We start from the raw sequence: 144,179 nt of genomic DNA on the forward strand, positions 1-144,179 counted from the left end.
GCCTGCTCAGATCACTTTGGCAATTAGGAGCACATTAAACACCACACGCATTATCCAGCAGTATATGCAGCACCAGAACCTGGCAAAGCGAAACTGGGCAAGTAGGTGACGTCAGCATGGTCATGAGAGTGATGAGGACATGGACACAGACTTCTCTCAAAGCACGGGCCCTGGCAATGTGGGCATCATGGTGCTAATGGGTCAGGTTCATGTGGTGGAACGCCGATTCTGGGCTCGGGAAACAAGTACAGACTGATGGGACCGCATAGTGTTGCGGGTCTGGGACGATTCCCAGTGGCTCTGAAATTTTTGCATGCATAAGGGCACTTTCATGGAACTTTGTGACTTGCTTTCCCCCACCCTGAGGTGCAAGAATACCAAGATGAGAGCAGCCCACACAGTTCACAAGCGAGTGGCAATAGCCCTGTGGAAGCTTGCAACGCCAGTCAGCTACCGGTCAGTCGGGAATCAATTTGGAGTGGGAAAATCTACTGTGGGGGCTGCTGTGATGCAAGTAGCCAATGCAATCAAAGATCTGCTGATATCAAGGGTAGTGACCCTGGGAAATGTGCAGGTCATAGTGGATGGCTTTGCTGCAATGGGATTCCCTAACTGTGGTGGGGCCATAGACGGAACCCATATCCCTATCTTGGGACCCGAGCACCAAGCCGGCGAGTAAATAAACCACAATGGGTACTTTTCAATAGTGCTGCAAGCACTGGTGGATCAAAAAGGACGTTTCACCAACATCAACATGGGATGGCCAGGAAAGGTACATGACGCACGCATCTTCAGGAACTCTGGTCTGTTTCAAAAGCTGCGGGAAGGGACTTTATTCCCAGACCAGAAAATAACCATTGGGGATATTGAAATGTCTATAGTTATCCTTGGGAACCCAGCCTACCCCTTAATGCTATGGCTCATAAATCCATACACAGGCAGCCTGGACAGTAGTCAGGAGCTGTTCAACTACAGGCTGAGCAAGTGCAGAATGGTGGTAGAATGTGCATTTGGATGTTTAAAAGCACGCTGGTGCAGTTTACTGACTCAGTTAGACCTCAGCGAAACCAATATTCCCACTGTTATTGCTGCTTGCTGTGCACTCCACAATATCTGTGAGAGTAAGGGGGAGACATTTATGGCAGGGTGGGAGGTTGAGGCAAATTGCCTGGCTGCTGGTTATGCACAGCCAGACACCAGGGTGGTTAGAAGAGCGTGGTGCACATCAGAGAAGCTTTCAAAACCAGTTTCATGACTGGCCAGGCTACGGTGTGAAAGTTCTGTTTGTTTCTCCTTGATGAAACACCCGCCCCTTGGTTCACTCTACTTCCCTGTAAGCTAACCACCCTCCCCTCCTCCCTTCGATCACCGCTTGCAGAGGCAATAAAGTCATTGTTGCTTCACATTCATGCATTCTTTATTAATTCATCACACAAATAGAGGGATAACTACCAAGGTAGCCCAGGAGGGTTGGTGGAGGAGAGAAGCACTAGGAGGGGTGATGGAGGAGGGAAGGATAAGACCACACAGCACTTTAAAAGTTTAAAACTTTAAAACTTATTGAATGCCACCCTTCTGTTGTTCGGGCAATCCTCTGGGGTGGAGTGGCTGGGTGGCCAGAGGCCCCCCCACCGCGTTCTTGGGTGTCTGGGTGAGGAGGCTATGGAACTTGGGGAGGACTGTTGTTGGTTACACAGGGGCTGTAGCGGCGGTCTGTGCTCCTGCTGCCTTTCCTGCAGCTCAACCATATGCTGGAGCATATTAGTTTGATCCTCCAGCAGCTTCAGCATTGAGTCCTGCCTCCTCTCATCACACTGCCGCCACCTTTCAGCTTCAGCCCTCTCTTCAGCCCAACACTTACTCTCTTCAGCCCGCCACCTCTCCTCCCGGTCATTTTGTGCTTTCCTGCACTTTGACATTGTCTGCCTCCACGCATTCGTCTGTGCTCTGTCAGTGTGGGAGGACAGCATGAGCTCAGAGAACATTTCATCGCGAGTGCGGTTTTTTTGCCTTCTGATCTTCACTAGCCTCTGGAAAGGAGAAGATCCTGTGATCCTTGAAACACATCCAGCTGGTGAAGAAAAAAAAAGGGACAGTGGTATTTAAAAAGACACTTTTTATAGAACAATGGGTACACTTTTTCACAGTAAACCTTGCTGTTAACATTACATACATAGCACATGTGCTTTCGTTCCAAGGTCGCATTTTGCCTCCCCCCCCCAGCACATGGCTAGTCCCTCCACCCTGCACCCTCCCTGTGGCTAACAGCGGGGAACATTTCTGTTCAGCCACAGGCAAACAGCCCAGCAGGAACGGGCACCTCTGAATGTCACCTTAAGAAAAGCACCCTATTTCAACCAGGTGACCATGAATGATATCACTCTCCTGAGGATAACAGAGAGAGATAAAGAACGGATGTTGTTTGAATGCCAGCAAACATACACTGCATTGCTTTGTTCTACAATGATTCCCGAGTACGTCCTACTAGCCTGGAGTGGTAAAGTGTGCTACCATGGTGGATGGAATAAGGTTGCCCTCCCCAGAAACCTTTTGCAAAGGCTTTGGAGTACATCCAACATCCAGGAGAGCCGCGAATGCCAGGGCAAATTAATCATTAAACATGCTTGTTTTTAAACCATGTATAGTAATTTAAAAGGTACACTCACCAGAGGTCCCTACTCTGCCTGGTGGGTCCAGGAGACAGCCTTGGGTGGGTTCGGGGGGTACTAGCTCTAGATCCAGGGTGAGAAACAGTTCCTGGCTGTTAGGAAAACTGGTTTCTCCACTTGCTTGCTGTGAGCTATCTTCCTCGTCCACAAAACCTGCTTCCGTGTTGCCTCCATCTCCATTGAAGGAGTCAAACAATATGGCTGGGGTAGTGGTGGCTGAACCCCCTAAAATGGCATTCCGCTCAGCGTAGAAGTGGCATGTTTTGGGCTCTGACTCAGAGCGGCCGTTCGCCTCTCTGGTAGGCTTGCCTCAGCTCCTTAAGTTTCACACGGCACTGCTTCGGGTCCCTGTTATGACCTCTGTCCTTCATGCCGTGGGAGATTTTGACAAATGTTTTGGCATTTTGAAAACTGAAATGTAGTTCTGATAGCATGGATTCCTCTCCCCATACAGTGATCAGATCCCATACCTCCCGTTCAGTCCATGCTGGAGCTCTTTTTCAATTCTGGGACTCCATCATGGTCACCTCTGTTGATGAGCTCTGCATGGTCACCTGCAGCTTGCCACGCTGGCCAAACAGGAAATTGAAATTCAAAAGTTCACAGGCCTTTTCCTGTCTACCTGGCCAGTGCATCTGAGTTGAGAGTGCTGTCCATAGCGGTCACAATGGAGCACTCTGGGATAGTTCATGGAGGCCAATACCGTCTAATTGTGTCCATCGAACCCCAAATTCGACCCAGCAAGCCTGATTTCAGCGCTAATCCCCTTGTTGGGGGTGGAGTAAGGAAATCAATTTTAAGAGGCCTTTAAGTAAAAAAAAAGGGCTTCATCGTGTGGACGGGTGCAGGGTTAAATCCATTTAACACTGCTAAATTCGACCTCAACTCCTAGTGTAGACCAAGGCTAAAACTATTCCTACACTACACCATTTATGATATTGGCACTTGCAAATGAGAATGAGTTTATTAATGTTTAATTGTTTTTAAAACAAAAGGATCCCTTTAATGCTTCCAGGAAGACACTGTCTCTTCTCTTTGCTGAATATCACTAATTACTTCACAGACAAAAATATTTCCTCATTGTAATTCTGAATCAGCGTAAAAATCTTCAGTGGGGGAATCTCCATATAGTCAGTCTCTCTCTTATCTCTTTCATGTACTGCTTTAAATTTTTATTCCAAAACCCAGATGTGCCTTGGTAAAAAAAATGCCCATTTAAACAGGGACTGTTAGCAATTAAACCAAAAACCAGAAGATACAAGCTTATGATTTGTGGAATTCATATGGAGGACGTTATTTTCACGAATTCATGAAAGCCCAGTACCAGTGTCATTTAACATTATAATCCTACTGTACCAGGACAGCAACTGGATCACACAGATCTCCTGTCACATGAGATTGTATGCCATATGTCTCACACATTAATTCTTTTACCCAGGATGAATGGGAAATCAACATTTTGATTCCACTGCTAGATATTCGGCTGCACCAATAATGACGACATCAAGCAACATTAAGAGCTAAAGGAAACTCCAGTGTGACAGTGGATTGAGTTAAAAAAGAGTCAGTTTAGCCCCACAGCTCTCACCTTTAGAATCCAGAGCACACCTTCTCCATGTGCTGACTGCAGCTTCCCTCACTCTGATGTGATGAATACAAATCAATTGCATGGCCACAAGAGTGTATTTCCCTGAAAGACACACACAGCTGCTTGATGTACCCATGGACATGTGGTTTCAATAAATGTAACGTATGACACATATGGCAGATATATATCTCCAACTGCCTGTGTCTGACTTTTTGCTTTTGGATTATCTTATCCATATAGGTAACAGGTAAGAAGATTCATTTGCTAATGATGAGGTTTATATTCCTGTGAACAACAATTCTTGTACTCCTAATGTGGATGGTTTGTTGTTTTTGTTTGTTTGATTTAAGAGGAAGATAAACTTATTTCTTACAGATCACAACATTATTTCTTTTATACTACTCCATCAAATGTCCCCCCGTCTCCCCCAGCTTGTATTGCTCTGTACACTCAAGTTAAGGTCATAGCTCTAATTCACTGAGAGCTAAACTGTGGTTTTAACTCATTGCCCCGGTGCAGGTGAAAAGTGCTGGTGGTAGCCCTGGCATGTATTGTGCTTCTCAAGGGCCACTGTGGGCCCACATTACAATAACATCAGTTTTATTCTTCAAGAAAGTGTGATGCGCCACATTGCACCAGCATTCAACAGCTAGCGCAAAATGGCTACAGGGGCTGTGTCCCTGCCCTCTATGGGCTTTCTGGTACCAGCATCTGTACTGAAGTCCCTAGTCCATACGTGCCAGAAGCATAAGTATGGAATTCATGCCCCCTCTCTAGTCCTTGTAAAACAATAGCACTACATCCTCCCACCCTTATGCCCTCCACACCACAGTGTCCCTCTTGCAACCACAGAGGGACACAATCCAGCACTAAGTAGGCAAATACTACAGTGAAGGTCTCTGAACACCTCCATACATTGAGCTTGATTAGTACAGTGTCTTTCATTATTGCTTGTCTCAATACATAGTACATTTTACAAGCTTCCCTGAGGCTGTTTTGACAGGAGAAACTATCAGTGATTACGGGATTACATCCGTCTGACCCTAGGACACTTATCGTCCCATGGGCAGCTGGGGGTTATACTCCACTGAGGCTGAAGATGTTCTGGGTCAGTATTTCAGGCACAGCCCTTCCTTGCCAAATTTGGTGAGTCCCATTTTGTAACCACTGCTAAAGAAAGCGTTGGGGGAGATTATGTAAACATCCTGCTCTTACTTTATTAAAAGTTCCTGATCTTGGCCATTAGGAGTCTCTCACCAAAAGATGGTAGCCATAGAAATTAAAAGAGACTGAACTGAATCTTTTCCACAAGTTAGAAATGCCAGATCAATACACACACACCCTATGTAATCTATACATGGCATATTCAAGCAAGCAGCTTATCAATTTTTCCAGCAAAAACAGGGCTGCCAGGAGCAGGAAGCATTTTATTATCGCCACTTTTATAAAGCTCTACAACATTTTATATCCCTAAATTGCCAGTTAACTGCCAGCTATAGAACAGGCTATTCTTTCTTTTTGCATATTATTAGACAATGTTTACTGGGAGCAGAAGCCTCAGGTAATCCACACTTACAGGTGTTCCTCTCTCTTTTCAATTCCTTCTTCCACATGAGCTGAGAGATATGAGCACCTGAAGAAACTAAGGGCCTGGCTTTCAAAAAGGTCAAGTGACCAGGCATGCATGTAAAAATACATGCATCTAATTTGCACATGTAATTACAGCAACCACATGCAATCAGGTATTTACAGGCACAACCAGTTGTGCCACTAAATTAATTGGCTGCACAAAAAATCCATTTGTGTGCAATCATAGTGATCGCTTGTATGAATTAGACACAAATACACATGTATTTTAAGAAAAAATAATTATAGTTTTCACACATTTTTGGTATCTAAACTTTTGAAAATGAGGCTGAGTGGATGCGTGAGAGGGAGGGAAGAACTGACTTTCAAAATTTCCTGAGACCAAATAGACTTTTTTCCTGTGTTATGGGAGATTTTACTGTCTTGAAAAACAATTATGAATTTAAAGCAATCTTGATCCTGACAAACAGGTGGGCTAGAGGAGCCTCTGGAGAGAAACAAAATGGTCTCATCCGATGTTGCAATTTAGCCACCCCCTTTAGGTATCTACAGTCATTGTGTGAACTTCATTAACAGTAACAATAGTAATTCTTAGCTTATATATATACAGCTCTTATTATTAAACCATAGGGTTGAACTCTTATAGGGTATTCCACAGGGCTAGAGCAGACAGATATTTCAAATTAATCAATGCTATGGCTTTGTTACTATGATTAATGGCATTTGTATACTGCTGAAGGATCCAATTCAACCCCAACAATGTCATTTTTACGTTCCTATGATAACCACACCTTAAGCCAAATCCTGCTGTTCTTACTCAGATCTTATTCAGGCAAAATTCCAGTTAATTTCAATGGAATTTTTGCCTGACTAAGGATCCCAGTATCTGGCCCTTTAAATTTATGTAAAAACAGGATGAGTAATGCAACCTGTCACTTAACAGATATCATGTAATGTTGTGCTGTATGCTTTAATATGGAATCAGCTGGAACTGGCATGGCCCAGTGGCCTGAACATATGATAGGGAGCTAGGAACTCCTAAATTCAAATCCCAGCTGTGAGAGCAGCCTCTTTTCTGGCCTTGGGTGAGTCACTTAAAAAAAAGCCGTCTTTTTTTCAGTTCAGTAAAATGGAGGTGATAATACTAGGCTATGAGAATTACTGTTTGTAAAGCAGTTTGCAAAAAGTTTTTAAAAATATACTATTTAGATCCATGTATTATAATAACTAAAAATGCATTAAGCATTTCAGGCATAGCTGTAGCGGTGTAGTGTAGACATTTCCTACATCAATAGAAGAGGTTTTTCCATGTAGATAATCCATCTCTCCAAGAAGCAGTAGCTAGTTTGAGGGAAGAATTCTAGCTGCATCTACTGCAGGGGTTAGCTCAACCTAACTACAGCACTCAGGGTGTGAAATTTTTCACAGCCTCAAGATCTAATTTTTAAGTGAAGACTGCCTTCTCCTTTGATGTTGCAAGTGCCAAGAATGGAGTTAGATTTACTTGGTCCTTGTGCGGTGAGGGCATAAAGACATGATTGTAGCTGGCTCCTATGGACAGGAACCCTCTTCCCGCATCACACTACACACCAGTACAGAACCTCTATGTATTTGTATTAAAATGCTCTGCTGAAGAGCCAGGAAGTTGTGTAAAAAGATTTCAGAGAGATTCCACAGGACAATTACTTAAGAGCTGGAGTTACACATTGCTGTGCAGCAATGTCCATATTTATTCTGATTATTCCTTCACATCAGTCACACATGCTACTTATGCAGATGTTAACAGAATCTATCTTAGTCATGCCGGGGCTTGAACCAGTGACTTTTACAGCTAAACGAATATCTCAGTAGCTTGGAGCTGTAACATACTCAAACCTGCTGAATCAGGTTGAGACAGAGGACATGAAACACACTGACCAGCAGGTTACACAGACACTGTGTTGAACCAGGACACGCACTAATCAGAAGGAGCTCCAGTACCATCCTGGAAATCATGAAGAAAAAGAGAAACAAATAGGGGAAACAGGATACCCTTCAAGAGAATTAGTGAGAGGCTCTTTAAATGGAATAAATGCATGAAAGCTTTCCAAAGCTATAAAAAAAAAATCTGCTTTTTAGCTGCTTTATGAGTTCTCAAAATGATAGCCCTTAAAAGCATTTCTGGGGGTTGAGTGAAATTCTAATTAGACCTCTCTCTCTCTCATTGATATACATTATTTTCTTCAAAGCGAATGAAGGAAGAAAATAATGTATATCAATGAGAGAGAGACAGGTCTAATTAGAATTTCACTCAACCCCCAGAAATGTCCCAGATACGTATTTTGTTTTTGTTTGTTTGTTTTAAAGGAAGAGGAAATGTAGGTGAGAAATCAACTCCTAAAATGATAGGCACCTCACCAGTATATTAATAGAAATATCACATGGGAAAGTGATAACTGGAGTACAGAAGCATCTCCTTTTAGAAAATTTAGTCCACACAATTCTTCTCACCTCAGCGACACTCTCTCTTACCATAACACAACCAGCCCTGAAATCAAGATGTTTCAGTGGAAGAACTATTTAAAATACAGACTAAAATACAAAATATTTTCCATCGCCTAAGGTGCCAAAGAATTAACTTGTTTTATCTAAAGCACCAGGTGTCAGTGCTTTGTATGCACTTAACGCTGATTACTGCTGCTGTCTGACCCCACTGCATACTTTTCCACTGCATGCATCCAATGAAGTGAGCTGTAGCTCACGAAAGCTTATGCTCAAATAAATTTGTTAGTCTCTAAGGTGCCACAAGTAATCCTTTTCTTTTTGTGAATACAGACTAACACAGCTGTTATTCTGAAACCTGTCAATAGACAAATGTAATCACCAGCGAAGGATTCAATGCAGGCTTGTTTTTTTAGAGGAGAAGGTAGATAATAAGGGGGCTGTGGGAGAAGTGAAGGGGTGCCTGTCTAATAATACCTGTATTGCAGCAGCATAGCAAAGCTTTCAGTACACACACACACACACACGCACACAGTTACTTTTATTTTTGCTGCAAACAGTTTCATGATTGATAGGAAACAACATATAAGGATGCATCCAATGAAGTGAGCTGTAGCTCTCAAAAGCTTATGCTCTAATAAATTTGTCAGTCTCTAAGGTGCCACAAGTCCTCCTTTACTTTTTACGGATACAGGCGAACACAGCTGCTACTCTGAAACATATAGGGTTGTTTGGGAAAATGGTGCTATTTACATTAGATAGAATACAAGCAAAAGCCTTCAGAAAGAGCCACGCTTCACAAAGGTCCATTTCTCTGGAGTGGACTGACCCCGAATTCTACACCCCAACAGCCTCATGCACTTGGAAAAGTTTAATTGTACTGCTCCCAGACATCTAGAGGTCCACCATGCAAATGTTATGGCTTGAACCCCAATACAACATCCCATCAGAAGGCAAAAGTTAATTATTTATTAAATCATCTTGTTAAAACCTCAGGAAGCTCATAACTGCCTAAACTTGAGAAGTCAAGGCTGTTGTAAAGCACGTGCACTATGGCAGGCAGAGCACAATAAAAGAGCATGGTCTTGTGGCCAGAAATAGGGGCCGAAAGTAGAGACACTTAGTGGCCCTGTTGACTGACTGACCCCCTGGCGATCTTAGATAAGTCACTTTACCTTAGTTTCTCCCTCTGTAAAATAGGGTTAATGCTTCACTGACTCATAGGGATAGTCTGAGGCTTAATTAATATTTTAAAAGCACATTGTAATCCCAGCATGATGCCTGTTCTTGACAGCCTGGTAAAAGCATATTCGATACCAAAGATACGCATTGCAAAATCCAAGTGTTCTCGAGAATAAAACAATGTGCTTTTAAAATATGGGACACTTTTGTCCCATAGCAGATTTGGGGGAAGTAAGAGATGAGTTAATAGAACCTAAAAAGTTGAAGATCTGGGGGGGGGGGAAAAATCACAACCCACAATGTGTCCTCATTTCTCCTAAGTTCAGAAAGAATCTGGTTTCCACAAACACATAATTGTTGGCCTTTCAAAAGCAAATATCACTGAAGCCTGATTGCATGGAATGGATACTGTATGATAGGAAGTGAGATCCACTGCTTACCTTATCATTCATCCCTGCCAACTCATTGGTACAGAAAGCCATCGCCCTCTGGAGGTAAAAGAGCTCAGCCCACCAATCCACAGTGACATTCACTCCCCAATTATACATTGTTTAATTAAAAACTAGAGGGCTGATCTTACAGCATCGTTATATATGGAGCACATTTGTAAGATTCCTAACCTTTATTGAAACAAAGATGGGAAGACAGCTCGAATAATTACAGGAATAGACTAGCCACATTGATGGATAATTTGTAATGGCTTTTACTGGAGACTAGCTACTGTCACAATTGTATCTTTGGGCCTTTTGATGTTTCCTGTTGAACAAGTATTTAAAATGCTGTATAGTAGCGGCACAGCCCCTTCCCCTGTACATGAAAGCTGGCAATTATGCAGCTGCAGGCAACATAAAAGGCCTTTTAAAAAATTGCACATATGCTTTAATAACACCTCTGCCTTCTGACTGCTTTATGCACCATGTGTTATTTTAAGGGTTCTGTTCCTGCAGGGCCATATCTCAGTAATGGTGAGGGGTTGGTGACTGCTGTGGGAAGGGATGGCTCACTCTGCATAGTGATTACACTCAGGGTATTACAAAGTGAGACAAGCGTGTCAGGGCTGTTCCCTGTCCAAAGCAATTGCTGCCTCCTGAAATTCCTTCTCCTCTCTAAGAAATCTAATTATCAAAAGACAAAGCTGCAGGGGATCTATGAATTTTGTACATGTTCTTGCAGTACATAATAACTGCTGTGCAGTTCCTGTTAATTAATGCTGATGATTTGCATTTACATTGGACCTAACTTGATGACACACTTTGTTCATCAGAGGCGGAGGGGGGGGGGATTTATAATTCGTCGGCTCAGATTGTAGAGATGGATGCATTAGCCTCCATTGATCACAGTGATATAATGATATAATTCAGGCACAGTACAGCACTTTATATCAGGCCAATGATAAGTTACTTTGGTAATCCTGTGCCATGCTTCTGTCTCTCAGTACGTTATCTACTTAAGGCCTTAAGATTTCAGTTTGATTTTGCTCCCCTCCCCCCACTGCTTTCTCTCTCCCTCTCTCTTTTGGTGGTGGTTGCTGAGCAAAATATTAATGTGAAATATGAATGAAAGTCAGTGAGAGCACTAATACAAGGATCTTTACATTTGCAGAAAATACAGTTCCAAGACTATTTTTCATAACAATATCAATAATTAGCAGTTCAGCGGTACATCTCAAAGAGTTTACAGAAGTGGTAGGTGTGATTATGCCCATTTTGCACCCGGAGAAACTAAGGCACAGAAAGCTATGGGAGTCTGACCCTGCACCCATTGAAGTCGATATGGTCACTGCCTTCAATGGGTGCAGAATCAAGCTATAAATGACTTGCCAAAGTAAGTCAGTGGCAGGGCTGAACACAGAAGCCAGTTCTCCTGATTCCCACTCTCATCATAACCTATTTTAAGGACCATGCTGCCTGTAAGTTATTACAGTAAGTGGCTCTTTAGCATATAATATTGGACATAGAGGGAAGTGCTATATATTTTAATACAATTCTTCTACAATGTTCTCGTCTCATTTTCTTCTGTTACCTTTTCATTACGTTACACATACTGTTCATCTTACAGGACAGAAATATAGCTTACATTCAAATTCTATTTCCATTTAATATTGTGTTAAATTTTGATTTCCAAATTCCCTAGAGAAAACAGTATCACCTAACTTTTCTTCACATGATATTTGAATACTCTCCAAGCAGAAGTTCAGATTGCAGTAGAGATGCCCCTAAACCAAACTCCCAGGACTTTAGTCATGAGTCACATTTCGAGAGAGCTGCACCTTTGACCCCTCTCGGGCCTCTCAGCAGGTACCACTTCATGTAATAGGGCCTGTGCCATCATCTCTCTCTGGGTGAAATCCTGCAATTCTCCCACTCTTAGACCAGGTCCCCAGGCTACAGCCCTCTGTGTGTCATCCATGATTTCTCAACAGGGCCAACTAGGGTCATCACCTGCAAATCCTCCCTTTGGGACTGTGACCAGTGAAGAATAGAGGGAGCACAAAGCAGCCTTCTTAAAACAAAGCATTGTTTAATCCTAACAGTACCATAACCTAAGAAGAGAAAAGGATTTTAAAACCACAGGCTATATGCTTGTCTATCATATCTAAAGGCTTATCTTACCCTCCTGACCTCAGGGTATGAATATCAAACTGCTCCCCAATAATCTCTCCCATAACTGTCTGGCCTCTGTGTCTTTAAAAAAATCTCCCACACCCTAACTGCTGAAGTTCAGACATTCCTGGAGAAACCTGTTTAGCAAACCCAGTAGGAGGAGGTTGTTGTATTAGATGGAATATATGGGCCCAAAGAGTCAAAGATGTTAACTTAACCCTATCAGGCGCCAATATTAAATGGTGTTAAAGTTCAGGGTTTGATATACAGAGATCTCAGCCTGCTTAGTACCAAGGTAAATACCTCATTAAAAATCCTTTTGTGAAAAAACAAAACCTTTGATTAAACATAGAGAGAGAAAAAAGAAAAAAAGTTAAAGCATTTGCTCTCATTTTAACAACATCCCGTGTTCCTTTTCCCTTTAACTGCAGAGAGTTTTGAGAAGAAAAAATCCCTTTATTTGACAGTCTCAAATGGTAATAACTCATTTTTGGGGAAAAGAGAAGATGTTAGTTGAGGTAGACTGGAGCTGTTAAAGTTCAATCCCATTTTCTAGAAGACAAAACAAGACAAACACACAAAAGTGGAAAGAAAAGAACAGCAAAGAGAAAATGCAGCTTCTGTCTCTGGGTTGACTCTCACTTGCAGCCTAGCTGGTGGAAAAACACAGAAACAGCACATGGCCTTATCAACCACTCTGAAACCTGGCAAACCCGTATCAGCGTCAAGGTGTTTAGGACGTCGTTTTTGGCTGTCTCTCCGGTCACATATTTAAAACGTTTCAAAATATGCAGAAAGGGGGAAAAAGGAAAGGGATAAGGAAAGAAGAGAAGGGTGTGGAAGGACAAGGAAGAGGGGCAGTGTAACCAAGTCTCACATCCCAGGTGGAAATTGGGATTAGCTAGAGCATTGGAGGTGGTGATGTCATCTCTCTGGCCCAGTCTAGTCAGGACTTCTCTCAGGATTAGGAAGAAGGCAGCACAATGTTGTCACACTGGATCCCAGGAGATGGTGGGGCTGGCAGCCATAATGATGGAGCTCGTTCCATCCCTTTCTTTCCGTCTGTTATCCTTCATGGCAACCAGTTTTCACCACAAAAATCTCTTTTTGAGAATCCCAAAAGGGAGTCATGGAAAGAACAGCCTGTCCTCTCGTTATTTTGTCCACCAATTAGGCCTAATTTCTGACATGCCAGTTTTGGTCCCTTAATTTCCAGTCCCACAATTCTCTTGCTTGCCAGGCATGATCTGAACACAGTCCTTGATTTATATCAGTAGATCTTTTTGCTTGTTTCTCCATCTCTCATTTGCATCTTTCCCCATTAACATTTATAGTTATAGGTTATTGTGGCACGTTATAAACTTGCTCACAATTAAGGACCTTGTAGGCCCAGTTATTAAAACAGGATCTAGCCAGAGCATCGCATCAAATTACTCCAGCACTGCCCAGATGTTGTAGGAGATGTTACCAGGTCATCGTCTCCCTTTGTCTACCTGCTGTCAGCTCCTGATTGAATTAACCCTTTATACTAATAGAGTAAACACCACAACAGACAAACTGATGGAGCATATAATATTCATAAAAATATTACCAGCAGCTCAAATGTCCTTCATAACTTGGATCTGGGCCCAAAGTTTGCAGCTCAGACCCATCTCTAGTAGGGCTTGTTGTAAGTTTTCTGTCAAAACAAGTTGACAGAAAATTAGGTTTTCAGCTATGTTTGTGAAAAGGGTCTGCTTTCCACAAAATAATGCAGTTTTTGTTGAGAAATTAAACCTTTGAAAATTGAATTTAGTTTCACAATAGCTGCCATGGTGCCTTATGGGAGTTGTAGGTATGGGTGCCTCATGCTCTCATTCTCCTCTGTGGGATGAGCTTGATGGCTGGCCTAGATCTCCCATGCTGCTTCATGGTGGCTTTGCAAGAGGGGAGAACAGAGGGCATCATGGAAAATGTAATATACCCAGAGGAGAACGGGGGCACAAGGCACCCAAACTGTAATTCCCATGAGGCACCATGGCAGCATTGCCAAATTAACATTTTCTGAATTACAACCAACATTTTTTTTTTTGTGTTCAATTTTTTCAATGAAAATTTTGTTTTCCATGGGGGGGGGACGGGACTTAAAGAGGTTTTATCTCTAATATCTAGACTTCTAATTTCAAACTTCAAAAGTCATAAGCATGGCAAGTTATTGAGTCAGTTGTTAGACTACAGCCTTTGGGCCATGGATTGTCTTCTTATCCTAAGGGTTTGTCTACAGTGCCCCACAGTTCCAACTTCAGGCAGTGCAAATAGCAGTGTATACCAGAGTGCATACAGTCATACAGAAAACACTTCAATAATCAGTCTAACATATGGTTTTCATAAGTTATTAGAGACAGCCCCATATCTGTCACAAGGTCTATACAACCAAACCCTCAAACAACCACCATTTCTGGTGACATATTGTTCTGTACAATTTCCCCCTGTGATGTTGACAGATCAGAGCCCTCGGGCAATTCACTGGTGTGTGAAACTACAAAGGAGTGTTAAAAGGTACTGTTGTGCATCTAGACAATTCACTTGTTAAAACAGATGTTAATTGTATTTGTCTTCATCTACCTATATCCTGTTTGATGTATACTAGTGTAACTAAATTAACCTGTTGTTGCTATATCCTTTTTCATGTCCTGTAATTCTGTGATTACCTGTACATTAAGTATGCAACTCTACTTAGTTAACATTAGGTCAAAAGGCCTGTATTTAGTGTTTATATGTGAACATACTTAATATGTAAATGATATGAAAGCCAATGAAGAATTGTTTCCGGCTATCCTATTATGTACTCTCTGGTAATTAAATAACCTTAATTTACAGTGTGTTCGTTTTAAGATAAGAATGTATTTGATGTGAAAGCTTCATGAAAACTGCCTTAGAACTGTAACTGAGGAAGCATCCTGTCTTCAAAGCAAGATTCCTTAGTTTAACGATGGAGATTCACAAACTACATTGTCTACATTGCCTATTCTTCGTCAGTGGAAAATGCATGCTGTGATAAAAACACCTGCCAGATTGCTTTCCAAAGAAAATGGCTATAAGAAGAAAATCCTTGGGAATGATCCTTCATCTCTGATCTATGTGGATGCTGTCAGGGAGTGTTCCAGATACAAGACAGAGATCCCCAAACCAAAATCATTTTTGGGCAGCCCTGAGAGACTTATGGAGAAGTAAACAGATACACCATTTCTGCTATCAGATTGGACTTACAAACTTTGATTCATCTGCAATGTATTTTACCTGCTTTAACCTCTCAACAACTCTTTTTTCTTTTCATAGCTAATAAATCTTTAATTTACTTTAGTACAGAAATTGGCTCCAGTGTTGTCTTTGGTGAGATCTGACAGGTACCTTGACCTAGGGTAAGTGACTGGCCCTTTGGGGCTGGAAGAACCTAATGTGCAGTGATTTGGGTTTTAATAACCTTTCATCATAAAGTCCAGTCTGTCTAGGTGGTAAAGTGCAGGCTGTGGAGTCTAAGGCAGATTGTCACTCTATGGTAAAACTAATGTAGTGATCCAGGAGCGCACATTTGTTTCTAGTTTAGTAAAATCTAATTATAGAATATACCACCAGCTTGGGTGTGTCTGCCCAGTTTTCTGACAGTCTGACCTGTGACCGGCACTCACAGCTGTGACCCACTCCAGGCACCACAATACCCCCCACTCCAATTACTTTACTTGGAACGTTCGAAGACACTTAGTTTTTCAGCACTGGACCCACCATTCTGAACAGTAATGTACTTTCCTTTGCTTAGCTCAAGAGAGTTGCTCTAGGTGATGAACTCAGGCTAGCCTCAGAAAGATGTTCTTAATTCAATTTTTAAGTAAAGGACATTGTGATTATATTGGGAGCAGAAAAGAAAGATTCATTTCCCAGTTATTAATTAAAACAATTGGAATTTCGATTAATGTACTTATGGCTATTTATTGTTAGTGTACAGGGGCCAAATGCTGCAATATTTACTCATGTGAGAGGCTCCGTTGAAACCAGTGGGACTATCCATAAGATTGCAAAAGATCCCTTACCAGGATACTAACTCATAACTCCTTATGCTTCAAATCAGCTCTGATTTCATGCAAGGTACACAGCCAAGTCAAGCAATACACTTCTGTCATGTAACTTAAAAATCAGTATTTATCAACAAGGTTACCGTAGGTTAATAGGTATAAAGAACCCATTACAAATATCTTGTTCTATATCCTTTTGACTTGCATTAAGGATTTGTGACTTCACTATCAGCTGAGCTCAATCATGATAAGTGGAATGAAAATTGTGCCAGCTAATCTTAAAATGGAACTTTCAGACAACAAAGTAAAAACTACATTTGCTTTGATCTTTGATGGGCTGAGAGATAGTGAGATTTCTTTGCTCTCAATACAGCTGTTGTTGTGGGAAAGCAAGGATGTGTGTGTCCAATGTGCCTATCTTCCAAAATAAAATATATAAATATTTCCCTTTCATCTGTCCCTCATGATAGGGTTATGCTATGGATGCCATAGAATCACTGAAGCAAGTTGTCAATGATGTTTGAAATGAAACACTCCTGCCCAGTGCACCGAGGGAATACAAACAGCAATCTGTCTAATCATGGCTGTTCAGTGATATTTGCTGTAATATTCTACCCAGACAACCAGAAAAGGCCAAACAAAAAGGCCTCCTTCAAAAGAAGAAAACTGAACACTGTGCCATTTTAGGAGCAGCTCCTATACAGATCATTATGAACCTGTCTCGCCTTTGTATTGTACCTTATGCTGTCACATACAGCCACCCACATCAGAAACAGCAGCATTTTACACCCAGCTTTGCACAATGCAAATGACTACACACAGGGCAAGGCAATGGAAAATCTCCCCTCATGTCCCAATTCCTGCACTCAGTGCAGAAATGAAGGTGGCAGGAGATGTGAGCCACTTTGGAACCACCATATTCTGGACCCCGCCAAGATCCTGCCTAGTTTAACTCCTAATCAAAGTCTCATAAGGAGCCAAGAGAAGGAGAATAGAAGAGGCAATTAATACCCAGATTGCAGCAGTGATCTGGCGATACCCTCTCTCCACCCCGTCCCACTTCTTTCCCTTCCCAACTTCACCCTAAGGAGGGATTGGGAGGAAGAGGACCGGTGGGTGGGGGGGTGTCATTTCTGCCCCCCTTTATGCCAACAGAGCACCATAAAGGAGCTGGAGGAGTGGAAAATGTCTTTTTTTGGAGGTTTCTCTCTTTATCTTCTTCTCCTCATTTCAGGTACTTCACCCACTGCTACCAGGTCACTAGCTCTTTGGAGGCAAGATCTTTCATTTCATCCACAGAAATTGCCAGATCAGAACTTAAAAGAAAAAAAGAAAAAAGGTCAGGTACCATGGACCCAATCCTGGGCCCTTTGCCTTCAATGGGAACAGGATTAGTTTCCATACGGTACAGCTGGCACAGCCCTATTCGCCTCACGGATGCTTTCCCCAAACAGACACCCTGGAACAGAAGGATCTGCTAAACTGAACTTTTAGTTACAAGCATGTCTGAGAGCACAGTTTGTAACTGCAGCCCACAGAGCTCCCACGCAAACCACCTATTTGTTCAGAGTTTAACTGATAAACAAACATCAAGTTTGTTTGTTTTTTTAATCATTTCTCTGCGCCAGCAATTGAAAAATCTTGGAACATAAGAGTTAGCAGCTATTGGGAAGGGAAAAGGGCAGCTTTGTATGCTTTAAATAGTTTTTCCATTGGCCTTTATGCAATAACATGCACATTAGAGATAAGTGATTCCTTATCCAAAGCATGAGGCTATCCCGAAAACACATTTTATTAACTATTATATTTCCATCAATCTGGGGAGAAGGGAAGTGTGAGGGGTGGGGAAATCAGCTCAAATAATTCCAGTACTGCATTGATTAATGGATCTAGATGTGGTTTTATTTTTCTTCCTGCCTTATGATATAATGATCAGTTTCATGTCAAGATGGAAGGTAACATGGGTCAAACCTTGAAGAACTGAAAGCATCAAATCTGTGTTAGACAGGGGAACGAGCTTTTCCTAAACTGTAATAAGAGGCCACAAAACGGAATGATGTAGTAACTGTCTTCTTTGCACTATGGTTACTTATGGCTAATCATGATTCTAATTATATATAGGGTCTTTCATTTAGAAGCATTCCAGAATGCCTTGCAAAAACTTTACCAAGATATTTGCAAGTAGTGTTAAGAATCACTAGTGAAGTGCAACTACCTCTACAGCAAACCAAAGCAGCTATTAACAGTGTCCAGCTGTTGTGTCTTTACTCTCCTCACAGCACTGATAATATTAGGAAACCACATGGGCACAGGTGGGTTCTAAATAACGAAGCTCACTGACTACATACAATCGTACAAGGTCCACATCTCTCTCTATATACACACACTGTCTATCTGTTAAGATCTGGTGATTTCTACAATAAAAGACTGGGAGGTCCACTAGAGGACTCCCAAACTATCTAAAGGGCTCCCAATTCCTATACAACAGCAAAACTATCAAAAACTTGAGAACAGGAGATATTGTCTATCTTATTCCTCATGAGACTACAAGGGGAATGTTAAGTAGGCAGGATAGATTTACCCACACTGGAATTTTATCAGGTTAACATTGAGGTTGTGAGACAACAGTGAGTGATTCCTTCCCCTCCTCCCCCTGTTTTTTAACCATTTCATTTTTAGCCAAATTTGGAGTTTCCTCACTTTGACAAAATGGTTATTTTACATTCACGTGACACATTCTTTCATTTCCAGTATGTTACTTTCACTCAAACTGGTCCACCAATTTTTTTAAAAGAAATTAACTATATTTAGATAATTTAGCAAGCAAAATAGGATCATTTTTAAATTCACGATGAAATACAAAAAAAAAACAAAAAACCCTTACTTCTTGAATGTTTGCCACTCGTTATAAACAGTCCCAAAAGTGACAGTGAGTTTTTTGCTTGTTTGATTTTTAAACAGCCACCAGTGTTCAACATTGCAATATTACATCTCATCCAATGGATGACACAGCCAGCCATGCAGTGTGCCATAATGCCACGCTGGGAGAATGATTCAGTACTGACTCAAAGAGAAAAATCATTGAACATATAAAAAGAATGCAGTTTTTCATAAGAAAAAAAAAGATGGTCTGAAAATAACAAGTAGGAAAAAGGTGTAAATATCAATGGACTCAGAAAGATCACATATAGCCAGTCAAATATTCTTTAACAGAATTTAAAACATCAATAAATTCAGTCCTGTCCCTCTCAAATGCCAGTAGAACATAAGCAGCTTGAGTAAAGATTCTGAACATTGTTTGTATCCTAACTTTGATTCATACACAGCTGATTGAAAATAATACTTGCTTTTGCGACTCTCAACATATGAATATATTTTAAGCTGAAATGCCTAGCTTTTTGTTTTTTTAATGTTTGAAAATTATTTTTTAAGTATCCAAGATAAACACACAAGTTTTCTCTACTTTCTGTCTATAAATTGCTTCTCTGGTGCTGGGACTCAGAAAATGACTGTAAACAGCCAGACAAATGAAGTCAGAAATCAACAATGCACAGAGAGGGATATATAAGAAAGCCATTACATGGCAGAAGGTAACAAGAGACCTCGGCATTTTTATCAAACAGAGTTTGACTAATGGAACTTTGAAATAGGGCAAAATAGGAGGGGAAGCAGGGGAAGGCTAACCACCAATGCAGATGATAAAAAGAACCTTCACTGAAGATGATTACACAGCAGTAGTTCAGACACCACTCTGAGCTCAGGGCCCCTGCAAAATGTCTAAATCAATGTACACTTTGTAATAGGTGATTTGGTGAAGCACAAGTGTAAAAACAAATTAAGAGAAACCATTGTATTGTCCTCTTAGTCACACAATGCAACCTGGTTTTAATCTCACCTCTAGGTACAGATAAGATTTACGAAAATCAAATGACGTGGTGTTTTTTATATTGTTGCTGGCAATCATGGAAGTAACAATATCCTAATATTTCAGAGTCTTCAGTATGCTGGGTCTCATTGGCAGAGATGATAGTGAAGCAGAAAGGAGTGATGCACAGAATGAATTTTTAACACGTGCAGGCAGTTTAAACTGATAAACACTTAGCTTACATAGGCCCAGATTGAGCAAGCACTTAAACTCAGTTAAGTGTTTTATTAAATTGGGACAGGGCCCAACTTCAATGGATACAGGGTACAAGTGGTTGTCATCTTTTACAGGGCCTAATCCTGAGAAGTTTTAAGCACCCAGGGACTAAAGTCTACTGAAACAATCTACTAAGCAGTTTTGTTCCTCTTCAAGACCCTGTCCCCGCATCCCCAATGTTGGCCTCTTTTCGGTGACAATTGTTGCCTGTAAAACACCTAGATTGCCTTTAGCTTTTTTCTTTTCTTCCTTCACATAGTCCTTCCTGCTTACTGGACCGGATGCATCAATGAGATAATGACAAGAATGTTCTTTGGTTTTAAAGCTGAATGAGTAAACAACATTCCTATTTATTATTTATCTGCTTTCAAATCCTCATAAATACCTCCAGTGATAATTTATTTCTAGGTAACCATCACGCACAAAATGGACTGTACATAATAGCACAATTCAATATTTATGAAGTGATACTTTTCTGTGAACATATAGAGACTCAGTAATTACAACTAGAGCTATGCTTTAAAATTCCATAGTGGAAACAAACTGAATAGAAATAATGTTGCTTTGTTAGAACTTAAAGTTATCCTGCCAGCTGAAAACACTGTAATTAAAATAAATGCATAAATAAACACAACAGATGTAGTTATCTTGTCACCTGCATGCTGCCAGCTGGGATTCATAAAGTCGCCTGGAATGAATTCTGCAGAGGAGGTCTTTCCACGAAGAAAGCTCTGACACTGCCTCTTTGCCATGTTCAGCTCTATGAACCAACAGCAACAGTGCCCCAAGTTGACTTGGGATGGGAAAGAGGCAGCTTCTCCAACAGCCAGGTCCCAAGCTACCAAAGGCTATAGAGATGGTCATCAACATCTTCAATTGCACTAAAAATTGAATAGACAGCCAAGGCAGAGCATGAAGCACTGGCGATTGATGCTCATATCGGCTCACCCCATTGTAGAGGTAGGCAATAGCATTCTTGATGAGGTTCAAAGGTCGCCCTACACAGAGTTCATTGCCATTACCCATGCGTGAGGTGACAAATGCAGGAACAACTGTCAGACCTTTCAGCTGATCAGACCCTGAAGACAACATTTCGAGTGTTTTGAGCTATTTGACTCCTCGTTTCACCTACTGCTTTAATAATACATCAATTAAGGGGTTAATGTTCACAGCAGTGTCTGGAAAAGGTTGGAGGATTCAGTATTCAACATTTAAGACCTCCTGACCCTTATGAAAAGGAGAATGATCTCCTATGCAAAATGGGGTACTTTAAAAAAAACATCCTACAAACTTCCATAGCAGACAGAATTCTATATTACATTCTTTAGGGTGGTTTAAACATTTGATAGAAAAGCTACCTCTTTACTCTAAAAACCTATAGAATTTAATAATTTCTATGGAATTATTGTTTTCATAACTCCAATTCATAGATAAGGCTAGAAGGAACCATTGTGATCTTGTCTGATCTGCATAACACAGGGCACAGGACCTCCCTGAGTTAATTCCTGTTTGAACTGCAGCCTATCTTTTAGAAAAACATCCAATTTTAATTTAAACATTTCCAGTGATGGAGAGTCTACCACAACCCTTGGTAGGGTGTTCCAATGGTCAATTAGCCTCATGGTTAAAAATGTTGTTTCTGAATTTTTCTAGCTTCAACTTTCAACCATTTTATCTTGTTAAATCTTTGTCTGCTAGGCTGAAAAGCCACCTACTGCATTATCAAACCTGTAGGCAGTTATGGGGTGATTTGATCATTGTCTATAACCTTCTCTCTATTAAGCTATGCACATTGATTGACTCAAGGAGCTCACTCTCTGAACTCTCTCCAATTTATCAACATCCTTCTTGAATTGTTGACACCAGCACTAGACACAGTATAACAGCAACGGTTGCACCAGTGCCAAATACAGAGGTAGAATAACCTCCCTATTTCTATTTGATATATCCTTGTTTACACATCCAAGGATCGTGTTAACCCTTTTGGCCACAGCATCTCACTGGGAGCTCATGTTCAGCTGACTATCCACCATGACCCCCAAGTCCTTTTCAGATTCACTACCCCCCAGGAAAAAGTATCCTGCCCTGTAAGTTCAATTCAGTTCTATGGGGCTTTTTCATAAGGGATCATTTAATAAGTTTAAAGTCATCTGTGACACCTGAGTAAAACGAGGGATGGTAGCCGAATCAACCTAATTTTGACTGCATTAGCTGATAAGGTCAGTGTAAGTTAGCAAAATAATGATAATTTGCAGATGAAAGGGGGAAAAAAACCAAAAACAACAGGAAAAGTTCAATGAATAATGGCACTGTATAACTGCAGTGATAAATAGCTAAGTGTTTTGAATAAAGACATCACCAAATTGCACGAATAAAATCTTTATATTTGAATATGATGCCAGTTCAGTTCTACCATGGTGTTTCTTGCTCCCATCACTCGCTGTCACACCAAATCAGGGTATCATCAAAATTATTTCAGACCAATCTTAAATCTTATGTAAAGCTTGGTGGTCTGACTGCATTTTATTAAAGTGTTGGATAAAAAAAGGCATAGGAAGAGGTTCAAGCTACTCTTCCAATTGACAAGTGATGTTAATCAGTGCTTAACATTTAAATGTGTTTTTTAAATAAACAGATGAGAGGAAGCTATCAAAAGTAAACATTAAGCTTGTGTGTGTGAAAACATGGCACGAGGAGAGAGGTGGACACTGAATGAGTTAGCAACTGCTTCATGTTGCATGAAGTTCAGATCATTTTGGAGTATGTCTAGTGTTGGGGAACAATTAAATACCCAGGCTCTAAACTGAATGAAGCACCTTAACATGCAACAGGAAAAATTACTGACCAGGGTTTTTAATGATTTACAAGCATAGTGCTAAACTTTGAGCAAAAAAGTCCTCTGGAAATCCATGTTTGGAAAAGATAAGAATATGCTGCTGACACTGGGGATATTGGGGCACATTGTTCACGTTGACATGACATGAAAATAGATATAGACAGCAAAAGTTATGTCAGTTGAAGCTTTCACATGTGTAATGTATGGGTTATGTAAGAGATCATCCTTAATGTTTATTGGAAGAAAGCAAATGAATACATAATGAAGAAAGATACAAAAAGCCCAAGTGAACAAGTACCCAAGTTGGAAATACCAGACCAAAGCCTGAGACAACAATCATGAAGTGGAGAGCTTCCCAATACCCCAGAACATAGTAACTTGGCCCCATGCCTGTTCTCTCTTATCTGTTCATTCATATATATAAAATCAGAAACTAAGTGACAACGATTGTCTGAAAATTTAATTGGGTGGACTCATGCCTCAGTTTCCCACTTTACACTACACTGCAATTGGAGGGCAGTTTTCCAGTTGCAGATGCTCTGCCTATAGCTCTTCTACTATTTCAGGCATTTGGAGCAGTTGTGTAAATTAAATGGAAATCTAAAAAAGTGTGTTCTCATTTCTGGAGAAAGGCCAAAACCAGAAACTTCAATCTGAAACCTTCTGAATGCCAGAGGAATTTCTATGCAAAACCTTGGTGCCAAACCACCCTGCTGATTTAGTTCCACAGTGGAGCCAAAAACACAAGAGACACTGGAAACCTCATTAAAACACTGGACCTCAAAGAGTTGGATTCCATTTAGGGCTGAACTTTTGTGGAAAAGGTTCATGAGATTTTGATGTAATTGAATCTGAACTCTGCTTCAGCCTCAAATCCCAAGCAAAGTTAGTGTGGATATGGGTCCAAACATCCCTTATTCTCAGAACATCATCTCATCATATACGCTCAATCACTCCATAACCCAACCTAATCGAGTAGCACGAGCTGTGGTCCTCTCACCTCTGCCTGTGCAGACCAGTAGCTTCAGAGGGGCCCTTTATGCTCTCACAACCTGGCAGTGATATTACTGCTGATAAGATACCAGCCTTAGTGCATAATTACACTGACATCTGTTTTTTTACCATGTATAGCTGTATCCTCCCACAGTTAATACCCCACACTGACTCTGAACAAGAAGGCTTCTATCAAAATTTGGTAAGACATCGAGATACCATGGTGAAGGTGACCCAAAACCCAGCAGCAAAAAAACTGATATAGAATAAAATAAAGATGACTTACAGGGTGGAATATATGCCCTTAGAAAGTGCACTAGAATCATACAGTAGACAAAAAGGGAATATTAGGAGACCATTACGTGACCCACTGCAGTCCTCTGAGGGATTGGCTCTCTTCCCTCTCCCTCCAAGCTCATTATTACAGCACTAAAACCATCCTCTCTCATAGTCATTTGTGCAAGAAAAATGGCAGTGCCCCACTCTGTAGTCACTCAGTGTTAAAACCTAGGACTTCTACAACTCTCTCTGACTGGATGTAATATGCCAGCTATTAGTAAGAGAAACGAATTGGGAAATAGCTATAATAAGCACATGACAAAAAATAAAATATAAAAAGGAGATTCCCTCCAAAAGGAAGGGCAACCATAGCACAGTATTTCTGTTCCTTAAAGCCTTCTGCAAAAAGCATAGTGTGAGCCGCTGCAATTCCTTTATGTGGTTTTCTTGCATGACAGGCAGTGGTAGAAAAAAAAACCTCCAAAAGTTCATAGTTTGGATCAATATACCCAAATCCAGTACTGCCATCCCTGACACCCAACTCCCACCCCCTATCTTCGGCCCTCACGGATGCCACTGAGATTCCTCCAAGCACTGGAACAGGAATTGCAATGCTCTTGCCCTAAACCAAGTGCCAAAGCTATTACCTCTCTCTGCCATCTGCCATGTTTGGGGCCCATTTCTGCTTGGATTTCCCTTGACTCCCATGGGGTTGTTGGAAGTATTGGTCTTTGTAACCCTCTAGTGGTTGGGCCACAGAGGATTTAGGTGTCTTCTAATGCCATCTTGCTAAGGGAGATGGTCCTTTGGCTTAGGCTTTGTGGGGAGTCATGTTTTAGGATCCAGAGCGCACAGGTTCAACCTCAAGCAGGGTTAATTACAGCTGCATTTTCAAGTAGTGACAGGGGTGGAGATGGGTGATGGAAGAAAAGTCCTGAGACTGGGATTAGCAAAAGGAGAGTGAAGATGTACGGAGTACAGAGTCAAAAAGGCCATTCCAGTTACAAGGGGGAGGCACACAAGCAGGTACAGCGCCAGGCTGAAGAAGCAAAGGGAAATTAATTGGAAGAGCAAAGGGGCCTGGAGAGAAGGAGGGAGCAATCACACAGCCCAGACATAAAAAGACAGAAAGGCTTCAGGAGTGCATGTGTCTAAAATTAACTTCACATTTCTCAAAGCTAACAATGAATGAATCCCGCTTCCATATAGTAAATGCCAAGTGTTCAGATGGAGCCTTACCCAAAGGTTCGATGCTGCATTGAACCACCATGTCCAAGTGTTTGGCTCTGCCATTCTCATGGATGTTTGAGCTCTTGAAGCTATCAGAGACACTAAGAGTCAGCAGGTGCAGCACTTAAACCCGCTGTTCATTACAGAGGCCCTTAAAAGCTTCCAGTAACTGGCATCTGGTTGCCATAACAACCATAAGAAAGGCCCATAAATAGAACATCTTCAACCAGCAGGAAATCATGTCAGCAGAGAAGGTTTAAGAACCAGCTTGTCTTAAGGTGCATGCTCCTTAAAAAAAGATATTCATATCCAGCCTAGCACAAGTGCAACATTGCCACAGCCATCTATGACTGTATTACTGTCATTACATTGCATATTATGGCTACTCTGAACTTTGTAGCAACAGTAGGGAGAGTATTCCTCCTTCCCCCAGACTACTGGGCCCTAATATTTCAACTAAAAGAAGAAACGGTCCTTAGTATAGAGCCTAATGAGCCATATAAGCCATTCTAACTCCATCCAATAGAGAGCAGGCATGGAAACACTTCTTATCCAAAAATGCATTTCCCCTTTGTTTCCTACTGCACAGGGGGATGTAGCAGGAGGAGAGTCCCATTTATTTGTAAACCAAACCAAAACACTCAGATTTTTTTTTTTTAAAAAAAAGGGCAATCACTCAGATGAGAAAGCAGCAAGAGATTCCCAAGAGTCAAAGCTTTCCTTATGGTACATCCAGCTTCCAGGTGGGAAGAACTGTTCTTTGTAAGAATGGAGTGAAAGGAAGGGGAGACCTCTCCCAGCTTCCCTTCAGGAGGTCTCAATGAAGATTAGGATGTTCAACTTGTTTTTTCTGACATCTCTGCTTTATAGCCAAAGAGAGGCTCTTATTTATGTGACTGCTTTTTTTATTATTAATTATCATTATTATTAATTTGGTTGTCACAGAAGCAAGACATCTTTACACAACACCTCTTATGGTAATCACAAGCATAACTGTTGCATCCAGCCATTAGCATGAGAATCCCCTGAAGGAGGCAAATACTGGATGTGAGGCAATTGCACTTTAAAATACTTACCAAATACAGACTCCAAGGAAAAACTGCTGAGCTTGAATTAATATGCAAACTAGATACCATTAACTTGGGTTTGAATAGAGACTGGGAGTGGCTGGGTCATTACACATATTGAATCTATTTCCCTATGGTAAGTATTCTCACGCCTTCTTGTCAACTGTCTAAATGAGCCATCTTGATTATCACTACAAACAGTTTTTTTTCCTCCTGCTGATAATAGCTCATCTTAATTAATTAGCCTCTAACAGTTTGTATGGCAACTTCCACCTTCTCTCTATGTATATTGTGACAAAGCTCTGTCCTTGCCTCCATGGGTCCTGCGTTTCCTGGCGTATTTCGCTAGCCTCAGAGGCTCACTGTGACCCTCCACGTAACCCTTCTTTCTCTAGAGAAAAGGGTCACAGTCTACTGAGCTATTTTCATCATAAGCCAGCAAGGGAGGTGAGGAGAAGTTATCCTTCCTTGCACAGTCTCTGTTGTCTCCCAGTCTCAGTGATTAAACAGGGGGCAAAGGTGGGAGGGGAAAGCCCGGGCCCACCCTCTACTCCGGGCTCCTGCCCAGGGACCCCAATAGTATCAGCTATGGTAGCTGACCTTTTAGAAACATGACATGTACAATTCCCTGGGCTACTTCCCCCCACAGCAGCCCTCACTTCCTCAAGCTCCACTTCACCCTTACTTCAGGGCTTCCTTCCTTGTGCCTGATATGGTGTGTACTACTCAGCCTCTCCAACAGCACAACTTCCTTCTACAGCTCCTGACATGCACCCCCACCTGACTGGGTGGGAGGCTTTTAACTAGTTTCAGCCAGCCCCTGATTGGCTTCAGGTGTCCCAATCAACCTAGCATTCTCCCTGCCTTCTGGAAAGTTCTTAATTGGCACCAGGTGTCTTAACTGACCTGTAGCAGCTTCCATTTCACTTAACCTGGTACCAGGGATTTGTTTAGCCTGGAGCTAATATATCTTATCTCCCACTACTTTTCTATAGCCATCTGGCCTTGCCCCATCACAATATATATATATCTTCTTACTATATGTTCCATTCTATGCATCCGATGAAGTGGGCTGTAGCCCACGAAAGCTTATGCTTTAATAAATTTATTAGTCTCTAAGGTGCCACAAGTACTCCTGTTCTTTTTACTAATGTAAAGGCTGGTCTGAGATCCTTGCAAACGCTACAGTGTACAGCCATAGATAACAGCACGCATGCTTACCATAATTTATACTGCTTCAGCTCGATTGTATTCCCTTAACTTGTATATCTGCCACCCTCCCTGCTACTGAAGGAAGAGGGCAGCAATTATTACTGAGCGTACAACTTTACAAAAATGGATGAAGTAGGCTTATGCGCAGAAAAGAGCTTTGGTATTTGGACCTGTCTGAGTTAGTAGTGAAAGAAAAAATAGCTTATTGACAGGCAGAGCAATTACATGGGCCATATTTACTGATATATTTGGATAAAGAATGCTCCGATTGCCCAGACTTCCATTCCACCTGACCTCTCTGCTTTTTCCCCTCCCTCTTCTTCCCCCCAATCCTTTCCTTCCCTTTATTGCCTATTTGTGTGTCTTTTTATTATTACTCTGAAACCTTTATTATTATTGTTACACCAACCAAACATATTAGGTCTGTGTAATATTGTCTAATTTTGTATTGCCTCTGCTTGCAGGTTGACAAAGGTGGGTAATGGCATAATTTTATTGGTTATCCTATGAAATGCATGGTATTTGGATAGATATACAAGCTGTGTATCATTTAACTTTTGTATTTTTACTGTCTGTTTCTTTGTGAAAATTAATTAAAAAAATTAATCACAAAAATATGTAATTAACTCAAAGGCACTTACCTGTGAACATAGCTCGGCTTATGGCCATTAACATCCTCCCCTTCCCAATTGCCTGTCACTCCTACTTGTTGCTGACTATAAGATCTTGATGGCAGTTTCTTTCTTTTATTAATGTATTTGTGCAGTGCCCAGCCCAATACAAATGCCCCCATCTTGCTCTCACACAGCGCTTTTCATCAGTAGCTCTAAAAGCACTTTATAGAGGAGGTCAGTATCATTATCCCCATGTTACAGGTGAGGAAATTGAAGCACAAAGAGAGGAAGTGGCTTGCACAAAGTCACCTGGCAGACCAGTGGCAGAGTTCGGAATAGAACCCAAGTCACCTGGGTCTCCATACTGTGCTCAATCCACTAAGCCAAAGACTGCCAATAAAGCCCTGATAATAACTGGGGCTTTGGGGCACTATCAGAATACAATAATTAGTAACAGTCATCTTCTCTGGACTCAGTGGAGATACACATTCACATCAAGATATTTAGAAAGTAAACTTCCCAAAAGTATAGACCTACTTTTTCTCAGGCTCTCACAGCTGTGTTTTGATCCTGCTGTACGTTGAGTAAACTTCAAGATGTACAACACGATGCATTCTCCACTGCCATTAACTGGATCCTCTAATTACATTTACTTAATTAAAGATAAAACCTCCCAGCAGAGGTTCTGTAACTAAATGAATTTTTCCTTTATCTTTCCAAGGTACTCTATTTACTTGGCACCTTTGATTATATTTTTCATTCTCCATAATCCTTTTAGCCTCTGAAATCTATAGTTATTCTTTTCAAACTGTGTTCTTGCTCTCGGTGTTAGTTATTTCTGCTTCCACTTGTTCGGAAATTTGACAACAGTAAGGTCTTTTTTTAATCACATTGATTTTAAATTTTGTCATCAGCACATACAGCCATAGATAGGAACTTGCTTCTGTGTTATAAATCCAAATAAGTGTATGTAACCAACATCCTATGACTGTTCAACAGCAGGAGTTCAACTACAATAAGCTGTTTACCAGACATTCTGGACCTGATTTCAGAGCCCATAAGGAATACAAGTGCATGAGCAAAACAGGCATATCATTACGTGCCTAATTTATGTGTGCCATTCCTGGGGGTATGTGCAAATGGCTAATTTCCATACACAGATACCTTATATGTGCATGTATTAATAGCCCTTGCCAAATAGACATGCAACTGAGCATACATTTTGTTTATATAATTGCATTCATAAGCCATTTAAAAATCAGACCCTCTATATCTGGTGAGCAAACACTAATATGTTCCTAGAAAATCTGAATCCAGACAACACACACCATTCTGGCTAGCTTAAGTCTCATTGAGGCTTATGGTGAAATTTCGCCCTCATTTACACCTGTACAAACCCAGGTGAAGTCTATGGGTTGAATAGCAGAATTTGTTTCTTACATACTCAAATGATCATCATGGTGATTTTCATCCCAAGAGATCCTGAAGTGCGTTTACAAACTAAAGCTTGGTCTAAACTAGAAAGTTTTGCCAGCATATAACTGTCAGTTAGGAGTGTGAAAAAAAAATCACACCCTTGACACAGTTATGCCAGCAAAAGCCCTTGGGAAGGTACAGTTTAACAGCAAAAAATTCCTTTTGCTCATGTAACTTACTCCCTTTGGGGAACTGGTTTAAGCTATACCAACAAAAGAACTCTTGCAAGTATAAATGTCATCTCCACTGGCGGGGGTTGGGTGGGGTGTGGTAATATCTATACTGTATAGCTATACCAGTATATCTATGTTGACAAACCCTTCAGAGTATGGACAAGGCCTCATACACAGCATGGGATCACTTAATCCAGATCTGAAATGAAGCCACCTCTGGGGTGAAACTTGGCAAATGCTTAACAGCACACAGCAACACTATGCCAGAGATTATAGAAGGGGGTCGGAAGAATATTTTATCCATTGAAATTGCCTGGGGTATTTGGTCAGGACGTCAGATTAATTCTATAGCTTTTATGAAGAGTACCACAAGACCTTTAATGTCCTGAAGCGATCAAGACCTCAGTTCTAAATCTCATCCAAGAGCATGCGGCACAGCCACACAAAGGGGTATTGGTTCTGTGTTGACTGAGAAGGCCTAGTGCCAATGACTTATTCAACAGCATCATCTGGGCTGTCTAGGCAGGTCTCCAACAACGGCACTGACCTGACCTGACTCTTCTTCGCTTCTAATTAATAGATCTCCAGTAGTCTCAGTTAACAAAATGAGAAAGGGGACAAAACTTAGCTTTGGTGAGAGACTGGGACTGAGGTATGCAGAAGCCTTGTTCAGGTTTACATTGTAGTCATTTTTATTTTTATGATTTATTTATATATTCCGGCAAATAGAGGTTTAAATATGAAGGCTAAAACAAAATTAAAGTTCACGCATGAGTAGATGAATGGCAGAATTAAAAGCTACTGTCTGACAACTATGTTAATTGAACCCACTAAAGGATCAACAAAACAATAAGCAGGTCAGGTAAGTGGCTTCCTCCAGATACAAAAGCACAAGCCTGCACCTTACAGCCATGGTCCTGAAACAAACTATTGCTTGTGCCTTCAATTCAGTTCAGTAGTATCTTTCCCCAGTTAGAAATGAATCCTCCCTACCACTACAGCAATGTTTACCAGAGATTTTGCCTTCAAATGCTTCCAGGCTCACTTGAAGAGTTTAGATCTCACTTCAGTTCACTAGATAAAGATGAAAGGCAAGGTTCAAAGTGGCTAATAAGGGAGCATATCTTATGATCGAATTGGGGTATGGACGAAATCAACATATTAAATAACTGTTACCTAAATCTTGGAGAATACTTGGGGGAGGATGGAGGGAGATGAAGAAAGGTTATTGTTAGGGGTTTTTCTCACAACTAGACAAACTCTCCTAGAAAGACAATGGATATGTGAACTGGGAAAGGTGACAGACAGCAACATTTGGGTAAATTCATGAGCAAAACAGATGGCAAAATACACACCACAGCTCAAAGAGAGCAAAACTTTCCACAGACCAATATGAGCAGTGAGAAAAAACAAAAGGAAGGATTTTGGTTTTGCAAACCCTAATCAATAGTCTACTGCATTTGCAAAACCATTGGTGGCTCAGATTAAGGGTCCCCTTTTTATCGAAACTTTGGGGCTTTGGATAATAGTTCCAGTTGTGACCCATCTCTAGCCACATCCCATTAGGAACAGTAGTATTGGTAGAAGAAAGCTGAGCAAACAGCGCAATAAAGCAGAAGAAACTCTTCAAAGACAAAATCTTAACACATACTGAAACTAAGGGAATATAAAAATGAGTCAGAAGAATGAAGCCACACAGCAACGATTCTCACACTTCAAGATCTAGCATATCACATCTAAAATTCAAGAGGTATTTTCCCCTTAAAGGAGTTCATTTTTGGTATAAATTCCCTCAACATCATTTTGCAGTTATGATGCCCTCCTGCAAGAACTGATGTGAAGCTGGGTTTGGAAGGACAGAGTACAATTAAACAGCAATATTTATTTCCTTACACCGGCAACAGTCAGCTGTCATTTAACTAGCAGCTATGGCAGACTAAAAGATTTGTGGTTTCTTCAATATGAAGGGATTTTTTAAAACCATTTAACACTGGACCAGATGTAAAGTCTTGAAATTCAGAGATGAGGGTGGGAGAAGGGGATGAAGACAGACAGAATTGGAAATAAGCAGCTCCTCTTCTAAATTTTACCAGAAATTTTCTTTGTGGCAACAGAGTTTATTGAGGATACGTCAATAAATTTGACTGCTAAAATCCAAAAGAAATCATGGATAAATTTGAAGAGCTGCAGAGAAAACCAACAGATGCTTAAAGAGTCTATTTTCCAAATAAAGTCAGGTATTGAATGTTGACAGTTTCTTCTAACGATATTTAACTGTTATTTTCATCCAAAAATCATCCTGGTGAATTACAATACCCTGGCACACCCTTGCAGTTACAAATTCTGCAGCGTACAATGACACTTCTGTGCTTAATGAAGTAACATGGGAGGTACTTGGTTAGAAACAAAGAGTAGGAAATCCACTCATCAGTTTACTTCCACCAATAAATCAGAAAAGGTTTGTGGATTATTTGGGAAACATAAATAAAAGCTTGAGTTGCCAACTATGTCCAATGTGCCTCCTAAAATTATTTAGAAAAGCAACAAGATAAGAGCAAACAGAACTGAACATTAAACCATTCCAAAAGAAAAACCCAGAATCCCTATTAGTACAGTATTTATGTTCAGGTTAACTCTTAATATTTGTATTTGAGAAACAAGCATCTCAAAAGGATACAAAAAGTGAATTAGAAATGTCATCTCCATTAAAATTGACTAAAAACATTAGCATTAAATACTGTAGTGATAGATGATACAGAAACGCCTAAGACAAATAAAGCTGTTACTGGAAAACACTGAAAGCAACTGACTCAAAGGACCTAGTTTGAACATGCACTGCAGGTAATTGAATATGCAAGTGGACAACTGCATTAGCCGCTATCTTATTTTACATAGTTACTTTCATTAGACTATGATGCTCCAATTACTGGAATCCCAATTAATGGCACTCCCCAACAGACACCCTCTAGAACAACACTGCCACTAATACTGTGGTTTATATCAAAGCTCTACTTACAAGCCCTGTTAAATTTTCCAAAACAATAGCCGTGCAGTTCTGTTGTCTCCCGGACCAAATGTCTGAAATGGTTTACTCTGCACCAAAAAATTAAAAATTCTGCACACATTTTAAAATTCTGCAAAATTCTGCAAATTTTATTTGTCAGAACAACACTATATAATCATTACTATTATTTTGGTAATTTATTTCAAAATACCTGTCAGCAAGTATGTCTGTAACAATACAGACACACAAAAATTCCCCCAGGAGTAAGGAGTTAAAGAAACCTCTATGGCAACCCAGTTCATGTTTCTCTGCCCCTCCACCACTGAGCCAAGCCAGGGGCACAGACACATCTCTCTCCCACCAGAGCCCAGCCACAGCCCCTCCAGCCAATACACCTGAACCCCCTCCACACCCATAGCCCAGCCGCAGGGCCACGCCAGCCCAGATACCCACACCTCATTCCCCCCAGAGCCCAGCCACAGGGCCCTCCCTTGCTCAGATACCTGCTCCCCTTCTGCCCCCCCGCCCCGAGCCCAGGGATCCAGAGGGAGAAACAGCCTGATGCTTGGTCCCAGGCTTGCACTGCATGCTGCCCTCTCCTTCCCGCAGGGCATGCTGGGAACTACAGCTGCCAGGAACCCTCTAGCTCCCTCTCCCTCCCACCAGCAGTGTCTTCTATGTGTGGGCTGGGCTCTGCTGTGTCCAGTGGCTCCAAGTGGCAGCCAGCAACACTGCAGCCCATTTCTGTGGGGGAAAGGAATTTCTGCAGTCACATTAATTTCTGCAAAATTCTGCATTACCCAGTGATGCAGAATCATAGAATCATAGAATATCAGGGTTGGAAGGGACCCCAGAAGGTCATCTAGTCCAACCCCCTGCTCCAAGCAGGACCAATTCCCAGTTAAATCATCCCAGCCAGGGCTTTGTCAAGCCTGACCTTAAAAACCTCTAAGGAAGGAGATTCTACCACCTCCCTAGGTAACGCATTCCAGTGTTTCACCACCCTCTTAGTGAAAAAGTTTTTCCTAATATCCAATCTAAACCTCCCCCACTGCAACTTGAATCCCCCCAGGAGTGTAGATTCTGTTCTGCCTGAGGTGACAGAGCCTGCCTCACTCTTCAGAAACACCCCAAAGCTCTGCCTCTCCAGGCCAAGCGTGCTGCAATAGTGAGCAAGAGGGACCAAGTGTCACTCTCTCACACACACACACACGACTGTCCATCCCCCCGCCCCAGCAGTGATTTACATTTCTACCAGCTGCTCCGGGCACCCAAACCAACCTGACTGCGCTGCCAGGAAGGGGCACGTGACCACTCTTGCAGCTTCCCTTTGTTTCCCTGGCAGAAGTCATTTTTCTGCAGGGAAGCAAAGAAATCTGCAGGGGACATGAATTCTGTGCATGCACAGTGATGCAGAATTCTCCTGGGAGTAATAATGGTTTCAATGCATTGCTGTGTGCAGAATGTAATCCTGGCTATCAGAGTGCTGCTTAGAACAACACTGTTTGTTCCAAAACAAAAGTTACTTCACTGACAGTGGAATTTTTGTCTTACACATAGGGCAGGATCTTTTATGATTTGTCTGCATTTTATAAACCTTTTATTATACAGTATGTATTTTAAAAAATCAGAATCCCTTTTCCTCTTTTCTGATATAGAATCATAAATAGAGAAAGGAAAGGTCAGGTTAGCATTCAATAGCATGTAAATTAGAATAGCAGGAAAAAGATGAAAGCTAAAGAGATATGCAATCCACTTTGCTCTTCGCTGCTACATTTGATTGTTTTCTTTATGGCTTAATTGTATAAATTGAGAGAGTTTAAATGCCAACATGTCTAACAAAACGGCACATGCAAAACAATAAGGAAGCAGACAAAATGATTCACGTGACATTTTAGAAATATCTCAGAATATGTCAGCCACCAGATGCCATGAAACCTGCAAGAGGTGATATGCTGATGTGACAGAAAGGCAAGGGTCTAGCACTGCACACACAGTAACAGAGCAATGGAAGATTCAGGGAAAATTTCTCTATAAACTATTACAAGTCCACAGCAGTCTTGGAAAGAAAGGAAAAAAACATATTTAAGATCTAAAACAAACAATGCTGAGATTTCTCGATCATCTGGTTCAAAGATTAAGTAACATGTTTGAGACCAGCTTTCTAAGAACTGATGGAAAATGCAGGGAATCTGTGCACAAAATGGAGAATTTTAAAAATACAGGGCCAAATTCTACCTTACACAAGTCTATGAGGGCATCATTTGGACATAGCACACAAATACCTACATCAAATATAGCACTCATCACAACTAACCTGTACCAGGTGCCATTGGTGTTGCTGCAACTATAATCAGAGACACACACACATACAAAACGTTCCTGAGTTAATTTACGTAACATCTTGATGATAATTTAGATGTCTAAGAACAGGCATTAGAATACACATGTTGACAAACCTTGATCCTTAACTCTGGCTCTACTAGAAGGGCTGCTGCACTTGTAATACAGCAGTAACTCAAGTATGCTGCAATAATCATTCCATTTCAGATACTGCAGAAAGAATGTGTGTTTTCTCAAGCAGAATAGCAATGCCAATCAAGGAGCTGCCTATGGAACCAGAGATTTCAATGGGCTTAGGAGAAAGAAAAAAAAAACGCACACACACACACCACAATTTAGTAGCATGCTGGAGTCTGAAGAAAATTTCATTCACTGCTATAAATAATGCTGCTTTTGTTAAAGAAGAACCCCTCACTGTTGTAGAGACCAGAAACTGACTGAGCTCATCTTTCAGTTCTCTAATTGCATGCAAGAAAATATAAATGGTTTTACTCAAAGAACTCATGGATTGTAACCTGTGATGGTTCCTCTCAGTCAGTTGCTTCTATTTTTTTTCCTTTGAGGGATTATCCGTTGAACTAGAACATAAAGCAGTCCAATGTCTGAACCAATGAACACCCCTCCCTTCACATCAAGTGTGAAAAACCAATAGTTAAAATAACATACTTTAACCTGTTAAAGGGCTGTACCTACCTGCTCCTGATAGTGTTGGGGAACTGTTCCCCTATGAGGTGCTAAGGTGTTTGAGAAAGAGAGAAGTTAATAGTGACACTGGTTGCTCCATCCGCAGTAAATGACTTAAAACTGAATGAAGAATTAATGTTGTTTATTTTTTTCTACTGTAATGATACCAAGAGTCCCCTCCAGCAATCAGAATTAGGGCCCCATTTGTACTAGAGGCTGTACAAAAAAAAATAATCATTAGGGAGCAAGCAAGCCTAATATACATGGATCTCTAATTTAAATTTGCTTAACAGGAGTCAAAAATTGACAAAAAAAGGAAGTGAAACATTACTTGTTACTTGAACAAACAGCATCTCCAATACACGCCCACTTTAACCTAGCAATATCAGTGAAAATGGCCAGGGAAGGGCATTATCCTCCTTGCAATGGGATCTGGTCCCATCCAGTTAGAGACCTACGAGCAGTGACTGAGGAGAAACCCAGAAGTCATACAAGAACCTGATATAGGTCTGAGCAGGAAACCCAGTGGAAAGTAAGGCCCCAATTCAGCAAAGCACTTAAGCAGATGCTTAACTTTAAGTAGGCAAGTATACCCAGAGAATAAGCTTGTGCTCACAAGTTAAGCATCTGCTTAAGTGCTTTGGTGACCTGGAGAGGAACATCTAAGCCAGACTGTTGTCACAAGTTTCCCAAGGTTACCCTCAAGTCATGGGAGTCTCTTGTGGGCTGAGTACACCTGCTCAAAAAAAACTGCAATAGCAATTATATATATAATTATATATTTGGTAAGATAAATGTAGAAGAGTTTGTCCTGGGGGGGGGAGGTGCAAATTTTTTTGCAAAAAAATGTCAACCAGTTCTCAAGTGCTAAATTGCAGTGCGGGGACAGGGCTGAGTCTCCTACCACGAAAAATTTGTTTTTCTTGTCTTTTCAAATTGTTTTTCAGAACAATTGGTTCCACAGTAGGAAACTGAAAAAAAAGGACCAAATTCCACCACCAAGAGTGTAGCTGAGGGCAGGGTTGAAGTGTAGTAAGGAAGGTCATAAGGTAGGAAGGGTTTAGTGCACTGAGGGCTTCTCTTCATTGCAACAGCTAGCTCACACTAGTACCACTGAGTTACTCCCCTCAAACTGGCCTAGTTCACTGATGTGGGAGCAGAGTAAGCACAACCAGACTGCAACACTACACGGAGTGGTTGGATCAGCAGAGTGATTCATTTCACCGTGGATGAGCTGTTGTAACGCAAGCTGCTGCATCCCCACTTCATGACCAGCTCCAGTCAGGTCAGCAGCCATCAAGCTTCAATCTCCCATCCCCACTCTGCCAATGACAAGCCAGCTTGCTCATTCTTAAAGCGCCACCTAATTCAAGCTAGATATTTTTGTGTGCAGACAGGTGTCGGGTTAGGGCAAAACTTAGTTATAGCTTGAGCTAACAATGTAGTGAACACAAGCCCTGTCCTCTGCCGTTGGACTCCCAAGAGAGCAGCACCAAAACTCAAACTTTCACACTGGAGGTGGCCTGCCACCTGGGTAATATAACATCAGTCTCTCACTCACACTCTCAGTCTCACACACGATGCAGTGACACGTTACTGTACTAGATGAGGTGTTTGTACACCACTACTGGATGGAAAAGTCAGACTTGCACAGGAGAGCATCTGTTTGTAATGGCCTCTCTCTCTAGAGACTCAAAGGTTTCTAGCAAGCATTACACATAACAGTAGGATCTACAGGTGCACGTACAACCAGGGTGTGTGCACCAATCACAGGTCCTAAGAGTGTGTGTGCTGAGTGACTTTAAAATGTAGGGGAAAAGTTATGTTCAAATTATTTAAGATCATTAAAAATCAGCAGTGTGGGAGCTTAATAAAAAGGAGTAAGTCTGATTTTCAGTCCATTGACCTTGAGTTGCTAATGAACCACCACTTGCTCACTGCTTCAGCATTACAAAGCGTCCTAAAAACCTGGTTCAACTGGCCAGTGGAGGGGTCCCACAGCCTAAGACCACCACAGTGGCTCCTCTACTACACTCTTTACAGTGCCTGGCCTAAGGGGTATGGCCAGGCCATCTGCAGCCAGCAGTAGCTCTGCTTCAGGAGGGACTTCACACCCAACACTACACCTCAGAGGCAGCAGGACCCTGTCGCTTGCCCTGAACCTTGGCCACATTTGAACTAGCAGTTTAGAAATGAAAGACTCATTACCCATTTCCTGGACCATCCAGACACCTCATTAACTCCTCTTTCGCAAACATAAGCTCTAGATTTGTCACCGTTAATTTTACTCTTTACATATTTGTAGTAAATGGGAGTGAATTGAAATGCTGGCTGCTATCTCTAGGTTTATTCATTGTAATGATTGCTCTGGAGGTGAGTGGGTGTAATCATTCTGAAACGTTCATTCAAAAGCATCCATGTGCACACAGGAGGCTAGCTGTACTTCAAAGCAACAACCGTCTATATAATAGAAGTGGAACAAGATGGAATCAGTAGCAGTGAGCATGAAGGGAAGCACACAAAGGAGTGAGGCCTGTGCCATTGTTTGCAATGACCATTTCAGTCATAGCCACCAGGAGATTGAGCAGAAGTTCCAAAAACAGGGTATTTTCGTTTTTCTGGCTTAAGCAGCCAACCCACTATAGAGCCAGCTATCATTATATCATTACCGGCCAAGATCAATTCCTCTCAAAACGATACTTATGAGAGAAGACTCTGTGGAGGGAATCTCCATTAGTCCTTTCCCGCAGATCCGAACAGTGTCCCCCCGCCCCAACCCTGGTTCCCCTTAGGCCTTCTCTGTTGATAGAAAATATTGCAACAGGCTGCTGACAAGGCTGTTCAAAGAGGATGCAACTCGTATTCCTTCCCTCCCTCACCCCAAGAGGGGTCAGCTCTGTCCCTAAAGAACCTCATAATGCCAACTAATGAGGGAGTGCAATGTAATTACAGGAGTCTTCTAGTTCTGGTACGTACATTCTGGTTCTCCAAAGAATGTCATGTGAGGTCTCAGATAAAAGCACGGTGGCGCACTGATCATTAATATCATTATGAAATGTGTGTACATGTACTATGCGAGTGATGTATGTGTACCAGAAAGTCATGATCTTAAGCATGTAAATTAAAAGCAGATCACCAAAAGGCAACATACCTTAGACCAGTTCTTTCAGACAGGAGGCAAGAAACATGTATCTCTCTGCAGAGATGTAAATGAAGCAGATAATGCAATGGATGTCCATTTACATATGAAGTCATACGTTAACAAAGAGATGTGAAGTCAACAGGAAAGCAGCACACAGGAAAAAACAAGTCCGGGGTGGGAGTGGGAGCGGGGGCGGGGGAGTTATCCTGTCTGTGAGTAAAGACAATGAACATTGGGGGGGTATTTCTAGAAGGAAGTGGAGACTCCCTGGTATCTTGCATCTAGGACAGTGCAGTTGCATTTGTGAAAAAGGCTGGCTGAGATCCCGCTATTGAAAAAAGACTTGGGTGAGATAAACGTCTTTAGTCCGGAAGTTAACCTGCTGCTTCCTAGTGACTAAACTGTGTTATGATTTTGTTTTTTATGTAACCATTTTTGTTTCCAATATTCTTATTCACTGCTACTTGAATCTTTGACAGTAAATTAATTCTTGTTTTCACTATAAATCTATCTATGTCCTGTGGTGGTAAGCAAGGTGGGAGTCCTGAGCTGCATTTTACAAGCTGGTGTATACTGTTCCTTTGGGAATAGCAGGCCTGGTCATTCTGTGAAGGTCCAGTGGATAAGGCTCTGGACACTGTGGGGAATGTGCCGAGGACTTGGGGGTTAGTCTAGGTCTGTTGTTACCTGTACAGAGAGCGCGAGGATTCCAGAGGCCTGGAAGGTAGTGCTCGCGCTGCCAGACACTGTTGGTTTCAGCAGCTGATCCACAGCAGGCACAGAAAAGAGTCATTCCCACTAAAGGAGGGGAGTGGTGAGGTGCCTCACTACCCCGGTACTAATGGCTAGAGCAGATGGTGAGCAAAGCTAGGACTCCTTCCTGCATACTCTGGCATGTTCAGCCCCACCAACTAGACTTCAGTGAGAAGTCTAGCCCTTCCTAGGGAGGGCTCAGCATCATCCAGGACCACAGGTAGCCAGAGAGCAAAATGTGATTTACGCCCCTGTGAGCTTGTAAAAAGCGTTTGACCCAAGTTACGAGCAATGTTGGTGTTACATGGTTCAGTGACCTATAAGGCCCTGAACAGCTTATTTGCATCATCTTTAATGCACAATATATATCATATGCCAAGAATCTAGAAAGAGAGACTAGGAATTTGGGACTATCACCCTTCCCACCACCTGATGGACCCAATAGAGAATGCCTGATTATAAGCTTGCAAGACGCAATCAAGGTGTACAGAGGATGAGTCGAGATAGGGTAGCTTGAGGTTTCATCAAGAGGAGCTACTGACCCTTGGGTACGATGCATCACACACAAAAAGGAACAGGACATTTTTAATTATACAATTTTTTTTGCCTTTTCAAAAACCCATAGATGCTTAAGAGACTGGGAAAGGCTCATATGTCAGGCACCTCTGGTGTGACTTTGTTGGTGACGTTTCACTTGCATACAGCACAAAGTCAAGTGCTCTGTGGGCTTAACAATTTTATGTCTTCCACCTGACACCCTGGTGTAACACTTCATAAAGTTGGCCTTAGTCCATCTTGTCTTAATGAACTATTTTTTGCTTACCAATTATTTATCAGGATGGGAAAGGTCAGTCTTGAATGTTACAAAAGCAGAACTCTAAAAAAAGGATCTGGAAGAGCCCTTTGCTCACTAAAGTGAAAACCTCTTACCCATCCCAGGTTGTTATTCTGGCCAAAGTAATCTCCACTCATTAGGTAATACTGAATCAGAAATGTAGAATGGGGAGCTTTAGTTGGGAGATATTCACTCACCCACACACCAGAGTAGGAGGCATTTTTTCTGAAAATGACACATTGAAATAGAGCACTCATTTTTCCTGTTGTTCCTCAATTATTTTTTGCTCTACCAGCAGAGGGTGGATAGCACTTTCTCCAGTGGAGTGCCATCCTATGTGGCACAACCTTCACGTACCTAGTTAGATCCTTGCACAAAGATGACTAACATCAGAACCCCTCTGGGCTCGCTAATCTATTTTCTATGAATCTATAGTTTTGGTCACCTGAATATACCTCATTTAAAGAATGGAGGGATATATATTTATTTTTCTTCATAAGGGGTCCAGTCATGAGTTATTAGGTGCCCTGGATTAAGAGGCCAGACACAGATTGTTACATATAAAAAGATAACGCAAACAATACCCGGATCTTATATAGCACATTTCATCAGTAGATCTCAAAGAACTTCAAAAAGGAGGTCAGTATCCTTCTACCCATTTTACAGATGGGAAAACTGAGGCAGAGAGACGTTAAAATAACTGTTCCCAGGTCACTGAGCATGCCAGTGGCCAAACTGGGAGCAGAACCCACATCTTCTGAATTCTAGTCCTGCATCCACTAGGCCATTTTACTTCTCATCAGCCAGTAGAAATGCTCATGTGAGTAAAGTCTGCAGGATCACACTCCTGGTGAATTTTCTTAGCCATAGCCAGTTTCCTCTAGCACCTGTTGGTTATTTCCCCACTTTATGTATATTTAGTGTAAAGTTGGCTGCACTTTGTAGAACCATAGTTAAGCAGCAAGCACCTTCTGTACACTTCAACTGTTTATGAATGAGCAAGAAAACTTTAGGGCTTGTCTTCATGGGAAACTAATGCAAAATAGCAAGGGTGTGAATTTAAAGCACAATAGCTCTTTCTCACTAATTCCCCAAGGGGACACACTTATGTCAAACTAGGGGGGCCTTTAGGGGGTTAGCTAAATCACATAAAAGCTCTCTTACTGTGAAATAAGAGTGTCCATGTGAGAAGATAGTGAAGAATAGCTATTTAGCAATAGGTTTCAGAGTAACAGCCGTGTTAGTCTGTATTCACAAAAAGAAAAGGAGTACCTGTGGCACCTTAGAGACTAACCAATTTATTTGAGCATAAGCTTTCGTGAGCTACAGCTCACTTCATCGGATGCATACTGTGGAAACTGCAGAAGACATTATATACACAGAGACCATGAAACAATACCTCCTCCCACCCCACTCTCCTGCTGGTAATAGTTTATATAAAGTGATCATGCACTAGCTATTCTGGGCCTTTGTCCCCCTCCCCATGTAGATATGCCTTTAGATTCCAAAATGCTGATAGACAGCACTAACTGGGAGCATTTGCAACAAAAATTTTCCATTTCTTCTCTCTCCGTTTTGGATTCCCTGCTGCATCCATCTTTTTTAACTGAAGAATGAATTTCGGCACCTTTTGCCCTCTGGCTAATGTGAAAAGGACCAAAAGCATTTCTTCCCCGAAGGGGAGACTATCTTTCTGAAACAGAGCCATCAGATTATATAGTTCTGCTTGACTGCTATGACTACTAATTTAATGTAAAAATAATGACTGTAAAGCTAAGTTAGGTCTTCCAGCTGCTGATCACAATTGCTCTGTGAAGACCCCCTCACTTTACAGCAAACCAAGAAGGAAAGAAAAGCCACTAGCTCATACTAAAATAGGAAAAAATAAAGTAAGTCTCCCACAGGCAGCTGAAAACGGCATTTACTTCCCACGTGGATCACTGGAGACTTATTTAGCCAGGCAGAAAAGACACATTCTCTTAAGGTTTGCTTGTACAGCATGCACATCACTACAGAGATTTTTTTTTTGTTCCCAGTAATACAGTTTAGATCAAAGCTCATCTGAATGTGGCCTGGAATATCATTAATCCCAGCATCCCAATTCCAGAGATACTTTCTCTTCTAATTGTCGGACAGCTGTTTAATTCAGTGAGTAAAACAGCAGCTCCAAAGATAGGCGGGTATTCATGGTTTTGAAAAATCTAAAACAAATCACTGTCTACAAGGTCAGGACCTTATGGTGCTATATTAGGATGGGAAACAAGAAATACGTTTCACAGGTCTATCCAAACAGGCAGCTAACTGGGAGAAGGTTTGCCTTCTTTAGCATTGCTCTCCTGAGAAAAAGCATAATTCAGGTGAATGGCAAATACCGTACAAGTACTTGTCAGTTCTCAAGCAGTGCACTACAGAACTAGCTCATCTCATTTCTGTCATAATAAATTTTCAGCTGGGCAATAAGTCCTTGAAATGGCAGCAAGTACTTAAATCAGCAGAAGGCCTTTTTCATTTGATGGCTCTGACCCACTGGGCCCTATTCTCCATTCTTTGCTCCTTGTGTCAGCCTTCACGCCTATGCAAAAAGAGTATAAAAATGCTACCAAATCTCAATTGGGACCATGTTATACCATGTTTGTGCAGCTGGACATGATTTCACAAGGCGCAAAGCAGTGAAGAATTAAGCCCACTATGTTGCATTATATTGGATACTATACAGCACTGGTCAGAAATTGGGGTTCCCCTCCATGGAAAAACTTCAGTCTTTCAGCAAAAACTCAAATATGCAAATATTTGGGCCAAAACCTGAAAAGTTTAATTTAGAAATGATGTCATGTCTTATGCCCCAATTCTCCTCTATAGACCCCGGTCCCTGGTTGGACTACATACCAATGAAGCTACATTCCTCTTTCTTGGGAGCCTGGTCCATACAGGAGAACGGGGACATGAGGCAGCTAAACTACCACTCCCATGAGGCACTGCAGCAGCATATCCAAATGCTAAATATTTCAGTTGGCAGCCAAAATGTTTTGGTTTTTCCAAAATCAATCAGTCAAATCCAAAGTTTGTGACAGAAAGCTGGCACTTTGCAAAAGGTTGTTTAATTGAAAACCCAAATTTTCTGTCAAAAACAGTTTCAAGGGAAAATTTTTGACCAGCACTAATACTATGTTATACAGTGTTACTTGACTTTAACCAGAATACCAGAAATCTAAAACAATAGCTTTTGCACTGCATGATTGAAGACCAATTTGAGGTCTAACAGGCTCTCAATCTTCTTTTAATACTGTTATGTGTGGCACTGAACTTAATAGCTAGATCTTCCTCCCCCTCCCATCCCCCCGAAGAGCTCTTTTTTAACTTTCTCCATGGGATGAAGTCACCCCATAGAGACTACTCAGCTGGCTGTCATAAAACCTATGCTGCTAACAGCGAATGGAGATTCTTCTTTAACTCTAGTGGAGTAGAGCAGCCATGAAAATGGGAATTCTACTCCCGTTGTTACCCATAAGATTCTGAGCAGCCATGCTGCACAGTATAGTGACAAACAGGCAATCCTGTGTAGTCCCAGATTTGTTACAAAGATATAAATATTGTATCTTTTTACAGGAGATAAATCCCAATGACTGGACCCCAAAATAAACCATTGTGCTTAATTTTCAGAAACTATTTGCCGGGATGAAACACACTTTGTTCCTTTTAGTGCAAGCAGCTCCTTCGCCTTCCACTTCTGAAATTAGCTTCCAGTCATAACAACTCAAGAAGTCAGAAAATAACCCCGAACTAAAATTATCTGGAAAAAAAATTTCTTTCCTGCCAACCGTTCAGCTGTGAATGAGGCCATAGCAACTCAATCCACTAGAATACCAGAACAATTTGAAGGGACAAGAATCTTGATAGCAGAGGAATGAGTTTGCAGTGATTGGAAGCACGTGGACCAGACTGTGCTGCTCTCAGTTCTGCTGCAGTAAATCTAGGCAGTGGGCCAAGTTCACCACTGATGTCACTGGCTGCAGCTTCAGCAAAGGTGCTCCTGTTTAGCTAGGAGGGATTTTGGCTTCAGTGGAGTTGAATGATAGTCAGTGTGAATGAGAGCAGACTACAACCCATGTGTATTTATTCTTATGGATTTTAGTGCTGCTTGGAAACTTTGCAATCCATAGAACAATTAGAACAAGTTTTTCAACTAGCTTTAACACACATGGTAATAATTTAATATATTAAAAGCTAGAATAAGAACACCAAGTATTAGTTGAGGAGATAGAGCGGGAGAGTTTCATAGAGATTTGAGCAAAGATTCAGCTTGTTCTTATGAGATTTAGCCTGATTCAGGCTGAAGCAACTCAGATAAGTACAAATTCCCAATTTGTGGCATGTCCCTTACTTCACTGTCTACATTCACACGCACATTGTCAGCAAATGGCCATACAAACACAGGCAGAGTTTATAGACATACCAAAATATGGTTTCAATTTAGTGCATATATCAGTTATTAGAAAAATACATTTTTCTACATGAATGGACTTACGTTGCTTTTATGCACATATTCCAAGCCTTTGGATCCTGCTTGTTTCTGCAGTCGCAGATTTATTGAGGCTTGTATAAACTTGCCTGGCACAAAGCCTGCATCATCTATCTGCTCTTTGATACCAAATGGTCTTGCTTTGCATCTCTTTCCAGAATCTCAGAGCACACAGCCCAGCAGCCATCTGCAAGGCTATTTTTTTCAATTATCATCTATTATTTTGACATATAAGCAACAGCCAAACAAAAAACTGCACCCAAATCCCGAAGAGCTATTTTCACATGATTGTGTTTGCAGTGGAGCTGCTTTCCTGCTTCGCAATACCATTTCATTTAGCTGAGCACCAACAGCAAGAGAAGAGCCAGCTCAGCCAATAAGCGAACTCATGTAACACTGATGTCATTGGTACTGCCAGCCTCACACACCTTGGATAGATAGGTTAAAGGTCCAGAGCTCAACACTGTAATGATGCTGCTTGTTTTCTCCACCTCTTGTGGCCAAATTCTGCCCTCTGATGCAGATATCTGACTCCCAGCGATGTTAATGAGTGCAATATACATGCATTCCCCAGAAGAGCTTCTCTCAATTATTTGTATTGCAGTAGCACCCAGGAACCTCTGAGTCAAGGAGCAGGGTGCTATTGTGCTAGGCACTGTAGAGACATGTAACAAACAAGATGGACCCTGCCACAGAGAGATTGGACGGTAAAGTTCACCGTACAATTATTCCAATTTTGAAGTGCTCCTCGCTTTAGTCATCTTCACACCTGGTCCAGTCTGGAATGAGCGAGCTAAAGCAAGAGTACTGATATGCCCTGTTGGTGCAACTGATGCTCTTGTCCTCATCACACAGGAACATAGATCTGCTGCAATCCATCACTCTGATAATATTTATGAGTTTGAAAATATTGGTTCTGCCAGCTTTCCCTTTTCTCTACTAGACCTCTTAACTACCCAAGCTCTCTCTACTGTATGGCCTTTTGACCCTTGAGCAGGTGTTTCTCCTCTACAGGTACTTGAGCTATAACCCCCCGTTCTCCCTCTTTCACTCAGCTGACCCCAGTTCAACAGGAGGGATGAATGACTAGCCCAAATGAATCTGATTACAATGAGAACCAGAACTCAAACTTTCTGATCATCAGAAAGTGTTTTCATTCTCATTCTCCTCTGCTCTTCCTGGTTCCAGCCAACACTCAAAAGCATAGGTGCCAAAACTGTTTCAGAAGTTGGTTTCCAACTGAACATGGTTGGAACATGGTTTCCAACTGAAGCTTCAGGAGGAATTTTAAAAGAGGCAGAATTCAATTATGCCAAACTGCAATTTGGCCAGGACACTGCTGCTAACACCAAAGTGCCATGGGATCTCCAACAGCCACAGGAGGTTAGAATTTCACTTGAATATCTCATGTAGGAGACCAGCATTCCCAGAAACAGGACCCAGTGCACTGCCACAAGACCCCCTATTGACTGAAAAAATACTAGCCACTCAATCCACAATACCATTTCCCACAGCACCTGAGCTATGACCAGGCTAGCCATACTTAGCTTGTGAAACCTGACACAGTCCCCAGCTGCTGCAAATTTAGCCTGTCAGAATAAAGCAGCCCACGTTTTTATTATGTGCCTGCTTTGTTGGCACAAAAGATTCAATTTTGAAGTTACCATAAGGGATACACTGATCAATAATTCCTCTAGCATCACCACTCCTTCTCCACTCATATTTCTGTGATAAGAATGAAAAGCATGAAGTAGGCCAACACAATAGCCAGACAGTGAAATTACCATCATCATGGGAGGAGACTCAAATCCTGCATACAATTTTCCCTTTGAACTACCTTATGATTGTTAAACTCCTTCATTTGAATTGCACCACATCTGTTGATAGGGACAATACCTTTGATTTATTCCTCTTTTATTATAAAAAAATTCTAACTGTAATTCAGGCCATTTTATCCTTCCCTTCCATTTATTTGAGCAGCTGTTATATTTCCCTAGTTATCTTCATTACAGGTTTTATGCTGAGGTGTTTTGTTTGTTTATTTTGTTGTACTTCAGATCGGCCTATTTTGGCTTCTGTCAAGAAAGCACTCTCATGACATCATCCTAAGAGCAGCCGGAAAGGACTGCAGCTGTGCTCATGAAAATGATCAAATAATCAACCTGCTGATGAGCCTTAATGATAGTCACAGTCCTTGAAGCATGGGAAATGCCACTGCATTTCAGAGTCAGGCTCAAGCATCGGAACTGACCTTCCCCCACAGCGCTCAACCCAGGACAAAGACAGGACCCAGATCCAGACCTGAATTTCCACCAAATTCAGAGACATTCAGATGGGGTCCGTTCCTACAGCACTTTTTCTATGTGAGCTCCTCTGACCACAATACGTAAAGTGCTTGGCACATTCTGCAATGAGCATTAAACATTTGCACAGTCTCTTCATGCAATGCAATAAGGACCACTGTGACATGGACATTGCATGAAGACTAAACAGAGAGAAGGTGGGTTAGGTAATATATTTTAGTGGACCAATTTCTGTTGGTGAGAGAGACAAGCTTTTGAGCCACCTAGATCTGAGGAAGAGCTCTGTGTGGCTTGAAAGCTTGTCTCTCTCACCAACAGAAGTTGGTCCAATAACAGATATCACCGCACCCACCTTGTGTCTCTAACATCCTGGGACTCACATGGCAACAATTATACTGCATACATGAAGACTAAATGGCATCAGACACTCATGCACCTGCCAGTCTGTTGCCTTCTTAAACCACAATGTTTCAATGCCAGTATAACCCACATTTATACAGCGTGGCTTTCTGTACAGCCTTTAAAATGCATTCATTTCCGAGGATACACAGACTCAAATGCTTGAAATGTGTAACTCACCACTGCTGCATTTCCAAGTTTTTGACTGGTAGCCCTGTGATCTGAAGATGAGTCATTCACTGTAGAGGGTTTTAACTTGCATGTTACACAGCACCATTTGCCTTCACTGGATCATCTCCTAAAAATTCCGTATCCGTTCCCCAGTTTATAGCTAACATGTCATGTGCATTTCCCCAGTGAGTTAAAATTAGTCTCTCGTATCTATAGCACCTTATCTTCACAAAGGATCCCTATCAATCTATATGCAGGAATCACTTCAAGTACCAATGAGATGCAACCGCCTTCGGGGTGGAATGTAGAATCTAGTTAGTGGCATAAACCAAAACTACACAACAGTTTAGGATTCATGAAAAATGCCATTTTGCACATAGCTGAAACTACATGAGGATCTTTTTTTACCTAGGACGTATTGATCCCCAAGTAAGCCAAACAGAATGGGTATTATCCTCTTTAACCTATGGAAATATGGCTCTTGTCCTGAAGCATATGTTATAAACATGTTATGAGAGTCACAATATTGGCAGAAAGTTACTGTTTTGGTTTTCACCCTTTTAGCCAAGAACAAATGTGGCAGTAAGTAATTGATCATTTTTCTAATTGGCTTTGAATTACACAAAAAACATGTGTACTCATATTAATAAGGCACTGAAGATACCTGAAGGTACTGACTGGTTTGTTTCATAGTTGTCTGATGTCCTTTTCATGAAGAATCTAAAACAGATTATCCAATCTTGAAAGGACGACTCCACTTTTTCTCATAGTGACTAGATTTCAACTGGATTATAAGATAATATACATTCGAGGGCAATGATCTCTTAGTTTATATGTTTATGCTCTGACAGTGAGTCAGATGGAATATTAGCCACATGTAGACACCTGCTTTTGGAATTTTAGGATGATCACTCTCAGCACTTTGACTCCACCCACAAGTGACACCTAGAATTGGTGATGATGAAACCAGCCGATGATTAGAATTTGTTTTTCCTGTTACATTCTTATATGGTTTTAATTGTTATAATTTAGTTGGCCAATTTATTAATGGAGAATGAGAAACTGCAGGGAGAGTCCATCTCAGTTATGCTAGCCTCTAGCTCTTATCTGAAGCCCAGAAATGTAGTTGCAACCTGATCCTTTGAACCACAGAAGTATGATAACATGATTCCTGTTTACAGCTAGTTAGGTGCACTTCCATATTGCTTTCTTGCCTGCGATTGCCAGGAAAGACTGTAAAAAATTTGTGCCTGCAAGCCATGCAGCCATTCCTTTTGACATGCTCTTGTAATTTCTAAACTTGCATTATTATAATGCACATCCTGTCAGCAAAAGATGAATCATAGAATATCAGAGTTGAAAGGGACCTCTGGAGGTCATCTAGTCCAACCCCCTGCCCAGAGCAGGACCAATCCCCAACTAAATCATCCCAGCCAGGGCTTTGTCAAGCCTGAGCTTAAAATGTATGGGTTTCATTTAAGCCAAAACATTATATAATCATCTGCAGCGTTATCCGTTCAAGGCTTAATTTTGCATCCTCATTGCTTTCAGCAGTGACCAATTGGTGAAAATATTTATTGAGCAAACATCTTCATACACATACTATTAAGGCTTCATGAGGTTCACACACACATGGTTTTGTTTCCCTCTTATTCAGCTGATGGAGGACAATCACAAAACTGTTCTTGGGAGCTTTTAAAAGAAGGAGCTATAGGGAGAGCTTGCAGAAGATTATAAAAACTTGGGAGTGATGGGATCACAAAAGTTAGAGGGAAAAGCCTATTAATGGAGCTGGTTGAATAATTTGTAGCAGATATGTTATCTGATGAATGTAGCCCTTTCCTCCTCCCTTCCCCACAATCTGTGAATCCTTTGTAAATTCATCATTCATTTCTGTGAATGGATTAATTACTAAGTATTTACCTAGTGATTTATACAAGATGATCTTCAGACTATGGTTTGTTTGCAAACAGACTCTTTGCTATTTGTTGCACCTGGTGTGAGACTTATCACTTGCATTGCATGGGATTGTTTCTCTTCCCTAACTGGTTGAGTGAAGCTTTTTGGACGGTTGAATACAGAAAGAGAAATGCCACTGAGAACAGTGAAAACTCCTGCGGTCCCACAAATATGGTACCTTGTTTGCAGCTGGGTATATGTACTTGCACAAAGAACAGCTATTCCCCGAACATTCATATGAAACAAAACCTATGTTTGTATCAGCATTCATGAATAACAATTTATAAAGTGGTACAAACAAGGCCTAAGCAAACAGCTGTTCAGAAATCCAACAAATGTTCTCACAGACAGATTTTGGAGTGCTCAGCCAGTGCAACTCATTTAATGTGAGATCATCTAATCTACCACCCAGAACTGTTCCCCACAGCATATGTTCTAGGGTCAGGACCAGTATATTGCAAGGGTAGGATTTTTCAAGAGAGTTTAACTTTCTCCTAACTCTGCTCCCACTGAAGTCAATGGTGACACTCCCATTACACTTCACTGGATGCAGAGTTAGACCATTGTTCAGCCCTTTTGAAAATCCCATCCTAAAGTGGTCCAAGCAGTAGGGTTTGTCGTTCTCCTGTTGGAATACTGTTCTACTCTATAGCAGTTAGGAATATTCAATCTACATTTTCCTCTTAGTAATTTCATCCCAATACTCAATACTACTACCCTAAATAATTCCTCTCCCTCTCGGGATTTATGCACCTACAGTCTACTGGATTGTCTGGACCTGGCATTTGAAAATAGAGATTGTATTCCCAGTTCTTCTAATGATCTTGAGCAAGTTACTTTATCTCTATGGTGCTTCCATTTTCCCATCTGTAGGATGGGAATAATAATGCTTGCCCACTAGTGTTTTGAGATCTACAGTAGAAAAGCACTATAAAAGGCAAAGAAAATTATTACTCAGATCCTTGTAGATGCATATGCCCTCTTACGTTGTTAGTATTTCTGAGACATGGCAGATAACTACCATCAAAATTAGGGCTGTATAGAGCAAATGTTTAGCTCTGAAATGCAGAAATTAGTATTATAATAAAATCATAACTTCATGTTAGCATTTTTACTGTAACTTGAGAAGCAAGACTGAATTGTGGTTTGTATATTAAAAGTCTTAATCAACAAGTCTAACTGATGTTTTTAATGTGCTGACAAATATTGCTTCCAAAGCAGAATGCAGAACTGTGTCTCACAAGATAAAATGCATTCTCCTGGGCCTGAACCTCCTGCCAGATTGCAAAGCTTTATATTTCTTTTGGGGACCAAGCTAGCCTGTCCAACTTTTCTGGGCCTTCTTTGAATGCATCATCATCAGGGATATGTGGTAGGAAATTAAATACATGATTTTGTCTGTTACTGCTAACTACAGATGGACAGATGGACCAAAATCATAACCTCAAATCTGAGTCCCTTTGAATTTCAGGGGAAATGGGATTTAAATCCCTACATGTGAACCCACCCCTGTAGGATTCATATAAGGTTCATGCGCTTGGCAACGTTCAGGGCACACCCGGAGTGTCGTGCTGGACCTGTGCACACACAGCTCCTTTCAAGGGCATCAACCTTGGAATCTCGCCCAGTTGACATGAACCATGGGAAGCCTCCCAGGACTGGGCTCAAGGCCCGAGAGCAAGGAATGCGGTAGATAGAAACTGGTAAATAAGAATGTTAAACAAAGCCAGTGTATTCCTTTTATCTGTTGGAGAATGTAATGCGCGGGGGGAGAGAAAGAATAAAGGGGAAGGTGGAAAGCTGACAGGCAGAAGCCTGTTAGCAGACCAGCTGCTTGCTTGCTTAAAGCTCTGTGCTGTCTTGTCATTGAACCGCCACAACTGGCGCCCAAACGTGGGGCCCTCAGCACTCACCTCGCCCGGCAAGGGTTTCAGATGCGTCACTCATCCGCTTTGCGGATCCCGGTGAGTATTTTTCATTGTGGTAAGTATGGGAAGCTCCCTCTCTGCTTTGCAAGTGCAACACCGCTGTGAGCTACAGTATTTGCTGCGTAAGGCTCAGCATAACTGTCCCACTCGAGAGCTCACTCTCCTGCTACAGGAGGTGAGTGCCCAGTGCCCGTGGTACCCTGAAGCTGGAACCCTTAAGCTAGCGGACTGGGAGCGGTTGGGCCAGACATTGCACAAGGAGCCTCGGGCGCCCGTGCAGGCTTTACACGCCTGGCACCTCTGCCGCGATGCGATACAGCGTGTCGCTTCGGACAGGCCCCCCCCCACGCCAACAGAGGGGCTGCCGATCTCGCCACCCCCGTCCGCTCCTGCAACCATCCCTCCCCCTGCTTTGCCCTCAGGGCCTCTATTACCAGCGCCTCCCTGGCCTTCCCCACTGGAGCCGGTGTGTGATCACCCTCCCCCCGTGGAGCCCCATGCTCCGGGGCCCCCCGGAGGGTCATCCGCGTCTGCTCAGGGGCTTTCGCTGGTGCAACAAATGGTTCACGCAGCGAAGACTCGCTCAGATCTTACAGCAGAGGAGCTGGCTGAGCTGGTCTCAGTTTGTCCGGTGACCTGGCAGGATGATGGCCAGGGCAACCAGGTTACAAACTGGGTCAGTTTGCCCTACTCGGTGATCAGAGACATAAAGAAAGCGATCCGTGAGTTCGGCCTCACTAGCACGTATGTGCGTGGTCTCATTGAAGGGCTAGGTTCTGGGTACTCTCTGGTCCCTGAAGACTGGAAGGCGCTGTTGCGCATGATGCTGACACCTAGTCAGTATGTTATTTGGCTTAGTGAATTTCGGCAGATGGCAGAACGCCAAGCCCAGGTATATAGAGAGCAAGGTGTCATTTATGAGCAGTTGGCAGGGGAGGGCCAGTTTGCTACCGTTCAGATGCAGTCTCAACTCCCTCAGGCCGTCTTCCCCATTATTTCCACCTGCGCCCAGCATGCTTTCCGGAAGGTCCCGGATTCAGGCAAGCCTACCAAAAGCTTTGCCAGTATCCGTCAGGGTGCATCAGAGTCCTTTATGGATTTTACCAACAGATTGCAGGAGGCTATCCTCCGGCAGGTGGATAGCCCTGCAGCAGCTCAGGAGATCCTGTTAAAAATGGCAGTTGAGAATGCGAACGAGGATTGCCGCCATGCTCTCCAGGCGGCACAAGCCTCTGGGATTCTAGAGCTGTCAGACATGCTGCAGGCGTGCCAAAACATCGGCACCCAAGCCCATAAGGCTGGAGTTCTGGCTGCCGCCCTGCGGAAAAGCGAGAAGGAGGGGAAGCGTTGTTACCGCTGTGGTAAGGAGGGTCACTTTCAGCGGGAGTGCCGCTCCTCGGCGGCGCCCGCCCGCCCCTCAAAGAAGTGCCCCAAGTGTCAGAAGGGCTATGACTGGGCTAATCAGTGTCGTAGCGGGTCGGGAAACCGCACGACAGGTCCCCCCCCGAACCCAGGGCCAAACGGGGGTGTTTCCCACTCAGAGAACTGTTCCTCTGCTTTAAAATCCATAGACTCCATGAAGGCGGTGACTGCCGGAAGTGCAGGGCTTGATTTGATTATGCAGGAGGATGCTGACTTTCAGCTGCTGGGGGAGGTTTGCGCCATACCTACCCAGGTGACGGGACCTCTCCCTGCCGGATTTGTGGGCCTGGTTCTCCCTCGCTCACACGCTGAGAAACAGGGTTTTTTTGTCATCCCAGGGGTCATTGACGCCGATTACACCGGTGTTATTAAGGTTCAGGTATGGACCCATCTTCCGCAGTCGCTCCCGCGTGGACGGTCAATTGCGCAATTGATTTTACTCCCCTATCAGGTGCCAGCTGCAGAGGATCGAGCCCGGGGCGGAGGCGGCTTTGGATCGACTCTGGCTCAGTCACCATCTCACAACACGTCCTCTCCACTTGTTGCTCTAACAATGTCGGTCCGCCCCTCGAAACCTCAGTTAACACTTCTCTTAAATAATGTTCCTTTTACAGAGCTGGTGGACACTGGAGCTGACGTTACGGTGATTCGTGATCCGGAGTGGCCGGTCGGTTGGCCAACAGTTCCTTCTAAAGAGTTGTGGGGGATCGGGGGTAGCAAACCAGGGCGCCAAAGTTTGTCTTGGGTCACGGTCTCTAAACCAGGAGGCCGTGCCCTTGCTACAATCCGCCCTTTTGTACTCCCTGTCCACCTCAATATTTGGGGCCGTGACTTACTTACAAAGCTGGACACCACCCTCGATATTAATATATAATGGCCCGAAATCCTCCCTCACCCACCTTGCCATCCGCATTACCATTAGTATGGCAATCCTTAGAGCCCGTATGGATTGACCAGTGGCCCCTCCTCCTAGAAAAGCTGAAAGTGCTTCATTCACTTGTACAATAATATTTGCATGCACAGCGCTTGGAGAGCTTTACTAGTCCTTGGAACTAGCTGCTGTTATTTTGGCCTTTCAACTTTGTGCTGATTGTCCCTTTAATTTGATCGTGGACACGCATTATGTTTATCAGGTAATTGATCATTTACCCCTTGCCCTCATTACCCCACAGGTCGATGCGGACCTTCTTCGCCTGTTTTTGTCCTTACAGTATCTCCTTACCACTCGTAATTTCCCTTATTTTGTTGCTCATATTCGCAGTCATACCCCTCTGCCTGGGCTACTTACTGAAGGCAATGCGCGCACCGATCGCGCGTTACGTGATCCGGTAAATTCCCTTTTTTCTGACCCCATTGAAAGCCATTCCTTTTTTCAATCAGTCTGCCTCTGTTTTGGCCCGGCAGTTTCACATTCCTGCTGATCATGCACGTTTTATTGTTCGTTCCTGCCCCCACTGTGCCGCTGCTGCCCCTACCTTTTCTTATGCCATTAACCCCAGAGGTACCGCAGTGAATCAGCTGTGGCAAATGGATGTCACTCACGTGCCACAATTCCGTCCCTATTCGTTTTTACATGTTTCCGTTGATACTTATTCGGGATTCCTCTGGGTGACCCCACAGCGTGGGGAAGCCACTCCCAAAGTTATTCACCATTTGCTAGCCTGTTTTGCTGTTATGGGTCGCCCGAGCCAGATAAAAACAGATAATGCCCCAGCCTATTGCTCCACAGCCCTCTCCATCTTTTGTGCCCAATGGGACGTCCGTCTCACACACAGGATCCCTTGTAATTCCACGGGCCAAGCCATTGTTGAACATGCAAATCGCACGCTAAAAACCTTGCTCGACAAACAATTAAAACAAGGGGAGCTGCGTCTCCGAACCTTAGGAGACATTCAGCAACAATTGCATATCCTTTTGTTCACTTTAAATAATTTAACGCTGAACGCAGATCAGCAGACCCCCCACGGATCGGCATTTTCACAAATCCGAGGTACTGGAAAGACCGCATGTCTATTACCGTCAGCTGCCCGATCCGCAATGGTTGGGCCCAGTGCCTCTAATTACTTGGGGTCGGGGATATGCTGCTGTGTCTCTCCCTGCAGGACCGTTGTGGGTTCCGGCCCGGTGTGTGCGACTGGCACTGAAACAGCATGGCGTGGCACCAGGCGCTGTCAAACCCCATACCGGAGTTTCAGCTGACCTTGGAGGAGAACGCGATGCCTCCCAGGTCGACAATGGCAGGACGGAAACGGAGGAGGCGTAGCATCCCAAGCCAGCCCATGACATGGGGAGCAGTAAAAGCATTGGTCGCCGCGGCTCAACGAAGACTGGCAGCAAACCAACAGCCAAAGACTTCTGAGACTTTGTTTGTGGCAATTCTTGCCCAAATTACTGCTAATTCTGTATTGATTGTATGCCTTTTGTGCCTGCTATTTCCTGTAGGGGTTGGCTCGGGAGCGCTTTCTCCGTTACGAGCCCAAATGACATATAACCTATGGGAAAGATTGGCTTCAATAGCAAATGTTACCCACTTTTGTTTATTTGATTTTGTAGCAGCTGAAGAATTGTTAGGTACGTGCCTTATTCCAGTATGTCATCACCCTGAGGAAATTGGAAATAAGATGATGCTCGCTGCTTACACGAACCTCTCTTCCCAGTACTCTAGCATGGCTAATTGGGGCCCGGCCAATTACACTTTACCTTCTTGAGCTTATTTTTTGCTGTTGCTGTGTGCAATGTATTTCCTTTTTGTTAAGGCTTTGTCGAGAACCGCCCTGGCAGGCTCCACGAGTTATGACCTCGTCTGTCCAGGAGTTAATTGGCTTGCAAAAGCAAATTGATGGCTACCATGAGATGGCCGAGCACAAATAAACAAAAAAGGAGGGGATGTAGGATTCATACAAGGTTCTTGTGCTTGGCAACATTCAGGGCACACCCGGAGTGTTGTGCTGGACCTGTGCACACACAGCTCCTTTCAAGGGCATCAACCTTGGAATCTCGCCCAGTTGACATGAACCATGGGAAGCCTCCCAGGACTGGGCTCAAGGCCCGAGAGCAAGGAATGCGGTAGATAGAAACTGGTAAATAAGAATGTTAAACAAAGCCAGTGTATTCCTTTTATCTGTTGGAGAATGTAATGCACGGGGGGCGAGAAAGAATAAAGGGGAAGGTGGAAAGCTGACAGGCAGAAGCCCGTTGGAAGACCAGCTTGCTTGCTTGCTTAAAGCTCTGTGCTGTCTTGTCATTGAACCGCCACACACCCCAAAGTTTTGGTTCTGGGTCAGATCTAGAACCAACAAAACACACCAAGAGAAAAGCTAATCTCATGAGATTTCATCCCCAAACTGGCAGAATACCTCAAGATCTCCACCATGTAAGGTGGTAGATATCTCACAATTTTTCCCTTGGTCTGAAAGACAAATCTTACAAGAATGGCTTGTGAGATTTCATAGAATCATAGAAATGTAGGGCTGGAAGGGACCTCAAGAAGTTGTCAAGTCCGGCTCCTTGTGCTGAGGCAGGATCGAGTAAACCTAGACCATCCCTGGCAGCTGTCCAACCTGTTCCTAAAAACCTCCAGTGATGGGGATTCCACAGCCTCCCTTGGAAGTCTATTCCAGAGCTTAACTACCTTTCCCACAGCGTGGATTCCAATCTTAAACCTGACCTGTCCCCTAGTTTTGATTCAGCCTTGAACCAAAACCAGAAATCCCAATTCCTTAGCCCATCTCTACTAATGATTAGGGAAAATAATTATCTTTAGACGTTAAAAAAAACACTTATTAGGAGGAACAAAACATTTTAGTTAAATAAGAACTGACCAGGATCCTCACCTGAAACTTAGACCAAAGTTGGGCCTTTTTTTGAGGTTCAAGAGAGCTCAATTAACATTTTGAAGTTATTCCTTTAATCTCTACAATTCCTGGTTTCCAGAACACAACATTACCAAAAGCCATTCATTTTCACAATAAGTTAGCACATTCCAAGGTTTGATTTTATAATGCCAAGCCCCAAAAGCATCAAATATTTACATTTAATAAAATACTTTTGCCTTGAGGATTAAAATATTGTGAGATGTTTTAGTATGAACCAGGAAGGAAAATGGCATTAGGAATCAATACATAAAGCGTTTGTATTAGCTACTGGTGTTGAGAAGAATACCAGGACAGTAGAAAAGCTGGTGTTTCATTAAACTAGGCAGCCTGTACATAACATGCAAATAGTATGAAATCAAATAGATTAAACAAGCAAAGTCAAGCTGAAGTCGATATATTAAAACTTGGGTCTTGCAGTGAATAAAAGCAAGGCATTTTCTAGAGAGTAATTTAAAAGTTTTATTGAAGTTTCTGTTAAAATAGATAGCAATAACACTTGGCAAATACACCACTAGAGCTCTAAGTATTAGAGAGAGAGAAGCTATTTCTGAATGATAAGCAGTGTGAAATACCACACCATATTACTTTGAGGCAGGGAGAGAGTCAGGCTATGCCAGATGCTCGGTTGCAATATATACTTTCAGTTCTTAATTAAATGTAACACAAGAATAGCAAGTCCCAAGTCATCATCGTTGCAAAGAATTGGAGAAAGAACTAAATTAAATCTCTGCTGATTCTCCCAGGACTTAAATGAGTGTACACTAAAATGCACAGTTAACTACATGAGCATAGATCTCTTTACTGACTTAACTAAATGTCACTCAACTAAGTCAAAACATTTTTGGAACCTTCAAAGAAGGTACAGATCTCCCAAGGGAGAAAAAATAAAAATCACAGGAGAGTGTGAATGAACATATAGCTTATTGTACAAAATTGCATTTTGGAGATGGCACTGGTAAATAGACTCCATATATTATGAGGAGCAGATTTAAAGATTTTGCATCAAGCTGTGCCAGACCTCTGACATTTGGTGCATAAGCTTCTTTCCTTCAGATAAGGAGGTAATGGGAACATGCTATGCAGCATAAAACATTTCAAGAAGAGTAAAGCATTGATAGTGTATGCAATCTTATGAAAAGTATACTAAAAGTCAGTGAGGCAAATTATGGCCCTGTGAGCCTTTGGAGGGGATGAAAACACTTCTAGCACTCCAGCTGCGTTGGAGGAAGGCATTTTGCTTGGAAAATGTTTAATGTTTCATGGGAAGCTGGAGAGAGTGAAGTAAGGAGTAGCCTGTGCTCTACCCCAGTTCTCCCCTGCTGGTGCTTACTTGTACGTAGAGATGAGGCACACTCTCTGCAGGCCAGTAATTGTTGCACACAGGACTGATTGACTCCCACCACTTACACTTCTAGTCAAACTGCGGTTACTGCCATGCCTGCTCACCCCAGAATACCTACAAGAGATGCCAGAGTCTGACCTAGTGTCTGCTCAGCATAGAACCAGGCAGAGATTTACAAGACACGACATGCTTGATTTTCCAAAAGTGCAGTTTTCCAAGACTTCTGCCTGAGCACAACATGCATGTGTCCCTCTTCCACAACTAGTATGTATCTGGACCTAGGTGACATTAATACTGGAGACTGGCAAACCAGTGTGACTCCAATAAGAAATGTCTTATCTTGTCCATCCCTTTCAATGATTCCAAACCGAAATCCTGTTTGATGCTCACATTTTTTTCAATTAAGTGTTTTGCCATTTTATGTTTGATTTGAAATTCCAGGCTTGGCACAGAAGCAGAAATGCCAGAAGAAAGAGGCTTTCACCATATTTAGGGTCCAGCCTAAAACAGGAAGTACTGAAAATCTTACTAAAAAGCCTGGTCTTAGGAGATTTCTAGTCACAATCTCAGCCCAAAAAGGTGTAGACAGGAGTCCAAACTTTGATGACTAATTCAAACTGAATCTTTTGAGCCCTATTTAAGAAACTCCCCAAAGCTCCCACTTTGCTTTGCTGGCAAAATTAGTTCTCTTATTGTTCTGCATAGAGACACATTTCTTTTTCTCCTAACATGAAAACAAAATCTATCTAATGTAAGAACCTTTCAAGTGAAGATTTGCACTGCTTTCGGCCTACAGTATTTGTATCTGTAGTTTTATTGTATTGTTTGGATCTTGTAATATAAAAAGAAACTGTATAAAAGAGTGGAATACCACCAAATACCTAGAAGTGGTGAGGAGACTTGACCTTAATAATATCACTGCTCTTTAGAGCTCAGTGAAATTTTTCTTTATGAAACCTTTTTTCCACTGACAAATGCAAATTTGTGTTGACTGAAGCAATTTGTAAATTTGGGTCAATTTTGGTGAATTGTTCTTAATTTTAAAAAAATGAAAAAAATGTCAGAAATATCAAATGCTTCGTTTCAGCATTTCCAAAACATTGCAGTTGTCACAAAACAAAATATTTAACGTTCACATTTGCTGAAAATTTCAAATCATTTTCATTTTGGCTCAACCCCAAACTCTCCCCCCTTCCACCTCCTCACTGCCAGTTTTTTGCACCTCTATCCAAACCGAATGGTTCATTCTTCAAAACGCCCTACTTCTCGTTTCCACCTATATTGTATATAGTGATACAGTATCACTTTGTGCTCACAACTGGCATTTCAGCATGTTGCCCAATATACATACAGTTACTACTATCACATCCCTAACGATAACAGAGGAGCATTTTCAAGGCACCCTATAGAGATGGACTCTGTCTCATGGTTAAAACATTGGACTGGGAGTCAGCAGAACTGGGTTCTAATTCCTGAATCTGCCACTGACCTGCTTCATGATATTGGCAAGTCATTTAACCTGTATGACTCAGCTTCCCCCTCCGAGAGTTAATTGAGGTGTTATCCTTGCACCTCACAGGGACAATGTGAGGCACAAATCAATGTTTGCAATGTGCTTCGGGATATCTGGACTGAGGGTGCTATCAAAGTACAGAGTATTATTCTGCAACACACTATAATCTCTTTGTGGCCGCAGGAGTGTTTGTGAGCCATTGGAAGACTTAAATATACAGGATGTATCTTAAAATCACAAAAGTATGTCTCAGTTGCCAGGCTATCTGGTGTGAAATCTTAACTAGGTGGTTGAAGACAGATAATCAAAAGACTTTCTTCCTTATCATTCCCAATACCTTGGGGGGTGGGGTCATTTTACTTGGTAATAAGCTATGTAGGTTGTTTCTTGCTGTAGAGTAAATCGATACAAAATGATCAATGGCCAGTTTTACACATCTCCAAAGGAAATCTATTTGGCTCTAGTGATATTAAACCAGGTTTGAACTTTAGCAAATCTAATTTTCTTTCCTAGACCAATATTTCCAACATGAGGCTTAGGAAAACAAAATTACATTTGCTGTAATTCTACATTTTGAAATAAGTCATAATCAAACCTTGTTTGTTGCCCTGCAAAACTCATAGAATCATACAATATCACAGTTGGAAGGGACCTCAGAAGATCATCTAGTCCCAACCCCCTGCTCAAAGCAGGACCAATCCCCAGTTTTTGCCCCAGATCCCTAAATGGCCCCCTCAAGGATCGAACTCACAACCCTAGGTTTAGCAGGTCAGTGCTCTAACCCTCTAACCCCCAGTGAGCTATCCCTCCCTATCTCTTCTCATCTACTGGAAGGAAATATGGTCTACTTTGTTTGCCTACAAAATAAAAACACTGATACAGACACAAGTTCTGAGGAATTATGATCTGTAATGTCTTCACCCAGGGATTTAAATCACTCCACTATCACATCCACATATTCCCAAAACTCAAGAGTATTTGCTCTCATCGCTTATATTAGACAATGGGTTTTCTTGAATACTAAAGCAAAGAGTATTAACATCGGTGCCAGAGCCCATATAGGTCGTGGAATTATATGGCTATTTGAACTTCTCTTGAATATGCAATACTTTCATGTAAACCCAGTGAGACAGGATTTATTAAACAATTAAAAAAGAAAAATTACAAACTTCTCTGGGTAGGGCCCATGCCTTCTAATATGTTTGACAGTGCAGGAAAAATTGAGTGGTTTCTTAAACAGAAACAATAGTCATGGTAAACTGGGCTCATGAAAGCAGAATCATAATATTTATTGAGACTTTCAGCAACAATTTTTATGCTGCAATTTTTAAATAAAATAAAACCGTGTATCCAAACACTGCAATAAGAAGGCATGCAGCAAGTTACAGATACAAGACACAAATTTGACATCAGAACGGTGCCATAGTCCTGGGGCTTGATCCAACTCCCCCTGAAGTCAACAGTAAGTAGGGTGACCAGATGTCCCGATTTTATAGGGACAGTTCCAATTTTTGGTTCTTTTTCTTGTATAGGCTCATAGACTCATAGATATTAAGGTCAGAAGGGACCATTATGATCATCTAGTCTGACCTCCTGCACAATGCAGGCCACAGAATCTCACCCACCCACTCCTGCAATAAACCTCTCACCTATGTCTGAGATATTGAAGTCCTCAAATCATGGTTTAAAGACTTCAAGGTGCAGAGAATCCTCCAGCAAGTGACCCGTGCCCCATGCTTCAGAGGAAGGTGAAAAACCCCCAGGGCCTCTTCCAATCTGTCCTGGAGGAAAATTCCTTTCCGACCCCAAAGATGGCAATCAACTCCTAATACCCCGCCCCCGTCCCGATTTTTCTCATTTGTTGTCTCATCACCCTAACAGTAAAACTCATTAATTTCTATGGCTGGAAGGGCAGGGTCTTGTACTAGATATATTCAAGAGGAACAGAGTTAAGGACAGAATGGTGCTTATCCCAAAACTCCTACCCTACTAACCCTGGGCCCAAGCCTGCTGCCTGATTCAGGGAAAACTCCTCTTAATGTCATACCCAGTCCTATACCCATTGAAGTTAATAGAAGTTGTGCCTGAATCAAGACTACAAGAGAGGGCCCCATAGAAGTTTGCATGGAATATGGATAGTCAAAAAGACCTTCCCAGAAATCAACTTTTCACTACAAATCCAATAGTGTTTCTCAGGCCAGCACATCCTCCAGGGCTCCCAACATCTTCATGTCCCCCAATTCAGCAATCCTGCCTCGAGATGGAGAGCAGGTATATGCGATACCCTCCAGAATGTACTAATGCCACCCCATGAGTGGCCAGAGATGTCGCATAAGAGAAGCTTGAGGTGCTTCTTGCTTTCCCACATCTACCAGGGGCCAAATGATCACCCAGAAGTATTAAATCAACTACTTCAGTACCATAGAGATCATTTAAAGCCTTCTATAAAGGGAAAAGAAAGACTATGACTTTGGCCCCAATGCTGCAAACATTTATGCATGTTCTTAACTTTGTATGCTTGAGGAATCCACTGACATCAGTGGAGATACTGACATACATGAAGTTAAGCACATGTGTGAATGTTTTCAGGATCAGGTTGGCATTTTCTAAGGGCTTGGCTACACTTGCAAGTTAAAACAGCCCCAGGCACCCTAGCTCACTACCCATCCACACTGGCAAGGCACGTAGCGCGCTCTGACTCCACGGCTAGAGCACTCCTGGTTCTCCACCTCGGCGAGAAGATTAACGCTTGTTGTGCCTTGGCTGAAACGCTCGGGAGTCAGTGTGAACGAGGTGTTGCATTACTGTGCTCTGATCAGCCTCCGGAAACGTCCCATAATCCGCTTAAGTCAAGTGGCCACTCTTCTCTTTGTTTTGAACTCACTGTAGAAATGCGGATATGCCCTTTGAAAGCTCTGTTTCTGACAGCTGGCTGCTTATCTGCTCCAAGACAAAGCAACCATTACTGTGGAATGCTGTGTGAGAGAGAGAGAGGTGGGAGGGAGGGGGAGTATGCTGCTGCCTGAACTTACAAGAAAGCATGCTGACATGCTCTCAGCCCTGCCAAAAACCCACTCTCTCTCCCTCCACATACACACAACGCACTCCCTGTCACACTCCACCCCCGCCATTTGAAAAGCATGTTGCAGCCACTTGCATCCTGGGATAGCTACCACAATGCACTGCTCTCTGTGGCCATTGCAAGAGCTGCTAATGTGGCCACGCCAGTGCGCTTGTAGCTGTCAGTGTGGACAGATTGTAGCGCTTTCCCTACTGCGCTCTATGAAGGCTGGTTTAACTCAAAGTGCTCTACATCAAGTGTAGCCATGCCCTAATAAAAACCAGTTCACCTGGCCACATGGTACTCTAGATTGGAAGCAGGACCAAAACTGCACTTTTCATCTGAAAATAAAAGATTCGCTCTGGCTGCTTCGAACAAATACACACACACAATCTGGATGGAGTTAGTTCACCTCACTGTTCAATCTAATGCAAAATGCAGTACTGAGTCAGAGAGCTGCGCAATATTCTTGGCCGCTTCTATCATCATCTCTGTCCTTTTTAACTTTAAGAGGAAAAAACTGCACAGGTTTCTCCCATTCCTTTATTTTGCTGATTTTATGGATTGCTCGTGAGCTCTGTTATAGTTTGTACTCAGAAAAGTTACTTTAAACACAGCCACAAAACTGTCAATCTAATGTACTAAAATAATGTTATACTTTGTGGGATATTCTTCTGGTTTTGCAAACAAAACTACAATGCACAAAAATCATGCACACACAAACAAAGGCTATGTTTTTGATAATCTGCCCCAATACACACCTGAGGGGGAAGCCATTTTTCAGCATGCAAAACAATGAATCAGATTTATAAATAGTTTAGACACAAAACTATATGTAGAATGTATCCATAATGATTACCCACATAACCTGGTATCTGCACAGAGAAATGGCCAGTTATTCTTTGTCTTTGATTTAGGCACTTCAGACGCAAAAGTGTCTGGTTGTGGAAGCTTAGATTTGAAAAAAATGAGACAAGTGGCTGCAGCATTAGTCTTGATGTGAAACAAAGAGATGAAGAAGAGTACCCTTGAATAGTTTTACAATATTGAGGAAACAGAGCTATTGCTGGTATATATATTTTTAAATGCCTTTCTCCCTTCAGAAATTTTTCATAGCGCAAAATAAACACCACAGTACCAACTTTTCTTTCTCAGTCATAATGCTTAACCTTGTATCTTAAATGGTTTGGATAAGCTCCGCCTAATTGTTCTCTCATATGCATAAGTTTGTCACAGTAAGGCATAGTGTCTCAACTTGCACTCAATTAGGAAACTGTTTTCTTCTTGAAAGCTCATCAGATCCCTGCTGCTACAGTACAGCATTTCCATTGCCTCTTCAGATCCCAAAGTGCCTGGGCTCCATGCTGGGATGAGTGAACAGTGATATCTCAAATAATGGCAGTTCCCTCTGTTCTGGGTTCTCTCAGGTCAGTGGCAGATTCCAGCATGAGGTCCCAAAACAAACTCTTAAGAAAGCACTTCGCTGTTTTAGGACATCTACTTTTCCACACACCATGGTGAACAGGCTGTGTTGCTATTCTTAATAACTAGTTTAAAAATATCAAGAATCTTGTTAAGTAGTTTATCTCAAAGGTTTTGGGGCAGGGACCCCTCAAGGGGTCGTGAGGCTATTACATGAGGGTCCCGAGCTGTCAGCCTCCACCCCAAATCCCGCTTTGCCTCCAGCATTACAATGGTGTTAAATATATTATAAAGTGCTTTTAATTTATACGGGGGAGAGGGGTCGCACTCAGAGGCTTGCTATGTGAAAGGGGTCACCAGTGCAAAAGTTTGAGAACCACCGCCTTTGAATGCCACATAATAAAAAAAACTTGTTTTCCCCTGTGAAAATAAGAGCAGTGATTTATAAACAAACAAAAACTCTTGAGTTTGCAGGAATGTCCAGGTTGTCTACAATACTATTTTAATGTGCCTGATTAGGAGAGTGTGATTTAAATGAAAGGTTGGTGCAGAAGCTTTAAGGTAAAAGGATAGGATGAGACCAAGAGAGTGTCATAAATATAAAGGGAAGGGTAAACCCCTTTGAAATCCCTCCTGGCCAGGGGAAAGCTCCTCTCACCTGTAAAGGGTTAAGAAGCTAAAGGTAACCTCGCTGGCACCTGACCAAAATGACCAATGAGGAGACAAGATACTTTCAAAAGCTGGGAGGAGGGAGAGAAACAAAGGGTCTGTGTCTGTTGGTATGCTGCTGTTGCCGGGGATAGACCAGGAATGGAGTCTTAGAACTTTTAGTAAGTAATCTAGCTAGGTATGTGTTAGATTATGATTTCTTTAAATGGCTGAGAAAAGAATTGTGCTGAATAGAATAACTATTTCTGTCTATGTATCTTTTTTGTAACTTAAGGTTTTGCCTAGAGGGGTTCTCTATGTTTTTAAATCTAATTACCTGTAAGATATCTACCAAACTGAGGCAAATTGGTGAGGCTTTTTACCAAACCTTGTCCAGGAAGTGGGGTGCAAGGTTTTGGGAAGTATTTTGGGGGGAAAGACGTGTCCAAACAGCTCTTCCCCAGTAACCAGTATTTGGTGGTGGTAGTGGCCAGTCCAAGGACAATGGGTGGAATACTTTGTACCTTGGGGAAGTTTTGACCTAAGCTGGTAAAGATAAGCTTAGGAGGTTTTTCATGCAGGTCCCCACATCTGTACCCTAGAGTTCAGAGTGGGGGAGGAACCTTGACAGAGAGTAACATGCAAACAGATAGGTATAAATACATAAACAATTTATATATAGTCAGTTGCCACCCTTTCAACCACTGAAGTCAAATTAAGACAATGACATGGGATTAATTGCAGCAGACTAAAGGGTACTGGGCTCTTGGGACCCTTGTCTGTTTATTAGGTATAAAATGGAAGAAATACTTACAATAGCAGCAGAGAGAAGGAGCTGATGACCTACAGAATAACTTCACTGTCAGAAGGCAAACAGCCTCAGCTAACATGCAGCTGCCTTAAGTGGGGCGCTCTAGACTCTGACCCTCCTACACTCTGTGGATTGCAAGCTGTATAAGTAATTATTTACCTGTAGAAATGTCTCTGACACCTCACACTTTGTGAAGCTGGCTTCTAATTAGCTTCTGGCTTCTTCCGTATGCTAGGTCTGTGGATCAGGAATATTTTGTCCCCTACCACTCAGACTTTCCCGATTCCTCCTCGGAGTGTCAGGCTTAACCTTTAAGGCTCTATAGAAATTGAAAGAATATGTAAGTCATCAAAAACAGCAAGGAGGTTTGTGGCACCTTAGAGACAAACAAATGTATTTGGGCATAAAACCCATGTTTTATGGCTAAAACCCACTTCATCAGATGCATGGAGTGGAACATACAGTAGGGAGGTATAAATACACAGCATATGAAAAGATGGGAGTTGCCTTACCAAGTAGGGGGTCAGTGCTAATGAGCCAATTCAATTAAGGTGGAAGTGGGCTAGTCTCAACAGTTGACAAGAAGGGGTGGAAATCACTTTTGCAGTGCTAATGAGTCCAATGTAAACAAGGTGGCCCATTTCAAATAGTTGACAAGAAGGTGTAAGTATCAGCAGGGGGAAATTAGTTTTTGTACATCCCTACCGTATGTTCCACTCCATGCATCTGATGTAGTGGGTTTTAGCCCACGAAAGCTTATGCCCAAATAAATTTGTTAGTCTCTAAGGTGCCACAAGGCCTCCTCATTGTTTTTGCTGATACAGACTAACACGGCTACCACTCTGAAAAAGGTCAGATATATTTTCCACTTTGCATTTGTAGAACAGCTTTCTTCCAAGGATCCCCAAATCCTTTGTGGACATTAATTAATGAAGGCTTTTAATATGCCTATGAAGGAGGAATTGTAATTGTACAGTTGATTAAATTGAGCATAGGAAGGTTCAGGTCTAGATTCTGGGTTGTACATGCAAAGGCAAGCCTGCTTGCATACCTCATTGGCATGCACAGTTACCATGGCTGTGTGCACAGTTATGTAACTGTCTAGGTAAATAACCAAGGAGATGTCTTTGTCCAGATTGTGCACTTTTGCAAGTAAATGCATCAGCAGATTAGATGTGCAAACTGCAAGTGTGTGTGGGTCCATGGGATTTGCCTGAGGCCACACATAGAGTTAATGGCAGAAACTAGAACCCAGGAGTCCTGATTCTAAGCACTTGACTTTGCTGCTGCTCTAGTTATGAAGAGAGTGGTGCAATCAGTGGTAGAATTAAATAAAAAGTCCAAGTGTGCTCTTTACTCGTGACTAATAATGTTTTTCTTGTATGCTTGCCACCACCTCTCTTGTGGAGGCAGTGCATCATCAGAGCCTGTGTGGTCTTCTGAGCTGTGTGTCTCCCTGTTTCGCTCCTCTCAGTACAAATGGTGCCTTGCTGTGAGCGGGAGGTCCTGGACCATACAGTGTGCCCTGAAAAAGCAGCTGTCATTAAGGAAAATGGTCAAGAGAAAAGAACGCGCTTTCTAAAGGTCAGCCAAACCCATGAAGCACTTATGAAAAGAGGAAATTATAGCTTTAGTTGTTCTCATTAGTACAAGGCTAGCGGGCTCTGCAAGAGAATGAAAGGAACAAATATTCTTTACAATGTGCCCCATAGAAAAGCCTTTTTAACCTAGCTATTAGAAGGTTTCATGCATTTCTTTGGCACAAATGAAAGGCAGCTCTATTCAAGTGGAATGTTCTTTACTTTTCATGTGTTAAATGGCTCCCTTGATTATACAGGTTTGCTTGGCAGTTCCTGTAGCCTGCATATTAACTTTTAGAGTAATTCTAAACCACGTGCAGATTAGGTGAATTTGTGATCCTGGCAGAAGCCCAATGCTTTTCCTTTCCATCCTACTAAGGATTTAGGCAACGTGGTCTGATTTACAATACAAAGTTACAATTCGCTCCTCTCCAAAAAGGGTTTGGGGGTGGGGACTCTTTCAAATCCCTTTGCACAAACAATAGAAATCCTCAATGCACAGGACAATGAGGCCCTGATCCTTATATAGGGGCTCCAGGCACTACCGCAATAGGAATAATAAAAATAGCTGTTTTATAAACATATTTCTGTATGTCCTTGCAAGCTGCAACATATTACCTTTTTGGCTAGGTAATATAACTTGAAAAAACAAACAAAAGCCATTTTGCGGAGTCCTCTTAGCTGAAACAGTTGCAAACTGCAGAATCTGCAATGTGACATAACCTAACTGAAAGGTTTTTTTCTTGCAGAATTAAGCAAATTTGCAGGAAGAAACTGGTGTCCTGTTCAGACTTGATTAGCCCAAAAGACCCCACACCAGCAACAAGGCTATGCCTCCAACATCCATCAGTGACCTGAAGCCCCTGCCTTCTGAAAATTCCCCAGGACTTTAGGATAACTAAGGCTTTACTGTATGTCTGTGCAAACCTACTCGTAGCAGCAATATGTCTTGGAATATCTAGGAGATATTATTAACATAGCAGCACTCTGTATATTAGAAATCATCCTCCTTTATTGTACAGAAAGCTTTCTTAGCCTCTCAGTACTATCTAAAGGATAAGTTTCGATGGTGAAATGCTATGCAACATTATTGCTATACATCGGCTATTTGAATGTCAGTACATAACTTCTAGCTACAAATATGGTAATTCATAAGAGAAATAACCAATATAAAGTATGACTTTGCTAGAGGCTTATTACTCAATCCATTAACTTTCATCTGGAAAGCAAGGACATTACAGAAAAGCCTATTAAATAATCACACATCTTTTTCTTTGAAAACTATTCTAGAGAACTGGAAAGAATTTAACATTCTGGATCTCAACACTTGGATTTTAACCCAATGGACCAAATTCAGCTTTAAGTTACATGAGTGACATTTCAAATTACTGGCTCTAAGATCTTGCTGTCTAATCACTTTCCTGTTTTATCGGACACACACATGCATGTGAAGCATTACCCAGAAATGGATCTTGACTTCACAATAGTTTTGCAATACTCCTGTTAGATACTTACAACATGCTCACCAAAGCCTATTCCTTCCAATCATAGTTTTAGCCAGCGGTGTGCGCAGATGCCAGCAGATCTGAGTATGCGAGCATAGCTTGAATGGCATCATACATGACCAACAGTCCACAAACTGTTTGACCAGCCTAACCATAAAATGCATGATATGGTTGAAATAAACATTGGCAAAATGAAAATTTTTCTTGAATGTTGGACAAATTCATGTAGTTTTCCAACAATAAAGGAAATGCATTTTGGATGTTTTCTGGTGAGACAGAAGCCATGTGAATGAACTGAGGAAGAGTGACAGTGGAGTGCAATGCATTCAGCATAAAGGTCAGGTGTCAGGGGAAAAAGTACTAAATTGGTCAAGAAAATAAAGTAACTGGATAACCTTCTATAACATGTTAGTTTCTCTTTGAGAAATGCAGCCTGTTGATTCTGAAGCACATCAGCATAAGAATAAATCATCATTCTCTCTTTCAGCGTTACTATCAAAGTCACCCTATTAGTTGTGGTGAATCTGTATAACAAATTCCTACCTTACTGTAACTAGGTTGACTTCAGTGGAATTACACCAGATATGTTTGGCTGCATGTTTCCTGTCTTATTTTACTGCTAATCTGTAAAACAGAGACATTTCCATTTTTATAGCAGTTCATGGTCTCTACACAACGCAGTCCCTATCCTGCAACCTTTTTAGGTGGATCAGGAACGTGTCTTATTGGCATTTAGGGAGGATGGATTGAACATCTTAAAAATTGGCTTCCTAGTGTTTAAAGTTAAATTCACTGAGTGCTAGAGCGGGACCATAGTTTAAATGTAGGGAAATTCCCCTTTTCATCAAAGGTGAATTGGTTTTCCATTCTTCTTCTTGAGTTTGTTTGTAATTGGCAACATGCCTCTTCACTTGTTCCCCTTGACTTTCATGTCCTGGAAGACTTGCAGGGAAAGTCAGAGGTCCTAACACAGCAAGTCAATGGCCAAATCCTGCTCTTACCAGTCACAGGAGTAGACTCAAGGAAGTCATTGGGACTATTTGCAAGTAGAGTGAGTGGAATAGAAGAGACCCTTTATTTTTACTACTATTTGTATCAATTTATTCAGACTGCATATTTGGATGATTGCTCAATAGTCACTGAAATGTTTGTAAATTTGGAAGTTTTCATGCATTTTAGCACAAAAGATGACTCATAAAAAAAATTCATAGTCAAAAGTGTTATTTGTTTGTTCTTCCTTGTTCCCCTGTTGCTTGTTGAAATTGGGAAGCAGCAGTAATACCATGTGATTTACAGGACTAACTGCACACCATGAAGAACAAATAGCTGAAGAGAACAATCAGAAATAGAGCCCCATTGTGCTGCATGCTGTACAAACACAGGAAAATCTAGACCTGACAAATCTCATTGAAGACAAAATGCAACAAGTTAGTGTAATAAACAATGGAAAGGAAGGAGAGGATGAGGGTAATAAGATCATAGGTCACAAAGGCTAAAATGTGCACAATCTGAAGGTTCCAAATCACACTCTAAACAAATAGTGAATACTTACGAATAATGTAAGTGTGAAGAAACTGTACTTGGTTAGTGACTATTCACCAGCAAATTAAAAAAAAAACGTGCTCAGTTCATGGGGGCAGATCTTTGACTGGTGTGAATGTCACTGAAATCAGTAGAGATATGACCAATGCTATGACAATTCATACCAGCTTAGGATCTGCCCTGTGATGAACAAGCACATAGTTGAACAAGCACAACTGTAATGCCAAGTCCTGCTTTGCTCATCTGAGACTTTCAGGCTCTGGAACAAATTGTTGTTTGTCTCTGTGGACTTCAGAGGTAGTCTCCATTTCTGAAGGGCCCCATACCTTTTCCCTGCTGTTCACTTATAACTCACTGTGATTTTTGCTTTTGAAAACTATTCAATTGCTTTTATGATCATAATTGCAGTATGTCTTACCTCCACTGCCATGGCAAATGTGTTAATGTGTTTGCATAATAACCTGTCTCTCATGTACAATCTGTGTTGGTGGAATACCCAGTCTTTTGAATTGGCTATTCTGCAAGACGCAAGCTGACAATGCAGCACACATTAAAGACCCCCTTTCGAAATTCTTTGCCATCACCTGTTAATTTTGTATTATCAACCACCTTTCCTGTGCTGAATGATCCCAGACAAATTGTCACTACCCTATCCATTCCTTTTCTTAAAAAGGATAGCAGTAAAGCAGAGGATTAGTTAGCTGAAGATGACACAGCTGCAGCTGGATGACTAAACTGAAAGCAATGTTTACTGAGAAAATTATCGCAAAATAATTAGCAATGAATAAATCCTTAGTGACATCAGTCTGTGGTATTTGTACAGTATTTTCCTGCAGATAAAAGTGACTAGAGTTGGGGTCTGTAAAGTTTTAACCAATTATTTTATATGCACAAGGCAGAACTAAAATACAGCTGCAGAGCCTGCATTATATTTTATATAGGAAAGAAATGGTCTGCCAATTCCATTCTCCACTGCAGCTCCGTGGTTGTAAGCTCACCAAGATAGTGCATGCTGGGGTGTTGTCCGAATGGAGTGTGACCCTGTGATCCATAACTCTTTTGATGGGGCATAAAATGAACAAAAATGTGCTCATGTGCTTCATGTCCCTCTCTTGCTACTTGGAGCATTGCTTTGCAAGTAGATCACTCAAATAAAAATACTTGGCAGAATTTAACTATTCATACTGTGACCATTGTATGACTGCAGGGCACACAAATTCCTGTGTGCCCTGGAAACCAGAAGGAGAAGGGGACTCCACTTTCTGATCCGGCACCACTGAAGTCAGTGGGAGCTATACATTGACTTCAGTGGGCACAGCGTCAAGCCATAAGTGTCCTAAAGGAAAAGAGTGGGTTAAGTGTGGCAAAACAAAGTAGGAAAATGCCTCTGGGGGAAACAAGGATGAGGCAAAGGGGTGACTGAAAGCAGAGCTGATCATTTTCTAAATGGGACCTAATATCACTGATCTTAATTCTTAAAGAATTAGAGACAAACAATAGCAATCTCTTCATTGCACAAAACTGCTGCTCTAGAGGTATCACTATGCCCGTTACCCAGGGGAATAATAAGAGAGAGATGAGGACTGGGGCAGAAAACAATATTTGTAAGCTGGGGAGCGGGGCGGGGGGGGGTTGGGGGATGGGGGAGAAGACTAAACACCAGTAAGACGATAGACCTAGAGCAGGAAAAAGTTACATCAATAACAACTTGGACAGCATCTTAAGCTGCAGGTTATCCTGTGTGTCACTATATGGATTTTTGTTTTGTTTTGTTCATTGGGACGAGCAGGAACAATATGGCCCAATGGGGTTCTTAAGAGCCCAGTCTTATACGCTAGGGCCTAATGGAAAACAGCGCATTTCAGGCTGCAATGTCCAATGACAAAAAGGAAAGCAGGGAGACAGAAAATAGCCCTCTGTGCAGGCCTGATCCAATGGTACTTAAAATGTATCCACTCTGCCTTCTGAATTGGGTGCAGAAACAGGCACTTAGGTGCTATGGTGCTGAATGCTATAGGTAACACTAAGATAGGTAAATCATTTTAGTACCTGCTAGGCAGACACACGTTGAGCTGCATGATTGAAACCTTGTTCCCCCCCTTAGTTTCTAGAGGAGGTGGAATGAGATACCCTGTGGAATTTGGGTTCAGTTCATTCACTTATTGAAAATGCATTGCAGGAGGGTGTGGGAATGGATGTTCAGGGGGTTGTTAATGGGTTATGAGGGGTTTTTTTCATATTTATATTGCTGGTTTGAATCTATTCCAGACTGGTAGTAATAGAAAGACTTTACCCAACTATTTGGTATCCCGGGGCAATTCCTAGTGGACCAGTGGCTTCATCACCAAATCCACTATTTGGCCATTTTGTTGCCTTAGTCAGATGCTGTAGTTTTGCCCCCTGTCCACACTAATGCTGTTCTAAACCATTTCACCTTCCAGGTTCATAGAATCATAGAATATCAGGGTTGGGAGGGACCTCAGGAGGTCATCTAGTCCAACCCCCTGCTCAAAAGCAGGACCCATCCCCAATTAAATCATCCCAGCCAGGGCTTTGTCAAGCCTGACTTTAAAAACTTCTAAGGAAGGAGATTCCACCACCTCCCTAGGCAACGCATTCCAGTGTTTCACCACCCTCCTAGTGAAAAAGTTTTTCCTAATATCCAGCCTAAACCTCCCCCACTGCAACTTGAGACCATTACTCCTTGTCCTGTCCTCTTCCACCACTGAGAATAGTCTAGAACCATCCTCTCTGGAACCACCTCTTAGGTAGTTGAAAGCAGCTATCAAATCCCCCCTCATTCTTCTCTTCCGCAGACTAAACAATCCCAGTTCCCTCAGCCTCTCCTCATAAGTCATGTGTTCCAGACCCCTAATCATTTTTGTTGCCCTTCGCTGGACTCTTTCCAATTTATCCACATCCTTCTTGTAGTGTGGAGCCCAAAACTGGACACAGTACTCCAGATGAGGCCTCACCAATGTCGAATAGAGGGGGACGATCACGTCCCTCAATCTGCTTGCTATGCCCCTACTTATACATCCCAAAATGCCATTGGCCTTCTTGGTAACAAGGGCACACTGCTGACTCATATCCAGCTTCTCGTCCACTGTCACCCCTAGGTCCTTTTCCGCAGAACTGCTGCCCAGCCATTCGGTCCCTAGTCTGTAGCTGTGCATTGGGTTCTTCCGTCCTAAGTGCAGGACCCTGCACTTATCCTTATTGAACCTCATCAGATTTCTTTTGGCCCAATCCTCCAATTTGTCTAGGTCCCTCTGTATCCTATCCCTGCCCTCCAGCGTATCTGCCACGCCTCCCAGTTTAGTATCATCCGCAAATTTGCTGAGAGTGCAATCCACACCATCCTCCAGATCATTTATGAAGATATTGAACAAAACCGGCCCCAAGACCGACCCCTGGGGTACTCCACTTGACACCAGCTGTCAACTAGACATGGAGCCATTGATCACTACCCGTTGAGCCCGACAATCTAGCCAACTTTCTACCCACCTTATAGTGCATTCATCCAGCCCATACTTCTTTAACTTGCTGACAAGAATACTGTGGGAGACCGTGTCAAAAGCTTTGCTAAAGTCAAGATACAATACATCCACTGCTTTCCCTTCATCCACAGAACCAGTAATGTCATCATAGAAGGCGATTAGATTAGTCAGGCCATGACCTTCCCTTGGTGAATCCATGCTGACTGTCCCTTATCACTTTCCTCTCATGCAAGTGCTTCAGGTTCCCACTTGGCTCTCAAAAACATTGGATTCTGAAAATGCATAGTGGGCAGTAGTGAGCAGACAATTTCTCTGATGCTGTCAGTGGCAGGGTGCATCCCTCATATCCCTGAACAGTGGCACCTGTTCATGAGTGCTGCCACACCCCGTGGCTTGAAGTGGTTTCCATCATATGGAGGTGTCATAAATATAAAGGGAAGGGTAAACCCCTTTGAAATCCCTCCTGGCCAGGGGAAAGCTCCTCTCACCTGTAAAGGGTTAAGAAGCTAAAGGTAACCTCGCTGGCACCTGACCAAAATGACCAATGAGGAGACAAGATACTTTCAAAAGCTGGGAGGAGGGAGAGAAACAAAGGGTCTGTGTCCGTCTGTATGCTGGTTTCTGCCAGGGATAGACCAGGAATGGAGCCTTAGAACTTTTAGTAAGTAATCTAGCTAGGTATGTGTTAGATTATGATTTCTTTAAATGGCTGAGAAAAGAATTGTGCTGAATAGAATAACTATTTCTGTCTATGTATCTTTTTTGTAACTTAAGGTTTTGCCTAGAGGGGTTCTCTATGTTTTTGAATCTAATTACCCTGTAAGATATCTACCATCCTGATTTTACAGGGGGGGATTTCTTTATTTCTATTTACTTCTATTTTTTTTATTAAAAGTCTTCTTGTAAAACACTGAATGCTTTTTCATTGTTCTCAGATCCAAGGGTTTGGGTCTGTGGTCACCTATGCAAATTGGTGAGGCTTTTTATCCAACATTTCCCAGGAAAGGGGGGGGTGCAAGTGTTGGGAGGATTGTTCTTAAGATCCAAGGGTCTGGGTCTGTAGTCACCTAGGCAAATTGGTGAGGCTTTTTACCAAACCTTGTCCAGGAAGTGGGGTGCAAGGTTTTGGGAAGTATTTTGGGGGGAAGGACGCGTCCAAACAGCTCTTCCCCAGTAACCAGTATTAGTTTGGTGGTGGTAGCGGCCAGTCCAAGGATAACGGGTGTAATATTTTGTACCTTGGGGAAGTTTTGACCTAAGCTGGTAAAGATAAGCTTAGGAGGTTTTTCATGCAGGTCCCCACATCTGTACCCTAGAGTTCAGAGTGGGGGAGGAACCTTGACAGGAGGGGTTGCAGTTTGGTTCAAAGGCTCTGAGCACCCCCACTGTACAAATTGTTCCAGCACCCCTGTACATGTTGCTTTTGCTGTACTTTGATAACCAGTTTGTTGGCTGCCGTCCGATGCTGGATGTTAGTGGAGGAATATTGGCTAGGATTGGTAACTATGCAGGTTTTGTTGGCTTCAGTGTGCCTCTAACGATTGTCATGGCATGGCTGAGCTGTGTGACTAGTAGTCTAGCGTGGGCAGAGTTTAACCAAAGCGGGGCACAATATTCACCAGCTGAGTAACAGAACATGAGCCCCGAACTATGCAGTGTTTGCACATCGGCTCGCCAGGAATACAACACAGGTTTAAGATACAAGCACATAGCCAATATTCATAACTTCTTATACAAAAATGATACATGCATATAAACATACTTAGCAAATCATAACTTTTCCATCGACACCTTACATGGTACACTTGAAGAGGAGTATATCAGTAATTTGTGTAACAGTGATATAAATGGTCTCCTTTCTTATACACGGTATCGCACTTGGCTAGCTCGTTTTGCCTATGTGCAATCACTATATATAGTAGAGTGCAGGATCTGTGAGTTGTTTCTGAATCATGATGGCACCATCTACATGGGTATTAACCTGGTTCAGACTAAACCAGTATTTAGCTCCACTGAAAACAAGTCTATTCCATGTATTCAAATTGAACCACTCCAATATGCTCTACACGTGTGCTGGGGTGCCATGTTGTTCTTAGCATGGCAGACTTTTCTGGGGTAGACAAGGCTTAGAGGAGACTGGTATGTTTCAGTCTCTGACTTGCTGCAGAAGGCAGTGCAGAATGGTGCTGCCGTGTGCTGTCATGCACCCAGGCTTGCTCACAAATCCATCCATGACAGGATGGCCAGGAAAAAAACTGGGATTTTAACAGTATTGAAATTGAAAAAAGATTCACCCTGCCACCCCCACCGAAATCTGGAAGAATTTTTCTTGGAAAAGGTTCTCGTTGAGGCAGGTTCAACTTGAGACCTGTTAATGTTCAAAGTGTCTCTTTAAGTATGTAGAATGTTGGGGGCATACAGTGTTTCTTGTAGCATTCAACTTTGTGCTGCATCAGAATAGTCGAGTTTTACCTCTGTTGTACAGGAATAATAAAGGCAGGCTTTCAGTAACAACTGTCAGGGCCAAGTGGGGTACAGAAATGCTAGGAGAGTATTGACTGCAGAGTGTTGGGTCTCCTCAAAGGAACAAATATCTTCTGAAAATGAACAGGCTGTGTCAAACTTTAAGTAGAGAAGAAATCCAATTGAACCTTAAAAAGTTTGTTATTGATGAGCTCAAAATATCCAATGACAGAACTTTGTCAACAAGAGTTTTTCTTGCCACAACCCATTTTAACTTTTCCAAGGCAGCATATTAATTGTTTGTGCTTCCATTGTAAGGTCTAACCATTGTCATTAACATTCATTGCCCTTCTGCACTCTTCTTCACTCAATGATATGATTACTCCTGGGGGAATTCTGCGCCACTGCAGATTTCTTTGCTTCCCGGCTGAAAAATGACTTTCTGATGGGGAATCAAAACGGAAGCAACAAGAGCAGTCATGACACCCTCTCCAGCAGTTTTGTGTGTGTAGGGCAGCCAGCAGAGAGGTAAATCACTGTAGGGCATGGGGCAGGACTGGGGAAGACCTGGCTGCTGGTTCCTACTCTGCACCGGGCTCAGCTACTAGTCCTGGCTGGGCTTGGAAGGATGGGACTTCCTCTTCCCCTGCACAACATCCGGGGCTGGATCAGAACAACCCCCAGATTTCTCCCCTGGCTGTAGGAAGCTCTGTAAACTCCCTCTCCCCGCTGCTTCCTGCACCCATCACTCCTCAGCTGCAGGGGGAGGGACCACTGTACAGGAAGCTGTTCCCCCATCTGCCCAAAACCTGTGCATCCAGACCCCTTATATCCAGACCCTCCCACCGAGCCTAACCCCTGTCCCCCAGATCCTAACAAGCCCCACTCCTCCTGCACCTGGACCACCCCAATGAGCCACCCACACCTGCATCCACACCCTATCGAGCCCCACTCCCCCAGCATCTGGACCCCCACTAAGGCCCCAACACCAAGACCCCCCTGCCGAGCTCTATTCCCTGCCTACCCAGATATGCCCTGCTGAGCCCCAACCATCTTCATCTGGACCCCCCTACAGAGTCCCATTACCATTGCACCCAGAACCCCCCAAGAAGTCCCTGTGCATCCACACAGGATCCCCCACTGAGCTGCCCGCACCCAGGTTGCCCCACACAGAACCCTCTCAACCCACACCTGAATCCCCCCAGACTAAGCCAATCCATACTTGGATCCCGGCTTGCTGAGCCTTCCTGCCCACAACCTGTGCACAGAATTTTTAATTTTTTGGCGCAGAATGTCCTCAGGAGTACATGATCTCCATGCAAGCATATGGTGTTGCTGCTCTGTACAAATGGTCTAGCTTTGTTGTGTGACTAATGGGACAGATTTTTTGGAATTTACAAAGATGTCTCTGCATGTGTAGAGTAGGCTCACATGTCTACAATCACTACACACAGTTAGAATTCTAAAAATCTGACTCAGAATTGATGTTTGCATGCAAAATTCATGTCTTAACTACTTATGACATTTTCAAGAGTATGTGTGCTAAATGGATAATACTATGCACAAATGATCAGAACTAAAAGTTTCAGGTTTCAAAGGGGTAGCTGTGTTAGTCTGTATCAGCAAAAACAACGAGGAGTCCTTGTGACACTTTAGAGACTAACAAATTTATTTGGGCATAAGCTTTCATGGACTAAAACCCACTTCATCAGATGCATTGAGTGAGAAATACAGTAGGCAATAGATATATTACAGCACATGGAAAGATGGGAGTTGCCTTACCAAGTGGGGGGTCAGTGCTAACAAGGCCAATTCAAAAGTTTCAGACATTTCAATATTTCAGAGTATGTCAAATGGAAGTTTTCAGCTGCAATTCCCCTTGTTAGTATCTGTGCCAGGGTCTCCTGCTTCCTGTTAAAGGTCTCTGGATGGATGGATGGATGGATGGATGGATGGACACAACTATGATGGTGGATGTTATGTTTCTGCACTAGATATAGACTGGCTACAGAGCTTCCTTCTTAGCCAGGTACATAAATCATAAGATCCCTTAACATTGTCCCAGGTATGGCTGAGGTTAGCTTAAATAAGGTATTTATACTCAGTGCCACTTAGTCTCTGAACAGTATAATACAGTTTAGCATTCCATTACAGTGGACATCCGGATATCATTAGACTTCCAAAGTTTTATGTTTAGAAATTTGTCTGCTTATTAACTTACATTTAGGGTCTGATTCTGCAACCCCTATTCAGGTCAAGTGCCACTAACATTGATTTTAAGGGGTTACTCATATGAATAACTGACTAATGGTGGCAGATTTGATGGGCTATATTTAGCATCATACTGATACATAATGTGATACCTGGTGCTGAACGTATCATGGGAATTCGTTTGCTAGGATATCTTGCATATCCCAGGCTGAGTGCAGAATTTCATAGAGTTCAACAAGAACTGTGAAATTCTTCTCTTAATAGTGATTAAAGAAGGATTATTACAGCACTTCTATTTTTTCTTAAGTTAGGTTCTTATACTACACTCATATCTAGTATTTTGAGGCCTTTGGATGGAAGAGAACAATCTGTTTTTTTATAAGTATTATTACAGATGGGCCCAAACCACAAACCTCAGATTTGACTCCAAAGCTCTGCAAGGTTAGGGATGTTTGGATCCGGCAGTTTACTTTGGGCCCAATTCTAATTGTATTTGAGGCTGAGTAATACAAAACTGAGGTTCATTTAAAAGTGAAGCATAATAAATCCAGACAAAACCACCCCAAATTCTTCTCGCCAATATAAATGTAAAAGAGTACTACGGAGAGTTCAGATCTTCTTTCATTTATGGCGTAAGTCAAGAGTGGCTCCGCTGAAGTCAGTGAATTTACACAGATGTAAAAATCAGTGCAAGTGAAAGAAGAATCAGGCCATTAAAATTTCCTAAGTGTTCTCCTCAGACCTCATCAGAAGAGTGGTCCAGACTAAAGTTCTTGGTTGTCTTGTAACACGAGTTACAATACAACAAAAAGCTCTAGACTAGACAAAGCCGGTGAGATGGCTTTTTTTAGCTCAGGTTTGTGAGGTTACTCCAAGAAACAGCAGTATTACAAAGCTGCAGCTCCTGCTATTCGGTCAGCTTCTTTCAGACCCACGTGTTTGTTTATTTGGTAGTTGTTCACAGAGCAAAATCCAGATATATATTTCTCTGCATAGAACACCATTAGCAGATGGCTACAAGGGGGCAGAAAGCCAATTAACCTATTCATCACATTACCCAATGACATTATTAAAGTGGCCCATGTGTTTTTCCTGGGCTTTTATTTGAGCACAATGCAATTTAGTTATAAATATTGCTTCCTCTTTCAACTGCAACAGTCTTTACACAATTAACTTCTCAATAAAGAAATCTTGAAGTACAATTAATTCACTACCTCTTCCATAATATTCCATTAATTAGGGGTAAAAATAGGTACATCTGCCAGACGGACTATGCAATTATATAGTAAGTAGAACTTTGGAACTCATAATATGCTAATAGACCGGTAATTAATAGCTTCTGAATTTTTTTAATGACTATGTTCCATTGCCTAAAAATTAACTCATCTTTTTCCAGCTCTATTTTTTTCTGCACTGAATATACAATAGACAAGAACTATGCAGACAAAAAAAGAATTTGATTCATGTTTATGGTAGTAAATTGAATATATTAGCTGACAAATCAACATGCTTTGCATGCTAGGATGCACGTGAGACAAATATTTCTTCTCTTTTCTTTGAGGGCTGTTCTGATTTTACATGTCAGTGCCAAAAGTTAACTGAGAAGTCATTTCTTGCTGTTAGGGACTGTCCAAGCCCATCCCCAAATTTGGAGTAGCTCAAATGCAGTGTTCAGGCCCCATTTCTACTCACTGTTCATAATCCTGCAGGAGGCAAAACAGAAGGGGAAAATAAACGCTCTTCTTGGAGCAATACTAGTAGGTTATAGCAAAAATGCAACATCCATCATAGACTAAGGTGACCAGAGGTCCCAATTTTATAGGGACAGTCCCAATATTCAGGGCTTTGTCTTATATAGGCACCCATTACCCATCCCAATTTTTCACACTTGTTATCTGGTCACCTTATCATAGACATTTCTCTCATTCATCAGGCCAAGTCACTGCAGCCATTTTGCTGCCACATAACTGATCCACACTGTTAAAAGAGTTCCACAGATCAGGCATAAAGGCACCATATTTATGGGGAAGTGGAGTGGTGGAGAAGGCCCATAGGATGCTGTCCTCTACTAAAAATCCACTGACACCCTGCTCCAAGACTCATGGCAACCTGGCTGAAATGTACCATATTTGCTCCAAGTCAGAGAGATTACACCAACCAAGGAGTCAGAAAAATACAGTACCCACCAAGAAACATTTATTTCATTGTATTTTGTATTTACCAAAATTAGGACATCATAAAAACCCTGATATCTGAATGCACAGAAACAACCTGTACACTATCAGTTCCTCGTAGTCTAACCTTGCTGTCCCTATATGATTATGCTGTAGTGCAGAACACTGATTCAAACTCACCAAAGGCCCTTTTGCTTGGCACTGCAGACACACAAAAGGGACAACCTTCGCCTTAAAGGGCTTACATTTTGCACAACTCCTTTAGAAAGTATTTGTATATAAGTGACATTGTGAACTCTGGACTATCTCCCGAATACCTCAAACCTCCCTGACTAGCTTAGACCAGTGCTTAGACTAGCTTAGACTAACACAGCTGTTACTCTGAAACCTAGCTTAGACCAGTGGCTCTCACACTATAGACCAGTGGTGGGCAACCTGCGGCCCGCACACAGCCCAGGCCAGGCCCACACCACTTCCCACAGCTCACATTGGCTGGAACGGCAAACCGCGACCACTTGGAACTGCAGGCAGCCGTGCAAATGTAAACAAACGGTCTGGCGGCCCACCAGCGGCTTGCCCTGATGGGCCGCAGGTTGCCCACCACTGCTAATAGACCACCAGTGCAAAGCCACTCCTTGGTGAGCTAGAGAATGAAACATTTCAAGAACCAAGCCATGGAGGACTGGGAGTAGTTAGATGGGTCCATGAGACAGATCTCTTTGTGATGTCAAATGATTATAGAATATATACGAGTCACTAGCATAAGCACATATCACTTAAAGTAAACTAAGAATTTCTTTTTGTTCTCTACCAACATACTTTTAAACAAAAAAAAGGCCTGTAGATCCTAATTTCAAATTGGAGCATGTTATACCCCCTGCTGACTGCTTTCTTATCCACTATAACCCCACCCAGATTGCCTCAAACTCATAGTGTCTAAGATCTTTCCAGTAACTGTTTAACAGCACATACCCCTAAGGGCTGTTTAACTGCAGAAAGAAAGAGAAAAGAAAAGAAAAATCAGAAATTGGCAAATATAACCCTATCTGAATTTACCTAGGAGCAGTACAGAGAAAGGAAACTAGACATTTCCATCTTTCTTTGTCAAAAGTGAATTCAAAGCATCACAAAGAGAGCTACAGAAATTGTGACTATATTAAAACTCAACTGAAAAAATACATTTAAACACTAAGGCGCAAGCTTTAAACCTACACAAGCATGAAATGGCCTCTCCATCTTTAATTCACCCCATTTAACTCTAGGAAAGTCATTAGACCAGGGAGTTAATTTTGTATTTACAATCAATTTGATACTCGATGTTTATATTAATGCATTTGTGACCTTTTAAACCTAACCTTTCAAAAACTTTTGAGCATCTCTTGTACTTCAAGTCAGCGGTAACTTAAAATGTCCAGCTTTCCTTTTTAAAAATTTGTATAAAAAGCTACTCTCTGCTTGAAGGAGCATGATACAAGTTCAGTGCTGATGGCTACCACCCTCTGATACAGGGGGAGATTCTCCAATTGCCACATCTCTGGAATTGCAACTTAAGTCAGTCCCATTGCAACACCTGTTTATAACACGGCATCAGTTAAAGTAAACATCATTAGGAAAGAGGTTTCAGATGGATTCAAGATGGCAGATGAGAACTTCTGTTGACATGAGTAATTAATCCGTGGTCATTAGAGTCATCAAATGGTATAACAAACCAACCACCTCGTATTGCTACCTCGGGCACAAAGAGTTCAATCTGATTACCAAGTGTGAGCATTCCCCTGCTGAGAATGCACAATGGAAACTCGCTGACATTCCTAAGATGGCCATGGTATCTTACGAGGATATTGAGTGGGCTCACTCACCTCAGTGTGAGTTGACCAAGTGCCTGCCCATTAGACTAACTTGCCTGGAAACAGATGGGTTTCTTGTAATTGGCCTAGCAATTCTAACTTTTAGTAACTTTTCCCCTCAGCAACACAGCAGAGGGAGAGAGTTACACTGGTATGCTCAAATGCATGTAAATGTCTATTCGTGCACGTTTGATTTCATGACATTCAAGTACTGCCATTGTGCACAGAAACAGGGCTGACCTTACCATGAGGAGAACTGAGGCGACCATCTGGGGGGGTGCCACTAGACCCCAGAATGTAGAAAATTGTGTCTGATGCTGGTGCATATGTATTCTCTCTGTTCTAGATGCACAGAGATGGTGCTGAGGTGGAGGAAGGAGGGCACAAGAGACATAACAGGCAGGCAGGAGAAAAGGTGAGAGGGAATAACAGAAAGCAGCAGGAACTGCAGGGGTAGAGAGGAGGAGGAGCCTCTTATGTACCTCTCTAGCACCCCCAGGAGCCTGGACTGATTAACACCAGCTTCTCAGGGAACTTCCTGTTTCCTGCTGCTTCCCTGAACCCACCTGAGGAGAACAGGCAGTCAACTGAAGTAGTAGAAGCCAGTTAGGCCCTCAAGACGCTGATATCTTCCCTCACTCAGGCCCTGCTACCAGCCTGCTTATTTGTCCCCTTCAACTGAGTGTTGAGAGCCACTACAGCTGGCATAGAACAGCAGTCATGAGTGAAAGAAGGGCAGCATGGGGCAGCATTCAGAAAAAGAAAGAAAGCAAAGGAAGCTTTTCTATCTAAGCAGGAAGGAGCTCTCCTGAGATACATAGACACACATAAAGAAAAGGAGGACTTGTGGCACCTTAGAGACTAACCAATTTATTAGAGCATAAGCTTTCGTGAGCTACAGCTCACTTCCTCAGATGCATATCGTGGAAACTGCAGCAGGCTTTATATATACACAGAGAATATGAAACAATACCTATTCCCACCCCACTGTCCTGCTGGTAATAGCTTATCTAAAGTGATTTCCAGCACAAATCCAGGTTTTCTCACCCTCCACCCCCCCACACAAATTCACTCTCCTGCTGGTGATAGCCCATCCAAAGTGACAACTCTTTACACAATGTGCATGACTCCAGCGAGAAACTGCTGAATTGGAATTCATTTGCAAATTGGATACTATTAATTTAGGCTTAAATAGAGACTTGGAGTGGCTAAGTCATTATGCAAGGTAGCCTGTTTCCTCTTGTTTTTTCCTACCCCCCCCCCCCAGATGTTCTGGTTTAACTTGGATTTTAACTTGAAGAGTGGTCAGTTTGGATGAGCTATTACCAGCAGGAGAGTGAGTTTCTGTGTGTATGGGGGTGGGGGGATGTGAGAACCTGGATTTATGCAGGAAATAGCCCAGCTTGATTGTCATGCACATTGTGTAAAGAGTTGTCACTTTGGATGGGCTATCACCAGCAGGAGAGTGAATTTGTGTGGGGGGGTGGAGGGTGAGAAAACCTGGATTTGTGCTGGAAATCACTTTAGATAAGCTATTACCAGCAGGACAGTGGGGTGGGAATAGGTATTGTTTCATATTCTCTGTGTATATATAAAGCCTGCTGCAGTTTCCACGATATGCATCTGAGGAAGTGAGCTGTAGCTCACGAAAGCTTATGCTCTAATAAATTGGTTAGTCTCTAAGGTGCCACAAGTCCTCCTTTTCTTTTTGCGAATACAGACTAACACGGCTGCTACTCTGAAACCTGTCATAGACACACATGTTCACGGTGAGCCTTCCGGCTCCAGTGAGGATATGAGTGGTGAGGAGATGCCTGATCTTCCAGTTAGTCAGAGTGCAGGTGACCTGGCAGCTACTGCAGTATCCATATCTCATCTCAAATGGATGTAACCATGCACATTCCTGACGAAAAGTGTAGATCAGAGAAGAGTGTGGTGGAGCAAGGCATTTTAAGTTGTACGTTCTCCTTTATTGGGGTAGGTGGCAGAGCAGTACCATGAGAGGAGTAGAACAGGAAGAAGGCAGAATTGAGACCTTTCAAAGTTTTGGCCCAAGCAAGGGGGAATGGGGGCATCATTTGAGCTCCCCACCTCAGGTGCCAAAATGTTGTGGGCCGGCCCTACACAGAAATTAGCTGAACAATTAAGATCTTTCTCCCTATAGATCCTATAGATTCTCTGTAGGGGGCCTGGCTGAAGGATAAATTTCTCTCCAAAACGATCAGAAGTTCTTCTGAATCTGACCTCCACTATCTCTTCAAGAACAAGCAGCAGGGGAACATTCCTCAGTAATGAAAAGTTTTCTTGGGAAACACTCCGATGACTTCCTTAGTGTGCATTTCCTTATTAGGCTGACATCCAAATACATGGAGGGGGAAATTATCTGTTCAAGAGGAGAAAATGCCCCATTGAAGCCTTTCTATGGACAGGCTAGGTCAGATCATCATGAAGGAAAACATCCCAATAATTTAATCTGACTTTAAGAAAGGGGGTAACCAAATGTAGAAAAAAAGAGTTTCTCCACATTATGAACAATCATAAAAACAGATTAACTGAACAAGACACAGGAAATGCTTCATTTTCATGCAAGAAGTTACATAGCAAATTCATCAGAAACCCAAACGAATCGCTTGGATTTCTCAGCTACTGTGTAACAAACTGGATAATATAATAAGGGAATTGATTTTTGGACAGTGAAGTTAGAAACTGCATTTTTGTGATTTCTCCCTCCTCACTGTTCATCTTTGGGAGACACCTCTTTATTCTAAATGTGTTTGGTTTCCCCAAAAAAAAAAAAATTAAAAAAAAATTGCAGTTTGGATTCTGTTCCCATGGCTTTGCCAGGGAGGCAGTCAATCTTGAACTACACCTGACACTTAGCACTTCCTGTGTTAGGCAAAAACCTCATAAGGAGGCCAGAAGGTTGAGTTTACACTTGTAAAGACATGAGAAGGTGTGATCACACCCTCAAGGAGAACATCTGCTGTAACAGGCCCTGAGTATGGGGACTAGATACTTGCATTCATTTTCTGCTTTCTATTCATCTCTCTACAGAAACATGAAAGACAGTGTTTGAAAGATACCTTGCAGGCCAGTAGATCAAGAAAGCAAAGCTATTTAACACACACACACAGTCCCAGCAAGGCTCAATCCATTCCATCAGTGGTTCTGCCTCCTCTTTGCCCCTTTTAGGATGCAATGTTGGTTCCCTATCCCCCACAGTCTGGAGGGATCACTCCTGCACTCCGCCAAGCATGGGGACTCCCACTGTGACTGGAAGGCTCCTTGTGTTGCCCAGAATTTGAGGGGTGTGTATACCCCAGAGTGTGATCGAGTTAATTGCAACCATATTGTGTGCATTCAGCCACCCTGAATTAATGAAATAGAATACCACATTGTTAAGGGTTAATTTGAAGACAGGCTTTCAGAAGCAACATCAAAACTAGCTACAGTTTCTGCTAATCAGAATAGGAGGAGGGGACAGACAAGTAAACAATTGAGATTGAAAACCTTGGTGGTTGGAAAACCGTGAATCTAGATGCCCCTGATATTAAAAGTTTATTGAAAGTTAGAAAAGTGATGATCCAGTAGGGGTCATTTTGACTTACGTGTTTTGTAGAAGTTAGTTATAAAAGATTAGCTAATAGAGTGTATATTGGAGCAGTCCTCTGAAGCCATCTTGAGAGATGTTTTTCCTGACATCCTCTCTCACTGGCAGGTGAGCAACTGGCCACTGCGAACCTGCTGTTAATTATGCAATACTGTTCCAGATGCTAGGTATATATCTGGGATGCTCTAAACCTATTGCTTATGTCTGTGTGTGCTTAAATCTAATAAACTGAAGTATTAGACAAGAGCACGCTTACTCGCATTTAATCCTTGATCAGACAGAATTGCTTTGTTCCTATTGATTTATTCCTGACACCACCTGGAGTTGAAATAGTTAAGTCGCCCCGGTGTGGGTTCTGTAGCCCCGGGTAAAACTTGGACCCTCCCTTTCCCTGTATGCCCCCAGCAAGGGCCAGTGATAACCTAGGCCTAACAGCAACTGTTCGTGGTGCAACTAGAGAATCTCCCCCTCTGTACTCAGCTGGAAGAGTGACTGCAACCTTTCTGGAGCTATATTATCAGTTCAGCTGTGCAACTGAATGCTAAACTTGCATGCAGAAAACTACTGCAGCTGCACTTGCTAACCAGACAGCCGTCTTCAAAATTAGCTAAAAGGATGCATTTATGCTTGCTGATATGCAATTCATGTAAGCAAACATAACAACCGCCTGCTCAAAATAGGTACATAATTGTGCATGGGTTTCACAAACATAAGCTGTCTGAAATATGGCTCCTGTTGGCTGTGGGAATATGTTTAAAGGCTCTATTTGTAGGTTAAATCTGCTCTAAAGGGTTGTACACTAACATATCCTTATCCCCCTCTCCCAGCACCATATACTGATGTGCATTTTTTCTTGCCAAAACAGCCTGTCTCGCCATTCTTTATAACAGCATAATTCTTGCAATATTTGGCACTGAAGTTTCAGACAGCAGTAAAATATGTTGCTCAGTTTTCCACATGCTAACAAACCATTTAGCTAGTCCACTATTCTTAGCACTGTCAAGCAATCAGGACGCTGTTTATAATACAGTTTCGCCTTGAGAGCTAAACAAATCCTTGTTCTTCTCACCTTTATTGTGAAATTTTATATAAAAAAAGGATGATGTGGTTTATTGAGAAACTTCCATACACCATAAAGATTGCTCTTAATGGTAGGGAAAAATTAAATTCTAATAGCCCACACAGTACTTTAATGACACTGAATGATTATTGTTCTTTGAAGAAAGATCCTGAAATCTGGGGGCTAGATCTTAGATAAGAGGTTGGGGTGGAGGAGGGAAGGAATGGAGCTAAAGGAGTTTGAAAATATGGAGCAGACATGACCTGAACTTGTATATTTCTCAAAAGCTTAGTTTTGTAAGCAAACCTTGACGTGAATAAGCATCATTCCTTTGTAAGGCTCTTCCCCTCTCCTTTCCAAGCTGGTAATTATTGCATAGCTCTGGGTAATTTTTGTTACATCACAAGCGTAGGCCCTCATTGGAAAAAAACAATGCAAAGTGAAGCACGAAGTGCTAAGTTCATGTTAAGTTATTCATTTGTATGCCTCTTTAGCATCTAAAATGACTTTAGCACTTCAAGTACACACAGGTAGGATCACTGCTGATTTTAAGCAAAATAACTTGCCACAGCAGAATCCCACCACCAGACAAGGATGGAGAGGACTATTCTAGCCTCCCAAATATAGGATTTTTACAACAACAACAAAAGTAACAGAGAAAATAGATTTGCCAGCCGTTTCTACTGTGTAAAACTCATGTGGACTCTTATGGAAGGAGACAACATAAGAAACTTTTTTAAAAATTCACAGTCTACATTATCTGTGTTATATGGTCTTTTAGTACTAACCTAGGGTACTGAAAGTCTCCCAGCATCCACACGAGGCTTGCTTTAATTTCTCTTCATGCCTTGTGCTGCACACCCTCCCTATCAGGGACATTGATCACTACCGTGAGCAGATTCAATGGCTCCCATTATCCAGCAGGAAGGAGGTCAGGGATGTAGCTTAATTAGACTGTAACTTTATTCACTTAAAATATCCGGGAGTAGCCAGTGATAGATGATGATGACCTCCACTGTACAATCTCCTCCATCATTTCCAGCCTGGTGCCAGCCATTCTGTTGCTGTGACCCTGCCTCCCTCCCCTCCTAGAAGAAAGTGGGCTATAAAAGAAGGGGGTCAGCTCCCCAATGTACCAGATGTAGGAGCCCCAAACCCCTTCCTTTATTGGGGCAGGTGACAGAGCAGTACACTGCAATTAAGAGAACATCATCTCCCTTAAGAGAAGCTTTCCTTCAAACTCAGTCTCAATCCATTTTATCCAATAACCGTACCCCTTCCATACCGACTTTGACCACAAGGAAGAGCCAGAAATTATGCTTAGCTGGCTGACCCTACCCCCTACCAAGTTCCCAGGTAATCACAGATTCTTTCCTTAGTATCAGACAGGACTCCTCTGTACAGGGCTTCTCCAAGGTATAAATACCCCCCACGCTTCCGTCAGGAAGAAGGGCAGTGCTTTCCCCACCCTCTTACCTGGTCCAGCCATTTCCTGCTCCTCTCCGATGAACTAATTGCTGGGGAGGGGCAACAACCCCTTTTCTGCCATCCAAGGACCCACCACATCAAGCTGCGATGAGCACTTTATCTGGCTTCACTTACACCTACCTACCCTTTTCCTTACCCCTACTAGTGCCACATTTATACTTATTCTCTTCTTGTGTGCTTTTCCCAACAGCCTTTCTGCCCCTTCTCTTCCCTGCCACCCCCAGTTGGCTTCCTCCTCTCTCACCACCTCAGTTTCTCCTGCCTCTCTTAAAGCCAGCACACACAAAAATCCATTATCAACCATCCATATTCTTAAGCAGCCACTATTTAAAACCCAAAGCCCTGGCCCTTTCAGAATTGTCCCTAGTAAATGGAACAACTACAAGCCCTTATCCCATCTCACACCCTCCTTTCTTCTACTAGCTCTAACACATTTTCCCTGGCCGTCCCGGTCATGTGAAATCCAATCTGAGATTGTAAATCCTTTGTGGCACAGACCATGGTCTGATCTGCACCCTGCTCTCTGCTATGTTTGTGTAAGTCTGGAATAATTCCAATTAAATCAGAGTTAGACTGCATCATTGAGACTGGGTCTGTGTATTTTGTCTGTAAAATGACAGGCCTATTTATGGATCTGTAAACTTAAAGGAATAAATACAAAGGAATAGAAGGCATATGAAAGCAAATATGACCCATATTCCAAAGCATTTTAATTCTCCATCAATAATAATTTTGGATACTTTTAAGGTTTTTTGTTTGTTTTTTTTTACATAAAACTTAGGTGTGTACAATTAAACCCATAAAGTAGCAAGAGGAATCTTTCCTATATCACAAGTCATCTTAATCTCTAAATCATTTCCCAACCAAAATACACACTCACATTTGCAGAGAGAATTCATCGATATCTGAAACTGTAATTAAGTGACTGCCGTAGGTACCTTGATGACATTTGCAAATCCATTGTCACATTTTACTGTCAGCATTTGATAACACAATAAACTGCCTCACGGAATAAGTCAACATAACGTTTAGAAAGTAGTTCCTTTGACAACTATGTGGTCAGAGCTCCCAAAATATCAAACTGAAAGTGACATGTAGGTAGAGAAAGCCTTATCTGAACATCAAGGCAGTTTGTGAACTTGTACTAAACAGCAGTTCAGAGCCCACTTCTAAACACCTTTGTTCATATTCAGCAATATTTCAAGGCCTGATCTAACTCTAGCTGAGATCAATGGGAGCTGAATCAGACCCTTAGTACTCAAGAACTCATACTGATTTCAGTAAATCCACTCGTAGTGTAAGTTATTGCTCAATAAGAGTAAGGATCAGGCTATCTGTGATATTACCTGTTCATTTGACTCATGTTAGAGATCAGTAGATACTGGTGAAATTGACAGGAAGTCAGAACGCACCATTCTCCGCACAGCTTGGCATTGTGAACTTCAGTACAGTAAGCCTGGTATGCTGGCTTCAATGGTGTCACACCTTGAGGCATAGACAAGCTCTCACTCTTCCAGTCTGGGAGCAGAGTTATGCTAACCCAAACACACTGGGTCAGATTCAGCACCTGCATATGCAGGCTCATCTCCCATTGATCAAAATGAGCCGCCAAATTTAATGGCAGTTATACCCATTTAACCCAATACTAGATTTGGAGCATTGTCTCCAAACCTACTACCCCAGGCTCTTGCTCTAATGCTTCTTAAAACCAGAATTTATTTTGAAACTAAAACCCAAAGTACAAAGTTTGTTGAGGCTTTCCTCAAGTCTTCTCAGTATATGAAAACTGTATAAGCCTCTCTTTCTTTAGCTCCGTCTCATATATATTCTCAAAGTCTGTATTCATTTCAAGAAAACAGAAGTGGCTTCTGCAGACAATGGAGATGTCTACACTTCAGTTAGACACCCATTGCTGGCTCAGGCTAAGAAGCTCAGACTAATGGGCTGTTTAATTGCAGGGTAGATGTTTGGGATTGGCTGCCGCCTGAGCCCTAGGACCCTTCACCTCACAGGGTCCTAGAGCTTGGGCTCCAGCCTGACCCCAAATGTCTACACTGCAGTTAAGCAGGTCATTAGCCCAAGCCCCACAAGCCTGAGTCAGCTGGCACGGGTCAGCTGCAGATTTTTAACTGCAGTGTAGACATTTCCAATGGGACTGATCTTTAGTTCTTCTTTCATTATCAATATAAAGCAGTTGGTAGAAGAGTACATCTGAACACTAGATTTTTTCTTTAATTATTTTTAAGTAAAGGAAGATCATTTTAACTCTTGTACAGACGTGTGTGACTAAGTCTCTGCTAATCACACACAAATGGAGACATCATTTGCAAAATCTGTTTCAGTCTTTAGCCTAGAATATCTGTGTGAGGGGACATGCCTGCAAGAAATACACTCCCCACTCACTCATTTTTATCAGGGAAGGTCAAGCAAGTCTGATAGCAGCAGTAATTAACTGGTTCAGCTGGCCAGTAAGTACATCTTTAGCTGGCCCAAGGTGGGAGGGGCCCTCATATTTTAAATGTACTAGAGTAGTCATGGTGATGGGAATAGAGCTGTTCTACAGTTAGCAAACATCATGTTAAAGTTGTGGCCCGTTCCACTTAATAGAAATTCACATTGAATATCATCCATCCTGTCACTGGAACTTTAATACCCATAGGCTTGGGAACAAATTTTAAGGGGAACTATTACCATAAGAATGGCTGTAAAAAGCAAATGCACTCCGCTCAAAACTTTTCATTAGGTTATTTTAATCACCTACATAAATCAACAGATACATTATTTTCCTCCAGTATAGCTTTCAAAAAATCACTCAATATCTGTTTTTGAATAAAAACTACCACTGGGGTGCACAAGAGGAAACCTTGTTGCATACATAATAATTACATAAACAGTGAAACCTTCAAGCAGAACTAGAGTTTATTAGGTGAGAAGTGAGATAAGCCGCAATACACGCACACAAAACATCCTACTCAGATTCTGAACACCACAAGCTAAAAATATCCCTGTGGCACGTCATTTGCAAATTCAAAGGGCTGTTTAGACTGTGTTTAGATTGTGATCAAACAACACTTGATACTGTTTTTTTGCTAATGATTAAAGATACTGCTTGATTTTAGGTGTTCTGATTGCTTTCCTTGCTTCATTTTTATGTCTATTTTTAACCTGCACTTCTGGTTGTCAGCACCACCACGGAAAACATAAGACACAGAGTTTAGATGGAGATTAAGGGAGTGCATAGCTGAAGACACTGAGTGCATTGGCCAGTCTTTCATATGAAAATGACATGAGGGTGGCCAAGGAGGTGAAGGGAAACCTATTGCAGAAGCACAGACTGGTCAAGTGTCACTGATTTACAGAGTAAAGGGGATAAAAGGCTGAAGGTACTGAGTGATATGTTTTCCAGTCTTTCTTTGTGTGTGTGCATTACCTGTGCTTTGCAGGTACAAATGCCTGCTAAAAATATTAAACACTCACACATGCCCTTTAAATTATCCAAAATTTGTGCACATGCATAGCTGCATCCACAAAATCTACTGATCACAATGGGTCGTTAGAGTCTGATCCTGCAGGGTGCTAAGCGCCCACAACTTCAATGAAAGTAGAGGCCACAATACCTCACAAGCATTTTTCAGCACACATCGGGGGAGGAGGGGAGAAAGACCACTCTTATTTTAGGGGACTACATGCAGATGCCTAACTTTAGGCATCAAAATTGGAACATTGTCCTTAACTTACTAATACAGGAAAGAATCACCTCTTTCTCTCCAGTCTTCATTTGTGGATATGAATTTGGTTACTTTGGGCTTTTCACCTAGGCCCACAGCATCAAGATATGAGCAGCTCAAAAAAAGACAACAGACCGGTATGTTTTTTGATGAAAAAAGAAAAGCCCCACTCTGACTCCCCCCTCCCCACCATTTTCCAATCAGCTCTAATCAGGACCTTTGCACAGCTCCCTATCACCTCCCAGAGATTTCATAAAGGAGTGACTTCCAGACACTGGTAAGAGATGCTGTAGTACGAGTAGCACTTAAGTAGTCTAAGAATCAGGAAAGCCCTAATGCAACAGAGCGGTTCTGAAGTCCAGACTGGCAAAGAGAGGGTTAAAAGCAACACAGTAGAAAATTCTGTGTCCAGAGCCCTGCTCAGCAAGTCTGGCAGCAGCCTCAACTAAGTGATATTTACGGCTTGCCTCTCCACTTCTTGCTTCTTTATGTGTTCATTGGACATTAGCCTTCATTCTTTATGAGTGTGCTCATTTCTTTTACTTGCTCTAGGCAGGCAGTAAAAAGCTACTAATGGGCTCCCACTCCCACTCCCTCTGAGGATAGGAAAATTTGAAACCTCAGTTCAGCTTCCCTTTCTGAAGGCTCTCGGAGTTTCTCTTGTGGTAGTCTGGTGAGATAAGAGGGGCAAAGAGGATTGTTTTAACAGAAAAGCCTCAAACGAGCACTAGAGGGACTAGTTGCCTCTGGGGTCTCCCTTCAGGATAATAGACAGGCTATATTTTAAAGAAGGAAACTCCTATACCATTTTGCTGCATGAAGGGTCATGTGTAAGTGTGGCATTAGCTAGCAGATTTAGCCATCCTTCTTTAGAAGGGAACCTACTTCTATGTAGCCCACCTAGGAGGCGCTGTGGAGACATATTGCTACAAGAGCAGCGGGGAAGAAATTATAGCTCAGAGAAATAATCTCTCCAGGACAGCTTCTTGTGTGCAGAAGGTGAGCAATCTCCCCCTGGAGCAGTGGCCCCATGCAGAATGGGGACCAAGGAGTGGCTCCACCTCCTCTGACCCTTTTTCATAATCTTGCTCCCTGGAGGATGGAGAAGAAGATGCAAGCAAGTCCCTGTACTCCTAAGAGCACAGAAAGCTCTCCTATGAGATGCCTTTGTACATCCATGCCAAGGGAGGGCAAGTGGTAGGGAGGGATTCTTGCTCACCACTTGAATCATGCAAACACCTCTGCTGATGCAGCCCTCATGTAGCACCTAAGCACTTTTTATCACTTAAACTGATCTACAAAGCAGAATACAAGGATCGTGTCACCTGTCACCAAAACAGAGCCTTCCCTACGGTGAATCAAAGACTGATAGGAAGACTCCAAGGCCTTTCAGTACCAGATGCACCAGAGCCAGAAGGAAGATAATATTTGCCTTACTCCAAGCTTTCAAATTGGAGCAGCTGGTTTTGATTCTGTCTTCTGGGAACCATGCAGGTGACTAACTGACCGATCACGCTATGTCACGGCTGCTCCATGCAAACATATCCAAGGGAAAGTTTCTATGGCAAGAACAAGAGAACAAAACTTTTAAAGAGCTTCAGAAACAACAGCTTATGCGTTCATGTTTCCACCCTGAGTTTCAGATTTCAGAGAGAAAAAAGCTGAGGCCTGTCTAATCTTTTTGCTTTCTAATCCTTTCAAGGGCAGAGCGCCTCATTTGTCAGGATGGAAAGAAAAACTCTTTCCACAGCACAGCTCCAAGTTTAAAGACATGCAAGGCTGACCCTGCCTTCCAGAGTTCTGAAAGTCAAAATGACACCGTTAGAGATTTATGTACAGGTGATTATAAGGCACAAGAGACTCTGATTAAAGGGAGCTGGCAAATGCAAAAGATGAGTTGAAAGCCAGAGTGCCGTGCAGAGAGCTTTTACAACCATGATCTCCAAATAAAAAAAAAAAAATTGGGAACAGTAAAGTTACATGAACTCGATCTACCAACATCTAAATGGAAGTGTCTCAAAGACCCTAGATCTGCACATCATGTATAAGTAAGGCTAAGATTTTGTCAGGGATATTTTTAGTAAAAGGTACGGACAGGTCATGGACAAAAAAGAAAAATTCACAGAAGCCATGACCTGTCCATAACTTTTACTAAAAATATCCATGACAAAATGGGGATCTGCGGGTCCCCACATAGCCTGAAGTGGGGGAGCAGCTGGGGGCTCCGGGACTTCCGCTGCCTGCGAGCTCCAAGGGCCGCCAGAGGCACCAGGGAGTACCCCGCACCTCCCTGCTCTTGCGGGTGGCAGGGGACCCTGCAGCTCCCAACCACCACAAACTGAAGTCACGGAGGTCGCTGGAAGTCAAGGATTCTACGTAAATCATAGCCTTAGGTATAAGTCACCTTACAGGAAGGATTTTTAGAGAACTACCTCAGTTCACCACAAATTAGAAAGATTGTCTCTGTCATTCATTATTCATACATTTGTGATAATCCATGGCTGTATGTACAAACAGACACCACGAATGTCAGCCCTAAAAATTAAAAAAAGTGTAAAACACCCACAGTATGGGGAATAGCATTCAGAAAACTGGCTCCAGAAACATGGGCCTCAGATTTAAGGACCATACTGGTGATAATTTAAGAGATTAAGTAACTGTGATGCTTTGGGGTTCAACCCAGACCAAGTTTAACAAAAAGATATTGGATTAAGTGATACCAAGTATAAGGAAAAAAGATAGAAAGGGTTACTATGACATTTCACTCCATGTTCTTTATGGAAATATGCTTATGATATGAATGTGACATAACTGGGATACACTTTATGCAAGATGGGTCTTGCAAGATATCATTGGAACGGTTATAATTTACTGAAAGTGATTATCCAATTTGCATGCATGTATCGTTTCTGTATCTAAAGTTAAGAGTATGGACTATGTAAACATTATAACTGGGTGTGTATTGGGAAGACACCCACCAGACGAAAGGCCATCAAATTTGATGAGCCATCAGGAAGGAACAACAAAACCGTGAAGATACTAATCTCTCCTCCTCCTGTGAGGCATCTGGGGACATAACTATGACACTACTAGGTCAGGTGGTCTTGTCACCTGATACTAAACATTACCTGGGACTTTTTGTAATTTCTTGGAAGGGAAGGGGGGCATCAAGTTTGGGAAACAAAGGATTCCCGCCTTATGTAAATCCTATTTAAGGGTGGTGAGGGAGAAAAACAGGATTCCTCCTCTCCATGGCCTGTCTGGCCGAGAAGAAAGACCGCTAAAGCCACCTGAAGGGAAGGCAGTGGGGAGTCCAGACTGAGACAGGGGTCCAGTCTGAAAAGAAATATAACTGGAACTCTGAACCACAGAAACTTTGCAACCTGCCTAAAATAACATTTAGGGTAAGGAATGACATTGTATAACATATTTGTTAAGTATATTGAGCTTAGCTTGCGTACTTTGTTTTATTTGCTCAGTAATCTGCTTTGTTCTGTCTGTTCTCTCTTATATTCACTTGAAATTCATCTTTTGTAGTTAATAAACATATTTCTTGTTTATAATATAACCCAGTTTATGTAATTTCTAACTGGAAGGGCAAGAAGTTGTGCCTATCTCCCTCCACATTGAGGAAGGGGGTGAATTTCATAAAACCTTTGGGTTTGTGCCCCTTAAAGGGAGTGGGCACCAGAGTATTGGGAAAAGCCTCTAAGGCTGAATCTTTCCAGATTCTCTGTCTGTGCAGCTGGGTGTGGCCCTGCCTGTGTGCTAGGCTGGAAGAGGCTTTTGAGCCTAACCCAGCAAGGCTGGGTAAAGGGTGGCAGAATAGGCTGACTCAGTGGCATCCCAGCACATCAGGTGACACCCAAGGGCTCAAACCCATCACAGTTACAAACAAACAAAAGTAAAAATGGGCTTCTAAGACTAAACCTAAATTTCAACAAGTTACAAACTCTGCCTAATCAGGTTTCTCTCATAAACTCAGTTCCCAGAGACTTCAACCCCCGTGGCCGAAGGATCTAACATTTTGTGATTTCAAGAGCTCTGGCCATACTCCAAGAGGTGGATACCAAAATGGCTTTGTTTCTGCTTGTATCTCCCACAGTTAATTGGCCCTGTTACAAGAGGCAGATAGAAGAGCCTCCAGCCTGGAACTATCATGGCATACTTCAAATAATAGATTTGAGAGATTTTCAAGCCAAAATTCTTCTCCAGAACATTTCCAAGTAGGAACTGAAATATACAGTCTGGTGGGATTTGAAGGTAGTTTTATATTTCAGCCAACACTTGAAGATGTAAAGGCCTTGATTTTCACAAGCACCAATCACCAACAACTCCAAATTAAGTCACTGGGACCTGTAGGCATTACGCCCTTCTGAAAACCCAGGTGCAGAATCTCAAAATAGTCAGAGAAGAAGATTGGGAGTCAAAATTCCCAGGTTCTATTCCAAGTCTACCGCCAACTTACTGTGTGGCTTTAAGTAATCCACTTTACCTCTCCGGGACTCAATTTACACAAATATAAAACCAAGACCTACCTGCTTCACAGGGGTCATGATCAGAATCCATTTGTAAGCTTAGTGATCCACAATCATATGGTGTTATAGAAATGCATATTACAACTAAAGTATTAAAAAAAAACCCTACGTGATAGGTAACTGTCCTTTTGTTAATGACAAAGGAATTATATACATGAGTTATCTGTTAATGCCGTGCAGCACTCAAGAATAACTAGAAATTAAAACATGATAATGTAAAGGATTTTCCTGTTTAAAGTCCCCATCAGCTGTATGGAAATTGCTCCAGCTGTACGCTGGTGTAACTCAGCACAGAATCAGGCCCAACATGTACAACTACACCTGCAGAGTAATATAAAGAAATAAAAACTTTGCTACATCACAAAGCATGTGAATTTTGGACTCATTTTCCAACAAAAAATATGCTCCCACTTACAGAGAGGATTCACCTACATCTCGAACTTCAGTTAGGTGACTGATAATCGTTACCTTGGTGACATTTAAAAATCCATTTCCAGGCTCCACTGTCTGCACTTCATAACACTAAGCTGCCTAGGAGGAGAAGTCATCACACAGCTCAGAAAACAACTTCCATGACAGCCATGGCCTTGCCTAGACTAGCAAGAGCTATACCAAGAAACTCTCCGAGTGAAGATAGTGCTTTTGCCAGTTTCGCTTACACCAGGGGTCGGCAACCTTTCAGAAGTGGTGTGCCGAGTCTCCATTTATTCACTCTAATTTAAGGTTTCGTGGGGCAATAATACATTTTAACATTTTTAGAAGGTCTCTTGCTCTAAGTCTATAATATATAACTAAACTATTGTTGTATGTTAAGTAAATAAGGTTTTTAAAATGTTTAAGAAGCTTCATTTAAAATTAAATTAAAATGCAGATCTTATCAGTTTAGTGTGATCCTTGCTCTTGCTTTTCCTTGCTGAGTTTTCCAATGTCTGGAACCTATTTGGATACTTTAAGGTGCACACAGGCTTCTGAGTGATCAGTTGTTAACCAGCTCCAAGAGGGACAGAGGACAGATTTCATGTGTGAAAATACCTATTCACACAGGTATGTGGATCCAAATGGTGAAAGCATTGCAAACGCAATTTTCTTAAAACAGTTAAATTTCACTGGCAGGCACGTCCAGCAGAATATCCTAGCACAGTGGCGCTGGAACAATTTTTAAGGTGGGGGTGCTGAGCTGCGTCCTCTCTTGCCCCTGTCTGCACCCCACACTGCCCCAGGCTGCAGCCAGTGGGCCACAGCTGGGGGCAGCTGCAGAGCACCGGGCTGGTGGCCGGGACTCCAGGCCAGCAGCGGAGCCCCCAAGACCCAGGGCCGGCAGCGAGCTGAGCGGGGCCAGCGGACAGAATCCCGGCTGGCAGAGGGCTGGCAGCTGGTACCCCAGGCCAGCAGCAGAGTCCCCAGGACCGGTGGCTAGGACCAGGCAGTGTGAGTGCCGCTGAAAATCAGCTCATGTGCCACCTTTGGCACGCATGCCATAGGTTGCCTACCCCTGGCTTATACCATCAGTTCCGCAATGAAAAAAGCTATGCTGACAAAAAGGCTTTTTTGCCTTATAACTGCATCTACACTAAGGCTTTTGCCAACATAGCTCTGTTGTTTAGAGGTATGGATTTTTTGCACTCCTGGCAGACATTGCTATGCTGCAGAAAGTTTGCATTATAGACCAGGCCTTAAGGCACAGAGAAGACACCAGAGATCCCAAGGTTTCAGACAGTGGTGTCAGCATTGTTCAGACCAGACAGAGAAATGATTCCCCCACACTTAAGGGCAAGCACAGTCTACACAATAGCATAATTTGCTCATCCCAAAGCAAGCACACATAACCCACAGGAGCCCCAAAATGGTGAGTAAGCATAGGGTCAAGCGTGACTGATTGTTTCACGGCTGTACTGTCCTCTGGGTTTCTGTGCCTTGGGGAGAGCCAACAGCAGCAGGGGGCCCCTATACTGAACACTGTCCCCACATTTTCCACAGGAGTTCGTCCTGGAAAATATCTCGCTGCTGAGGATGACCTGGGAAGCAAGGGAAGGTCTTCTACTGCAATGCAGATTCTGCCCTGGCCCATATGCAGCTTGCCTCTGTGCAGCAACGGTCCCCCCACCCCTCACGGCACAGTGGCATGGACAAGTTAGCCTTACTGGGACAATGAACACAGTGGCTCTCCCGAGAAACCTGTGCAAGCACATTGCCCAAGTTCTGGATGAGACCTTTGAAGAGATCACTGAGGCCAATTACTACAATGTGAGAGAGCACATCAACGCCCTATTCCGCATATAGTCATGCATGCAGCCCTAATCCTCCTCACCTCAAGAGCCTGCACCAAATAACTTCCTTCCCAAAATAAAAGCCACTTATCAGGAACCTCCTCTGGTGTTTGTCCTTCCCCAAGCACCAGCCACCACGACTGACTACCTTCCTCCTGACTTGAGAACAGCTCCTGGCTGCATGCATCTAGGGATTCCGGGGTGTCTTCCTCCACCTCAGCACCCTCGCTCCTGCTTTGCTGCTCCTCCTCCTCCCACCTTGTTGAACTGGGCTCTGAAGAGTCCATGGTGGTACTCGGAGTGGAGGTGGGGTCGGCCCCAAGTATCACGTCCAGCTCTTTGTAGAAACAGCAGGTCACAGGGGCAGCACTGGAGCAGCTGTTTGCCTCACGGGCTTTATGGTAGGCATTCCGCAGCTCCTTCACTTTAATCCTGCACTGCAGTGTGTCCTGGTCATGGCCCCTTTCCATCATGTCCCTTGATATCTGCCCAAAGGTATCGTAATTCCTACAGCTGGAAAGCAGCTGGGACTGGACAGCTTCCTCCCCCCAAACACTGATGAGGTCCAGCACCTCGCCATTGCTCCATACTGGGGATCGCCTGGCGCGTGGAGGCATGGTCACCTGGAAAGATGCGCTGAGAGCACTCCATGCCTGGCTGAGCAAACAGAAAGAGATTTTTCAAAATTCCCGAGAATTTAAAGGGCGGGTCTGACGGTTGGTCACCTGAGGGCAGGGCAGTAGAGTTCAAAGTGATGACCAAAGTGGCTAGAACAGGCATTGTGGGATACTTCTGGAGGCCAATCAGAGAGCACTAACAGACCAGGACGTCCACACTGGCGCCGCTGTGCTCCAGCGGGGGCACAAAAAACGTTATTCCACTCGCCGAGGTGGAGTACCAGGAGCATACCAGCCAGAGTCAGACCGCTCTACGTGCCTTGCCAGTGTGGACGGGTACTGAGCTAGTGCGCCTGGGGCTCCTTTAATGCGCTGTAACTTAAAAGTGTAGCCAACCCCTTAGTCAAGCCTGTAGTAGATCAATTAATCTTTAGATGGGCTAGGTGCCACTAGAGGGGGACAGAGCGCCACACCAAGCAGGCACGGGTTACACAAGCAACTACATATTTTACAAAAATGAAACCGATCTGACGCAGGATCATCTATAGTTGATGGGACTAGATCCTAATTCAATGGCCATTGAAGTCAATGAGAGTGTTTCTATTCTAAATCCTAGAATCCTGATCATACTTCCAGCCTTAGTTATGCTCTCCCCAACTTGGATTTAAGACAATTTAAAAATACTAAAAAAAAAAACCAAAAAACATTCCACAATCCTAAGGGTTACAGGTAGAAAAGAAAGCTTCAGCTTATATTTCAGTTATCTTCAGATATTAGTAGAAAACTTGTATTGTGTGTTGGACAAAAGCCCTTTGAAATGCTATCTTAATTTTTACCTAGTCAGTCAATCTGACTTCCAAAATCACCAGATGGTTTTATTTGAAATTCAAGCAAGTTCCATACCTTTCTAGCTATGCAATCTTTAAAGGTACAATGTTCTGTTTATTGATTCAACATACATACGTGGGTGGTTTCGCTTAAAAAAACCCAAAACTAATATTAGGTATTGTGTGTTACAAAGTAAACTTTTTCACTTATAAAACAAGCTGTTTCTATAGAAACTAATCCTTTTCTAGCAACACATTTCACATTGGGGTTGCTATAGAAACAGATCCAGAGAATTATAGAAATGTGTACAGTAAATAAATTCTCAATAGCTCTGTTTCTCCCTATTACCTCACCCACAGTTTCTACCTAGGGTATCTTCATTTCATTTATTCTTCTAACACTTAAGTATGCAGAATGTTTCCCAGAATATAATTCTGACTGTGTAGCACTTGAATTCAATTCCACATCTTTCTTTAGTAACTAAAATGCTCAATTCTGAATAAGGGACTACTTCTGGAGTAGAATCAGATAGTAAGCCCAGAGCTCACTGGAGCTATTACTCAGAAGGACAACAATGAAGCATCTAGGTCTTCATAGAACAAATTATATTATCTGGCAGGCTGAGTACTTCTAAATATCAACCACAAAGGCAAAAATTCCATATAATACATTTTAAAAGTTAACCAAGACTGTGTTCTACCTTGTAGAAATGTTTAGTAGTTATGGCAGGGAAACTCATGCAGCAAGGACTGAATCCCATTTTTAATTATGGTTCATGGGCATATGTTTAGGACTATATACTATCATCAGTCATATTTCAGAGTAGCAGCCGTGTTAGTCTGTATTCGCAAAAAGAAAAGGAGGACTTGTGGCACCTTAGAGACTAACCAATTTATTAGAGCATAAGCTTTCGTGAGCTACAGCTCAATGGCTGAACTCCCACTCACATCAAGGGAAGGTGTGTATAAAGATCAAGCCTACAAACTGATACTTACATAGTATGAGAGATTGTTTTTGTTCAGTACCTTATTGTTGCATTCAGCAGCACCCATGAACTCATCTTTAGAACAACTACTATTTCTGCTTCTCATATTTCCAAATCCTTCTTTCTTTGTTCCGCTGTCTTTTCCCTGCATTTGTTTCTCTCCTCCTTTCCCACCCGCCCCTCTTCATTTCCTTCCATAATGCAAGTATAATGTCTCATCCTCCTGGTTCAGTCTCAGTCTCTTCCCCTCCTGGTTCAGTCTCAGTCTCTTCCCTTTTCTGTCTGCTAAAATGGATCAGCAGTTAAACAGTTAATAAAAGTGTCTTTGTGAGGCTGTAGAGAAGCTCCTGAAGAGATGAATGTAGGATGATGTAGTTCACACCTGCCATTGCTTCCAGTGGTTTATAGACTCAGGAAATCAACACCGTCTCATTTTACACTTAGTTCACACATGGAAAGTTATCTTTCAAACAGTGAAGGATAGAAGCTTGTTCTGCACTTAAATGAAAGTCTGGATCCTGCAATTATGACATGCAGGCCATGTAATATACATCAAGTGAGGTGTATGACACCACTGGGATGTGGGCTTGACCCAGCAAGGATGCTCAGCACCTTCAGGATCCAGCCCTACATACATTTAATATGGGGAACCTATATATACCGTCTCAACTGCCCTCTCCCAAGATTGATGTAATACAACATGTTCAGTCTGACCGGGGGACTGTGCTCCCTCTTTAGCAAATGTCCTGTTGGCATCTAATCACTGGCTCAAATATTATATTGTGATTCAAAACAAATTCATCATGGAAAAAGCAACTGTGAGGCAACACGGCCAGAGGTGTGCCAAGAAAGGTGAGAAAATATCAAAAGGAGCCATCACCAGTGTTGAATTCATCACTCATTTAACATTACAAGGCAAGATGATGAATTATTCAGAACGGCGTTGCACCTCACTAACTGAGGAGCACAGAGGATATGTCTCCTGAAGTTCAGACTAGCATACTACAAATCGTCTGTCACATCTGTCAGATATTTTCCAAATCTGTCATGCTACAGGAGCAACTTCTAGAGCCAAACTGACCAAGAGGCTCAGAAGGATGAGCATGTGAAACAAGTTAAAGATAATCATTTGGTCCACTTTTGTTGGACATAGGCTCAAATCTGGCCCTTCTCCTTCTCTGTCCCAAGGTCAAGGGGGGTTTCCAAACCCACCCATCCCCCTTGATCTTGGGACAGAGAAGGAAAAGGGCCAGATTTCAAACTAAGATCCATGTTTCAGAGGTGATTCCTTTATAGTGAGCTGAACCGAGATCTCAGTTCCATCTCCCCCAAGCACTGGAAGGAAAGAGGGTTATGACCTGGATTTTGCAGCTCTTTCTCCAACAGCAGCACCAGCAATAGTCACTTTAATTATGCAGTCATAGCAATTTAATATTAATGTTTCTACATTTCCTTGTTTGCAGTGTTGTAGCTGTGCTGGTCCCAGGATATGAGAGAGAGAAGGTAGTTTGAGGCAATATCCTTTACTGGACCAACAATAAATTGGTCCAATAAAACGTATTACCTCATCTCTCATATTTTTTCAGTTATCATGTCATTCTCTCCCGCCCACCCTCCACCCCTCCGCGACTATAGTCTAAGAGTGCACTTACCACCTTTCAAGAACAGACTTCAGAGGTGCAAAGACATACCTAGAGTTCTGGTGAGCCCCAGGGAATTCCAAAATAATGCTGACGAGGATATTTTATTGATCTATGGAGTCATTTTAAAAGGACTTAAGAAACCCACTTTACTATGCTGCCTATAGTGACTCTGTGGATTTGTATACAAAAGCCCTTTTGTTCTGCTTTTCCAACCTTTGTCTGTTTCTCTGGTCTTAAGACTTCAAATGTCTCAGACTTCGAACTACTCAGGAAAGGACCACCACTTATGTATCTATGGCGTTTTCCAGACATATCCTGGGTGTTACCACACATTTTTTGTAAGCTTTCCAGTGCAGGGGCCATGCATATCTTCATGCACAGCTGAAGCTCTGATCCATACTTGGGTCTTTGAGTGCTACTTTAATATAAATATTAAATAATGTATTAAATTTTGAATGTCTTTTCCCTTCTTTTTCTAACGCTTTCAAAATCTCCATCTGACTGGCTCCTAGACTCTAGTAGAACTGTGCAGAATGGTCTGGTTGGCTAAGTTACCCCAAGGCAAACACCGTTCTCTAAGTCCACGTAGACTTAGTTTCAAACAGATTGTCTAATGAACCCCACAAGAACTACTCAGGAAAGGACCACCACTTATGTATCTATGGCGTTTTCCAGACATATCCTGGGTGTTACCACACATTTTTTGTAAGCTTTCCAGTGCAGGGGCCATGCATATCTTCATGCACAGCTGAAGCTCTGATCCATACTTGGGTCTTTGAGTGCTACTTTAATATAAATATTAAATAATGTATTAAATTTTGAATGTCTTTTCCCTTCTTTTTCTAACGCTTTCAAAATCTCCATCTGACTGGCTCCTAGACTCTAGTAGAACTGTGCAGAATGGTCTGGTTGGCTAAGTTACCCCAAGGCAAACACCGTTCTCTAAGTCCACGTAGACTTAGTTTCAAACAGATTGTCTAATGAACCCCACAAGAAAGCCAGGAAGGGAAGAGTCCAATCCAAACCCACAGCACTTACAAGCTACGATAATAGCCTCACTAAAGAAAAGGGATATGAAGTCTCACTAGACTCAATTAGACATTACGTCCACTTAGAATTAGACAGTTTGGCTGATACAGGGTTCATGTTGAACTTTTTAAAAAAATAAAGATTAAAGATCTTCAGTTCAGTGCATGTCTAATTGACAAATACTGCTATTTTCTCAACGCCATTCCAAATTTTTATAATATTTTTATAATAGTTGAGGAACAGTACATGATTTGCACACTAAGAACATTTAAGTAACAAAAGCCTTTCCATACAGCACATATGCATTAGGTCATAAACGCCCCAAAAGAAAGAGAATATAAGATCAAAAGGAATCCAAGGAGATCTCCTCAGAAACAGAGTCTTTCCTGAGGCCACAACCTCTCATCTAGAGTTTCCTATGGGGATCTGAATTATTTCAGTCAGACATCAATAGGGTCTAATCAATACAAAGATAAAAAACTCATACCTAAATCAGAGCTAAGAACTATACCTCCCTTAAAGGTATAGTTTCCCAATTTGTCAGCATATCACAGCAACCGACTCCCCCAAAATGTCAAGCAGGAAAAAGAAATCACAAGAGCAAACATTTCATGCTAATAGTATTCAGATTTATATTTTAATTAAACTATGAAAGATGTGTTAGCTCTTCTTAAGGATAACTCTTGTGACATTCAAGATCACCTTAAAAACATGACTGGCGTAAGAATCACCATCACTAGAAATGACCCTGAGCCAGCAAGTTTGGAAACAAACCCAAATCTGCCCAATATTCAGGTATGCTCAGATCTGGGGTGTATTGGTTGGGGTTGGATGAGCTTAACTCTACCTATATCACAGGTTTCCACATAGCAATGTGTGTTGCTATGGCCACCATATCAGGTTGCCAGCCTGGTTTTTGCCATTTTGAAGTCCAGCCACTAATGGGCCAGATTCAGATGTGAAGCTAAGATGATTGACAGGCTGAGGGGGTCAGAATTTAGTTATACTAACTTATACTCACTGGGCCAAATCCTGCTCTCAATTAGTCCATTGTAAATCTGTATACAGTCTATTGAGATCAAAGAGCAAGGTCATTTCATTCCTAAATTTAAAGTATTTTAATCTTTGACTCTCACAGATAAAACATGAGTTATCCCAGCCCTAAACTCATGCCACTTCTGGAAACAACACCCCTCCATCTAAAGCATTTGGAATACTTTTTTAGAAATCCACACTTCACCACACCTGTGGAAAACCACAGGTAAAATCCAGATCACCTTTCTGTCCTTCCAACCCAACCCTGAAAATGGATTCCATGAATGCCTTGTCTCTCATAGAGGTTTTGTCATTTACTAACTGCTCTTTCACTGGAGGATCTCCAGGGCTTGACAGATGCTCTGGACATGTCTTCAGTAGCAACAGAAGGCCACTTAAGAAATTCTATGCCAGCAGATAACACAAACACACATTGCTTATACAACCGCTGACTCATCAACCTGAGGTGGCATCCGACTTCTAGGAGAAGGAATCAGACTTTCACACCTTGAGTCCAAGGAACTTAGAAGTTCTTTGGCTGACCATTGGCATAGGGCCTGAGTCTGCCACCTGGCCTAATTCCTTCTACAGTCAACTTCTCCTCTATGGCAGCTGCACAAATAATTTTAAGAAGTTTCAGGTAGGGGAGGGTTTAGTGTTTTTGCTGCTGAAACACAACAGAAGTCTGAAGCAGTCAGTGATTTACACTGCTAATTAAATTGGGGAAATGAGTCTGAGTAATTATAGTTCTCCTCCTTGTCCTCAATTAGAGACTCACTGAGAAGCAGCAGAAGACACGTACAGGAAAAGAGCATAGTTTGGGGTTGGCTGTGAATAGGTTCCCCAGGAAGAGAGAGAGAAAAAAAAAAACTTCACACGTCCCCCAGAAGTGTGTTCGGGTCCTTCCAAAGGCACTCTCAGCTGTACATCACTGCAGCAGCTCATCACAAGTTGCTGGAAGCAAACCCTGTGGCCAAAAATAACTTTTCCAAATGGCAAAAACAGAAGGTGGCAAACAGTGACATATTCCCAGGCTTGCACACCAACAAAACAGCCTGCAAGCAAATTAAAAATAAAGGGGCAACTTAAAATACACAGACTGGAAAGAAAGTTATACACTTAATAAAGAAACAAACTTCATGCTGACTAATAAGAAAGAAGATTACACTTCCTATTGACAGGCTCCAAAAGGTTGTTTCTGTACCTTTGGAAGGCCAACTAACTGAAAAGAGAGTTTGGATAAAATTGTAGATAAGCAGGTGGTTAGTCAGATCCTGACTGCTTAAACTGCTGGCTGGACCCCGATCTCTTAGAAGGAGGGAAGTGGCCCTTTTTAAAGGCATTACATTAACCAAACTGTTCTCATGAGATTTTGGCCTCAAAGAGCAAAAATGTTGCCAAATCTGCTCACCATATAAGATTTCCAACACCATGATTTATGGACAAAGTCACTTCTACTATTGAGACTGAACAAAAATCTCTCAATAATAGGATACTTCTGATTAGACCCAGAATCAAAACATTAAGGGCTTTCAGACATGGGGATCTGAATCTGAAACTGCCCCAGATAAAGGGGTCTAGATCTAAGCTTGTGGGTTTGGCTCATATCTATTTGTAATCCTGTTAACTGTGATGTTATTATTATATTGCACCCAGATGATTACTTGTCTTGAGAATTAGTTTGTCTGAGAAGTTGACCTGCAGACAAGCCACCAAGACTGGCTTGTTTCCTAGGTGGACCTAATATGATAGAGAATTCAGTCCAGTCGATGGCCTGGTTTAATGAGAAGCTTGCCTAAAAGCCTGTCTGTGGAGCAATGTTTTATATCACTTTATCTTTTGGAACTAAATGGCCCATTTCACATCCCAATGTTTCTACCAATATGGTTCACAATTGCTACACATTCTTAGCTTTCCACCATTCAAGATTCCCCTGCCGTGCCTTCAAATTACTAAAACTCCAAATCTGGAAAGACTGGTGTACATGCTTACCTTTAGCCACTGAGAGTAGTCACAATGATTCTACCAGCACAGCAAGTACAAACTGCAGGTCTAGACTTGAATTTGCAAACTCCTCATCCATATCCCTCACATTGTCCTCATTCAGTATCACCAATTCACCCCTGCAAAAAGCAGTTGTTGCCATGAATATATTAACACTGACTTACCCTGTCTCTTTTCCCTTCTCCCAGACAGTTTTGTTTGAGTGCCTGATATGTTCATTAAAGATAGATAAACTTGGTTTACTTACTTCCAGACATTCTTAGACACTGGGGGCCTCAAATGTTTAACCTGAATTCAAGTGTTGTTGGGTTTGCATCCTGGTTAGGGTGACTGATTAAGAGTAGCAGAGGGGAACAGGAGGAAATCCAATTAAGAAGTAGGGATCAGTATGAAGCAGGGAACAAAAGATTATTGCAAAGAGACTGTGGAAAAGAAAAGAAGCAGAGTAGGGAAGTGAGAAGTTTTAACAGGAAACAGAAGCATATCTGTACCCTATGTAGGCCTTTGGCAGCTCAACATTTAGGGAGGGGATCTTCTATCATTAACACAAAGAACATGTTGCCGTTTGGATAGAAAATGCAATGCATCGAGTTCTTTTTAAAACTGAAAACACTCTTCTTAGGGAGAATGCAACTTCCAGGGTTTAAGAACTTGAACAAGTTTTGCAAACCCAGAACTAGTTTGAGAAGTTTTCAAATCTCAGATAACAAGGCTCACCCATCCCTGCATCTTGCATTTGAGAACAACAGTGCGTGTTGTCTTAAAGGTTAACAAAAGAGAGTTTGGGAGGTTTTTTATTATTAATTATTATTATTATTACTACAAAATACATTTTCAAAATCCTTTTAAGATCCAAAATTAGCTGATTTGTTTTGAGTTACAGTTAGGGCCTAATCCTCCACCCTTACTGAGGATGGAGACTAAATACATTTTTGAACTAAATGGTTGGAAAATCTGTTTTTCTACTTACCTGCCAACAGCCAAATACAAGATTCTGTGTTTCTCCAATAACAATTAACACACTGTTGTGTCTTTAAATCAAGGCACTAAGGGCCTGAATCTCTACTGCTCTGTACTTTATGGAGTCATGCACACATTGACAGTTGTATTTTACACTCACTTGACACAAGTATAAATGACCAGCAGCACAAGGGAGCCAGCAGTCAGTTTCTGACTCACTAGTGAGGTTTATAGCTATTAGCTGTATTGATCACATCTGCACCGCATACCTATTCCCACAGCACTCATTAAACTCCAAAACTCCCCTCCTAGAATGCTCCAGGCACAATGTAAAGCCAGGGATGGATTCTCTAGGGTCAGCCTATTCTGTGGTTGTTCCAAAATCCTGACCAGGAATTAAGAATGGATGGCCCTATAGCATTCCATACACCATTACTACCTGAAGTAGTGCAAGAAATTCTGGTAATGCAGCTCTATATATTGATATCCATTAGAATTACGTTGGGATTAGCCCTTGCACAAATGCATGGCCAGGATGCAAGAAAACTTCTTGATCCCCTCTCACTTGCCCCACACAAAGATAAATGACAAGCAGAGTGCAGGGACTGCTCCTTTGGGGCCTGAACTAACACCCATTGAAGTCTGGATCGGGCTGCCAGTGAACAATTAGGTTGGCACATCTCCCCATGGAGCCAAAGAAGAATTAGAACTATGGTTCCCATTCTCCTCTACATTAGCTTATGCTCTGAGAACCAGGTACAGCAGTGGAAAATAGACTATGGTGCAATTTACACATTACTCAGCCAGGCTGGCGAGATCAGGGTGCTTTCTGCCCCCTGGATCTATACCACTAACACTGTAGAGTAGGTTCCTTAAAGACATAATTTTGTCCTTGCTGTTGCAGGAGAAAATAGAGAACCTTAAATGCAGGTTTAACAGATAAAGCAAACAAACAGAAAGTTCTGTTTAACTTTTAATATTAATATAGACATCCATCCATCAGCATCTTTCATTGTCCCACTTGTACAAAGCTCAGTGGTATATCACTTAGCATAAAAGAACAAAGCTTCATTTACAAAAGAAATATAGTAAACAAAGAACTAATCCTCACAGACCAGAATAAAATCAAATGATAATAATGATGACCATTTTACCAGCAAGCAAGCCGCTCAAAGCTATGTCTGCCTATACGGAGGCTGATTAACTGACCCTGAGATGGCATCACATGCGAACCAGTGGGCAACAAACTTTCCCAAATAGACAGGCCCGCCAACGGGAGGGGGACAAAGGGGACAATTGCCCATGGGCCCAAGCAATTAAAAGGGTCTGGGGGCCCCCAGCCGCTGGCAGCGCAGTGGGCCTAAGGCAGGCTTCCTGCCAGCCCTCACTCCAAGCCACTCCCGGAAGTGGCCAGCACGCCCTGCAGCCCCTGGGGAGGGGGTCTCCGCATGCTGCCCCCGCTCCGAGTGCCGATTCCACAGATCCCATTGGCAGGGAACTGCAGCCAATGGGAGCTGTGGGGACGGTGCCTGTGGGCAGTGGCACGCAGAAACCCCCTCAGCCCCCCCCGCCCCCGCCCAGGAGTCAGAGGGGTGTGCCGGTCGCTTTCAGAAGCTGCCTGAGGTAAGTGCCGACCCTCTGATAGCCTCCTGCACCCAAATCCCCTGCCCCAGCCTACAGCCCGCACCCTGCACCCAAACTTCCTCCCAGAGCCCACACCCTGCACCCAAACTCCCTCCCAGAGCCTGCACCCATCACCCACTCCCACACCCAAACTCCCTCCCAGAACCCTCACCCACTCCCACACCCAAACTCCCTCCCAGAGCCTGACCCCTCAGTCTCTCCCACACTCAAACCCCCACCCAGAGCCTGACCGCTCACCCACTCCTGCACCCAAACTCCCTCCCAGAGCCTGACCCCTCACCCACTCCCGCACCCCAACCCACTGCCCCAGCCTGGTGAAAGTGAGTGAGGGTGGGGGAGAGCGAGCGACGGAGAACACAGGCACAGCTTGTCCATGCGTGAGGCCCGGAATTGCTGTCAATGGGCCTGCAAATAGACAAGAAGCATTAGTCTCTCCTTCAAGGAATCACAAATAAGGGCAGATTGATCTCCCCTCCCAATACACAGAATTGTTCCGCTTTTCCAAACCATCACCGAGACATCTCCCATATTTGTCAACAACTCAGCCCCAGTCTCTCCCTGAGAGTTCCCAATACCAGGATGAGGTTCAACAAACATCACTGCATTGGGAAGGCCTTAATGTTCACGTGCAACACTGAATGGAGATAAGCACAAATGTCTACATTATGGTGTTCACACAAATCAGTGTCTGTCCCCCTTCCATGTCCTGGAGATGAGAATATGAGATTTTCTTTGGGAGAACGGCCAGGGTCTGATTCCTATTGGGCATCAGGTCCCAGAAACTTCCTTTGCAAGTCTTCTTGTACAGGCTGATGAACACAGGAGCCTAGAAAGTGCCATGATATTTTTTAAAAGCAGCCACTGGAGCCCACCAGAAGAGAAGCAGTTAGGTACAGTGAGCTTAATCCTTTATTCCTCATGAACATACAGTTCCCATTAAAGTCCGTGAGTGTTTTCGTCATGTAAGGAACAGGATCAAGCCTATTATGGAACCATAGATATCATTCCATAGTTAAGGCTCCAGTCCTACAAGGCAATCCACATTAGCCTTTACATCCATGTAGAGCCCCACTGAAACCCATAAAGATCAGCTCACAGGATCAGGCCTTAAAGTTTTAAAAAGCATTTAGTCATAAGCCTCATTTTTGATCCACTGTTAACTTTCTAATTAGATAGACAGATAGATAGATAGATAGATAGACAGGTGAGAGGAAAATAGCCAATGATATTTTGCAGCTTATGAAGTGTATTTAAAACACAACTACTCCTTTTTATAGAACTCCAAATATGTGTCCAGTATCATTGTATAATGAGCTAACAATTTGACAGAGTTCTTAAACTAAATGTGATTTCCAAAAGCAGCATTAAAAATAGAGACTATCTAGAGCTGGAATGGATATAATGGTGATGCCAGGGGAAGCAAGACTAAACATGTTAGTTGTTACAGCAGTAATTTGTTTAAGAAGACGTATACTCTTGTGTAGCATGGAGAAGAAAAATTGATTTTCCAGCAGCACTATAAAACATGCCAAGAAACTGTAAACCAAAGCAAAGCACAAACTACGATGAGATAATAAAGCATTCAATATTTTCCATATATCTCCATTTATGGAAGGAAATAAGGAATTATTCTACACTTCTCTTGCCTTCATTTTATGCCCTCTGCTGCAGGTCAAAAGACAAGAAAACATATATAGAGGCAGAACTGGAACTCTAAAAGCTTGAATGCTAAAACTTATGTGCATAAAGAGACATACAGGAAGTGATTTAGCTGAGATGATAGAACTGGGAACAGAACCAAAAATTACTGATGATGATGATTTGTATTGTAGAAGTGCGTAGGAGCCCCACTCATGGGCCAGGATCCCACTGTGTTAGGCTCTGCACAAACATAGAATGAGAAGACAGACCCTGCCCCAGAAATCTTACAATCTAATTACTAACCCCAAGTCCTTCTCTTCTAACCACTAGCCAAAGTAATCAGTAAGCACACTGAAGATAGAGATGAAGCTCCTGAATATGCTAAAACACTTCCGTTCCTTTTCTGTTATTAGGGGTCCAGATTTCCAGTTGGTATAACTCAGGGCAGTTTCACTGACTTCAGTGGACCTACATCAATTTACACCATCTTATAGTCTGGCTCTAGTACATACCTTAATGCAGAGGTTCTCAAACTGTGGTCTGAGCCCCATTCAGGTGGTCCGCATATAGTTCCTTCTAAGATGTGCACCTGGGCAGCCACACACAAGAGAATGAAGGGCTGCCCACCTAATTAGTGGAGCTGCGCAGGCGTGGCTCCACTAATTAGGTGCCTGGACCCTGGAGAAGATGCACATGTAAGCTGAGGTGGTGGACTTGGGGGGAATAGGGGGTAGGTGGGAAGGGGCAGTGGGGTGAGGTGGGGGAAATAGGAGGTAGGTGGGGGGCAGTGGGGTGAGCAGAGGGGGTAGGGGGAATTTAGGATGTGCAGGGCTGGGGCAGCCAGAGAAAGAGGTGACTTGCTGCAGCCCCAGGGTTGCGGCTGCCGGGGAGAGAACCCCTTCCCAGCCCAGCTCGGTGGCTGCCACAGCAGGGGAAAGACTACTGATATTAAAATATGAGTTGTGTGCTTTTATTTGTAGAACAAAAACATGTTAATTATTATTTAGTTTTTTTATATAGCACTTTTATCCAAAGCGCTTTACAATAGTTAGCTTATGGTACAAACAACATTTGGAAAGACCATGAAGTGGTCCGCCAAGACCCTCAGCGATTTTCAAGTGGTCCACGAAAAGAAAAGTTTGAGAACCATTGCCTTAATGCTTAAAACCATGCTAAAAAGTTACGCAACCATATGGATGTAAATTACACCCATACCTCAAAGAGGTACCTCAGGAATGCATCCGATGAAGTGAGCTGTAGCTCACGAAAGCTTATGCTCAAATAAATTGGTTAGTCTCTAAGGTGACACAAGTACTCCTTTTCTTTTTTCTCAGGAAGGCAGTTGCTACTAAACAACGCATGCAGAGCTAGTACTTGGGATGAAATGAGGATGGGGTTAGCTGTGCACTGGTATATATAAAAGGATTAAGGATTTCATCTTCATGAATTCTCTACTGGTTGGTTAGTTCTTTCAGGGTATTTAACAAAGCTTCCAAAGAAGCTCCATCAATTATATGGCTTAATGCCATTGAAAGATGTTTGCTTCCATCAACCTGCTGATTCATTTCACTTTGTGCATCACTTTTTTCCCCTCTCTCCCCTCTCTTTAATGAATGATTTTTGGTAAATATTTTTGGCTCATTTATAATTGTGCCAGGAGGTGGAGAAACAGTGCTGGGAACTGAACTCTCTGGGTTTATGACCAACCAGCTTGGTACAGGGCCATGGGCTGAAATGTGAGAATCCCATGAGTGAAGTGGCTCTTGCTGTAAGTGATCCAGCTAAGACTTTGCCTGGAAAATGCACCTTTCATTCTTACCACCTCACCCTCTTTGGGATAAGGATGCCAAAGTATTCGGGAAACACAGTGGGGAGAGAGGATTGGAGGGTGAAATGGGAAAAACTAGGGGGATAAGGAGTTAATAAGATCTGCCTTAAATTGAATTGAATAAAGGCTCCATTTCCAGGGAGTCTCCCTAGCTTCTAAAGAGTCGCTGATTAAAGAATTATATCATGTACAGCATGGTCAGAAAGCATGCTCTGAGAACTAAGATCATGCCACTATCATCAGTCAAACTTATGGAGAAGACGGAAGTAACTGGGATGGGACAGAGAAAAAAACTAATCTGATCTATAGTTCTGGTCCTTTAAAACTCATCCTATCCTTCAGGGTGGACTCCAGTAAATAACATTGAGCTCCTGTTAAAAATAAAAACACAACACTCTCTTCCTGAAGAGTAGTTGGAAATTTAACAGCCAGGACTGTCGTTAAAAAAAATGTTTTAAGTCATTTATACCAGTGCAGCCAGAGGTATTGTCTAACCACAGGGCTGGATTAAATTATATATTTCTATATTGCACCTAGAGGTCACAATTCAGGCTCCATTATGCTAGACACTATATATATATACACACACACACAGAGTAAGAGACAGACCCTGCACAAAGGGTTACAGTGTAAACAGACAGAGGGTGGGAGGAGAACCCAGAGATGAAGTGTCTGCCCAAGGTCATACAGCAGATTGGTGGTAACCATGGGATTAAAAACCAGGTCTCCTGACTCCCAGTCCAGTCCAGTGCCGTGTTCACTATGCTCGAGCTGACACCGATTTCCTGTGTCTTTGAGAGTGTAACTCAATCTGACAATTATCCAAAGTGGCTGCTGTCCTTTCTTCAGATTTAATTCCCAACATGCATTGACACTTTCCAAAATTCCAATAACATCTGGAAAGGTAGGTTTAGAATGGAGCACTTGTCCCTGCCCAGGAATTTTTTTTTAAATTATGCCACTTCCAACCATGCAGGACCCCAACTGAAATGGACCCAGGGCCTGTTTCACAGGGTCATCATGCACTTGCACAGAAACAGCTCTATCTGTGTTTTTTAAATTTTTGTGCCATGTTAAACAGTCTTGCCTGATCTGAGTTTCCATCCATCTGCCCTCACACGAGAGAAAATTATAAAGACACCTGGATTGATCCTGGGGAGTGCTCCACACAATTGCCTGAACTGCTGTGATTCATAAAGGATACAGTTTGCAGGTTTATAACTAGTATATTTAGAGGAGATGATTCAGAATGGATATTAAACAGGGAACCTGAACATCCAACTGTTGGAGACAGAATACTGGACCGGATGGGCCACCATTCTGATCCAAAAAGGAAATTGCTTATCTGAACGGGCCAAAGAATTGTCTGTCTCTCACAGTTTAGTGGCCATGCCCTTCAGATGTCTCCCATGGTGAGGGAGAGCACTCATTTTACTCCCAAAGTTACCTATGCCCCACACATCCCACTGAGTCTAATTTATATCAGAAATGAACTTAATGAGATTGAGGTTATAGTAAGAGGAATGAATCCAACAGCATTAACAGTTTCCTGCATGAATAATTTTTGTGTCACTCCTTTTGAGTCTTTGTCACACATTTAGGCCTTAGAAGCCTTAGAGGGGGTCCATGCTGGGAAGTCTAATGAGGTTCCAAGCCCCATGAATAGGCAGTTGGGTAAAGGCACTAGACTGCTGCTGTGCAGGCAACATTCACCTCTAGAGACGTGTTTCTTTTGCCTCGTGTTGCTCTTTATCACCTCCTTTTGGCTGAATCAGAGTCAGGTTCCTTGACTAGGAGGTTGACTTGGCATGTGGAGTAAAACTGGGAAGATCCTGCTAATTCCCTCCAAGAACAAGAGGATGCTTTAGTTGTACGCTATTGGTATGGTACAGTCGTTGTAACAAAGCAGCTTATTTCTTCAGTGTAATTTATTGCAGACTCTCACAATAATAACTAGTGCCTCAAGCTCCCTCTGCAACAGCACAGTCTGGCATTAGATGATATTCTCTCATCTAACTCAGATATCTGAATGCACAGTCCAGCTCTCAGGGACATCATAAGGATTTGTGATACTCCTTGGAGGACTGTAGGTCCATAAACCAGCAAATTATTACAGCAAAACATAAATACAGTATTTTCATCCGTGACAGATACAACCCTGTTCACAGTGTGCCTACGAACATCGTACCCATCTTGCTGAGACCAGCAATCAGAACGTCTCAAAGACACAAAGTGCTCCTCAACATTTGTAAATTAAGTAGAGTATTCAAAATTGAAGTGTAATTAACAATGATTACAAAAAACTGAAATTGAGTAATTAATTGGCTGTCAGTTCTTTGCTAAATTTCCAGTTTAGATGGCAAGCTACAAATATGGTCACATTAAAAAGAAACAGAGATCTGTGTAAATTACTTCTTATATGTACCCAAAATGTTGTTTTATGGATAATGTTTAATTTTTATGCAGCTCTTCATTCATCAATACACCCACACGAACAGATCACAGATAACGTGTGCCCCGAATAAAACATCTCCAGAAAACTGAGATACCTTTTGTGTATTTTTAAAGTACACACAATATCCAAAGCCATCAATATTATCATGATGTATAAGGATCAGTCAATAGGTAAACTTTTCAAAAGTGTCTAAGTGACTTAAGAGCCTAAATCCCATTTTCAAAAGTGACGTAGGTACTTAGAGCCAGATTTTGAAGGGGTTTAGGCACCTAAAGATACTTCTAGGCACCTAGTGGGACCTTCAAAAGCAGCTGAGGTGCCTAACTCCCATGGGAGTTAGTCTTATTCTAAGTCAATGGGCATAAGGCCTGGTCTACACCACAGACCTATATCGGTATAACTATGTTGCTTGGGGGTGTGAAAAATCCACACCCCTAAGCAACGTACATATACCAGCCTAACCCCCTATGTAGACCGTGCTATGTAGATGGGAGAGGTGGATTAACTATGTCCAGGGGAGAAGCTCTTCCTTCGGCATAGTAATGTCCTCACTAAAGCGCTATAGCCACGCAGAGACTGTAGCGCTGTACGTGAAGACAAGCTCTAAGTGCCTACATCACTTTTGAAAATGAGAAATGCTCCTGAATCTCTTAGGCTCTTTTGAAAATTTTTGCCAATATTCCTGTTATGGGCCTGGTCCAAAACCCACTGAAGTCAAAAAGAAAGACTCACATTAACTTCAGTGGGTTTGAACTAAGCTTCAAATCCCTTTTATAAAGGATTCATAAACTACCACAAATTGTCATGCCGGCCTAAACTGCGGCCTACAAGCCCACTCCAGTTAGGTACAAATTTCTTTATTTTTACAATATTAAAAGATTGGCTAACTGTTCTTTCTCTAGGCAAGTGAAACATTTAACAGCTACCAGAGCCCATACACATTTGAGAAAGTTTAAACAAAAATCCCCAACTCTGATTTTTGTAAAAAGGATTATTGAAAATAAATATGAGACCTATCAGAGCCCATAAACTAAGCAGAGTCAGGTCCAGTCAGTAGTACTTTGCTGGGATGGGGGAGCTGTCAAAAACCATCAGGATTCTGAGAGAGCAATTATTGGTAATTCAGTGTGTGGCAAACCATCTAGTGAGTTACCACTGAACCAATTCCCAGCACAGTATGTGGGAGCAGGAAGCTGTCAGAGGGGCCATTGTTCAGAAGAGGGCCAAATTCTTTATAGTCAGGCACATTGGCAGGTTTAAAAAAATAAAGTTATTGGGTCTGGAGTTCTGGCCAAATTCCAGTTTGGGGAATTATAATCTACCTACATTTCTTTTATAGTTTCAGCTGTTTCATATTCTTCACTTCCTGTCCAAACTGTGTAGTGTTGCTGCTAAACGAGATATCACATTCCACCCTAGAGCTGATTGCAGTTCACTGATGTCTGAAGGGACAGTAACAAAGCATTTGTAGATTTACATGGATAGCCTAGAGCCGGGGGACGGAGGGGGGGCAAACTTTTTGGCCTGAGGGCCACATCGGGTTTCCAAAATTGTATGGAGGGCTGGTTAGGGGAGGCTGTGTCTCCCCAAACACCCAGGCATGACCCGGCCCCCGCCTCCTATCCAACTGCCCCCTGCTTCTCACCCTGATGGCCCCCGCAGGACTCCTGCCCCATCCAATCCCCCTGTCCCCTGACGGCCCCCTCCCGGGACTCCTACCCCATCCACCACCCCCTGCTCCCTGTCCCCTGACCACCCCCAGACCTCCCATCTCTGACTGCCCCCTGCCGCCTCATCTAACGCCCCCTCTCATTCCTGACTTGCCCCCCGGGACCCCTGCCCCATCCAACCACCCCTTCTCCCTGTCCCCTGACTGCCCCCCTCCTTCCTGACTGCCCCCCCGGGACCTCGTCCCCATTCAACCCCCCCTGTTCCCTGCCCTCTGACCGCCCCGACCCCTATCAACACCCCTGCCCCATGACCACCCCCGCAACTCCCCTGCCCTCTATCTAACCCCCCACACCCCCGCCCCCATACCGCACTGCCTGGAGCACTGGTGGCTAGCGGTGCTACAGTCATGCCGCCCAGAGCACCGGGTCAGGCCGCGGCTCTGCAACTGTGCTGCCTGGCTGCCCAGAGCGTGGCGCGGCGTGCTGAGGCTGAGGGGGACGGGGAACAGCAGGGGAGGGGCCGGTGGCAAGCCTCCCGGGCCAGGAGCTCAGGGGCCAGATAGGAGGGTCTTGTGGGCTGTAATTTGCCCACCTCTGGCCTAGAGAGACTGCGCCTAACATTAAGACTGTTCTGCAGGCTACCAACGGGGGGGCACTTGTGGAGCAGTAATATAATAGAGAGCCTTTGAACTCTTGAGGGTAGATCAGTGATTCTGCAACCGGCCTGAAATGAGTTGACAGTTTCAGTCCAGTTCCTAAAACACAGGTGTCCACAGCATAAAAATCATTACTATAATGTTTTATCACTACATCTACAAAGAGAAGTGACAGGCTTAACACACTGAATGGTTGAGTCATTTTCATTTCCTGAACGTAAAAGACTTTAATTTATTGCAGTTGTGCATGCAAGTGAGGAAAAATATGCATGCATATGACAAATTATTAGTCTAACTGCTGTTTTATATACATACCTGCTGTTTTATATATATACTAACCATGAGTACATGCACAACTGCATTAAATGCACATACTGTTAAAAACCCGATCTTCCAAAGCCTTCAGCATGTCCTTAAGTTTAAACACATGAGAAGACCTATAAAATTCAGTGGGACTATATGCATGCTTAACATTAAATGCATGCCCAAGCTTTTGCAGGAGCAGTGCCTACGTATTCAAATACATTCATGTTTCTGCACATACATTTTCACACACAGGGATCTGAAATTATGTCCCCAAATTGCCATGATTGCAAAAAGGAGGGAGGGTTGTACATAAGTAGGTTATCCACTGAATTGATAAAAGGATTTCTGAAAGCCTTTTTGAAAATCTGAACCACATTTGTTTTATTTCTGTTTACTTTATACATCATTAAGGAAACAAAGATAGCATGGAATATGCATAATATGTAGCAGCACTGAAATCAGTCTCTTTCATTTGCCTTATTATTTTAAACATCTGAGGTATATTTTTATGCAATGGAAAATAAACATTACTTTCATGCCATTTGAGCTCATTTTTCTACTTTTCTGTGATAAATCATTCTTTTAATTTATAGTTTGGAAAAGAGACTGAAAAGCTATTTTCTGCAGACTGAAACATCATTGTCAAAGTAAAATGAAATCTCCAAGCTCCACAAATCTAGGGCTATTCGTAAGCATAAGTGACTGATGAAATTCCTGTGCTGTTCTGAACCCATGCGGCAGGTAGCGATGGTAACAAGACTAACAATGATGGAACCAAACAAAGATAATTGAGCACATGTATCTTTTTATTATTGCTATTTTAAAATGTCCCTGCTCTCTAAAGCAGTACTGTTGTCAATAAATGCTTTCCTTCATAAGAACATAAGAATGGCCCTACTGGGTCAGACCAAGGGTCCATCTAGCCCAGTATCCTGTCTTCCGACAGTGGCCAGTGCCAGGTGCCCCAGAGGGAATGAACAGAACAGGTAATCATCAAGGGATCCATCCCCTGTTGCTCGTTCCCAGCTTCTGGCAAACAGGCTAGGGACACCATTGCTGCTCATCCTGGCTAATAGCCATTGATGGACCTATCCTCCATGAATTTATCAAGTTCTTTTTTGAACCCTGTTATGCTAATGTTGCTAAAAACTATATATGGTTAAATTATCAAAACATTATGGGCCAGATTCTACCCTCAAATTAATTTGGTCCAACATGTAAATCCCTTTTTATGATGCTACCATGTAATTTATTCCTCAGATCTAAACTTACCCTAAATCATATTTTGCATAAGTAGGCCTGTGTGACATTGCACAGTATAGCCACTGTGCTTCCTCCCCTCACAAAGGACATCTGTTTTGAACAGCCATGCCTATTTGGACTGATCATGCTATCTGCATTACTATGGTCATGTTTCATTAAATATTGACTCTAGAGGCTCAATTCTCCTCTCCAACTGAGTTTTGCTCAGCCCAGGAGAGGATGAAACATCTGGGAGACATAACCAGCTCCCTGATTCTGCATCAGCTAGCCCCAGCTTGAGGTGTGCTCTAACTCATACCACTGGCATAAGGGGCATTATTTCAAAGAAGGATCAGTGTAGCAGAACAATGCTCCGCCACAGCCCCAACATGCCACCTCCCCATGCCCCAGCATGCCAACTGTACCAGGAGTGGGAAGAGCAGCTGGTGTAAGCAGGAAATTTCACCTGCTTTATGCCAGTTGGGGAGGGAGTGGGAATATCTACGCTGTTATTTTTAGCCTTGTAGCCCAGACCCCGGCCTGAGCCCAAGTCAGTTGATCCAAGCTCTGAGATTCAGTACCACAGGTTTTTCTTTGTAATGTAGCCATATCTGAGTAATGCTGAGTCTTGGACTATGGGAACAGCTCATCAGCATGAGTAGGAGCAGCTTCTTTACATAGAGCTCCTTTAGCTTCTGTGGAAAAAAACGAGGAGTACTTATGGCACCTAAGAGACTAACAAATTTATTTGAGCACAAGCTTTCATGGGCTAAAACCTACTTCTGTGTTTCTTTTGAATTCATCAGCACAGCCAGGCATGTAGCAGGATAGAAGGACATAGTTTCGCTGCCACCCAAAACAGCAAATGTTTAAGAAGAACAACAATAATCCTGATGTTTAAGCTTAGCAACTCAGTCAAAGATATTCCTGAGATCCAGGCAACTCAGTAGAGATGAAGAAAGAAACTCAGCAAAGCACAGCAGCTGAAGTGATTCATTTGCAGTTAGGATTCAGTTACCATCCGAACAGATAGAAGCACCACACCAATTGCTAAAACATAGGGCATGCCAAAGAGAGACTGCACCACCCTTTGAGCTGGAAGTTGAACAGCAGCATTATCCACTGGCCAGCCAGTGATCATTCTACACCATCCAACAGAATACCTATTCCATCTCAGTTGTTCAAGGTGCTATAGGCCAAATTTTGATCTCAGTAACACAAAAATAGAGTTTACTGTCTCTGGATTTATACCAGTATAGCTGGGAGGAGAACTGGACCCAGCTAGTCTATCAAATTTCTATGTTCAGAAAACTATGAGCAAGCAGATAGGTTTCTCCATTTTCTTCCGGCATATGAGCCTCACAGCAAAACAGCAAAGACTGAGAAGAAAGAGAGTCTAACCTTCTCAGATACTGGAGATAACTAACATTAAATTCTCTCCTTCATTGCCTTCAGAAGGAAGGCACTGAGGCAATGGAAGAGCCCCAGTCTAGTCTAAACGTGATTTTTTTTTTACCAGACAGTTATATTGGTACAACCCTAACGTGAACAGTTATACTGATCCAGCTTATTCCCCTTCCTACACAGGAAGAGCTATACTGGTATTAAGCACCATGATACCATTATAACTATATCCACACTGGGGAGCTTTAACTAGACCGAGAAAGTTATAGGAGTTTCTATCGATGTCAAAGGGAATTTTGCTGCTGATTTCAATCGGAACAGAATCAAGCCTTCCAAGAGCATCCTCTGAACTGCAAATGTATCCAACTAAAATGCATTGCCTAGCAGCGTTTCTAGGAGGAAGACAAAGCCGAGCACAATCATAACTTAACAGGAAATGTCAAGCCATAATATTTATTTTTAGATAAATACTTGATTTTTTAAAATATGGTAAATATGAATGAGTAATGCATAGTAAATTACCAATACAGAACCTTATTATATTTCTATGATTCCTAAAATAAGAATTATTTTAGAGGAATGTTTCATAAACTTAATAATAAGAAAATAAATCTTATTAACCAGAAAGCTGGTCTACATTTTGTGGCAATTTTATTGTAAGCAAGATGTATGGCTGAACAGTAATTAGGTATAATAATCACATTATGTGTGTTTTGCTTCTTGAATATTAGGTTCCATTTCTGAATTATAAGAATTATGTATTGTTTGAACTTGGAATTATATACCAAGTACCGTTGTTAATTTCATTCATAGGGAACGCTAAATTGCCTGTCTGAGGAGGTTTGCTGGAAAGATTTTTTCTGGTATTCTCATTTTTTATAATTGCTAATAAGGTCCATAGATAATTTAATCACAGTAACTCATCCAATCACGAGAGGAGCTAAGCACCCACGCTGCCTCTAAGTCAATGGAAGAGGTATGTGCTAAGCACCTCTCAGGATCAGGCCCAATAATATTCTAGGGAAGAATATTTCCATACAATTCAATAACCCATAAATAAGCATTTGAAAATTCGTGAAAGGAATTTATTTTTGACACTACTTATAGGTAGAATTTAGCCAGTAGCTATTACCAGCCACAAAAGGAGGCATTATAGATGGATTTATTACAAGATACTATATGTAGCTGGGATCTAGCTGCAATGTAAGAAATTCTCAGGAAAGTTATTAGATTACTGTATAATCTGGTCACCAATTGTACCCAATTGTACCCAGATGTTCTGCAAAGATTCTGCAAAAATATCAATTGTAAACAAGTATTCCTGCGCAATGATTCTGCAAAATTGTTCTGCACTGTGGTTATCAATTTTAACCCAATATTCCTCTGATGGGATAAAATTTTGATTATGTTTGGATGACTAATGACTATCCCTTATCATGGAGTAGCCTGGTTAACAGCTCTCTGAAGATCTGTCATATTATCTGACTTATATGTACATTACTTTATCTATAACTCTTCCTTCTACAGACTAAGACAATACCTATGCTGCTGTTAAAACATCTCAAGGACTGCAAGAGACCCAAACCTTGCAGGTTACCAGAAGGCCCTTTTATGGTGCTGTAATGGGTTGCTTACATCAGCAAGAGAAAAATTTTAGGGTAGTCACATGTATAACTAGGTCAATAACTATAACTAAGCTGACTTACGTTGACCCAACTTCATAGTGCAGACCAGGCCTGAGACTGAAATGTTAAAATATTACACTAATATCAGACCACACATTTGGCCTTAATTGCAGTAGCAATGAAATTTTAAAAAAATAATCCCTCGAGTACGGCTCGAAGCTCAGGTGATTGGTATGTAAGTTGCCAGTTCAAATATGACCCAGGCCAGTACACCCCAAAAATTGCCACACCTTCTGTACATAAAATACATTGACACATGTCAACATCACAATTACCATTGAGCCTCCCATTCAGAGGGGGTTTAACTAGCAAAGGACCCATTAGGCACCCAACGGTATAAGGAACTGAGGGCACTCAACTGAGAGGAGAAGGCCCAGGAGAGAGGTGGTAGGAAGTGTGTGCTCTTGCTCTCTTGGAAGGGCCTGAGGTAAGCAGACTAAGGAATGCCACAGGGACAGAACTGATCCCTGTGGTTGGCCCTGGAAAGGGGCAATACCCAAGAAGAGTTTGCAGAGGACTCAGGACTCTTCTATGGAAAAACCCCCACAGGGAGTAGAGTAGGCTCCTGTGGGGGACAGCACTGAGAGAGGGTTTGCAAGTGGAAGCAGAAGATTTCTGTAGCACAAGGAGGCAGAAGAATTATTAGTCGGATTTTCATTCGGACCTTTCAGTTATTCCTGAAGGGGGATGAACTTTGTGATGTGACTGGAGAGGGCCGAGCCATGGAACACCTGAAGACAGGCAGATGGCCTGCAGGAACTGAGAATAATGGCCACGTTATGCCCCGATGAAAGGGGGCACTCTAAGGGTGTACAGTAATAAAAATGCAGACAGTGAGCCAGATTCTTAGTTCATGTAAATTGGTGTCGCTCCACTGAAGTCAACAGAACTTTACAGCTTTACATCATCTGAGAATCTAGACTATTTTAGGTGTAACCCAGAGTAAGGCTCAAATCTGACCTACTTTACTCAAGTGAGTAAGCAAAATCCTTTCAAAGTCATGAGTGGGTAAGTAAGGTGAACAATTTTGAACCCTGTGGGCCTGTTTGCGATAGACTGTGAATAGGGCCTTATCCTTGAACATTCCCACTGAAGTCAATGAGACTACTTGTGGAGTCAGAGTCTCATAATCTGACTTTTTGTGTTTAAAATGCTGGCTTTCATTTTCATTGAGCCACAGTATGCAGAACATTTGTGGAGGTTCAGAAATGTCACCTACAGGGTTAGCCTATTATTATCCAGCTAAATCCTTTGTTTTGCCACTTTCAAAATTATAAGGAGTACTTGTGGCACCTTAGAGACTAACCAATTTATTTGAGCATAAGCTTTCGTGAGCTACAGCTCACTTCATCGGATGCATACTGTGGAAACTGCAGAAGACATTATATACACAGAGACCATGAAACAATACCTCCTCCCACCCCACTCTCCTGCTGGCAATAGCTTATCTAAAGTGATCACTCTCCTTACAATGTGTATGATAATCAAGTTGGGCCACCTGGATTTGTGCTGGAAATGGCCCAACTTGATTATCATACACATTGTAAGGAGAGTGATCACTTTAGATAAGCTATTACCAGCAGGAGAGTGGGGTGGGAGGAGGTATTGTTTCATGGTCTCTGTGTATATAATGTCTTCTGCAGTTTCCACAGTATGCATCCGATGAAGTGAGCTGTAGCTCACGAAAGCTTATGCTCAAATAAATTGGTTAGTCTCTAAGGTGCCACAAGTACTCCTTTTCTTTTTGTGAATACAGACTAACACGGCTGTTACTCTGAAACCTGTCAAAATTATGGCAATTTATTTTTTCTACACAGCCTTCAACCAATCAAACGTGTATTTACATTAAAAATGCAGAGCACAATGTGAAAGGTACAATGAAACATTCACACGCTGCATTTAACAAGCAGCACTGAGACACAAAGAAACAGCAAAACACTGTTTGTGAACAATGAAGGAAAATTAACAGGAAGGCCCCCCATTTGCACAACTCCATGCAACAAACAGACACACACTATGTGTTCACACACTGGTTTACCTCATCTGAGCACAACATTAACAATAATGTATGTGAGCATATGCTAAATTTGTGTGCAAATGACCAGTCTGATGCTTTTATTAATAACAATAATAATAACTAGCTGCATTACAGTAGAGCCCATCAGTCCCAAATGAGATTGGGGCCCCGTTGTATTTAGGCATTGTCCTCCAAATTACTTACAGTCTAAGAGGAGAGGTTTCCAAAGTCATAATGTGCCCTATGTGCCTTTAAAAATCTTCCCCTTAAGCAAACGATATAGACTAAGGTTGGGAGGGAAACAGACCCACAGGAGGTGACCTGACTTGCTCAGTATTGCCCAGAATTAGGAATAGAACACAGATCTCTTTACTCCCACTCTAATGCCCTATTCACAATAGATCCTGCTGTCTACCTGTGCAATTGCACATGCAGTCATGGCTACTGAATGAGTAAATTACGTGTATCTGTGCATTAACAAGTATTGGCAGGCCCCTCCATAAAGGGGTGCGGGGCCCAGGGCGAAAGTGACGTCACTTCCAGGACCGACTACACCCGGGGCGGAGTAGGGGAGGCTAGGGGAGGTGGTGCCTCCCCAAACAACGAGGCGTGGCCCCGCTCACACTCCGTGCCCCCACCCCCAGGCCCAGCTTCGGTGGCACCGCTAGGCTCCAGGGGGATGGGGCCACACCACCTGCCTTCCCAGGGCTGCCGTGTGCTCTTCCTCCCCATGCACTCTCCCTTGGGATTATGTCACCAGTTTTAAAAATGACTGAGATTTAGAAAAACAAATGTAATAGAAGTCCATCTCATTTCCTGAATTAAGAGTGTGACCAGAAGGGATTGGCTGGAAAATGTATCCTGAGTGACACTGGGTGACACTGATAGGCACATCTATCCAGCATTGTTTACTACAGCTCATTAAAATCCACACTTGCATCAATCGGGTTCAAAGACATATCATTAGAGTCATAAAGACAAATGTATCAAACTGGTATTTTCATAGTGCCTGAACACATCATAGGGGAAATGATTTTCTTGATTTAATTTGATACTGACCGATTATCTTTGCATCTGAGTATTTGGAACTTAATCCATTCCAACTCACAAAGCCACACAATATTCAGCACATATGTGGAAAAGCGATTTGCAGATCCTTACAATGCTCCTTCAGCTCAGCAGCTCCAAAAAAAGAGTGACTTTATGGAACACTGCCAGGACCCTGATAAACAATACACTGTCCCTGATAGTTCTCTATACAGCATTTCCCTAAGCTCATTATAGCTGAACAGCCTTCCTCTTCTGAAAATACTTTCACTGGTTATTGCCAGTACATGACGTACAATAATATTTACAATAAATAAATACATGAAATATTTTATTGCATTGAACTTCTGGAAGCTTAATCATTTAAAAATGTGGGTTTAACATTTGTGCTTAATTTGCTCTTGCAATAACAATGATTGTGCACAAAACCTGCATAGAGATGTGCAAATGGCTAATTATTATTTGCACATACAGATACCTGGGATACCCATGCAGTTGCAGTAACTGCATATTCAAATTCAGCAGAGATTTTGCGCATGCCATTGTGTGCGCAGGTCGCTGTTTTTCAAACTATTTCCCACATTCTTTGTAGAGTGAATGCTTACACTGACTGCATTTTTATACCTACATGTGCATCTCATTTATAGCATGTCAGACTTCAGCATGTTAGGACACATCCATCAATTGCACAGTATTCAGTCAGAAAAATAGGCAGAATACTTATCAGTGCATCTGCACTGGGGAGGTAAGAGGAGATTAACATCATAAAGCATTTGAGTAAAACGTAAGATATCTGTAAATTAATTTCAGTCACATCGGCCACCTTAAAAACATAAACAGAATAATTATGCAACCACAGATGGAGGAGGAGTACATTACCTTTGTACTCCATCAGTGCCAAAGATAACACAATACAGAAGTGGGGAAACTCTAGCACAAGTTTTATCTGATCATACTCTGATTTTGTTCAACAGCAAAAAGGAAAGTCTAATTCTGCACACACAAAAATCAAAAACAAAAGCTACAGTTTATTCTAGCAATACTAATACCCTTGTAGCTTTGTTTAAAAGTTAAAGCAGGGATTGTGTGTTCGGATATTGAGGCAGTAAATCTGGTTCTGCTCCTGAACCCTATGTGAGCTTATTCAAATGATTTTCCCTCACCAGGCAGCAGTTCCTCACCTACAAAATGAGAATATGACACTCACTTATCTTGCAAGGTGGCTGAACTAATATTTGTAAAGCACTTTGGGTTTCTCTAGAGAAAGACACTTAAGAAGGGGAAAGTATTCTCATAATCATTATGAAGACCTTGTGTTATCTGCCACATATGTTCCTGATGGATTATGTCAGGTGGATCCTGGAAACAGAGTTTGGAACAGTGGGTCAGAGGCAGTATAGCTGATTGCTTCGGTCTGGCTGTCTGCTTTCAGGGGCAGAGCAGGCTACGTCTCCTGGAAAAAAGATCCAGAAAGACAGGAGAGGGTGCAAGATAAGCATGCATCAAGGTGGCTGGGAGAGAGACTCCACCCCAAAGACTCTGGGCTTGGAGGAAGTATCTGCCTGTTGTGTGGCGAGTTTTGTGGGAGTTCTTTTGGCGGTTCAAAATGTTGGACCCATGCCCCTGCATGCCTTCCAGTTACATGAGAACAAAGGAATTGCCAACCAGAACTAGGAGATTTGTGAGGAAATTTCAAGGGGCCAGATTTTGAAACTTTTACTCTCATCAGTAGCTTTTATTCATTCATACAAACGTTCTATGTGAGCACTCATTCAAATAGTACAAGGAACATCTGTTACTGACCTTTAGAGGGCTTCTTAAGTTGTGTTTTCTGTGAATTCCTTCCACCTAAGAACAGACTCTGCCTGAAGCCCTGCATTCTGCTGCTTACAGTAAATCAGAGAGACTGTCCCTTCTTGAGCCTATACCTCATGAGTTTTAGAGCAGGTCATAATTCCACACTTCATTCTGATTACCCCCATTTAACCCCCTTCCATCCCACTCAGGTTCACACACAGTGAGACTGGAGCCTGGAACACTACTTAACACCACAGTGGCTGTAAGAGGTGCTTGTGTCTCAGGTGTTGCATCCCCAGAGGCTAAAAGCATGAGATAGGTGTGCTGTTTCTTTAATAAAGTAGCAGAAAGCAGTGGACCTGGGGAAGGCTCTGAAAGGAACTCTGATGCCTGGAAATAGAGGGACAGATTTCTTTATTTCTATTAATGGACCCTTGCTTAGTATTAGAAGAAAGCAACTCTTTGTCCCTGTGCATCCCAATCCATTCTGATGTGTGTGAGCAAAAGTTTGACTCAATTATAAGCTTCCAAAATGACTGTAGGCTGTGTGTGTTACCCACTGAGTCAATCAGTCAACCTAACATCTGGTGCATGCACTGAACAACATCTGCACTGTTAGAGGCAGAAGTATTGGGATTTCTAAGACCAGGTAAACAATTTGTAAAGAATAATTTAGTCAAAGAGTTTTGCCTCCTTCTCTGTTTACAAAGGTACACTCAAACAGATGGCATTTTTCTTTAGTGTACTCATTAGCTGAAATTGTTTGCTGAATAATTTTGTGTGGATAATTCTTGGTCTGTAGCTTGGTATTGGAACCCCTCACTACTTGACTTAGCAGATATCCTAATCCTACCTCATAAGAAATGAATTTGTTCTCCTATTTTATTTAGGGAGCAAGAAGGCAGAGGTGCCACAAAGATGAAATACTCTGTTTTGCAGGTACCATCACTCCTGACTGCAGAGTGATGCTAGAATTATCTGCAGCAGCCAGAGAGAAGGTAGAACAGCACTTCAACTTCAGCATTCAAAGGAACAGAAGGAAAGGCAGCCCGCAAGCAACAAAAAGTCATGAAAAAAGTATTAAAATTTTCCTCTGCAGCAATGTTAATTCTTCAAGGAGCACAGAGTGTTTGGTTTCTCAGGAAATCTCCAGACAGTCAAACATGCCGTCAATTTATCACTACAGAAAAAATGTTAGCCCCCTCTTCATCATCTTCATGGGCATGTATTTGAATTTGTTTAACATGTCAATTCACTACTCATGAAAGATGCTGGTATGACATCCTGCAGATCAAAGTCCTCTATTTACCAACAGAACAGATATACAGGCTACAGGATCAAAACAGAAGCTACCTTGTTTTCCTTGCCTGTGTTTAAGTTCTTTATGCATGCTTTTTCTTCTCTCGGAAGTTTTAATGTTAGCACCCAACACTCAACAACAGGCTTACAATAACTAAAAGGTTCACACATTCAGTGGTGGAATAATAATAAACAAGAATCATTTAGGCTCCATGCTTCTGCGAGGCTAACAAAAACCTATTTTCATTAGTTAATATTGTGCAAAAAGACCAATCATTCACTGTGTTTTTGCTGCATAAATGGCCTTCCCTACCCTCGATGGAGGTGAAGATAGGCACAAACGTAACCCAGAAAAAAGATTTACCTACATGACAAGAAATAAATCACAGGACGTAAATCATGGTGTCTCTCTGATTGCCGCTCGCTCTGTCCAGAACCCCATTAAAGTTTTACAGTCCTGGTCAAGTAGACCTGAGATTGGTGTTCATTGGTTCTGCTGTGTGTTACGGTGTGGGACAGGACTGAGTCTGATAGCTGCGAGGAGGGAAGGATCAAAAGAACTGCCACAGATTGATGGGGAAAGAGAAGCAGACCCTGAGAGCCTTGTACATATTTAGCCATTTTAAATAATTGTTGAATTATACTATTTTAGCAACATAGTGTTTCATGTGCCATGTCTACGTAATAACATTAAAACACTCCCTGCTTCTAAAAGTAAACTGGATCTTTATTAAGAGGAACTTTTCACAGAGATGTTGCAACTGTAGCCAGCATTTCAGCCATGTGCACACAGACAGACTTCCTGGTGCCTCCTCCAAACTCTTCCCTCTGCAACCTGTGCTCTTCTCTCCATCATTCCAAGAGGTTGCTGCATCATTTCCTTTTTCAATTTTTATTATTGTTGTGTCTTTTGTGCAAGCCTTTGTGGACTTGATAAGGTCAGAGATTACTAGTTCATAGACCACCTTTAGGGATATGACCTTTACCGTTAGGCATCAGAGTCCTTCAAGCATGCTAGCCTTTGAGCCAGTCTCACACTTTTTGTTTGTGTTATTGTTATTGGTAGGGAACTTGTTTCCATCCTGGTGTTATCGTCACTCTGTTGGGTGGTGTCCTGTTGGTCCTCCATATTGGTCATATACCTCACTTCTTCTAACTCTCCTAGGTTAGGTCAGCCAATGGCTGAGGCTGTTTCTGTATCCTTCTGATCCTGGCCTTGGCCCTGTCTGACTAGATGTGCCAGCTGCCAACCACTACTATGCAATTGTCTAAGTTTCATTTCCACCACTGTCCTGAGTCTGTAACTACTGCATATGACCAGCTTGGACTGTTGCCTTTTGCCATTGCTTTCTGTGGCTATTGGCAGTTTGGAACCAGACCCGCTCACTTGTGCATTGAGGCCTCAGGTTCTTGGCTCCTTTGTTGTAGCAGGCTGCCTGCCTACTTTGGTATTCCCTTAACTGCTTCTGTGTACTGGCTATTGACCTCCCACTAGGCTCCAAGAAATTACTCCACATGGGAAGCAGTCATGTTTCTCCAACCCCTCAATCCCGTCTTCCACACAGAGCTCATCCCAAACCTAGTAGTAGGGGGTGATCTTGTGTAGCACTTGCTCCTTACGACATAGCCAACTCTGGAGTATGAACTGTTCTACTGTCCGCTGTGGGCTGCTGGCTTTGCATCAGTGCTGCTCCTCAGCCTCCTTCTGAGGCATCGCACTGTAGCGCTAGCTGCTCTTCTGGGTTGTCAGGCTGGAGGACTGGTGATTCACATTTTATTTACTCCTTTCAAAAGCCAGTTCTTGTGTCTCTGGCCATTCCCACTCTGCATTGTGGCTCATTAACTGTTTCAAGAGTTCACAGGCTTCTGATAGCTGTGTGCAGAATCTGGAAAGATAGATGGCCATTCCTATCAATAGCTGAACTCCACTCCCCACTGGCCTGGGCATTTCCCTAATGGCTTCACCTTCTCAGTATCCTGCTGGAGTCCCACAGAAGTCAACAAACATCCAATATAGGGGACCTCAGTCCCACCTTGTCTGTGTTCAGCTTAATATTCCACTCCTGACACCTGTCAGGAGTTGTTGCAGATTGATATCATGATCCTGGATTGCCTCTTCCTTGACATCTACTACAATAAGAATGTCAACAGCTACAGTCTTCATGTCTAGGAATCCCTCAAGTACCTGGTTTGGTTTACCTTGGAACACCTCTGAGGTGGGGCTGCTGCCCATAGGTTTTTGTATCCAGCAGTTCCTGCCAAAAGCTTGTCATCTTTCCATCACAAACTGTGCACAACTGAAGACATACTGTCTGGATAAATCAGACAGTATGTCTTCAATTATTGGTAATGGGTAGTGACTTCTTTTCAATGCTTTGTTCAGTGGTTTTGAGTCCATGCAAATCCTCAGTTTACCTGAAGATTTTCTCACCACTATTAGGCTGCTGATCCACTCTGCACTCGTTTCAGTGGGTGCAATGATGCCTGTTCTTGGCAGGTTTGCCAGTTCCTTCTTCAGTGGCTCCACTAGGCCTAACTGCACTCTGCATTTCGGTAGTCTCACAGGCTGCATGTGGGCTCTATTTCTAATTTACTCTTGCCTCTAGGTATCCACCTTCTTGAAATACATCCTTATCTGCTGTTAGAATGCTAGACAGGGCCCTGGGTGACTATTATCCCTCCTTGTCACATTGAGAATATTGTGGTGTTATACTGTGATCAAATCCCTGGCCCACTCTGAACTGCTGCCCAGTAGTGGGTGGTATTCCTGTGTGCCAATTACTATAAACTCCAAGTGATAATATCTCTTGTTACATGGGTTTCTTATCTACAGCCTGCATTTGCTCACTGGACTCAGAATTTATTGTACACCACCTGCATTTGGTCGCACTTCCCCAGACTAATATTGCTGCTTATCAGTGTTGCTGGGATTACATTGCAGCTGATTCCACAATCCATCTGGAATCAAATAGGTCGCTGATCTTATAATTTAGTTGCAAATGTCAGCTGAAAGGCTGGAAACCTTCTTCTGCAGTACATATACACTTAGAGTCTTTGTACCTGCTAAAGTCACACTCTTTATTGGAAGTCTCTACTTCCTCAGTCACTGCATGTGGTGTCACTTTTTTCTTCCTGGGGTAGCTGCAGCATTGGGACATAAAGTGGCTCTGTTTTCCACACCTCTTGAACAGCTGCCCTGGCTGGGCTTTTTTTTTTCTGCCTTTCATGTTGCTTTCCATGGACCATGATGCATTCTCAGTAGGTTTCTCTCTGACCTGCTTCCTGCATTCCTTTAACTTGAACCTGTATATCTTTCCCTGCGCAGTTCAGTTACCCTTGCTATGGGAGACATTTCTTGAAGATTAGATCTGTTTCTCTCAATCTTTCCTTTAAGCCAGAATCATGTGTCCCACAAATGATCCTGTCTCTAATAAGGAAGTATTTTGTCTCCAAAGTTACATGTGAATGCCAGAGTTCTCAGCTCTGCAAACTAAGTCTCTATTCCCTCTTCTGCTTCTTGATTTCAGGCAAAAAACCAGTATCTCTCTATGGTGTCATTCTGTCTGGGACCACAGTGCTCACCAAACACCTTGATTAGTTGTTCCAGTGCTTCAGGCATTATTCCTGGCACCAGTGTCTGCTTGGCACAGTACATAATACTTTATAGTAAGAGGTAGTCCCTGCCCTAGGCTGCTTACATTCTAAGGTCCCAGTCCTACAAGTAGTTACATGTGGGTCCAGGGGTATGCCTTCATGGGTCTCTTCACAGGATTGAGGCCCAAACAGACAAGAAAAACAGATGGTGGACAAAAGGAAACAGTATTATCTCCATTACAGATGGAAACTGAGGCACAGAGAGATTAAGTGTTTTGCCCAAGCTCACACAGCAAGTCTGCAGCAGAGCTGGGGACTGACCCCAGATCCCCTAAATCTCAGTCCAGTTCCCTAACTACCTAACCAACATTTAACATAAAGAAATACTCATTTAAAATCAAGATTAAATCCATACAAATGGATCTGTACATACGGTATAAGGGATTCTTACCTATCTGCTAGACCATACATCTTTCGTGAGAAATATAGCAAGGACGGTGAGTCATGTATTTTTCAAAACTTGAATAGGAGATCATTAATTTTAATCGAATTTTGTGACTTGCCATAGGAATGATACGTATGAATACTCATTTAGTTTTTATTGGTGTGGGTGGGATTATATTATGTGATTTATATTTTTAATTGTCATTTGTTCTGACTATTTTTAAATAGCATTCAGTTGCCTTGGCACAGAATGGGGGATGGAACCAAGGGTTTACTGTCAATAGTATTATGTGATGCAACCAATGTGTCACTGGCTGTCTCCCACAACTTCACAAAAATGTTATCAATTTGAGGTTACCCTGTTAAGCAAACAGCAGTGCAGCGACACCATGCGGTACAATGGCCCAACTGCAGGGCACAGCACCAGCTTTTCCGCATCCAGAACCACGCAGGCTAGTGTTTGCAGAAGAAAAAGGTGAAATGTTGCCATCAATTTAGCACTGAGAGCCTGAGGCCTTAGAGGTTTCATCTGAGTGGGACCTGGATTTTCCTTGGAGAACAGCCTGTAACAATCGAATAAACTTCTAGGCAGTCACCTGCCCACCCTAAATAGTTTGGTGCAGAAGGTGCAAAGTATCTCATGTATGTAGCAAACAAACTGCTTCTGTGGAAAGACATGCTCAGCTCCTCCCTTCACTCCCAGTCAGGTCAGGTCCTCAGAGGCATGTGGGCAAAGTAAAAACTGAAAGTCTGTGTAACAAATATCTGCAAAATACACATTCTCAGAAGGTAGCTTGGCCAATTTCTCTGCAGTTTTAACATGAAGATGTAGTGTGTGCAAATGTGCTGCACATGAACTATGTACATGCCTGTGCTTGCACAGGGAACATGCACGTTGTATGCAGGTATTTCCAATCCACATACACACTTAGAATGGGCCAAAACTTGTCTTTATATTTGTGTGTAAAATACCTACCACAATGCTGGTATACTATACACAGAGTGTGTGTATCCCTCCTCGGTGTTTACAATGTCCATAGGCGTATTTTTGGGCAATATAGGTATGCATGCAGGTAAGCAATGCTGCATGTGTGCCTGCAAAGTGTGTTCGTCTGCCCGCTGGATGCACTGTTGGTGTGTATGCCTGCGCCCAGCGTGTGCACTATGGTGGGCGTATGCCACTGCCTGCGGCGTGTGTGGGCCTCTATCGCCTGTGTCCATGTTGAACCTGAGCTGGATTCAGGTGGGGCTTGTCCTACTCAATTCATGTTCATAGGTGTGTGTGCGTGTGAGCACAATGCACGTTGCACGCGCGGGGGAGGGGGGGGTGCAAGCCTGCAGAGTGTGCGGCGGCCTGTTGCCTGTGCGGGATGGGCACGCGCCGGTCGCCCGTGCGCGTCTGCGGTAGGTTGCATGGGCCGGGGGTGGAGCGGGTGCGCGGCTGTCGCTGGCGGGTGTTGCCGGCTGCCCGTGCGGTGCCCGACTCTCCGGAGCGTGCCGGCGGCTCCCGGGCGGCCCTGGTTGCTGCGGCAGCCGCCGGTTGCGACGCGAGCCACGGTTACCATGACTCTGTCCCTCTCCGTCAAAGGGACTGGAGCAGGGAGCGTCCTGTGGGCGCAGCCCCAGCCCCGCCGCCTGCGCGCTGGGCGCGGTGCCTCTGCCCTGCTCAGCGCAGCTCAGGCTCCCTCCGGAGCCGCCGCGCTCGCTGCTCCTGCTGCCGCTGCCCGGCTCCTCCACGCCTGCCCGGCTCCTCGGGGGACGGACCCAGCCGGCCGGAGCCGCCACAGCACAGTAAGCGCGTCCCGTTCCCCTGCCCAGCGCGGCCCCCCTCTCCCGCACAGCTGCGCTCCCCGGCTCCCTGCCCAGCCGCGTCCGGGAACTTCCCGGGCAAGTTTCTAGCGAACTTTCCTCCCCCGCGACGAGCCGCCGGGGCTGGAGCCCTGCCTGGCTGCGGCTCTTTGGAAGAGCGTTGAGCGCGCGTCCCCCCTCCCCGGGTCTCTCCCTTTCAGGCTGTTTATCGGTGGAGACAAAAAGAGACCAGAGGGCAGCCAGCTGCTTTTTACGCTCGCTCCAGTCCCCAGGTCACCAGCACTCATGGGACAAGAGCCACCGCCGCGGCCGGAAAGCCCTGGGAGGCTGCCCCTTGGCCGGAGGCTTTGATCGTTTCCCCGGAACATTGGGATGATGATTTCAGACTCATACACATCTCGTTCAAGCAACAGGTTTTAGCCCTCAGCAGGGATTTAACAGGAGGAATCCTGCTCCTTCACCCGGCCTCCGTTTCCTACTGTTGCACTAAAATAATGGCTCTTTAGCTCATTAAAGTGGCTTATCCGGGTAGTGAAAGTGCCGGGAGCTCCTGAACTTTCCGCTGCTTTCCAGCCTATTTTCTGTTTCCTTCCCTCCTTTCTTTGAGAGCCTCGCCGACAGCTGCCTCGGCTAATCCATCAGCTAGACATGGCTTTTTATTTACATCCGCTTTCATTCCTTGTTTCCTTCTCCGTGTCTTGTTCCCTCTCTCTGAGCTGTCTGTTTCCACAGTGCGATTTCCTGACTTTCAGAGTCGTGTGTCCTTTGCCCGGGCTCTGATTGTCCTTTATCCAGTTCATTTTAATTATTTTAAGTTCTCTGTTTCATCCTGTTAATTTCATGACTTTTTGTTTGTTTTGTGTTTATTGTCTTAAAAGCTGTTTTTAACAAGTAGTAGTGTGCTTCAGTCTTATTTATCCATCAGAAAGGGTTATACTGGGGGGGAAAGCTACTATATGTACTATGAGTACCCAGTGTTCACTTTTCATTTCGATGGCAAAAGGTGAACTAATTGTTTATATCTATATAAACACACTACAAATCTCATTTACTTATTAAAACCCTGCTTAAAATTTACTATAATATCTCATTTAAAATTCCTTACAATGAAAAAACTATTTGGAAGTAAGAAAGCAAGTTATCAGTTATAATCAATACTGAAGTAATCTCTGAGGAAGATAGGGATTCTTTTTTGGCAAAGTTGCTTCTCTTTTGATTGTTTTTTGACAGAAGCATTAGTCTCAGTAACATGCTCAAATAAAAGGAAAGTCAGCATTTAGTTTGTGGGTTAGCACAACATAACATGCCCTGGCCTTAAGTATAACTGCTTGCACCAGATCAAACAGAGCAGCAGATATGTGCTTATTTATTTTCATAGGATATATTTATTAATATGATTTTAATGTCAGAAACTAACTTTTCCAAGTCTTGTTTTGATGAGAAGTAATAACAGTTAATCTAGTGGGGGAAACATATCGCTGAGGAACTTCCTTAGGTTGCAATGTTTAGGGTGTGTTTGTAAGTAGAGTAGAAGTTTGAGTACCCTGTCACTACATAAGTTGTTGTGTCCCTGCAGTCTGGAGTATTTCAGAATGGTAGCCTCAGACAGGTGTTCTAGTGTGAGCGCCATATGGTGGATCGATGAGCTTCAGGTCCTGGAGAATAACAAGCTGGATTTCCAATACAGCCTGAGAAGCATATGGAACTTTTCCTTTTTTTTTCATTTGGAGAAGTATAACACAGGGATAATTTTTAAATGGCAGGAAAGCTTTTTATGGCAGAGCCTTTTTTGGAGAGGTAATTATATAAGTAGTCGTACTGCATTGGAACATGTTTTACAAGAGGAAATGGTAAACAGCAGCAAATGTAAGAAGTACTAGGAACCAGACTTGGGACAGAAGTCTGGGGAACTATTCAGATACTTTATAGGCTTTATAGGACCCATGTCCCCCTAGCACTGTTGTTATTTATCCAGGCACAACTTTGACTTGTCTCTGCAACAGAACAGTAACAAGGCTTCTTGCAGGATTTCTGATTACATCAGAGATGCACTGCAGAAATCAAAATGCTGCAGAGGACATTCAGAAAAATTTGGAACTGGAGTTTTAACAAGTAACTAGTTGTTTCTGTTTGCTTTAGAAGGGCATCCTTAATAATCCCTTCCCCCTAACTTAATTAGTCTGATAGTCTCCCTCAATTGTGGGGATAATCAGAGCAATCAAATGGATTTCTAACTTGGTTTACTTACTGAACATAATTGATAAGAACACACAAACTGAGCATGAGATATTTCTGAAGAGGTTGTGTCTGTCTCTCTCTCTCACACACACACACACAACTGCAACCTAACAAAGTTAACCAAGGATATTTCCCACACACACACACACGAATATTTGTTATTATGTATTACTTGTATAACAGTAGCACGTAGAGGTCACAAACAAGATCACAGCTTTCATTGTGCTAAGCACTGTACAAACACAGTGAGAGACAGCCCCTGCCCCAGTGAGCTTGCAAGCTAAATAGACATGACAGAAAAGGGTGAGAGGGAAGAGAGCCACAGAGACAAGTGACTTGCCCAGGGTAACACAAAAGGCCAGCAGCACAGCCAGGAACAGGACCCACATTTCCCAAGTCCCAGTCCACTCAGAACAGAGAGAGTGTTGTCTCAAAGGCAATGAAAGGAGCCAGTGGATTTTTATCACTGGGCATTACCCAGAGCTGTTTCTGTAGAGCAGGCTAATACAAGAGGACCTGTTTAGAGCTTGACCTGTCTCATCACGCAGAATAATTACTGATCTGGGCTGACTAGTTTGTCTAATGCGTTAATGTTCAGATGCAGTGTCTGACTTAAAACATCTCTTAATTGAAATTGATGTTTTACGGTGCTTTTGTGGAACTGGTACAAGGCTGATTTGCTATCATGGTAGTGTTGCTTGGTTCTTGGTCTGTTGTGTGTCATGAAAATATGGTTGTAGCTTATTGCTTTTATACACTATTTGGGTTGGGCTGAAATGGGATAAGTTCATTCCTGGTATAAATCCACTGCAGCCAGTAGAGTTACCCCAAGGATGGACTTGGTTGTTATCGAGCTTTGTTGTAGCTTCCTTGTAACCACAGAACATTTTTAATTTTCAAACTGACATTTTCTTTGAAAAGGGCATAGAAGTCAAATTGCTGAATGGAAACTTTACACAAATACAAGGGCTGAATTTACCTATCTTTTAAAGAAAAAGCACACTCGTAATATTTGCTTATAGTATAGTGTTCCTTGAGAGGTGAATAGAATTTGCTCATTGCTGATGAGCTTTTCAGCAACAGAAATCTGCAGTTGGTCATGTTTCTCCTGACCATCTTGGTCTTCTGGCAACACCTATAACCAGAGCATAGGCGTGCCTCCCAAGGAATAATACAAACAGCACATACTAACACTGTACTGTTTCATTTTCCTTCCTGCTTCACACAGTCAGGGACTGTGGGCTTGTTTTTTATTATCTTTGATTTTCTTCTACTCTCTTGCCTCCTTCTCCTCCCTTTTTTTCCCCCTTCTTTGTCATATTCTGCCACATTTCCAGGAATGCCAAGTTGAAGGAGTGAGTTTTAAACCTCATTTTGAAGATTATGGAATATGTGGCCATTCTGGTCTTCCCCAGTAAGGAGTGCCAGAGACTTGGCCCTGTTGCCAAGAATGTCCTGTCTTCTGCTTTCACGAGATCCATCCTGGACGTTGACAGTTCCACATTTCCTGAGAAAAGCAGCTGTGGAGGGTGGTGTTGTCACAGCGCTCTCTGAGGTACCTTGGGACAATCCCCTGTAAGGCCATAAAGCTTAGCTCTGAGTTTTGGCACAGTATTCCACAGGAAATCAGGGTAGTGAGTGGAACGGGGATGGATGGACGCAACAAAGTGCTCCTGGCGAATTTGGTGTTGCTGAAGAGAAAGCGGCTGCGTTCTGGAGTTATTGAAGCATTGCTGATGATGGAGTGTTCATACCTAGATCCAGTGGTAATAGCCTAATGTGGAGGGTAGGGTTCAGTTTTCTGGCTAGTCCTAAATAAAATAATTTTTGTGGCTCATCACTCTCCATGAGTCCAGCAGCATTGAGAAGACCTTATGTTGTGGACCAGTTTGGCCATTTTGGGGTAGACTTCTTCCATGGAGGGTAAACAAAAAGTGATAGCTAGCTGTTCAAAGTGTTTCCCACCTTCCAAATGTTACCACCTGTGGCTTGCCTATGTTCAGCTTCAGCCAGACATAGGGATGGTTGGGAGGTTGTGCTTTTTGCATGTGAGGTAAATGAGATGTAGAGATGGATATCTACTAGGCACCCACCATTGTAGCATCTAGTTGTACTATCTAGGCTTCTCAACCTCTCGTTACAGGAAAAGGGTAGCCAATGGCCAAGTTTTATAGTCCCAGCCATTCAGTGGGCTACATCACGGATTAATTTGGCCTGTTGTCTTGCACACATACAGAGACAGAGGTGGGAAGGCAATGAAAACGCATTTTTATGGCTTAATGATTTCACAGTTGGTGCCTGTGGGTTACAGTGCAAGCCTGACACACGCATAACATTTACATTTTTTCTCCCATTTCCTCACGTTGTATCAGTGGATGTACTGGGAGAGCAAACCAATCACAGAGATTAGCTGCCTCCTCATTTTTTTTCTGGCTGCAATTAAGGGCATAAGCTGTTATTAACCCACATCATCTGATATAGCAGAAGCCCTCTTTGCTTACCTCAGAAGGGAAAACGGTTAATATAACTCCTCTTCTGGTTATTCACAATTTCCAGGAACTGTAAACGTATCAGCGTTCCCTTTGGCCCAACCCCACAATAGACACAGTCAAGTTGGTAAGAATAAAACATTTTTTTGAAACAGAACACTGGGGAACACTGAAGGAGGGGGTGTGGGTGTCAGTTCAGCATCTGACAGGGTCTCCCACATCTCAGCAGGAGTTATAGCCTGAATTCCCCAGGGCATCATTCTCACAGAGAACATCATCTCAGGAGTACTTTACTAGTAGACTAGCTGTAAAGTCAATGGGAATGCTTTATATGGTAGGACTATATCTCAGGGTAACTGCAAGTTTGGTTGTTAGTAAAAGCATTCTCTGAGAAGTAGAAGCTAACACCAACCTACCCTTGGAGCCAATCTTTGAAAAATGACCTCTAAATTTGCACCTCTTGACCTCTGTTCTTTGCAGGTGCAAACTTTTGCAGTGCAGCTGTCATTCTATACAGGATTTATTAGCTTATCTGAACTCTGCAGCTTTACCAGTAGGTAATGGCAGAGAACCGTCACTTGTCATGAAGCTTCACTAATAATCTCACTATTGGCTGGAATTTCCCAGAGCGTGTCTGTCATAAATATAAAGGGAAGGGTAAACCCCTTTAAAATCCCTCCTGGCCAGAGGAAAAATCCTCTTATCTGTAAAGGGTTAAGAAGCTAAAGGTAACCTCGCTGGCACCTGACCAAAATGACCAATGAGGAGACAAGATACTTTCAAAAGCTGGGAGGAGGGAGAAAAACAGAGGGTCTGTGTCTGTCGTTATGCTGCTTTTGCCGCGGACAGAACAGGAATGGAGTCTTAGAACTTTTAGTAAGTAATCTAGCTAGGTATGTGTTAGATTATGATTTCTTTAAATGGCTGAGAAAAGAACTGTGCTGAATAGAATGACTACTCCTGTCTGTGTGTCTTTTTTGTAACTTAAGATTTTGCCTAGAGGGATTCTCTATGTTTTGAATCTAATTACCCTGTAAGGTATCTACCATCCTGATTTTACAGAGGTAATTCCTTTACTTCTATTAAAAGTCTTCTTGTAAGAAAACTGAATGCTTTTTCATTGTCCTAAGATCCAAGGGTTTGGGTCTGTGGTCACCTATACAAATTGGTGAGGATTTTTACCAAACCTTCCCCAGGAAGTGGGGTGCAAGGGTTGGGAGGATTTTGGGGGGGAAAGACGTGTCCAAACTATGTTTCCCAGTAAACCCAGATAAAGTTTGGTGGTGGCAGTGGAAATCCAAGGGCAAAGGGTAAAATTAATTTGTACCTTGGGGAAGTTTTAACCTAAGCTGGTAAAAGTAAGCTTAGGAGGTTTTCATGCAGGTCCACACATCTGTACCCTAGAGTTCAGAGTGGGGAAGGAACCTTGACAGTGTCTTTTTACATAGGATTACATTTTGTGTTAATGTTTCTGCAGAAAATATGACATGTCAATCAATAGCCCATTACTCAGTCTTTATTCAGGCAAGACACTTACTGAACCTTGCCTAACAACCAGTGGATTTGCCCCTTTGTTTGCTCTCCGCCTTTCAGTTCCAAAGATTTTTTAGAATTGTATTTCTCTTGCCTTGGGCATTGCCATACGTGTATGTTCCTGGCCAAGACAGAACAACTTAGAGCTCAGTTTTGTGAATGAGAGTTTGTGTAATAAGGCAGGGAAAGTTGAACGTATAGGAGTTTTTGGCACCTTTCCTGTGAGTTGTGTTCATGGAGCACGGGGGAGCAGCAGTGGAGATCCTACTCCATGATACAAACAAGACGACAAAGCCCTCTTTGCTTACCTCAGGCCAGGAAAGAGTGCTGTGGCTCTAGCAGGATCTGAATGAAGCTTTGGCTATACTTGTGTATTCTACATAGGTTTTCCTTACCCAGGATCCTCCATCTTCTCTTTAAGGGCAGGTGATTATTGAATTCCTTTTATACTGAGAAGTGTCAGAGGCATGAAGGTATCACTCCACCAAGAACACGAGTCCATCTGCCATGAGGAAACAGGAAAAGGTTAGCTCCGGAAGGGGGATTAAACTTCAGCGTAGAGAATAGCTGAGATAATGGTAACATTAAAGTCTGCCATGTACAGAGAATTTGGACATGCATGAGCAGCCCATCATGCTGAGATTGAAATGCAGCTGTTCTGCAGCGTGATACTTGTGGTGCTTCTGGCTATAAGTATGCAAGCTTTTAAAATAAATGGCTTCATTCATAATCTTTAACACCAGAGAAGAGTAGTTCTGTGTCTAATGGAGCCTACTGTCGCTGCTGTCTCCCTCCCCACCCATTAAAGGAGACAGAGTAAGTGTCCCAAGCACATGCAGCAAAAATATATTGTTGTGGAAGGCTGGAGCATGGAATATTTGCTGCCCCTCTGTGAGCCTGTGACTAGCAAGTGTGATTACTAGTTATTTATTGCACTCAATTGTTTTTCAGTGAAAACACTTCCCCCCCCCCACCCAATAAAATTAAATAGCTACTCATGTTAAATGTGGCTGAATATACAGATGAGAAATCTAGAGCCAGCGTGGCATATTCCTTTCTTATGTGACAGCCACCTTCCAAAGTAATTCAAGTGAATGTTGCAGTGCAGCAAGTTAGGCAGAGAGAGTTTAGCAGTTTCAGGGCCAAATTTTTATATGGGCATGAACCCAAGATCACTCCATTCCTTGTGTGAAGTCACTCCAAATTTACACTAGTGTAACTGAGAGCAGAATTTGCTCCTTCATATTTTCAGAACCATATCATAAGAACCTTTTGAAGACTCTTAGAATGACAGAGAAAGGTACCTTTGCTCCAACTATATTAAATATATTAGCAGTACAGTGAGAACAATGTCTATTAAACAAAATTATTGAATCCAAAGAATAGTATATGATTTGTATGAAATTCATATAAAGTTATTAAACTATCTTCTCTGAATAAGGTTTGAGGCTCCAGAGAGCAAGCTGTCATGCTATTTATATGTCCAGTTACACATAACTGGCAAGCATTATATATGAATAGCAGTGCAAATGTTTTGTCAACATTGTTTCCATTTGACTTCCTTGAAAGCAGTCTAAGACTGCTTGAACAGACAAGGATACTTAGTGAAGTTCATCATAATCAACTTCGGATTCTTTTATATGTACGTAATTGTTACTAAAATATTTAAGAAGATTTTTACATATAGTAAACAAACAGGAATGCTTTTTTCCAATTCCTTTTCTGCACCACACACTTGAACTCTACATGTCTGTACGATAACTTCTTTTTTACATTCGCATTCTGCTAAATATACAGAGCCACTTGCAGGCATACATTTTCTCTGTGATTTCTTTAGCAGCCCTATAGATAGTCAAGTTTCAATCACCATCTTTGTTTCAGATCCAGAGGGCAAACATATACATTAACACCAAACATCTGTATTTTCTTTGTTGCAGAATACTCTTGCTGGAGTGTCTAAGGGATGTGAAGTTAGCTTCCAAAATGACTCTTTTAACAGGAGAAAATTCTGATTATGACTATAGCGCCCTGAGCTGTGCTTCAGATACCTCCTTCAACCACACGTTCTTTCCAGAAACAGAAACCCTCAAGGGAGTTTTTTACCAAAGAGCCAAGCTAATTCACCCTAAAGAGGATCTCTTTAAAAGCATTCAACCTGAGGACCGGAAGCATCATATCATCATAAATGTAGGGGGCATTAAATACTTGCTGCCCTGGACCACACTTGATGAGTTTCCCCTGACACGCTTGGGCCAACTGAAATTTTGTAATAATTTTGATGACATTTTAAACATTTGCGATGATTACGATGTGACGTGCAATGAATTCTTTTTCGACCGCAACCCGGGGGCATTTAGGACAATCCTGACATTTTTGCGGGTTGGGAAGCTTCGGCTCATGCGAGAGATGTGCGCTCTTTCTTTCCAAGAGGAGCTGCTCTACTGGGGCATTGA

The 144,179-nt window shown here is 42.5% G+C and overlaps 1 protein-coding gene and 2 long non-coding RNA genes across 4 annotated transcripts in view; 2 read left to right on the forward strand and 1 right to left on the reverse strand.

Moving 5' to 3' along the window:
- Positions 1–1,526: 1,526 nt before the first annotated feature.
- Positions 1,527–66,391, reverse strand: LOC311529515. 2 transcript variants are annotated; one of them, XR_014713829.1, is made up of 3 exons: positions 66,318–66,391; positions 4,258–4,359; positions 1,527–2,071 (listed from the first exon to the last, which is right to left on the reverse strand). It is a non-coding gene; the product is annotated as an uncharacterized lncRNA (long non-coding RNA). The 2 variants fall into 2 exon arrangements; XR_014713830.1 differs by lacking the exon at positions 66,318–66,391 and adding an exon at positions 25,648–25,714.
- On the forward strand, positions 65,629–68,957 carry LOC311529516. Its single transcript, XR_014713831.1, has 3 exons — positions 65,629–65,685; positions 67,789–67,898; positions 68,644–68,957. It is a non-coding gene; the product is annotated as an uncharacterized lncRNA (long non-coding RNA).
- Positions 68,958–135,190: 66,233 nt separating this feature from the next.
- The window catches only part of KCNG1 (potassium voltage-gated channel modifier subfamily G member 1), a 17,221-nt gene continuing 8,232 nt past the window's right edge, over positions 135,191–144,179 (forward strand). Inside the window, exons 1-2 of the mRNA XM_084645704.1 lie at positions 135,191–135,448; positions 143,664–144,179. The exon at positions 143,664–144,179 is cut by the window's right edge and continues 289 nt beyond it. Of these exons, the coding sequence (XP_084501830.1) occupies positions 143,710–144,179 (470 nt within the window). The 5' untranslated portion in view covers positions 135,191–135,448; positions 143,664–143,709. The remainder of the gene's footprint in view (positions 135,449–143,663) is intronic.

Source organism: Lepidochelys olivacea (genome assembly GCF_965140295.1).
Source record: "Lepidochelys olivacea isolate rLepOli2 genome assembly, chromosome: 13".
Classification (NCBI taxonomy): domain Eukaryota; kingdom Metazoa; phylum Chordata; order Testudines; family Cheloniidae; genus Lepidochelys; species Lepidochelys olivacea.